The sequence below is a fragment of the Odocoileus virginianus genome, chromosome 20 (genome assembly GCF_023699985.2).
Source record: "Odocoileus virginianus isolate 20LAN1187 ecotype Illinois chromosome 20, Ovbor_1.2, whole genome shotgun sequence".
Classification (NCBI taxonomy): Eukaryota; Metazoa; Chordata; class Mammalia; order Artiodactyla; family Cervidae; genus Odocoileus; species Odocoileus virginianus.
The window spans coordinates 39224260-39368438 of record NC_069693.1 but is presented as its reverse complement, the minus strand read 5'-3'; the positions used below and the strand labels follow the sequence as shown (position 1 = coordinate 39368438).

At 40.4% G+C, this 144179-nt stretch overlaps 2 protein-coding genes across 6 annotated transcripts; one reads left to right on the top strand and one right to left on the bottom strand.

The window, feature by feature from the left end:
- Positions 1-23334: 23334 nt before the first annotated feature.
- TOX3 (TOX high mobility group box family member 3) lies at positions 23335-141057 on the bottom strand. 5 transcript variants are annotated; one of them, XM_070451306.1, is made up of 8 exons: positions 140528-141057; positions 55730-55795; positions 51292-51543; positions 35562-35831; positions 31253-31480; positions 29570-29650; positions 24580-25212; positions 23335-24308 (listed from the first exon to the last, which is right to left on the bottom strand). In XM_070451306.1, the coding sequence occupies exons 1-8, from the start codon at positions 140612-140614 to the stop codon at positions 24255-24257; spliced, it is 1671 nt and encodes a 556-aa protein (XP_070307407.1). In that variant the 5' UTR covers positions 140615-141057; the 3' UTR covers positions 23335-24254. The 5 variants fall into 5 exon arrangements, with proteins under 5 accessions (XP_070307407.1, XP_070307406.1, XP_070307409.1 ...); XM_070451305.1 differs by having other exon boundaries at positions 51292-51546; positions 140528-141056; XM_070451308.1 differs by lacking the exon at positions 140528-141057 and adding an exon at positions 111424-111495 and having other exon boundaries at positions 51292-51546.
- LOC139030024 (uncharacterized) lies at positions 140648-142092 on the top strand. Its single transcript, XM_070451889.1, has 2 exons — positions 140648-141738; positions 141960-142092. Exons 1-2 carry the CDS (start codon positions 140648-140650, stop codon positions 142090-142092), a joined length of 1224 nt encoding a protein of 407 aa, XP_070307990.1.
- The last annotated feature ends 2087 nt before the right edge of the window (positions 142093-144179 follow it).

The window sequence follows — 144179 nt, the reverse complement described above, 5'->3', positions numbered from 1 at the left end:
ATATTTTGTAGCCATATCAAAACTTAAAATAGAGCTTAGCACACAGTAAAATAAAGTAAGTAAAGTCGCTCAGTCGTGTCTGACTCTTTGCGACCCCATGGACTGCAGCCTACCAGGCTCCTCTGTCCATGGGGTTTTCCAGGCAAGAGTACTAGAGTAGGTTGCCATTTCCTTCCCCAGGGGATCTTCCTGACCCAGGGATCGAACCCGGGTCTCCAGTATTGCAGACAAATGCTTTACTGTCTGAGCCACTTAGCACATAGTAGAGACTTTTTAAAAATGAGCTAAAGATACTTACTATGCACAGGGTACTTGAGAAGGGACCAAGATGCTGGCGGACTTTTCAGATATAATGTGAGTTTCCTGCTATGACCCAAGAAGACACAACTATCTCAATCTCTGAGGGAGGTCCTTGAAATTTAGAGCCCCCAACCACCACTGGCATCTGTGTAAGTTGAAGAAACAAAGAAAAAAAAGATGGCCAAAATGTCATCCCTATTAAATTAACAGAGACCAGGGTGGAAGACGGGGATTCCGTGGTGGCTCAGTGTAAAGAATCCACCTGCCAATGCAGGAGATTTGGTTTTGATCCCTGTGTTGGAAAGTTCTTCTGGAGAAGGGAATAGCAACCCACTCCAGTATTCTTGCCTAGGACATCCCATGGATAGAGGAGCCTGGTGGGCTACAGTCCATGGGATTGCAAAGAGGTAGACGACTTAGCAATTAAACAACAGCAACAAAGATGGAAGATGAGCTATCAGGAATGATAGTCTCATGAGTTTACAAACTTTAAAGCCCACATCAGGAAGAGCTAGCTATCTAGTCTTGGCAGCACTGAACCAGGAAAGCTTCCTTTGGGGTGACAGGAGAAGCAGAGAAATCATACTCTGATTTTTATTGCCAACAGACAGCTCACTCCCAAGAGGAATAAAGTCAGATTCGAACCTACCATAGCCAGTTAATCCCTTCATGTTTACAATCAAATATATCACTTTCCTGCTCTGAGGAAGGGATGAAGAGGAGAAAATCAGAGGTGTCACATGTGAGATGGTCCTTTCACCCTGAAGGAAACATCAAGGGCAGAAAAGAAGCATTCCCCTTACATGTGCATCTAGCTACTTACCTTGATCAAACCTTAGGGGCTTGTGACTTACAGTTGCTAATTGTCTCTCTTAAACTCCTAGTGATAGAGGACTCCCCTAGTGGTCTACTGCTTAAGACTCTGCACTTCTAATGTAGGGGGCACAGGTTCAATTTCCGGTCAAGGAACTAAGATCTCACATGCAGCTCAACCAAAACAAACAAACAAAACACTCCTAGGGATAGAAAAAGGTTCTCAGAGTGATTATATGGAGATAATCTAAGAGACTTTGTGATACCACTGAGGGGAAGTAGACACAATGTCACTTCACATGAAAAATTTCTCTTCTTTCATGATTTCAGCCCTGGTTTTTTCTCCTTCAGGGTTTGCTTTCTAAAGTCTTTCTTTTCCAGGTTTTTGGGACTATGCTGAAGTGGAATTTTATGCTTCAAGAAGAGAGTTGATGAATCATGGAAAGTGTAACTGACAAAGAATTGGCATGTTTTTCACTCTTCTTTTTCTCTGCATCAGCTGAATAAGATTAGTGTCTTACATGGATTATTTTTTCAATAATAGGGAAGGCTATGTTGGCAATAAAAATTGCAAAACAGCAACATCATAAGCTTGCCTAACCATCCAGTGGAAGAGAATTTTCAACTTGAAAAACACTCTTGGTCCAGCAAATCAAAGATCTGAGTAACAATTACAACCGAAATCATTAAGCATCGCTTTTTTTCTCCCCCTGTGGAGAAATCAGATCCTCTAGGATTCTTAGGGAGAAAAGCAGAAACATTAGTCGAAGACCTTACATAATAACCTTTCTGTAAAGCCTGGATGGCACACGTGATTTTGTGAGACATTCAAGTCACATGTCATTAATCAGAAATGACAGTCTTTATTCACGTATATTTGACTGAAGCTGCATAATTTCAGACTCCAATAGGTCTAGATAAATGACCCTAAGTATTGTACTTTTTCAAATTGACAGTGATTGATGATAGAGGAAAAAAAACAAATGCTGAAAAGGGACCCTGAAATAAACATTGAAAATCAGTCATACTACTTTGTGGGGGGAAAAAAAAGTTTGAGGATTTTCTTCACAACTTTTCCTCTTTCTTAGCATCTCTACCTCTTAATTTTCAGTTTCCTCATTTGTGCAATGCTAAACAATCTGTATTACAACTCAAACCTCAATGAAATACTGTGACTGATGTAGCTGTGTTTGTTCAGATAGGAAAAGAAGCTAGTGACTAATAAAAACTCCTCGACTCAACAGATATTTCCTGGGACTATTCTACATACTAGGGCTTCAGCAGAAACTGCGACAGGTATAGTTTTGGTTGTTTGGGAGCTCACATTTTAGTGGCAAAAGACAGGCAATATCTAAGTAAAAAAAAATGAATTAAAAAATAGGATCATTTTAGAGTGCTAAGTTGCATAAAGAAAACAAAATAGAGCAACTTAACAGAAAGCGATGTGGGATGAGGAGATGACATTTTAGCTAAATAAGAGCCAGTTTTTCAAAGAGCATATTATGCAGAGGGAGTAACAAGTGCTAAGGCCCTGAGGCAGGGACAAGCTTAGCGCCTGAGAAAACTAGAAAGGAGGTCAGCACAGCTCCTTTATTAAGATGAGAATGGTAGTAACTCAGGATGGAGAAGTAGTCAGCGTTCAAATTATATAAAGCCTTTTAGGTCATTATAAGGATTTGAGGTGTTAGGCTGTATGAGATTTTAATAAAGTAGAAGGAAGACTCAATCCTATTAAAATAATATCTACAATCCATTAACCATTATGAGCAAGGCACTGTGGCAGATAACACTACGTTTTCATTACTGTACTACCTCCTTGCAAAAAAGGGTTATCATTGCCTTTGAAAGATAAGGTAATAAGCTCTGAGTAAGATCACGGAGCTAGTAAGTAATGAAAGCAAATTCATATTCAAGCTTCAGTCCATCTAGTGAGTGAAAAGTGTGAGAGTGTTAGTCGCTCTCAGTCATGTCCAACTATTTGCGACCCCATAGACTATAGTATGTCCATGGGATTCTCCAGGCAAGAATACTGGATTGGGTAGCCATTCCCTTCTCGAGGTAATCTTCCCAACCCAGGGATCAAAGCCAGGTCTCCTATATTGCAGGCAGATTCTTTACTGTCTGAGCCACCAGGGAAACTCTCAGTCCATCTAGTTTCAAAGTCAAACGGTGCCCATTACATCACATTGAGTCCCATCATCTGTATTCTATTTTCACAGAAATATTAAGGAACTAATGCACACATATTCCATATTGCTGCCCTTAATGAATATATAAGAATGTTTATTGATAGTGGATAGAGCTCTTTATCCCTTAAACCTAGTTAATAATTACTTTAATTATATATATATAGTAATTTATTAAATCTTCCCAGTTCAAATTACTGTGTAGCTTCTATTTCCCGACTAGACCCCCAACTAATGCCCATACCATTCATAGCCACACCACCCACATCCTGCAGTGTCATATTGTTCGCTAGTGTAATAAAGGTTCTAAAAAGCACCAGTTCAATTTTGTTTAACTAAGTTTCCCAGGTTTATTTGACCATGAGACCTTCTGAAGAGCTGAATACCTATTACTCAAGTACTTTCAAGTGCACAGGATTCCACCGTTCAGTTTCAGAAATGTTGCTTTGGGGACTCATCACTAATATAATTAATGTTTCCTAAGAAGGTAAAAGCGCTCACAGCCTCCAAAGGTCCTAATTTCAATTTAATACATTACCGAATATCTCAAACGTTCATGAAACAGAAAGCTTAACAATACATGGAAATGTGAATGTGAAAATTGCCATAGAGAATTTTCTGGTGGATAGAGGACTGAGCAACTTATCTTGACTGGAGGAAATACCAGGAAAACATGCTTTTTGGAAACAGGGACATGTGTATTCAATCTTAGAGGATGAGCAGATTTTGACAGAGATACATACAATAGATTGGGAAAGGAAAGAAAAGCAGTCATGTGAAACAGAATGAAAAGAAGTATGAGCATTAGCCAAGACTCATATGCTACAAATGACAAAACCTGACTACAAATGACAAAAACCAACCCAGTGGCTTCAGTAGAAAAGGGAATGTATTGGCGTGAAAATTTGAGAAGTCCAATCTATGCTGCAGGCACCTGGAACCAGAGACTTACATCATGTCACCAGACTCAGGTTGACTTTTGGACCTCTTGGCTTCATTTTCCTCCCTTGGACATCATTTTCACCCGAGTGTGTTTCTCCTAGAGTTGACTGTGATAAACTTAATGCTTGTTCCTGAGCAACCTGAGTTAACCAAGAGATTTTTCCATCCTTAGAGACCTTGACTGTGACTGATCACCTGCTCACCTCTAAATCTATCCCTGTTTACCAGTAAGCTGTGATTTTCTGATGGGCCGTGCCTGGTTCAAACATCTGTCTTTGGCTCAGGAATGGATTCAGCAATACCTATACCATATAGACAAGGGAGAACCAGAATTTAGTTAGAAAAAGAAGAGGAATAGCTACTGCTGTTGTTTAGTCACTAAGTTGTGTCCTACTTTCCTGGGACCCCATGGACTATAGCCCGCCAGGCTCCTCTGTCCATGGGATTCTCCGGGCAAGGATACTAGAGTGGGTTGCCATTTCCTTCTGCAGGGGATCTTCCCAACCCAGGGATCGAACCTGAATCTCCTGCATTGGTAAGTAGATTCTTTACCACTGAGCTACCAAGGAAACACAGAATAGTTATTAGGCAGGCAAAAAAGTCTTATAACTTCTACTTAACTATGAATATAGGAAAGAATAGAAGATGAAATTATGCTAAATTTGATACTGAAACTGACAACCCCAAAATTCAGGTGAGTCTTGTCCATACATGAAGTCAGTAGGACATGAAAAATAGAAAAGTCACAACTCACTCTATGGCATACATCAGCTTTCTCAAACTAGCAAGAAAGCTAGGTGGAAGGGGTGGGGGGAGTCCATAAACTTAGATATAAAGACAGTTTCATGACAGCAGAAGAGAGCGAGATATGAAACTTTTCAGAACTCATGGGGTTAATTCCATTCTAGTATTTTTTGAGCAAAGTTGACTGATGACATTTTTGTGGGGAGGAGAATAAGGACTAAAAGTAGGACAAGATGATACTGCTTCCTGACAGTGGGTTCCTAAGGCTGATGTTAGATATTCAGGTGCAATACAAAAATAAGGACAGCAAATATCACCCCATTTGAATGTTCTTTCTCAATTCCTCATTAGCTGGGAGACTTAATATTAGATTAACAAACTAAAGCTGCCACAATGTTGATGGGGCCTGGTGAGGAACTGCTAACAAGATGTGAACATGCTTAATAAAATGACCAACTCTTGCTGATATAGAGCCAACTAATTACCTGCCACATAGCCAGGCTGTGTTCTCCCGGCTGGAAATTGATAGCAGGCTGTCAGTGTGAGAGGGGACAAAAGGCAGCTCAGGGTTGAGGAATAAGAAGAAAGGGTTGATATATTACAGTGGACAGTGTTACTCTAGATCAAATTATCTTGGTTTGCCAAGAGTCACACTGTCAAGCAAGTCCAAAGTAGGATTTTTTAGGGAAATCTAGAATGACTTAGAATCCCATTCATAAACCAAATATTGGAGAGGGGACACTGGAAGCTATTTTAAGGTTTGGCTTTCAGGAACAGAAATAAAAGAAAGTATACTAGTGCTATAGAACTCAATTCCAGAAACATATCTTTTTGCAGATATTCCTTTCTCTGGGAGTTTAAAATATACATACATTATATTCCTAGTATAAAGAGATTCCTTCTTACAAAGACTGTCCATTCGGGAGACCTCTGCCTATTGCATTGTATTAATTTGAAGATCACAGAATTGCAAATCTTCTAGTGTTTAAGACTGTAGTTTAGCTAGAGATTTCTGGTTAAGTAAAAAAAAAAAAAAAAAAAAAACTAGGCAAGTAATATGACCCCTAGAGTTTGGCCTTTGGGGAAGCATATCCATGTCCATTTAGCAGACTCACCTCACTTAAGACGGCAGAAGCTACCTCCCAGTGCCTGGGAATTAAGAAACTTTGAATGAAAATAGAACAGCTCACTGACTATGTGCTCATGTCAAAGCGTTTGGCCTGGTGGCCTTTCTTGACTCAGCTGTCAAACAGGGGATCATGGTTCTTTTTTTCCCGCCACATGTTTATCTCATACATCAGTGTTACATCCAAAGATGACCATTCATTCTCACACAAAGGGGATATTGACCAAGAGAACCCAGGGCATTGGCTACTTGCTGAAAATAAAATGACAGGAAGCAAAATAAGGCAGTAGAGACATAATAGTAGGTCATGTAGGTCTGCAAAACAATAGCTACAGTTTGTTCATTTGCTTAAAAGGTCAAAGTCCCTCATTTATCATGTTTTTCTTCTTTTCGGGGCAAATGAATGAAGGGTATACTACAGAATAGAATCTTCAACCAGCTAGCAGGTTTATTCCATTAACTCATCAGTAACTCTGACTTCAGCAAGTCAGACCCTCTGGTTGGTGCCTCAGGCCATGGTGTATTTCCATATTAGTAGTCTTTCATTATAAGTAACAAAAACTATCTTTGATCAATTTAAAGACAAAAGAGAATGCATTAAGCTTATTGATGGAATGAAGAGTTGAGTACTCACAAGAATTTGGGAAGGAAGAACCCAGCCTACTATGGAGATCCCATAGAGAAGTTCCTAAACTCTTTCTTAACTAGTATCTTCCACATCAGTGGGTTGATAGGACTCACCTAGGAGTGCTTGTTAAAGAAGGGAGACTCAAGAGGGAGGGGCATATATATACCAATGACTGATTTTACATTGACATTTGACGGAAAACCAAAAATATTCTGTAAAGGAATTATCCTTCAATTTAAAAAATAAGTAAATTTTAAAAAATAACAACAACAAAAACAAGTCAGTTTTCAGGCAGTAGCCTAGAATCAGCATACTTAACTGAAAAGACCAAGAAACACTGAGAAGTAGTAATATGAATTCTGCTCCATTGGTCCTCTGGCTCCAATACTATTGGCAATTCCAGAAAGAGATAATCTGATTGGCTCACCTGGAGAAAGGTATCTCTGATCCATCAGTTATGACCAGAAGGGCTGCCTCAGGGAACACTATCCCACGCATCAAGATGCAGTTCCAAAGAAGGAGAAATCACAAATAGCTTGGAAATCACCACTAAGTCATTGTACCACCAATAAAATAAGTCAAGTCATGTAGAAATTCATTATCAGGTCTTTACAATTCATTTAGAGTTCTGAAAGACTGTATCAATAATTTTTTTAACTATGAAACATAATTGTGCTGGAAAGTTGGAGGAAATGTCCTATTTGTAAATCCAATCTGGATTAGGAGTTTGGATGGAGCAAGTAGAAAGAAATCAAAATATAGAGCCTTCCAGTGACAAATGAAACATCAGAGACAACACTCATGTAGGGACAACCCTTCTCCCCAGCCCCCAGACCCACACCCTGAAATGTTCCCAAATAGGGGTGCATCCCTATTGTGCTGTATGGAAAGCATCAAGTTGGTAGACAAGCTTGAGACAACCCCAACACCACACTCTTAGCTGGCTTTCAGGAGGTCATCTTCCATGTCTTCTCCTCTTTCCCTAGGAGGCCCCACAGCGACTGATTTTGCCAATAATGGAAGCTTTACAGTCTTCTTTGTCCACGAGGTCTTAGTCACAGTGAATATTCAATAGATGGCTTTGCTGCAGGCGTATTTTCACATGCCAGAAAAGCATCTGACAGTGTTGGATGTTTGCAGGGCCATTGTTCAGAAGATTAAGTGCTGTCCCATGTTCAATCATTTATTCAACAGCCACACAGGGAACCTAACTGGAGGAGAAAAGTAAAGTCTGGGTGCTTTACTGGCTGTTTCGGGGAAGAATGTCTCTACTCATTTTATATATTGTTCAAGGAATTTATTTTACATATTGTTCAAGGAATCTGAACAATAAGCAGTTAATATTGTCAAACTCTGAGGGACAGACAACTGGAATAGACTCCAGGCAATGTCCTCACTTCAAAAGGCCGGCTGAGGGCAAGAGAGAACACATTTCCAAAGCCACAGAACTAATTTTGGCACACGCCCAAAGCAAGTGTACCCTTTTCCCAGACTCCTGCTAGATGCTTTGTATCAGCAAACTCACTAAGAAGAATTTCCTTTAAAGAAAGTGTTTGACAAGGACTGTTCATGCTATCCAGTGTGCACTCTCCCCTCTGGCAACAGTACTCTTGTTTTCACAGGGAAACCTCCTCACCCTGTTTTCAGTCCATGTACTTGTAGACGAGCTGCATCCACTCTCTCCAAGGTAGAATAGGTGATGAGCTTAACCAATCAGAGCAGGACATTACAGTAGGCCACAGTGATTGGTTTACGCTCAGGCACAAGACCCAGTCAGAACCAGCTTGACACAATGAAATTTTCCTGGGATGGTCAGCGGAGTACATCCTCTTTTCTGTTGAGAATGCCAGCAGAAAGGATATCCTGAGCTGGTACTTCCAAGAGTCAATAAGTGGAACCTGCGGATGCAGATGGTTCTGTAGATGGCAGAGCAAAGGCACAGAGAAAATGAGACCTGACTTATTGATGACTTGCTTGTGCTCTTGGTACCAGCTGAGCCTGAAACCAGTCCTGTCCCTGGACTTTCAGTTACTGGAGCAAATCAATTTCTTTATTTTCCCTTGGCCAATTTGATTTGGGTTTTTATCTCTTGCAATTGAAAACCCTAATTAAAACAGGAATGAGCAGAATAATGTATTTTGGTAATTCTTTTTCTTTAAAAAATAGTACCTATTGAGCACCTGCTGTGGGCTTCTAAAGAAGTAGAAGGCATTGTCCTTCTACCAAAATTTGCTTCCTTGCTGAAGGAAAAGACAATGTTCATACTGCTCCAATCTGCACAAGGTATGGACTCACTCTCCTACTTAAAGCAATGAAAAGAGTTATTATACCTAATGGTATCTGAAAGAGTTGAGGTGATACAAAGAGGAAGATTAACATGGAAGGTAAAGGGAGGCTTTCTAGGAGGGGAGATAAACTGGGTTTCTTTCCCCTTAAGGCCTGGGGGAAAGAGCTTCAGGTTGACCAGTGTTAAGGGTCTTGCTCAACTCCATAATCCTCTTTGGTGCCACCAGGAAATCTAATGAATTTAGCTTTCCTTTCTCATGTGCTCTTTGGTCAGTTGCATTTTGAGAACCATCCCAATGCTCCAGAGGCTAATTTAGGTCAGCTGAACTTATCTTGTCATCCCTCTGCAATTACTGTTAGGGAATGCACTATTCTTAAATGTCTTACTATTGATTTCTCATGAAAATTATCTAGAAATCAGTCAGCCAATATTTTTAAGCATCTTTTGTAGACCCAGCACTTTCCATGGTGGTGAAGAAATACAAATGACCACATGCAAGCAGTGATCTCTGTATCCATCTGATTTAAAATCAGTAGTGATGTACACAACAAATTAAAAGTCTTCAGGTACTTATTTGGTTTTAACTAAAGCACAGTGGTTGATTCAAGAAGAGGGAGGTCAAAATGTAAGGGTTTGCATCTTAGGCTACTCATTCTCACTAAGTCCAATTCATGACCCTACCGAAGTCACACTCAGTGGATAGATGTGGATTAAACAAGGTATACTGAAAGTTTGGCCTTCCCCAGTGGCTCAGGGGTAAAGAATCTACATGAAATGCAGGAGACACAAGAGACCTGGGTTCTATCCCTGGGTCAGGAAGATCCCCGGGAGGAGGGCATGGCAACCCACTCCAGTATTCTTGCCTGGAGAATCCCCATGGACAGAGGAGCCTGGCAGAACACGATCCATGGGGTCTCAAAGAGTCAGACATGACTGAGTGACTAAGCACAGCACAACACAGCACTGAAGGTTTGCTGAGAGTAATATTTGAAAGATACAAGTCAGAAAGATGAGAAATACTCCATTTCTACTTGTAAGTTTCCATCATATGAGAAAATATGCTGAACTGTCATTGAAAAACTGGTTGATTAGTTTGGCTGAACTTCCAAAGCATTTTGTACATTCACAAATCAGTGAAAGATGGTTTTATGAGATACTAAATTCCTGCATGTTGGATTCAAAAAGCATTTCTTCTTTATAATCTTTCACTTTGCCCTCTTTGTTAAAGATCAGAAATCAGGAAAAAGATTGGACAAGTAACCAGGACATAATTGCTGCAGGTAAAGAAAGTCAGAAGTCTTAAAGGGCAAGTGACTTTATTCTGCTGTGGGAATTTCCCTGGGTTATTGTACTGTTACATACTAACTATATTCTGTCCAGCACCTGTCCACTACCATTACCCTTTTCCCGTAAATCATCTAGCATATTTTGGGATGTCCCTCATGGTCCAGCAGTAGTTGGGTAGAGGGAGAATATGCATGTTCAGCCTATATTTCATTCTATCACAGTCCTCACCAAACTGTTTTATGATGACTTTCATCTATAATTGCCTAGATCACCTTGCTTTTGCTCTTGCTGATCTGTGGTTTATTCTGAACCCAGAATGATTTGCTTCAAACGTAAGCCAGTTTGCATCCCTCTACTGCTCAGAATTCTCACTCCCTTTTCAGAGTAAAAACTCAAGTCCTGATAATGGCCTAAAAGATCCTGTATGAGTTATTCTCAGGGAACAGGAAATTAACAAAACTCAGGGTCACTTCCCTGATGGCTCAGATGGTAAAGAATCTGCCTGCCATGCATGCAGGGGACCAGGTTTGATTCCTGGGTTGGGAAGATACCCTGGAGAAGGAAATGGCTACCCACTCCAGTATTCTTGCCTGGAGAATTCCATGGACAGAGAAGCCTGGTGAGCGACAGTCTGTGGAGAAAACTAGGTAATTCCAAAAAAACATATACCTCTGTTTCATTGATTACGTCAAGGCCTTTGACTGTGTGGATCACAATAAACTGTAGAAAGCTCTTAAAGAGATGGGAATATAGACAGTCTTACCTATCTCCTGAGCAGCCTGCATACGGGTCAAGAAGCAACAGCTAGAACCCTGTGTGGAACAACCGATTGGTTCATGATTGAGAAGGGAGTACGACAGGGCTGTCTGTTGCCACCCTGTTTGTTTAATCTATACTCTGAGCACATCATGAGAAATGCTGGACTGGATGAGTTATAAGCTGTAATCAAGACATGCAGGAGAAACATCAACAACCTCAAACATGTGAATGAATTCACTCTAATAGCAGAAAGTGAAGAGCAACTAAAGAGCCTCTTGATGAAGGTGAAGGAGGAGAGTGAAACAGCCAGCTTAAAACTAAATATGAAAAAACTAAGATCATGGCATTTGGCCCCATTACTTCATGATGAATAGAGGAGGGAAAAGGTGGAAGTAGTGACAGATTTCCTCTTTTGGGGTCTAAAATCACTGTGGATGGTGACTGCAGCCATGAAATCAGAAGATGTTTGTTTCTTGGCCAGAAAGCAATGACAAACCTGACAATGTGTTGAAAAGCAGAAACATTACTCTGCCAACAAAGGTCTGTATAGTCAAGGCTATGGTCTTCCCAGTGGTCATGTACAGTTGTGAGAGCTAGACCGTAAAGAAGACAGAGCACCAAAGAATTGATGCCTTTGAACTATGGCACTGGAGAAGACTCCTGAGAGTCCCTGGACAGCAATGAGATCAAACCAGTCAACCTTAAGGGAAATCAACCCTGAATACTCTTCGGAGGCACTGATGCTGAAGTTGAAGCTCCAGTATTTTGGTCATTGGATGTGAATAGCTGACACATTGGAAAAGTCCCTGGTGCTGGGAAAGACTGAGGGCAGACAGAGAAGAGGGCATCAGAGGATGAGATGGCTGGATGGCATCACCAATGCAATGCACATGAACTTGGGCAAACTTTGGGAGATGGTGAGGGACAGAGAGGCCTGGCGTGCTGCAGTCCATGGGGTTGCAAAAAGTCAGACATGAATGTGCGACTGACCAAAAACAACAACTTAAACAAAAACAATGTCTATGCCGCTCCCCAAACCAACTATGCCACTCACTGGGGCCACTGTTTATTTGTAAAGGTTCCCCAGGTGGTTTCTTCTCTATGTTATTATTATGGTGAATTTTGAACATACACAAAATCAGCCAAGAAAGTAAAAAAGTACACTGACACACATATATCCATAATCCAGTCCCCACATTTCTCAAATCCATGGCCAAAGGAGATGGCCTTTCACATCCCCATCCACTTCCCCCATCTTGCATTATTATGGAGCAAATCCTAGACATCATCTCTTTCTATCCACACATATTTCAGTAGCTTGAAAAGTTAAGGACTTAATTTTTTTCTAGCATAACCACAATATCATAATCACAGCTAAGGGAACAGTGATTGTGATTCACTGAGGACTGAGAACTACACCCTACAAGGCCTAACTCCCTGTTTCCCCTTGAACTTCATCTACTTTCTCCCGTACCCATCTCCCCCCTTTCCTCCAGTCACACTGCTCTCTTACAGTGTCTCAGACACAGTCTCAAGCCCTTGCACTTGCCTGGATGCTCTTCCCCCAGGTGGATAAGTGCCTTTTCATCTTGCCCATCATCACTCTCTCTGTTAGGCTTTCTTTGACTATTCATAAAAGCAGTTCATCCTCTCTGCATCCCTTGATACCCTCCCCATCCCTCTTTCTTGCTTCTTTTTATCCACTGCATTTGGTACCCAAATTCTTATTGAACTAATAAAACCATATCCCCCTTCACATTATAATTCCACGAGAGAAGGCACCATGAAAATATTTGCTGAACAAATGCATGAGTCAATGGCTCAATTGGGTAATATTAGGCCTACCAGTGAATCAATGAGATGGTGGGATAAAGGGTAAGAAGTAGAATAAATAGATACTCTATATCATAAAGCTTAGAGAGAACCCATAAAATTTGTAAACATGAAAAGGTAAGACTAATTAATAGGTAACATATTCACAGAGAGCTATTAATGGAAAGCACGGTGTTGGAAATAAAATCTGAAGCTCTGAGGTTAACATCAGAAAGGACAACTGTTCTCTTTTATTAACATTCCCTTGGGCTGCTTGTACCAGAGAATTAAGCTTGGTTGTTAAAAAGGCACACCATACAATACAGTCATAAAGCAACTGTTGGGACTTCCCCAGTGTTCTAGTGGTTAAGATTCCATGCTTCAACTACAGGGGGCATGGGTTCGATCCATGGATGGGGAACCAAGATCCTACATGCCATGCAGCGTGGCCAAAAATCAAAAACAAAACAGTTGCAATATATTGATCAAACTTAGCAGTATATAAATACATATACATGTGTTATACATTCTACATAGAACAAATAAAGTGTGCAAGGACAGGTCCAAGTAGACAAAACCCCAGCATCCTTGCACACTAAGCATTCATTCATATTCTATTTTGTAAGAGAACCTGATCTCAGGGCTTATTGTGCAGGCTACCGCTCTCATGGAACATTCCTGGCCATAGGAAATAGCTTGATGGCTGAGAATTTCTGAAAGGCTGGGTCTGCTCACTCTGGCATAATGCAGTACTAAAGCTATACTTCACTACTTCCTCTTCTAGGGCCAAAGAAGATTCCTGGAAGCAGTCCCTTTGGAAACCATACTTAAAACAGGTTGTTTCAATCCAGGCTTGGAACATTAAGTATTGGCTGTTGCTATAACAGAGACATAACCCTCATTCTCCCTGGCTCCTGAGGCACAGACATCATGCTTGTATTTACCTGGTAGATAAATATTCAAGGACACCATCATTAGAGCAACAGGTGGTGGACTTGCACAAACAATGATCTCCATCCTGGCACCCAGTGTCCAGATGGGAAAGATGCTTTTTACTTCTCGATGATAACACGATGCACCTTGGAAACCCCAGATCTGACTGTAATAAAGACTCCAGTCATTAAAACATAGCAATTACTTTTGAGATTCGCAGGCAAAAGTTTAACAATGGCTGCCCACCATGACTTTGCACAAGGGGCGATGGGAGCTCTATTGATTTCCACACCCATTACACACGTGTTTGGAAAGAAGTCTCTCACCAGAGTCAGTCGTTCTGAAATTTACTTCCCGTGCTTCACCGTGGCCTGCAAGAAACGCCATCGAACTCATGAACACAGACTCACTTTGTAAATGCAATTAAGAGGAAACGAAGTTTCTCTTAAAACTCTAATGAATTTGCTTTTTGCTTGCTTTCCTTGAGGGCAATTAGGACTAGGCTCATTTTTCTTTTTTTTCTTTTTCCTTTTAGAAGACATGGGTGTTCATGTACATAATGATTGGATGTCTGTTAGATGCACTAATTCCATTTAGAAGCATTAAAATAAGGAATGAATTGATGTGTCATGGCCGTAATTTGGCCCAACAATTTCTTTTGCTGGTTTGGAGAAAGATGAAGAAATGAGTATTTCCACAGAATAGACCTGGTTTTGTTTCATTTTTTTTTTTTTTTTACTTTTAAAATATTGTTATTCATAGCCACCCATTCATTTGGGTGACTGAATGCAGTAAGCTTCTGAAGCCCTGTGGGTACTAGAAAGTGACCTTACTGCTGGAGGTAAGTTAGCACAAGTGAGTCTCCCAAGGATGCAAGAAAGAGAACCTGGCCTTTTATATTTGCCATTTTGCCAAACCTGGTATGAGTTTGTAAACACCATAAAATATGTTACAACGTTTGCAGCATATGTCTCTTATTGTTAAGAACTATTGTGAAAGGAGAAGCAGAGTCTACTTCTTAAAATATTTTTTATACAATAGTTATGGCATCCAATTATACAATAGTAATTGTGAATAATTATACCAAACCCCAGTCTGTTTTACGACTATTTCTCACGCTGAGCTCGTATACTCTATATAAACACCATCTGTATCAAACATAAAACTCTTAGTTGCTCTAAGAACACAGGCTTACAAAACGTAGCTGATTAGTTCTGGAGCCAAGTAGTTTCATGGCTATTGCCCGGGTGCCTACAAACCACATGAATCCAATGATCTCCTTCTTCTTGGGCTCCATCCTGTTTCTTTGACACACAGCCTAGTTACCTGTTTGCTCAGCATCCTTGCGGGAATGATGCCTAGGTGCTCAGACCAGTGATATGCTTCTGCAGAGGTTTTGCTTAGCACTGAATGTGCTATGCAGAGTTCTGTTCATTTTCTTTATGTGTAGTGGTGATTTAAGCACTTGAAGTTGGCCAAGAGCACCGCTTTCTGAATTTCCCTTAGCTAAATGCTATCAAGGTCTTTGGGTGCCAGACCATTCCCCCGGAAATCTCCAAATGAAGCTTTCCCCTGAAGATGCTTGTCTCTATCAAAAGGTTTTAACAATGAAAAGGAAGAACAACTTGAAAAAAACATGACTCTGGGCTCTGAACAGTTTTTGGTTCAAGAACTTAAACCCTAAGAGTCAGCAATCCCATTCCTGGGCATATACCCAGAGAAAACAGTAATTTGAAATGACATATGCACCCCAGTGTTTGTTGCAGTGCTATTTACAAGAGCCAGGACATGGAACCCGTATAAATCTCCATTGACAGAGGGATGGATAAAGAAAATGTGGTGCGTACACTATGGAATATTACTTAGCCATAGAAAAGAATGAAATAATGCCATTTGTAGCATTATAGATGAACCTAGAGGTTATCATACTAAGTGAAGTAAAATCAGACAAAGACAAATATCATATGGCATCACTTATGAGTGGAATCTAAAAAATGGTACAAATGCACTTAGTTATAAAACAGAAATAGAATCACAGATGTGGAAAATAAACCTATGGTTACCAGGGCGGGGAGGGGGAGATAAACTGGGAGATTGGGATTGACATATACACATTACTATATATGAAATGCATAGCTAATAAGGTCCTGATGTATAGCACATGGAATGCTAATCAATACTCTGTAATGACCTATATGGGAAAAGAATCTAAAATAAAGGTGAATATATGTAATGTATAACTGATTCAATTTGCTGTATACCTGAAACTAACCACACTGTAATTCAACTATATTCCAATTAAAACATAAATAAATAAAATACTAAATTAAAAAAAGAAAATTGTAAATCAACTATATTTTAATATAAAATAAAAATTAAAGAAAAAAGAATTTAAACCTCTATAGACAATTACCTATCTCAAGAATCTGACCTTCACATTTTATCCAAAAAATGAACGACATATATATTTTGTCCCCAACAGACAAGTAAGTTGTTATTTGGCAATAAACAAACTTCAGACATAACTGACAACTGGTAACTTGTGTCCAACAGTTGAATGAACCCCAGGGGCCGATTTCTGAGCTCTTAAAAATCTATATGCAAATGTTATTGCCACCCTTTTAACATACTTACATCTTGCAAATTTTCTGTGCTAGAAAGTCCTGCTCTTCTTGCTAAGATTTTAGAATTTATGCTGCAAGAAAAAAATGATATTTATTGGTAAGACATTTTCTCCAAATAGCACAAACAATGATGACTTTATTTTCTACATGTGAAAAAATAGTGCATTTCTGGGCTTCCCAGGTAGCACTAGTAATAAAGAATGCAGGAGACAGTAAGAGATGTGGGTTCAGTACCTGGGTCAGGAAGATCCCCTGGAGGAGGACCTGACAACCCGCTCCAGTACTCTTGCCTGGAAATCCCTATGGACAGAGTAGCCTGGTGGGCTCTGGTCCATAGGGTCGCAATGAATCAGACACGACTGAAGCAACTTAGCAATGGATCAGTTAAGGGGAAAAAAAAAGTGCATTTCCCTTGTGGAATTAGGTTCTGCTTTGGAAAGAGCTATAACTCTACTCACATTAGTCGGGCAAAATATTCTGAACATCATTAAAAAGTTCCATGCTAGGTATGCCAGCCTTTGGATACAATTTATAAAAATGTTATTATGAAGAAAATGGTGCTAGTCCTTCCAGGTAACCATCCAAACGGCCAAAGATGGATATCTTAATTTGACATCCAAAAAAGCACAGGAGAGGTCAGACTGTATGTAGGTAATTTCCTCAGATGCTATTATTTGTCCCCTGGGAACCCACATACTCAATACCAATTATGGAGGAGAGGATTAAGAATGGGCAGAAAGGGTGAGGGTGGAACAGCAGGTCTGAATGATTTGGGCTAAGATCTTGTATCAAATTTGCAAATTACCAATTAAGGCGGGTTTAGAACATAGCATCATCTTCACTCATTGTGACAAATTGGAAATTAAGGCTCCCACTGCATGTCAGAGGGATGTCACTTAACAAGTAATATTATCAAAAGGATCTTGATAACAGTAGATCCTTGGAAGCAAGGCAGACTAACCAGAAAGAAAAAGCAGGCAAAAATCTGAAAATAAACATAAGACCTAGATCTCAAAATAACCACGATCCTGTTGACTTTGAATGTCACTCGAATACATTATGAATGAAAGCTCCCAGAATGCTGGTGTCGGGTATTACGAATCTGTTAGAATGGTATTCATTTCTATTCAACATTAACAAGTGACTATTTTCAAGGTATCTACAGTAGTGTTTATGTAAAGTTAAGACAATAATAAAATCTTGTGGATAGCAGACATACTTAACTTCTGTATTTCCTTTAACAAGTGGCAGCCTCTGGCAGAACACTGCCCACTTAATGAGGAGGAAATGGACAGGTAACTTATGAATCAGTGTCCCTACCCATAATCCCTAGGGAGACACATTCCCTATCCTGTCATAGATTTCCCATGCTCAATATTGATTCACAGGATTCCTTAAATTATGTATAACAGTGACACCTATGTAGTGTTTATCCTTCCCAATTTTCCCTAAAGCCTGTTTTTTTTTCCCCTTCATAAATACATAGAGAAATATCATGCTTTCCCACTTTTGCAGCACCTCCAACCCCCGTATTCAAAGCCCACAGGTCAAAGTTGTTTACCTGAATAGAAAATAATTACAGAGAGATCTCAGTAGAGAAAACAATCAGACTGGAATATATTCACACTACAAAAACTGCCATGTGGCATTATGCCCCATTGAGAACATAGGTTAGGGGGCATTTGCTTTGGTTTACTGCTTGACTAGCCATGAGGAAAACATGGATTAATTACTCTCTTTGCTACTGTGATGGATTTCTGTCATCTATCTCTCTATTAATATCTACCTAATATCTATATATATCACACATCTAGTCACACACTTATTTATTTATGCATCCTACATAAAAACATATGACAGATATAAGTGCATATCAAATATATGTCATACCTATACAAATATTAGAAGATAAATGAAATAACAGGTCAGAAGGAGAAGATTTCCCTTCCATTTCTGACTATGTCTCTTACAAGCAAAGAGATACTGGAACAAGTGAACACCCTCACCGTGCCTCAGTTTCCCAATTTGTGATGTGGGGTTCACTCCTGTACTATCTAGAGAGGGAACTGAATGAGCAAATCCATAGCAAACTGCTCTGAAAAGTACAGAGTGCTATACAAATGCTGGGGATATAATGAGATGTTTTACAAAAGAACATTATTTCTCTGCTAAGAAGTGTACATTCACATTCGCGTTTTCTGTCTGTGAAGGTTCTTCTTTGAAATTAAATTGAGACCATAGCCAACATCCCTCCCAGTGCTGCCTGAGGTTTTACTCAAGCAACAAAGCAAGGCCTTCTTTTTATCATTCATCGCATTTGAGTTCAAGCGCCGAGAGGTACTTTTTACCAGTGGAGAAAATAGCTTTCTTTTCACAGCAGAAACACAGAAAATGACCTCCCTCTGGATGCTAATGTGACGATGAGGCTTATTCTGTGGTCGTCTCCCAAAATGCCTCGATTCAGCTTTGTCAGCGGCATGCTTCTGTACCAGGAATTTGGGAGTGGTAAGGGGGTGAGTCTGAAGCCATTGCCTCATTATTTAAGTGAAGAATTAAAATATTGGGATACATTTTCAAGTGGGAATCTTGTTCCTTTTCTCCTTTGGCTTTGAGGGCCAATTGGATACTCCCGTTTTCAAAAGTAAGTTAAGATAAAACCCCTTACGGATTCAATCAACCCTGACATCATACGTTCCTTACTCAGACACCTCTAGTGCTTTTCAATTTAAGTCCTCAGCTGGGCGTACTAGAACTTCTACAAATCTAATTCCAAATTTCCTTTCTAGCCCTTTCTCCTGCTCAATCTTCCCTCCCCCACCCCATCACCACCCCAAGCACTGTGTGTCCAATTTGCTATATCCTCCACACTGGTTTTTGGTTTTTTTTAAGACTTGTTTGTTTATTTATTTCTGGCCGTGCTGCATCTTGGTTGCTGTGCGCCAGCTTTCTCTAGTTGAGGCAAGTGGGGGCTACTTTCTAGTTGAGCTATGCAGGCTTTTCATTGCTGCGGTTTCTCTAGAGCACGCGCTCTAGGCGTGAGGGCTTCAGGAGTTACGATGCGTGGGCTTGGCTGCCCCATGGCATGTGGGATCTTCCTGGACCAGGGATTGAACCCATAGAACCTGCACTGGCAGGCCTGTTCTCAACCACTGGACCACCAGGAAGTCCTCGGTTGTGTTCTGATGGTGTTTGTGCTTTCAACCAGGTGACTTTTCTCCTGTTCCTGCTTGTCTGGAGATGCCTCCTTCTACTAGGATGGGGCTTCCATCTCTGGCCGAGTGAACTTCTGCCCAACCTTTAAGGCACATCTTAAATGCCAATAATCCTAAGGAGCTTTCCCTAATACCCCTGATCAATTGCAATCCCTTCCCTTTCCAAATAAATTGTAATTTTCTCTGATTACGACAGCAACAAAACCTTACAACCACCCATACGTATTCTGTGTCTCTTGTCAGCATATCAACTATCATGTGCTTTCCCTACCACAATTGAAAAAAAAAAAAATTAAAAACTCCCAAAGTTAAGGATGGCTTTTATTTTTTTAACTTGTATTATGGAAAATCTCAAACATATACAAAGTCATCAGCAGAAGGCCCTGCTTATTTTTGCATCTCCTTCGGGAGCTATCATAGTGTTTTGCATGTAGCAGAAGTAAATTTAAGTAATTAGGGCCTTAGGCAAATAGAGCTGTCGGTCAGCATCTCTGACTCCACGTTTGCTGGGTGGTTACGCTTTTCCTTGGTAACACCCCAGCATGCACAACCCACACACCTGTGGGATCGCAGTCAACACGGGTTAAGCCTGTTCACCAACTTTCAGGTTTCAGGAAAGTGCTAATCCTCCAAGTTACACCAGACAGTCAGCAAAAAGAACTGTATTTGAGAGGATAAGGAGAACAAAATCTAGATAAGAATATTTTCTAAGAAAATTTTAATCTGGTTGTTATTTATGTGGTCTTTCAAGTAAGGCACATTTCTTTTAAACATGAAATATTTGATGGATAATCTTCAAGTACAAGGGCTCTTTACACCCATTAGCATCATAGCTTTTCTTTCACCTTGCATTATTGACTGATACAAATATCATTTTGAAGAATCCTCCCTTTATGAAAACCTCATGCCAGACCCTTAATTCTAGCACTTCAGACAGATATTTCAAAAAATTTTGTGCTCACCATGCTCATTAATTTTTGCTATTACTGTATTGTGTGTATGTGTGTGTGTGTGTGTGTGTGTGTGTGTGTGTGTGTTTGGGAGAGCAACGAAATCTTTAAAGCAAACCAGAATTCTTGAATGATAGATTACATGCCCATGCTGTGTCACTTCCAATTAACTCAAATTGACTGTACACCACGTTATTCTGTGAGTGCATGGAAGATCAATAAATATGGGGAAAATCCAGCCCAGCTCCCCACTTTCCCACCCGAGCCTAGTAGGTCTGAGGCGGATCATGCTCCTGTGATGTGTGTGCCGCAGCTCAGGCAGGCAGGTGGTGCGGAGACACCATTCAAACTTGGCCTATTCAATCCCAACTCCTCTAACTCGCCATTCATGCATAGCAAAACACCATCTGGTCCTATTTTGCCTCCAGCAATCACAGCTGACCAAAAACGATAATAACAGCTGTTGCAAAACAAAAGCCAAACAAAGGGGGTGGGGAAGGGGGGGAAGGAAAGGTTAGATGGAAGTCCAGTGCTGAAAAATGCTCCGTGAAGTGAGAAATGGGAGAGAAACCATTCAGATGTCTGAATGGACACAGCAGAGGACTTCTACTTAAACCTGAGATATTCATCCATCTGTCTAGAAAGCCTGCAAACCTCCGTCCGGTGGTAACGTATTGCAGAAATTATGCTGCACGAAGGCATTTAAGCTTCTGTTCTGTGAGTTGGGAGCTAACGACCCCATGTCAGCTAGAAAACGAAAACTCCTTATGTTCTTTCATTATAAAGCAGGACAGGTTAATGCCAAAAATAGAGAGACTGTTTAGCCAGAGTAATAAAATAATGTGCACACGGCAGGGGAGAGAAAAGGTGTGTGTGTCGTGGAGGAGGGTATGAGGGGCGCCACGTTAATGTCCGTGGACCACTGAAGTGGGAAAGTATAGAGGTGTCCCACTAATCAGCTTCTATAATGTTCATACCTATTTTTCATTACCCTGATTCATTTCTGACTTGTAACCAAAAAAAAAAAAAAAAAAAAAAACCACACACCAAATACACCATGTACTTACTTATGTCTCAGAAACAGGAATCAATCCTATGTACAAAATGAAATACAAGTTGACTCATAATATGCTTTTAGCAGATCCTGAGAATAATATGGTAACAAGGTCGGGGAATTTGTTTCATGATTCAAGCTTTTTGACATTTTCAAGATACAGTTTTGCCTGGTGATTAATTTTTTAAACTGAAGTAATTAAGCTATTTTTTTCTTCAAATGGACCGTCAGTGGCTTAGCAACATTTAATCAGATGTGATAAAACCCAAGATTTATAAAAATCATTTAATAGATGATACAACACCTGCTTCTAACTGCAAACAGTTGAAAACAGACTTCATTTGCAATTAAGTCTTATCACTAGTGACATTTTTTTTCCAAGCAATACTTCATGGGTTTTCAAAATGACAATTACAGAACTAATACACAATTACTGTCACATGTAGTTTAGCAATTAATTTTGAAGACATTTGTCTAAAGGTTTCACAACAGAATATAAAATGGTTCTTATTGTTATGTAATGTTAGTTTCAATTCACAGAAAATCTTTTACCATCAGCTCTGCCTCTGATGGGTCTGGTGTAAGCATCTCATTTCTTTGTGGAATACAATTGCCCCCTTGTAGATGTGATTAGGCATCATTCTTAGACTGTTTGAACACTGATACCTGTCAACTAAAACATCTCATGAAAAGCTTCAATTTAGATATAAATTTTTCTACAGCCAGAAATCTATAAATTTATAATTAGAATCTCTTGCTGTTCAATATTTGTACATAATACAGAGGACGAGAGGATTATGAAATATTGAAAGCTGAATTCATTATTCATAGCCCACAACATACAGTAAATATTCTTTGAAATACAACAACAACTTTGAGGAATCCATATTCCATTATTTTTTGAATGTCTTATACACAGTAGCCATGGATACCACCACTCACACCCTCATTTTTTTTTTCCAGATTAGGATTCTGGTCAGGGTTGACACTTGCTGTTTTTAATTTTCATTTTATCATAAGCAGTTGAAGACTGTTGCCAGTGGTAATTTGCAATTTTTATCAAGACCTCTTCATTATAGCTTCTGACAGGACAGATGCTGTAATTAATCATGCAGGACAACTGGGGATAGTGGCCACAGTGTTCTCAAAGAGGGGTCACCACAGAGCAAGAAAAGGGGGGAAGAAATGGGCACTGAAATAATTATTTTGGCTTAAGAATTAGCATTCACCATCCATTTTAATAGCAATAAAGACACAATGCCAGATAGTTTGAACCCCAAATAGAAGATGATTGCTTTTTCCTCTAGACTTACCTTGCCCTTGCATCTTAATAAAATGATAATTATAAATAATCACTAATGGTTCTATTTATTTTGTTATTTTTTGGCCCCACTGCACAGTTTGTAGGATCTTAGTTCCCCCACCAGTGATCGAACTTGTGCCCTCATCACTGGAAGCTCAGAGTCCTAAACCACTGGGCCGCCAGGGAATTCCATTAATGGTTCTATTTCTAATGGTTTAGCTTCTTTTTAACAGGCCCAAGTTTGGGGCCATGCAATCCACATTCTTAGCTGTAAATCTCGCATTTTCAGCTAAAAATTGAAGATACCTGGGCTTAAAAACAGGTTGGTATGGGATCTATTTTCCCCATTTTCTACATATTCAAGGAAACACAAGTGAAATTTGACATATCATTTTATTTGAAAAGTGAACAGTTGCCTGGTTGTTGCATCAAAATACAGTCCACAGTTTTTACTGAAATGTGTTTATTCTATAGCAAGATAAAAGCATTTTTGTTTTAGTTAAGCAAAATACAAACAACTTAATTGCTGCTATCATAACTCATAAAAAAGTATAAAACAGCATAAAAACACAATAAGCAACGTAGCAATGAATGGTTTATGTCACCAGTGTTTACGTTAAAGCCTCGTTTATGAAAACTTTACAACACATGATATGAAAACTTACAACTTTGAAAGAAAATATTTACATTGATTATTCAGATGTGGTGCGCCTTTTAAATATTCTACCGGTATTACATCATAATAAAAACTCTTGCTTTTTTTTAAATCTTAACTTTTGTAATAACTGTCTTCATTTAAGTGCATTTCCCTTTTAAAAATACAGTGTTTTTAATTTTCGAAACTTGTCACTCAAAACACAGAATATAATATTCACATTCTTTTCTTCTAATTGGAATGAATAGAATGGGCTAACAGTGGTCATAGTGTTACAACATATACTGTGGTTTGGTTTGGAGAAGTCATGGATAAAAAGTGAAAAGGAGTCAATAGTTGAATCTAATCACTTGCATTTTTTTTTTCTTTTTTTTTCTGGAGAGATTTAAGGAAAAAAATAAGAGCTTTGGCAAAAGTCTGTGATTTACATTTTTTTTTTCATGACAAAAAAATGCCATCAACGATTGACGTCATACAAATGTTTGTATGAAACTGGATCTTCAGATTTCAGGTAGTTACTGACTGTGCTTTTTATTTTTAGGGCTTCGGAAGTTCCAGTCGCCTTGAAGTGGGGATTCTTCACTTCGGGAGAAATAAGGCCATTTGCTATGACTCAGAGAGGCCAGTTTATTATAATCATCAGTCTGTCCTAGGATTCATGACACGGTTTGATTCACATATTGTAGGTAGAGCCTGAATAAATAAAAAAGCCATCACATAGAAGAGCACAGCTTTTCTTGTTTAAAAACAGAGTCGTTTCGAGATCTTTCAGCTCCACTGTTTAGTTCTTCTTGCCTATCTAATAGACACTGGAGAGGACCGCCGCGATCGTGACACCTTTCTGCACCACCACACCCCGACTCCACGAGTGGCAGCCGCCTGGGGTGTACCCTCCGACGGCCACCCTCTTCCAGACGCGGCACAAACCGCCTGCCCCGCGCGTTCGTCTTTAGAAAATACTGACCTGCGATAATACTTGAGTCTGTGTCTGAGGCTGCATCTGCGACGGATGCTGCTGAGAGGCCGGCTGGGGGCTCCCGAGGCTGGGGATGGGGGACGTGATCTGGGAGGTGGCTGGGGAGTGCTGCCGGGGAGAAGGCTGGGACTGATGCTGCATGTGGTGCAGCTGCTGCAGCTGGAGGCGCTGCTGCAGCTGCTGCTGGAGCTGCACGTGGTGCTGGAAATGCTGCTGCTGCAGCTGGAGCTGCTGCTGCTGCTGGAGCTGCTGGAGCTGCTGCTGCTGCTGCTGGAGCTGCTGCATCTGCTGCTGCTGCGGCGGCGTCGTCTGCACCGACGGGCTCACCTGCGCGGAGGACGCCGAGCCCACCATGGAGCTGAGCAGCGGAGCCCCAAGGTTCGACGGCATGCTGGCGGCGATGGTGACCGACGTGACCATCGGGTTCACGGGGAGTCTCATGGTCAAGGGTTTGGGAGCAATCGACCGAGGCAGCGACGGCTGGAGAGTCTGAGGGGAGGCGGACACGGTTCCGTGCTGAGACAGCGGAGGGTTGAGAAGGAGGGAGGAGGTCAGATTGGTGGACGCCAGGGTCTGCTGAACAGAGCGAATGGTCTGGGCTTCTGCTGATTCGGCGGCAGCCTGCATTTGAGGGGAGACCGGTTGGAGTGTTTTTATAAGGACTGTGGATGGATGACCAAAATGGGCAGCATCACTCTTGCTTCCCTGAGCCCAAGCACCTCGTGGGAGGACTAGGCAGCTCCTCCCAGAGGTGGAGTCCACTCCCCACATTTTGAATCTGAGCTGGCTTGGCGCCTTTGCTCTGGTCAACAGAAAGTGATGGAAATGAGGCTTCGAAGACTGTCTCTTTCAGAACCTACCACTAGGTGATGACAGACGTGTGACCCTGGTACCAGACTCAATGACTAGCTCGCTGCCAGCCAGCCCACTACCAGGTATGGGTATGTGTGTGCACACAGATGAGAAGGATCTGGTGATGCTGCCCTGGCTTGGCCTAGATCTGAAGACCCAGCTAGTCACCTGGCACTCTCTGAGATACATGCTTATCTTTGTGAGTCACTGGGCTTTGGATCTATACAAGTGTTCCACAGCACCACTGTACTGAAAGATGACTGATACACATTTAAGTAACAGTTGTTCAGCATTGAAACCTGAACTAAGATCATCACCAAGAACAATTTTGAAAGACAATGACAGTAGACTGCCGGAGTCCAAGTCTAGCTCCACTACTCAACAATTCTGTGACTTGAGGCAAGTTAATTCACCCATCTGTTCCTCAGTTTCCTTATCCATTAAATGGGGTTTAATGGTATTCACCTTGTGTAGGGGTTGTGAGAATTAAATGTACTCATATATTTGTTAAGCATTTACAAAAGTGCCTGGTCTACAGAAAGGACTTGGTAAATGTTAGCTATTTTCACTCATTAACGAGTTCTACTGCCAGAAAATGACCATTACTAGAAAACTTCAAAGCCCTGTATACAATAATCAGAGCCATGATTAGCTATAACAGTGCTTACTTGAGTATGAGAAAAACATAATTGAATTCTTTAGAAACACTGAATTGAAGAACTTTACAACTTTAGAAATATTTTGGTTTACCAAATATTTTCAAAGTTTTCCAAAATTGATCAAAGACGTCATGGATAAGTGGTGATTGTTCAGCTCTCATGTGACTGAGCAACCTGTTATAAACAAACAATCTGGAGCTCAACATGCAGAGAAACTGCCTCATATATTTTGTACTAAAGACACATAATTACCTCCAGAAAAATATTTTACTAATGCAACTGTGATTGGAATGATTTCTTTTAAAGACTATTTTTTCTTCTTATGCTTCATAAAATTAGGGTTTTTTGGAGGGGAGCAGGGACAGGGGAACTTGGAGGCATCAAGCTGCCATCTACTCTCTTTAATGATTTTGAATGTTTATTTCTAGATTTTTATCACTTACATTTATAAAATCTACTATTAGAAGACACTTGAGGAATGACTTTACATGGAGAATCACTGGAGGTAGGAAAAGCCATGTCTGATGGCTTCCATTTGAAGACCTTATCAGTGTAAGACTCCATCCATTGGTGGACAGTTTTCTGATTTTGTACAAAAGCTCAGGGGATGGGGTGGGGGTGGGGGCTGCACATGACTTGAGGGTGGAGGGTCATGTTCTAAAGCCTTTGGTTAAGAAGAAACCTACAAATGTTCATAATGATCTTTAAAAACCATTACATCACCCACAAAGTAGAATATGCATAGTTTTCTCCATGTAAATGACACATTATTTTTAAATACTCAAATATTTTAAAATGGCCAAGACAGTCTTAAGAAAGAAACTACAAGAAAAGTCTATACTTAGACACCTGGGCAATCACGCCATTGCACCTTTAAGATGCTCCCCTAGTGGAGAATGGAAAAGTGGATGGCTATGAAGGACTCCTGCTCACCTGCTGGTTCTACTCCTTTACAGTTTAATATTAAGCTTCTATTAATTTTGTTGGTTATTCTGAAGACTAAAAGTGATAGCTGAGTCACACCTTAAGGGAAGGAGTTCCAGGCTCTGAATGTAGTGCATGCTCAGTTGCTTCAGCTGTGTCTGACTCTTTGCAACTCTATGGACTGTAGCCTGTCAGGCTCCTCTGTCCATGGGATTCTCTAGGCAAGAATACTGGAGTGGGTTGCCATGCCCGCCTACAGGGGATCTTCCCTACTCAGGGAATGAGCCTGAATCTCCTGTGTTTCCTGCATTGCAGGTGGATTCTTTACCACTGAGCCACCGGAGAAGCCCTCTGAATGTAGAGGCTTAAGTTATAAAGCTGGGGCTGAAATCTTGTTCCCTGTAATCCCACTCCTTGAATGAGTTCCATCCAGGACACAGAGATCAAACTTAAGCTTTCCTTCCATGATGAGTGTTATACTTGAGGACCAAAATCAAATGCCCCCAAATCCTTGCTTCCATGATTCTTTTAATTATTTAAATAGGATTTGATTTTCAGTCCTTACCATCATAGAGACAACTCACTAGAAGGCCTTCAGTTAGTCACCATTTCTCTTTATATCATGGGGACCAAAAGAGAGAGAACCAATTCTTCAGATGTGGTCTAGTCATCAAACTATACAGTTAGATGCTGCTTCCTGTGAGATTACCACATTAGCGGCTATTTCACACTTTAGGGTCAGGTTGAAGTTATTCTAAACTTATACCCCAAGGGCCATTTTAGTTGCCTGCTATGTCTCTGACTATAAATTTGGGGTGTTCTCAACTGCCCTGGGGCTTCCCAGGAGGCTCACTGGTAAAGAATCTGCCTGCCAAACAGGAGACATGGGTTTGGCCCCCTGGGTTGGGAAGATCCCCTGGAGAAGGAAATGGTGACCCACTCCAGTATTCTTGCCTGGAAAATTCCATGGACAGAGGAGCCTGATGGGCTACAGTCCATGGGGTTGCTAGAGCACAACACGACTTAGCAACTAAACAACAACAGTCTTACCTATTGAAAAAACAAAAACAAAGCAAACCTACCCCTAAAGAATTTTAGATTTATTCTTTTTAAATCCCATCCTATTGAATAGTTTTTCCAGTATCCATAGACTCAGTCTATCCATTGGGAAACATTTCTGAATCAGTTTTTAGTATCCAAAAGTAAAACTTTTACATTATCCCTTCTAAGTCAGTCATAGACCTGATCAGCCCAATCACCAATGCTATTTCCAGAATGCACTTTGAGTTACTGGCTCTTGGCTTAAATCCATGTATGGTCAATTATTCACACTCTAATGCACAAAGATCACCTATACCTGCTTCTGGCTAAGTGAATGAATAAATGATCCACTTGAGTACATGCACATTGTTACTCTAGTCACATCACTCCATCTAATTAGCCATCAAGTACACCTCAATTCTTAACATCTATAGCCCACACATTCAGTGGTTTTCTACCAATGTGCAAGTCTGCATCCAGAATCAGTATATCTCTCAATATGCATCTTCCAGAGTCCCAGAAAAAGGCTTTGCTATGGACCTGATGACTATTTTCTCTTTCTAATGAAACAGGCAGTGTCCTAAGAACTATCAAAGACAACCTCTCTTGATCTGGTTCTGAGCAGCTGCCAATGGTAGATCTTAATACAAAGAAGAAACAACTCAGGTGAAAGAGAGGGAAAAGGGCTAAATTCTTTTTAAATGGTTTCGCCAGCAACACTGACCATGCCCTGAGGCCGAACATGGTACTTTGAGGCCGTGACAAAGACAATGAAATGGAATCTCTGCGTGCCAGAGGAAATACATCAAGAGCAAAACATTAGTTCACATTATCCTCCCCAAAGCCTTTCTAAATTCTAGGAAGGCTAAAGACAAAGTTAATTAAATGTTAAAATAGAAGGTAACAGCTCATGCTCCTTTTGGATCAAGGTAATAATAATCCAGAGTGACATTTGCTTTAGAATACCAGTGCATTTTATAATACATCAGGGCCCATTGTATACTCTATGTATAATACATGTATACATGTCTCTTTTTTTAAGTACTCGGAGCATAATTTTATTTTAAATAATCATGAGGTTTATTTATTTATATGATGTGGAACAGTTTGGTCAAAAATACAACATCCTCTATTACAATAATGCAACCACTGGAGAATTTATGATCTGATGTCCAAAAATGCCTGAGAAACATACTTCTCAATTTAAATAGAGGACATTAACACAGATCTCAGCCCCTGACAGGAAGAAAAGGGCTGTTTAAGATTTGTCTAAATAGCTTCAGCCAACATATGCAGAGATCAGTGAATCTTTTGGAAACAATTTGGATTCATTAGCTTGAATGAACTCTTAATTTTCATGCCGTCATTTGAGTTATCTCTAATGAGAACAAATAAGTTTATGAGTTATTTGAGATGCTATCTGTTTGAGGGGTTGGATTCATGTTTTCAATGCTCCAGGGCTGTTTTCAACTTTGTAATGCAGAGACTGGTTGCTCTCTTACCTTAGAAACGAGGCTGGCCCTGTATGCAGCCAGGGCTTTCAGGTATTCTTTTTTGGCAGCTTCTGTTTTCCTTTTATATACCTATTAAAAGACCACAATTAGCACCACCTTTAGCATACACATTCTCAGCCATAAAATAACTGCCGTGCAAATTAGGTTGCAACAGAACTCACATAAAAAGTTGGTCTCTCTGGCTTTGATTTTTAAATGTGAAAACACACACACAGGTATTAAAACCAAACCAAACCCTGCCACCCTCACTGGGGCACAGTTTTGATGTTTACTATTACAAACAGAAAAAGATTTCTCAGCTAGCAGCAGAGAATTCATGAGAATAACAGCTGAGGGCCTCCTGTTCAGGCAGTAAATAAGGTAACGAGAATGAAATTTGTGGCAAACAGTTTAAATGATAGAATATTAACAATTTCTCCATTCTGTCTTCTTTCCCTCACACCCATTTCTAAACTGAAACAAATCAGAGGATGAAAACCCAGCAACAACAGGGAGAGCGAGTGAAGATAGAAGAGAAAAGATGGAGACCTTTCTTTTCAAGAAAAAAAAAAATCAGAAATAGTGAAAGATAAAAGATTTCCATTAGTGAGACCAGTGATTTACATAAATAAATTCCAGTATACGAAACCTGATTTGGGCTTCCTTTTCTTAAACAATGGTCTGATGGCTAGCTGTTACACCAAAATGCAACTATCTTTTTTTCTCCAGAATTTAAAAGTTAGATGCAGCAGTTTGCCAGCCCCTTAGGATTACATTTCTAGGGTAGAAGATGGGGCTGCTGCCTAGAGCATGGAGCTCAGTGCAAACAAGCAGGCAGATTCTCCAGTAGCATCAGCCCAAGGTAACCAGCTAGTAGGAATGAGTTCATGATTAAAGGAAAGAAGGAAGAGAGAAAGAAAGAAAATCAAGGGTTTTCCATTCTATTAGTGAAACAATTATTCTGGTTTACTACTAACAGGGGTCTATTCTTGTGAGGATATGTGAAATTAACACCTATGAATGGTCATTGGTATTTCACGGAAAAGACAGAGGAGAACTGAGCCCCAAGGAAACCATTCTTCTCTGAATTTGTGTGGAGGACTTGCATGGGGAAAGACAGGATGCTAGACCCTAAGGAAGTGTCTCCCACCAGCATGGCTAATCTCAAGGCCTCTCATATGGCCACACTTTCAAATGAGCATGGAATAAAATTTCAAATGCCCATTGACCATAATAAAACACACAGAGGTGGCTTCAAAGTTTGGAAACCCACCAGGAGAACACAAGGGTTCAGAAAGATGATCAAAAAAAAAGGCAAGCAGGATGGACCTAATCCCTCTGTAGTGCCCTTTGTGACCAAGGTGGGGTGGGGGGTGTTGGGGAAATTCTACATTATTTAAAATGAAAAGATTATCATCAAAAGTTTATGCTTGCAGGATACTGCCTGGATCTCCTCCAACTCTCTTCTGAATGGGTTCTGAACACATACCCCTTAAGGGAACTGAGAAATCCAGATAACTGGAAAGTACTTTGGAGTTATATGTTTGTGTTTTTTTAATTCCATAGCTTAGAAAAAGGCTTTCAGAAAAAGAAGCAATCATATTAAGGCAATGTATTCACCCAGAAAAGGTGTCAGGAATATTCTTGGAACATTGAATTATATGGCTGTGATGGGTCTTTGCCTGAACTTACCTGCTTTTGTTCTTCCCCGAGGCTGTCCCACATAGATGCTACGATTTTTGAGACCTCTCCAAAGGTCGCATTGGGGTTCTGACCTTTAATTGCAGCCTGTGTGTCTCTGAAAAACAGGGCATATGCTGACACTGGCTTCTGTGGCTCATTGGGATCTTTCTTTTTCTTTTTCTTTGGAGTCTTGGGCTTCTTGCCAGAATCCGGAGCAGCTCTTTTCTCTCCGATGGCCTGCAAAGCAAGATGAAAATTCACTGCCTAGAATGTACTTGAAGAGAATGCAGAAAGACTTACTCAGGTCCCTGGTTGTTCTTTTAAGGTTTTGTTAAACATCATCAACAGATGAATCACCACCAAAAGAGGGGGAAGGGTAAATTTGCTTAGTGTTAACTGGACGGCAGAGATTAGCATTTAGAACATTGATTAATGAGACCCAGAAGTATCTCCAATACATTTGCAACATATGCTTTAAATAGCAATTATGAATAATGAAAAACAGGATGCTTTGTACCAAACACGTATGTATGTGTGCATGTGTATGTGTGTGTGTTACACATGTACCCATAAACAAAATATTTTACATTTTCAGAGGTTTTAGAAGTAAACCTAAATAATAATCAGGATGTTGATCATACTCAGATACTTTAAATGAGGTCCCTTAGCCAAAGACACATACCATCATATGTATGATTGGTCTTAATTGATTTTTTGAAGCCTGGTTTCTTTTTTTTTAACCGGAATTTTACTTTGCTAATGGTCTCCAGAAACTCAAATGGAAATTAGCTCTAATCCCTAAGTTTGCACAAAAAGGGAAAGGCCACTTTTATTTTCTAAAATAATAAAAACTTGCTAAAGAATAGGATAATAAGGAATGTAAAAGTGTCCAAATTCTAACTAGAGCTAGAAAGGAAATTGATACTCTTCATAAAATAAAAAACCTGTAAAAGAGCAGCATCAGTAGATACTTAAAATCACCAAGGCTAAAAAGAAGATGAATAAGAAGATGCCTATTATTATCTATAGTAAGTAACACTGCCACAAGAATACTGGCCTAGTGATATTCACACACATTCCCAATGAACTCTGAAATCAAACCATAGGAATGATATAGATATAGTTTACCAAATTTATATACCACTGAGCTCTAATACTCACCTGCTACCATTATCTAATTTCAAAAATCATATAACAGACTCATCAGAGAAGCAGGGGAAATGATTCATCAACCTTGTTTTATCCCCCTCTTCATCCCCTAGATTATAATATGATGACTATATTGGAGATAATTTTGCAGTTAACTTTATCAAGAATCCTGAAGTGTTTGACAAAATATGTTTTAAAAGCCAGCTCTGGGCAAGATCAACGGAGATAGATTCAAGTTACTAACAGATTGGCTTTTAATGGCCTTGAATATTGAATCTTAACTCAAATTTTCCAAGAGTATCATTACATTCTGAAAGAGGGTTGTTTGGAACTGAATTCAATGAATAGAATTCATAGGGAAGAAACTGATAAGTAACTTTTCTTCGAGAGCTCTGAACCCTAGGAAGCCAGTAACCTCCTTTTTGGTGGGCCTGTTGTTTGCACTATTTGAGTAATAACCATACCCATACTTTACACAAGTAGCTTACAGATGTCAGTAGGTATTAAGCTAGACTTCACCTCTCCTCCAAAATGTCACCTTTCGTAACTCACACAATGAATTAAATAAAATTCCATAGACCCCACAGTCTTTTTTCTAAATCTTCAGAATAAGTGAAACGTGTATTCTAGTTAATGAATCTGAACTTGCAAACGAGTCAGATGTCTTCTAGTTAGAGTTTCAACTTGAGCCAAATTTTCCTTCAATGAAAAATATTACTTTAACCACAAGGCAAAAATATATACACAGATTTTTCTAATTGAGTCAAACTCTATTCTTTTCTTGGAAGAGAATTTGGCACTGTTTGCACCAACAATACCCTGACCAATGACAAGATGAAAGCTATTTCCAGTGTAGATTTTCCAAGTAAGAGTTCAGTTCCTTTCTTTGCAAAACAGCATTCAAATGTTGACAACCTCTGTCATCTCTCTTGGACAACCATGACTTGCCCTAGTCATCATTACCTTTAAGAATAAATCCAAAATGAAGAATCTCACAGTTTAAATAAAAGCTCAGAATTAATTCTCCTGAAGAAACTTTGCATAGTTGACTCAAAGGGCTGTGAGAAAGTGGAGAAATAGCTTTATCCCGAAGACACAATCAACAATAACGTTAATCTTCCTTTTTTTTCAGCTAAGTTACTTAAAAGATAAACTGGATTCCTTGTCTTTACTCAAAACCTAGACCCTGTCTAAAAATGGAACAAGCTAAGAGTCACATAAAATTTTCTTTATAGAGATGACAATTTCAGATTGATACAGAGGTAAGTATTAAGATCAGCAGGAATGCGAACTAAATGAAAGGAATCCATTTGAATTGTGTAATAGCCAGCTGTAACCCCGCTATATCTTATACACATCCCTTGAGTTTATTATTTCCCACTTCACCCTGCTGAAGTCCTTGTGAGTGTGAGTAGAGACTGCTAAGCAAATTTCTCCACTCTGTGTCCAGTGGGGAGCTAACATATCTGGACAGACCAAACCCTCCTTAAAATCCCTGCCACGTTTCTCCTCTTTTCAGCTAAACTCCCTCCTCTTTTCATCACCTGCAATCTTCTCTAAGCACCTTTTCTTCCATTTCTATTTAAACATAAATGATGCTAAAGGTAAAAATAAATGATGCTTAATATTCTGGCCTTGACTTGTTCCTTACCCACTCTGAGAAATTCTGGTTACTTCTATGTGCTCCTATCTATGTGCCGATGTTTCAAAAATCTATACTTCCATCTCTAACAGACTGAATTCTAGACTCTCTCCAATGGACTGAGTTCTAGACTCAAATGGAAGCGTCTCAAATTCAACCCCTACCATGCCAAACTCTCAGCTTCCCCAAGGGGGGAATAAAAGAACACTCTCCATCCTCTCCATTTACTGATATCCATGCTGGTTCTCAAACTAAAACCCAACATACCTTTTACTCCTTCAAATTCCAGGCAATCATCAAACCTTAATGGATGATTCTCTCTCTCTTGAATGTCTCACTAATCTGGTACCTCTTGTATGCCTTCCTTTGCTAAAATTAAAGGAAACAAATCATAACAAAAGGATGTTTTAATTGGTTTCCTTCTCTCTGGTCCCTCTCTTTGTAACACGTTCTATATACAGCCTAAGCTATCTTTCTAAAGCAAAAAAATCTGTTTATGCTATTCCTCGATGCAAAGAATTAATCAGCTCTCAACTACCAGCAGGAAAAGGTTACCACATTCCAGCAATTTCTTTCAAGTCCTATTTCTTTCCTCCTCCATGTCACACCATTCATGGTACCCATAAATGGACATATAATTCCTTTGCTCTTTCTACCACAATGCAGCCCTCTCTCTTCTGCCTCACAAACTTTAATGTATCCTCTTAGACCTAATTCAAACATCACCTTCTCAATAAAGTCTTCCTCAAATCACTCTCCAAAGCAGAATCAATGACAATCTCAATATACCAGATACATCAGTTATGCCACTAATCACACCTGGAGCATTTTAAACACTCTTATTTGTTCTCAGTGGCAAGTCCCAGGGGCAGCAATCCCCTTACAAGTCTTTGTATCACCAGAACCAAGTAAGATGCCAAGCACAGAGTAGGCGTACCACCCATAATTAATAAATGAGGGATGAGTAATTGTGCACCTAGAGTAAGTAACTTTAATGAAACAATGTTTTTTTCTAGGCATTCAAAAAAGTCAAACTGGCAACTAAGTTTTTGTTTCAAGTTGGGTATATTTGAATCATGTATCATTTCCCTGACAAAAGCAAAGGCAAAACCCCTGGAACATTCTATGCGGTAAACATCACCCACGTGCAAGACTATCCAATGGGGCAGCAGGTCAGCCAACTGGCCAGATGAAACCTGTCCACCTGGAAATTAACGTAGAACCAGAGCAGTTCAGAATTTCTGAAAAGTCTAGCACAAGCCTTCTCCTTTGCCGATTTAAGTAAAATTCAGCCTATTAAGTGATTAGCTCAATGCTTTACAATTAGTAGAAGTCAGATCTCCCAAGTTTCAGTTGAATATACTTTCCACAGAAATAAACAGATATAAAAGATTTAAGAAAAAATTAAACCGTCATAAATTTAAGTGCTACTCCACATCCATGAAGAAAAGGAAGGTAATATTGTGAATGAAGTTTAAACACAAGAACATGGGGTTGATCCCTATATACTAAAGGCAGTTAACTTACTCTGTTGGATTCGTCAGCATCCTCCTCGTTGATGGAGCTGGAAGGGGAGGGAGTCGCAGATTTGCTCGCAGGAGGTGAAGGAGACGTGTGGGGCACACTGGCACCTCCCAAATTCAACCCCAACTGGGCGCTGAGCTGAGACTGGTTGATGGTGGTGAGCTGGGCAGGAGGCATGATCCCAGAGCGAGCAGCGTCCGTCATGTGGACGATGGACCTCATGATCACAGAGGGATCCTGGCGGTATTGTGAAACTTGTGTGTGGCTCTGATCCTAAAGGGGCAACAGAAATGGGAAACTCTTAGTTTTCCCAAACATCAGTGAGCTTGCAGGGGTTGGGGAAGGGGGTCAAAAGGTACCAACTTTCAGTTACAAAATAAATAGATCATTGCATTGCACTGTTGTTGAGTTGTTAAGTCGTATCGGACTCTTTGCAACCCCACAGACTGTAGCCTGCTGGGCTCCTCTGTCCATGGGATTTCCCAGGCAAGAACACTAGAGTGTGTTACCATTTCCTGCTCCAGGGGATCTTCTTGACTCAGAGATCAAACTTTGCATCTCCTACATGTGTCTCCTGCGTTGTAGGCAGATTCTTTACTGCTGAGCAACCAAGGAAGCCCTATATACATCATAGGGATGGAACACACAGCCTGGGGGCTGTAGGTAATAATACTCTATGACATATTTGAAAGTTGCTAAGACAATAGATTATAAAGTCTTCATCACAAGAAAAAGAAAAACTGTTTTCTGTTTTTTTGTAACTGTATGATGACAAATGTTAACTGCAATTACTGTGGTGATAATTCTGGAATATATACAAATATCCAATCATGATGTTGTACACCTGGAACTAATATGTCAATTAACACCTCAATTAAAAAGATCAATGAACTTATAACTTCAGCAGCTCCTTAGATAAGTTTGACTTGTTCCAATTTTGTTACTGATTTATTGCAGGATAATGGTCTCTATTAATTTATTAATTAGAAGGACTCATGCTAGAAAGTTGAAAGGTCAAAATCACGAAGCCCAAATTATCCAGCCTCAACTATGACACTGTAGAACTGTCCTGTTCGAGTGTGTGTGCATGCTGTCATGTCTGACTCTTGGCAACCTCATGGGCTAGCCCACCAGGCTCCTCTGTCCATGGGATTTTTCAGGCAAGAATACTGGAATGGGTTGCCATTTCCTCCTCCAAGGGATCTTCCTGCCCAGGGATCTCCTGCAATGGCAGGCAGATTTCTTTACCCCTGGGCTACCAGGGAAGCCTAGAACTATCACTGGATGACTTCATTAAGTGAAAATAAAGGACTATTAGCAAAGGGAAGAGAAATACCCAGCTCTTGCTCCTTACTGAGGAAACTGATGGCAAGAAAAGGGGTGATGCTAAGGTCCAAGCCTTTCAGGCTCACCAACTCATTGGCCATCCTTCTTCCACATGGTACTGGTTCAATTATCCTTTCTCCAGCTCTGCAAAATGGGGAGGAGCTGTTCTCTATTTTATCCTCCCAGGCAGGCATATGCCATGTAGAAAGGATGGGCTAGAGAAACACGGAGCAAGCATCTGTTTGCTTCGGGGCACTCTCTCTGTCAAACCCTCTGTGGTTAACCAGAGGATCATTCCAATTTTGAATTACATTGTCAATGGCATCTGGAAGTCATTCCATGTCTTTAGGATTGAATATCACTTTTTTCATCTTAAACTTGCTTCGTTTTCTTTTCCTTAACCCATCTTGACTTAATGCATTAATGAATTGGTAAAAATATGTATAAGGAGGAGGTAGAGACCATCAGAATTTGCTCCTCTGAAAATTACTGCCAACACTTCAAAAGTAGCCTTCTCTGTTTTGAGGAGGCATAGAAAAGGATTTAGATTTGTTCTTCTCATTCCAAACAATACAAAAATGAAGACATGCTTTTCAAATAACTACATTTAAGACTTGTCATTTAGAGTGAGCCTGCGATATTCTTGAAACCGATTTTCTTGATTCTCTTGACTCACAGTGACCCAGAATCTAATTTTATACATAACCCTATGAATTCTTCTTTTCAATATTTCTGATAAAGCTTATTTTGCTCTTTAAAGAAACAAATGAATTGTAAATATTGTAATGTCACTAATTCAGAAGTCAAGAGCTATCAATAGGAAACTTGTTGAATAAATTATGATCGATCATGCTACAAAGTATTATGAAGCTTTTTAAAATAATGAATTAGATTTATGTGTATTGACCTAGAGAAAAGTTTCTTCATTTTGGCTCTAATGACATTTCAGACCAGATAATTCTTTGCTGTGGGGGCTGTGCTTTGCATTGTAGGATGTTTACAGTAACTCTGGTCTCTCCCTGTGTGTGTGTGTTAGTCGTTCAGTCACATCCAACTCTTTGTGACCACTTGAACTGCAGCCCACCAGGCTCCCCTGTCCATGGAATTCTCCAGGCAAGAATACTGGAATGAGTTGCCGTTCCCTTCTCTAGGGGATCTTCCTAACCCAGCAATTGAACTGGGAGATGCCAACAGCAACCTCCTTCCCTTCACCAGCCATGACAATCAAAAATGTCTCTGGACATTGCCCCATGGAGGGCAGGCTTGCTTGAGTTCTGCTGCTGCTGCTGCTGCTATGTCGCTCCAGTCTGTGCAACCCCATAGACGGCAGCCCACTAGGCTCCCCCGTCCCTGGGATTCTCCAGGCAAGACCACTGGAGTGGGTAGAGAGCCACTAATCTAGAGTGATGTGCAAGATACAGCAAGTGAAAAACCAGGTTGCAAAATAGTTATAGAGTACAGCCCCCTCTTTGTTTTTTAAAAAAAAAAAGTTTAGGGACTTCCATGGTGATCCAGTGGATAAGAATCTACCTTCCAATGCAGGGGATGCAGATTTGATCCCAGTCGGGGATCAAAGATTAGTTAGGGAACTAAGATTCCACAGAGTTGCATCACAACTAGAGAGAAGCCCGTCTGCTGCAAAGGAAGGTCCCACACACTGTGACTAAGCCCGGATGCAACCAAATAAATAAATACTTTAAAAAAGTGTAAACAGTACTTACATTATACTGGATTGGATTGGAGGGGTAAAGAAGGAAGCACCTTAACTTTTCCCATTCACAAAAACACAAAACAAAACAAACAGAAACTAAAACACTATAGTTAGGAAAATCTAAAAATAAGAGACAAAAACAGTTAAAAGAGTCTGTGGCTAACTGCCAGGGTTTAATAGAAAATATACATATTTTCCATTAATAATTTTTGAGTTATCAAATTCCTATGGAATCCTGGAAAAAGGTGCTCCACCTTTCCATGCAACCCCAACTCTTTTCGTCTCACTAACAAAACACTCCTAAAATACTACATTCTCCTTGTGGGAGTCCTTCTACAGTCTGGTATCAGAAAAGTGGATTTCACGTTACCAGTGTGTCTTAATTTCTTTTCATTGGCATTCTTCACACACTTAGCTATTTCTCTTCAAAAATTTGAGCAGATTGTCCACCCTTCCACGTTCTTTCAAAGTTCTACCATTGCTTGCTGGTGTTTTCCAGTCCGCCACAACTGGGAATTATGCTATATTTTTCTTAACTGTAGCCTCCAAATATATCTTTCTGAGGTTTTTCAAAGGTCCTTTCAGACTTCTTTAAATCTAACTATTTAGAAATATCTGCAGGCAACTCAGAGTATTTTAATTCCAACAGTAAAATAATTAGTTAACTGGCATGGCCATGAAATATCAGGATATAATTTACACAGCCTTCTCATTAACCAAGAAGTCACTTTGCTTTCTTTACTCCCATGCCCATGAACATCAATACTTGACAGGTGCATCCCAGACATACACTATTTCAGAGGAATCTCATGGTCACACAGAAGGCCACGGGGTTAGACTTTTTGACTTTGTCTACTCTTCCTGAATTCCACCTGCAATTTATACCTTTATGATGGACCTGGCTGCCTAAGAGCTCCTGTTGATAAACAGCCAAGGTTCATGGACAAGGAACATTGTGTGTTTCCTTGGATCTGGGACCTGTGCTAAGCTTAGTATGCACTTTCCAATTCAATCCTCTAAATAACTTCCTGAATTAGATACTATTGTACCTATTCTTGGATAAGAAGGAACCCCTAGGCCACAGAGGTAGCTGGGGTGATTGACTGATGGAGAAACCATTCTCTAAGTCCCATGGACAGAGGAGCCTGGCGGGCTGCAGTCCATGGGGTGGCAAAGAGTCAGACTTGACTCAGTAACTAAACAACACAGCCAAGGAGCCGCGGAACCACCACTGGTGGAAGCTTGCACTGCCAGAGTGAGCGACGGAGGGGCTCTGAACTCTGACCGTCCCACCCGCCTTTCACAAAAGCAACTCCATTTTTATTTGTCTTATATAAATTGAGACTCATTTCACTAAAAAAAAAAGGGGGGGGTGGTTTCTGAATTGGGGACAGTGTGAAAACCACTCCCGAAGCATACCGGTGGTGGTGGGGCCAAGATCTTGCCAAAACCCAGAGCCATCCACGTGGTCTTTAAATCCAAAAAAATGCTGGCCCACCTTTCTTATCTCCCACAGGACCACATACCAAGGACCTCTCAAATATTGTCAGGTAACCTGTGAACCACATAATCAGTGCAACAAAATGTGCTGGCATCTACCATGGTCCATTGTTATCTGATAATAACTTCCTATGTGTGACGATTATAGTATAAGAAGATTAATGGTGAAAGTATCTCTTTGGAGATTCAAGTTCCTTTAGGGTCACCAATTATTAACAAGCTCCTTAGGGAACCTGGTGATCCTTAACAGCTCCAATCATTTTCTATTTCAAAAAGTAACCTTAAAAAAAAACCTCCTGTGATCTTAGGATTTCCACTTAAGAAGAAAAAGATGTCAGCTCAGTGGAAAAGTATTTATTGAGCACTTACTATGTGCCAGGCCAGAGACACCAATATACCAATGCACATACCTTTCAAAACTAGAAAACTACCATGTAATTCTTTAAAACATGACTCTATTTAGACAAAAATGGACTAATGGATTTATTAATACTATAAAAAAGTATAGGCAAGAATAATTCATATATATTCCTTCAAAATAGCTCACCATTTTTCCTAGTAGTAATGACACAAGCGGGCTTCCCTGATGGTTTAGTCAGTAAAGAATCTGCCTGCAATGCAGGAGATGTGGGTTCGATTCCTGGGTTGGGAAGATCCCCTGGAGAAGCAAATAGCAACTCACTCCAGTATTTTTGCCTGGGAGATCCCATGGACAGAGGAGTCTGGTAGGCTACAGTCCGTGGGGTCATAAAAGTGTCAGACATGAATTAGCAACTAACCCACCACTACCACCACCAATGACATGAGATGGAAATGTAAAATCATGGATATAGCCCTAAGAAATTCAATGTGCTTTTGTAAATCATTAATCTTACTTACTAAAATTAAACATTGAAAGGTTTCCCAATGATCACTGAAAGGCAAAGCAACTACTGGGTTATAAGAGAGGCTATTATCACATCCAACAAGAAGGACTGAATGCTGGTAGCTTTTCTGACTCTTCATACAATTACGTTTTATATGGAGAGTTCACTTGTATCATTTCCTAAAATGTTCATCATTGGAAAGCAACTCCTTCTTTCTTCTTACCTCACTCTGTCTTCTAACTGATAATATTAGATAAGAGCTTGTCAACCTCAGCAGTATTGACATTTTGGACTGGAAAATTCTTTGTTGGGCAGATGCATCAAATCCTTTGCTTGCAATGCATCTTGAGCATTGTAAATGCTTAATAGCATCTCTGGTCTCTATCCACTGGGCACCAGTAACCTCCCCTCCCTACCAAGCTGTGACATCCAAATGTCTCCAGACACTGGCAAAGTTCCCTGATGGACAAAATCTGCAACGCCCCATTTGAAAATGATTTTATTAGAGAAATACAACAGAAATCATCTTCTTGTGGGGGAAGAGAAGGAGCGGTCCAAAATTAGATTCTGTCTGTGAAAATAGAACATATGTGCATAAAAAATATTCGAACTGTGATAAATATTGTAGAAAAATAAAGAGGCTACGCAAAAAAAAAAAAAAAAAAATTATTCAGGAGGGGATAGCTACATTTGATTCAGTCAGTAGGAAAGGTCTCTCCAAGGTGACTTTAGAGCTGATACCTAAAGAGTAAGAAGTCCATTAGGAAATGAGGAGAAAGTATGTTCCAGGCAGAGGGAAGAGCATGTGCAAAGTCTGAGATGGGAGAAGGCTTGTCATGCTTGAGAAATGAGGAGGCCAGAAGAGGCAGGAGCGGGGTAGGCAAGGTGAACCGTGAAATGCAGTGGGTTTGGGAGAGATGGGGATGAGCCAGATCAGGTGAGGTGGGAAAATTGGGGGATGCTCCCCTGCAGAGGTGACCCACTGCGCTGAGTTGTAAAGGATGAGTGGAAGGTAACAGAGCTAGAAAAGAGGAAAGAGCATTGTGTGCAGAGGAGAAGAACATGCACAAAGCCCCGTGGCATAAGGAAGCACATGCGTGTGTGCTCGCTAAGTCGCATCCGACTCTGCGACCCTATGGACTACAGCCCACCAGGCTCCTCTGTCCAAAGGATTCTCCAGGTGAGAATGCTGGAGTGGGATTCCATGCCCTTCTCCAGGGGATCTTCCCGACTCAGGGATCAAACCCGCGTCTCTTAAATCTCCTGCATTGGCAGGCAGGTTCTTTACCACTAGCGCCCCTTAGGAAACCCTAAGGAAGCACATGCTGGATAAGTAAAGAAGAGGTCCGTGTCACTGCCCAGGAAAAGCAAGGCTCGCTGTGAAGCTGGAGAACAAGTAATGGCCATAAGTAATGGGTCTATAATCCATTCTGGATTTTATTCACAATGGAGAAGGAAGCCATTGAAAGTTTAAAAGCTTGGTACCTATTTACTGATGTCATTCACCCCAATAAATATTAACTGATGGTATTTCATGGGCAACCCATCAATTGTGGACAACTTGGATTTAATTATAAATAGTATAAAGAGCCTAAAACCTCAACTTATTTTTTTAATTGGTATGAGCTTTTTTATTTTTTTGTAGAATGAAGCAATTTTTAATTTACTTTCTAGTGAAGTGAAAGTCTCCCACTCATGTCCAACTCTTTGCTACTCCATGGACTATACAGTCCATGGAACTCTCCAGGTCAGAATACTGGAGTGGGTAGACTTTCTCTTCTCCAGGGTATCTTCCCAACCCAGGGATCAAACCCAGGCCTCCTGCATTGCAGGCGAATTCTTTACCAGATGAGCCACAAGGGAAGCCCAAGAATATTGGAGTGGGTAGCCTATCCCTTCTCCAGGGGATCTTCCCACCCAGGAATTAAACCAGGGTCTCCTGCATTGCAGGTGGATTTTTTAGCAACTAAGCTATCAGGAAAGCCATAAATTTGAATTTTCTAATAAAAATTAAAGTGTAAATCAATAAAATATATATGATAGCTCCTAAAAGCCCAGGCTCTTTTATTTTATGCTTTCTGATTCTCATTAGTTATCTATTTTGTATATAGTAGTGTATATATGTCAATCCCAATCCATCCCACACACTCCCTCCCCCTGCTTGGTATCCATACATTTGTTCTCTATGTCTGTGCTTCTATTTCTGCTTTGCAAATAAGCTCATCTATACCATTTTTCTAGATTCCACACATATTTGTTAATATATTTGTTTTTCTCTTTCTGACTTCACTCTGTATGACAGTTTCTAGGTCCATCCACGTCTCTACAAATGTCACTATTTCATTCCTTTTTATGGCTGAGTAGTATTTCATTGTGTACATGTATCACTTCTTCATCCATTCCTCTGTTGTTGGACATGCTTTCACGTCCTGGCTATTGTAAATATTGCTGCAATGAACATGGGGTGCAAGTATCTTTTTGGATTACGGTTTTCTCTGAGTATATACCCAGGAGTGGGACTGCTGAGTCATATGGTAGTATGATTTGAAGAGTACTCAAGGATTTATTTTTGCAACCAGAGAAGATTATTCAGAATGGGCAGATCACAGACTTCTAACAGAAAGCACACTGCCTTCTACTTGCCTCTAAATACAATTCAACAAAGTCTTTGGGCAGTGATGCCTTGATGGTTTGTCCATGTCTTCATGGGCAGAGTGCTTAGCTGAGACTTGCTTCTCTCTCCGCCTGATGAAAAAGCCTCTTTGTCGTTTGTTTTTTAAAAAAGGAAACCAAGGAATGGATGTTTTGGGTAGTGGTCCCTTGTTTTCTTCAACTGCCTGAAATCCAGTCTATTAATGAACATTAATCATTGGAGTGAATGGCTAAAAATCTGAATAATTTTATATTAAAAAGGAAGCTTTTGCTCGCTAGCATAAATTAAAAACTGGAATCACCATGATCATTGGAATGCCAGGTAAATACTAAGTAAACCAAATAACAACACAGTCCATCTAAATATGGGGATCTGCCTAAGATTTGGGGCCAGAGTTCTGCTTTCTCCTTTTGAAAAAGGATGAAAGAGAGATGTGAAAGACTAATTAGCCTCAAACTGAGACTGCCTCCTTGATTTAATCAAGACTGAAAGAGAATGAAAAGTTGAAAAATGTCCCTACTGTGTAAATCACGATGGCATATTACCATGTTCATACTTCCTATAAGATATATGGGGTTTGAGAGGATGGGGAGAGAATGGAAACAGGTTGTTCTTACTACCTTAGCCAAGAAAGCTCTACTTCCTTTACATATTCAAATTTTTTCCAGTCCTACTTTCAGGCCCACAAGGACCAGTCCTTCCACGAAGTCCTCTCAGAGTAAATTTCTCTTTCCTTCCTGTGCCTGACATTTATCTTTGTGATATACACTTGGTGATACATAATCATACATCCTCCTGTATTGCTTTCTTGTTTCTTTTACAAAGTAAAATATATTCAAATAGATTTTATAATTTTAAGTATCACACATTATTCTATCGATTGTGACTCACTACAATGGTGCTTACTTCCATCTTTGAAAGTAAGCCAAAGGATTTTGGCTCAAAAGGAATTTTAAAAATCTAAGATGCAAATGTATTTAATGCATCTTCCATCTGCATTTACAAACATTCTCTGTAACAATTCAACCTTAGGTTTTCATAATAAAGGAGAACATCTATTTAAGAAGCAAACAGCCCAAACATATTAGAGAGTGTGACTAAATAAATTTTCACAATGTGTTATTTTAATCAATATTTCTTAAGAAATGGAGTAATTAAACAATTATCAGTAATAAAAAGTGCTGTGTATTTATAAATAGCAGAGAACTACAAATAGGAAATCCAATAATTTTAAGCTCAATTATTTAGTTATATTCTACAGCAATGTTAAAATTTTATTTGCAGATAAGCAATTAATCAATACTTAGGCATAACTAATGTATTCCTAACCCAAGTAGAACCTCAAACAAATAAAGTCATGCCAGATGCATACCAATGATAATTACAGACCTACATACCATAAACTTTATATTCATCAAAATATCTACACTGAAATAGATAATTTTTACTTAATAACTACTCTCAGGGTTATAATCAAACATACCTACACATGAAAGTTTTGTGAAAAACAGTCTTCCCCAAAGTTAATTAATAGTTTCTCAGCAAAATAAAAATTTCAAGAGTTTATGATAAAACAATGGTATTTTCTTATACACCCTCTAACTCCTTTGTTTTACCAAGAAGTCAGCTCTATATGGATTTTATTTGATCCTAAATTAAAATTTTAAAGATTAATTCTATTTTTACAGCTGTCGATGTTTTAAATCCCCTTCCCCTCCATTTTTATTTAGTAGTCAAAGTACATTCTTAATAACCAATAAATATTCTCTCATGATCCTTTCATTCATTCATATACTCAACAAAATATTTATTGAGAGCCTCGTGTGTTTCAGCCCAGACACTTCTAGGTCTCAGGATGAACTAGTAGCAGACAAGACAGGCAAGGAGAGGAGGACAGGCCTTAAGCAAGAAAAGAAGACTATCTCTAAGGGCAACAAGGGCTGTGAATAAAAGAAAGCGAGACAACAGTACATGAGTAACTATCATCCCTCTAAAAATTGTTTGAGAGCTTTCCTGGTGGTCCAGGGGGCCTACCAGCTGGTAAAGTGGTAAAGAATCCACCTGCCAATGCAGGAGATGCAGACGTCGTGAGTTCGATCCCTGGGTCAGGAAGATCCCCTGGAGGAGGAAATGGCAACCCACTCCAGTATTCTTGCCTGGGAAATCTCATGGACAGAGGAGCCTTGTGGGCTCCAGTTCATGGCGTCACAGTCAGACTCAACTGAGCACACACACACACTGGTGGTTCAGTGGTTAAGAATCCAGGTTGCAATGCAAGCAAGTCCAGTTCAATCCCGGGTGCAGGAAGATCCCACGTGCCACGGGGCAACTAAGCCCATGCGTTGAAACTACTGAAGTCCACATACCCTGGAGCCCATGCTCCACAACAAGTGGAGCCACTGCGAGGAGAAGCCCGCACACCGCAACTAGAGAGTAGACCCTGCTCACTGCAAGACTAGAGAAAACCCATGAGTGGCAACAATGACTCAGTGTGACCAAAACTAAAATAAATACATAAATAAAAATGTGTTAAATGGTCTGTCTACTGTCCCTAACCCACAGGGAAGTACTGCCAATGCTATAAAAGATTATAACTGTAGATTATATGTTCAAAAAGAGACACAGGGAAATAAATCATAGGCTAACTTTTTAATAACATGTTTCCTTGAATGTGATAAACCAGCCAAGTCATCACAGGTTGCCCTTCACAACAGCTAATTGGGTTTAGTAGAAATTTGGAACATTCCCCTCCTTCAATACATGATCCTTTTAAAAGCAAAAACATGATCCTAAAGTTAACCCAGCCTTAAAGAGAACACTCCGACGTTCAGGGTTAGTAGATATGTAGAGCTATGAATGGTACAAGGCTATTTGCTCTACCAAGAAAGGCAGCTTGTACAATGTCTGTGGCCTTGGTATTTTGAGCAGACAATTGTCAAGGTGTAGTAACAGCTAAACTAAAGTTGACTCTGGGCAACATGCCTCGATGAAGCAGTCATCAGACTCTGTGTTTTGGTATTACATGGAAGAGAAACTGCTAACCAAAAACTCAATTTATAAGTGATCAATCTCTAATGATTAAGAATATATAGCACTTAGTAGGTGCTCAGTAAATGTGTGCTAGAGTTCATATGGTTTCAATTTTATAATTTGGACTTTGAAGAGATGGGTCCCACTGCATTCGAAGTGAGTCATTTTGCTTATGTAAGACATGCCTTTTCTACTGTTAACTTACAATAAGAAAATGTTTCGACCATACTTGACCAAAAATAAACAGTATTGAAGTAATCGTTCAATTTGTATGAGAAATTGTTGGTCCCCCCCAATGGCTAAATGGTAACCGTCCAGTGGAATTTAGCTTTGCCGCTTCTATTGACAATAGCAACGAACATGTCCATAACAATAATAAGGGCTTGTTTTAATAGAACGTTCCACGCATTAAACACATTAATGACCCATGAAATAACTGTTTTATCTGTAACACATTAAGCAACATGGCTAAAACAATGGATTAATTGAAAGTCGGATATTTCTCTGAAGATTTTGGAAAGTACAATAATGGCATGCAAGTTATTTTGTGAAAATAAAAATAATCCAGAATTAGACCCATACTAAATGACTATATGAAAAATAAAGATTTCTAAAACAAGCCTGGCAATTTTAGAATTATTTTGATACACTTCCATTTTTCTGATCAAAAATGATGTCTGTCTGGATTATGTCTTAAGAGCTTTATGAATATTTTAAAAGCTGCTACTTTTTCTTCTCTGTGTGCAAATCTTCTATAAGACTTTTTTTCCCTCTCTTATTCTCTTTCTTTAACAGGTACAGAGACTACCATACTCAAATTTACTTCCCTTACTTCCATCATTTTCAATTTTCTAATACTGTGTTTGATATTACCAAAGCACCAGGAGTACTTTCTATAAATATATGCTATCACAATTAAGTCCAAAGCAAATATCAAACAGAAAACGTTGGTCCTTCAAACATGAAATATAATGCACAAAGAAAAAGTGTGTGAATTATCAGTGTGTTTTATAAATTCTCTTTGGGGGAGGCATCTAAAATATCAGACTAGAGACAATTATTTTACTGTCTGTTTCTTGGATATCAAAGAGAATTTTGAAATTCATCAAAGCTAACCTTCTGTTATGTACAACAGGCTAAGCTGAAAAGAATGTTAACAAGTTCAATTTTCATTCAATCAGCACTACTGCTCTCTGAAATGTTTCATTGCAGGAAAGAAATAAAAATAATCTATATGGTAATTATGAGGATGAATCCCCCAGTAACTTTCAGCTACATGAAAGGTCAGTTCTATTCAAGATATTTTATCAGTCCCCTGCACATACTCCTGTCCTGTCATTTTAAATCTGAACAGCATTTTATTTTCCCATTTACAGCTACCTGCAGAATTAAGTACTTAAGCCAAATAAGAAAAAAAAAAAAAAAAAGAAAGAAATGTTGAATGCTGGCAAAGGCTATAATAGCATAGAGATAAATCGTTCAGCTGCTCTCTCTCAAGCCTCTAGGGCTGCAGATTTTTCTTCTCCTGGTGCACTGTGGGTATTCAAAACTTGTTCAACATGATTTCATTTCATTTCAGGCACTGCCTGAGAAAACTAAATTACAGAATCAATCATACAGAAGGTCAGAGTGAGACTTCATTACAAGTATTGCATGCTTGCATGAATATCTTTCATTTATGACTGACCCAATATGTCACAATAGCTGTCTAGTAAAAATAATCCACTTTCTGAAATTGATGTACTGCTGATGTCAATGCTACTCAACAGGCTGGGCAGATTATAGAGAGGTGTTAAAAAAAAAAAAAAAAGAAACCCTTTAGAGTGCATGTTGTAGATTTTTAGGATTGCCCCCTTTTGTAGATTAAAATAATTTCCAGATGATCATCTGAACTGACAATGATGCTTAGAGGTAAAAAGAATTTTTAACCAAACTGTGACTGTTGATTTTGACTTGCCAACCACATCCTGTTTGAAAATACACATATCCACAACAAGCAAATCAAGGTTGTTCTTTGAAGCCACAAATGCATCAGATTTCAATTTTTTCAACAATTCGCTTTTGAATACCAGGGCATTATTTGCATATTGGATTGCTAATCATTAGACTCTTTTCAATCTCCCCCGTTTTCTTTTTTGTTCCTGCTTTCTGTTCTTTAAATATAATGGCAGAAATTTAAAGAAGATAAACATGTTGCCAACAAAATGCGGTTAATCAGTAATATGACAAACTGCCACTCTCTAAAGGAAAACCAATGAGGGTCTGAGGAAAAGATGGCTCAAAACTACATGCACAAGCTGGCTTTTCTTCTTACATGATAGTCTCAATTTACCATAGCAATTCTTAACCGACAGCCATCTTCATCTGGATAATAAAACTTCTTAGTTGCGTAAGGTACGAAATAGCCAGTGCACACTGGGAAACTGAATGCATGATGTATAAAGTATTATTTATTATTTTGCTGGTGACCTTCCTGAGGGAAATCTCCGAGGAGCTGCTGTGGGGCATTACGATGTCGCCAGCCACCTCGGTACCCGGAGGGAAATATAGACGAACCTTGACATAACCTATTTTTAACCATGCCTCTGGCGATTCTGAATTCAAGTTTATAGGTGAACATGTCAGGTAGTACATAGAACAAAGCCAACGACACATTGTATTCATCGTAATTCTGTCCCGGTACGTTTTATTTTTTCCAACATTTGTGATTTAAAATCCCATGACATTTCTTCAAGGTGAAATTCTACTCGAATTTTCAACAAGATTAGTTTGTTTCCAGCCAAAATAAATATCATTCAGGTTCAGCAAAACTTCAGAAAGGCACCAATAAATGCGATGAGGTCCACATAAACACCATGACGACAGTTTGTACTTAGCTAAAGGACTTCCACTTTTAAAAATCAATGAAATAATTCAACTGCATGAGTGATTAGCAATACATTACAAAAGAAGCATTAAAAATTGAGTCCTCTCTCCCAACGCCACTCCGTGAAAGCATTGTTCTTTAAGTGTATGTGAATATCATAATTATTTTATGATTCCATCTTTAGTTCTTTCCAATATAGTAAATTCAATTGACCATGAAATGAAATTTCATAGTCAAAATGCCTCCTTTACACTTTTTTATAGCAGCAATAACAGTTTTATAGCTTTAAGGCAAGGTAATTCATCAGATGTTTAATTTAAAGGCAGATTCTTATATTATTAATAAATATTTACCAATTTAATAAAGCACACATTTTAGCATGCATTATACGGTCTTTTAACTATTTCCCTAACGTAAATGAGCCTCACTGAGCATCTATGAATAATGGTGAACCCTGGGCAAACTCCCTTGGCAACTAAACACCCTTTTTATTTTTATTATTTTCCAGGCACAACATTGCAAGCCTGATTGTAGAGAAACAGAGGACAGAACCCTCCCTTCCAGTGTCAAAGGGACAAAAATGCAAGAAAGTCCACAGGAAACAATTATTTGAGATGGCGAGGAACATTTATGAATACTTAATGACCATTTCCCGACTGTTCCTTACACTCTTTTCTGACAAAAAAGTAAAAATAAAAACCCTGATGTTCAGCTCAAACACAAAAGATCACAGGCAAAGAAAATTATGTTGCTGCAATCCTATTTGGGAAAGTAATCTTATATTTCAGAGAGCACACTGAATCTTTGCACTGCTAATCCACTACATATTTTGCAATCATCTGCTGTTATCTGGGGAATTAACAATGAACCCAATAAACATCACTGGCATGGTCATAATGTGCAGAGAAATATGTAAACAAGCAATAGGATTTGTTTTTTGTTATACCAACACATCTGTTTCATTTTACCAGGGTTTAAGAAAAAAAAAAAAAGCCCTATAAACTATTAATCTTGTTTTAAAACGTCTGTTTCATACTTCACCTAGATAGACACCCAATGCCTTATATACTATGGTAGGGAAAAAACAGCCCCAGCAGAAGAGTTTAAAATACTTAAGTAGATTTACTCTGGTGATTGCTAACTATAATTGCACACCAAGAAAAACAGAACCAAAATTATTGCATTAGTAATTTTGGCTCTCTGGAGTGCCTCATTTGATGTTTACAACAATAAATAACACAATTAGGTATATTTCACAAAATAATCTGCTCTATACTTTCCTCTGCTGGTTATGAACAATTATTCTTTTTCCCTTTCTCTGTATCACAGTTTGAAATTTCATTTCAGGTAGGAGCAAATCACATATCATAAACATGATGCTTTAATCCAACAAATGCAAAAGACCTGGGCCCTGGTAAGGGCTCCCTTCTTATAAAAAACTCTCCTGGGCAAACTTTCAATTCAAGGACATATCTTTGTTAAACCAAAAGCAAGGGAAGATTGGCTGCTTTCAAACCAATGAGTCTGACTTCTGTAAAAAATCAATTCAAACCAGAGGATCTTAGGGGGTCCTCCTTTTTCAAGTCAACCAACCCAATGCCATCTTGACCAACACCAGGGACTGCTCCACTATCTGCCTTTAAATGGCACCAGGAGGAACAATCTGCATGTCCACCAGTAGACAGGCATGAGCATGTTTCAGAAGATGGGCTCCCAGATCTTTACCCTGCAAAGGTCACACGATAAGTAAAACACTTTCAAGCAGTAAATTTGATGCCTACCATATGCAACCCACTGCTATGAAGCACGCCATCTTGTTCCACGAGATTTCTTGAGACTGTTATCGAAGGAAGATCCAGGCTTTGAGGGGGAAACTGGGGCGTGAATTCACTTCCCTGGGAAGGCAACGGATCGCTGAGGCCTTGAAAAGGCAGAAGGACATCAGGCATGCCCAGGGCGGGATCCGACTCTGGAGGCGGCGTGATGGGGGGTATTTCAAACTCCTCATCCCCAAGGCTTGGTGTATGGAATGTCTGCTAAAAGGAAACAAAATATAGATATCTTCATATTCTGTTGCTAGATCTTATTTCTCCTTGGAGGGAAAAAGAACGATGTCACATGAAAACACTACACAGCTAGACCAAATATTTATTTCTCAAATGAAAACATCTTAAACACAGATTTCCATATATAAAGTTTTGCTGATCATTCTGATTAAAGATTTAAGTCTCATTATCATATGGTTTTAATGGAGTATCAGTATTAACAGTTTTTTAATGCGTACTTAATTAGCAACATCTGTCTTTGTTGTTAGTTGGAGCACCAGCGACATTAGATTTGGCTATATAACAAATTGCCACTTTATTGATATGTTAGTGAAACAGCTCAAATGCTTACATTATCCACATGCTTCATCAAATGTTGACGATTTTGTGGAGCGCACACACAACATTAATCCGGAAGTGAACATTACACATATTTACTTTCTGCCACAACATATAAAACAAGTGATGCCGAATGTATGGTTTGCTTTTTTAATTTCCTTATTGGTATAGTCTCAAGTGCAATGCCTGCTTCCATGGAAGTTGCTACTGTTTGTAATAAAGCATTTTATATAAGGATCATCAGAGCATATTTATCTAGGGCTTTTATTTAAACAAAAAGGAGAAATTTCTTTTATAGGAAGATTTTTTATTTGTATTTATCAGAACACTTCTCTTCCAGTCTTCAGTTTTAAAAGGCCATAGAAGGAGCATAGAGATATATTGATAGAAATGTACTAATTCCATGGATGTTTCTCAAGTACTTAATGTTATTTCTCAAGACCAAAGTAAATAATGCATACTTTTTTCAGTGCTACTTAGACCCTTAAAGATAATATTTTCACATAGGCCCTTGGGGTGCAAATTAGAGCTGCCTGCCAAACCCCATGAACTATCTTTCTTAAAATAGAACTTCAATTTTGTGGGAAGAGGGGTCAATGTCTAGAATATTCTTTTTGGTAGGGTGAAGCAGTTACTCAGATACTTTTTATTTCCAGCTCAGAGGGTCAATATTATAGTTCATTTATTATTAATAGTAATTTTTGAAGAATGAATTGGTGCAAGATAATTTGAATCTACTATAATTGGTTAGGAAAACTAATTAAGAGCTGAAAATCATCCTTCTTCAAGCTATCAATGATGATGTAACTTAATAACCATTTGAAAGAAAATAGAAACAAACCCAAGGGGAGAAAACACACACACACACCCTTTCTTGTCTATAGAACCTGTCAACTGCTATTCGTATCTCACCAGAAATAAAGAAGTCACAAGCTACGGGTGTCCATGGCTGGGCAACTGAACATCTTGAGTTTCTCAGCAGATTCAGTAGATGCAAAACATGAGACTACAACAGCACATTTGAAAGCTGGAGTGAAATATTAGATTTTCTGACATATTGATTCCAAGAACGGCTCCCCAAAGATGTCAGTTTCCGACTGCAGTACCCCGAGTTCTCAAACACAAAGGATGAATTGGCCACAAGCGTGGCTGGCTAATGAATGTAACCCTATGGCTGCATTTGCTGTTATTTTGGCACTAATGTGGTCTAGTAACAGATGCAACTGTAATTTGTGACTCATTTGCTACCCCATTACTGCTTAATGAAATCTAACATATCACATTAACAATACGGATAAACACTCATTCTTGATATGTGGCATTTGGCTGTTTTCATTACCACTGTAATTAACACTTGAAATATTATTTCAATAAATATTTAAAGTACTTTAAAAATGGTCAGGGTAATCATGACACAGACAGAAAACATAAAGCAAATGTGTGAATTTCAAACTCAGAGCATCCTGGTCCCCATAGTGTTATCTACTGGGCGAGATCTATGGGAAGGGAATCAGTTTCAGGCACAATTTTGACTTCACAGCATCAAACCTAAAGTCTTCCTGAATGAGTTTGCACTCATTAAAATGTTAAAAAACTAAACAAATTTACTTTTAATGCTTCTAATGAAGTGATTGGGAAATTAGGCACATACTATAATGTAGTGTATTAACATTGACTTGTGCTTTATTTTTTGCTCAAGCAAACATGTACAGTGAAATCATTACATAGGATTATTTTTTAAACTTGAACATAAAGTATGTCTTTTGCTAGGCAGTTAAAATTAAAGAGATTTTCATTTTTATTTTTGTTACGGTATAAAGAGATCTTACATATAATATGTCCCTCCAGTGTATTTTTTAAAGAAATTAATTTTTACCTAGAATTCAATATATTACTATTTAATAATCTAATAAAACAATACCATAACATTATATTATATAACTAAAAAAATGCTAAAACCTTAAATGACTTTTAAAGAGAGGTAATCCATGAAATATAAAGTTAAACATTCCTTAGAGAAATGAGTAATCAAAGCACTGGTTATCTGAGATAATAAAAATAACCAAGTATGGCAGCAACCAAAAAAAAGACACTGACTTCAGCAACCACACCATCTGACCAATATCAGATTAATCAGTTAGTTTATATAATTACTTTTCACAGATATTGACTTTCCAGTGTTTACCTTGTACATGTTAAAGTAGTATGTACATGGTTAAATACCATCTGTACTGAAATGTTCAAAACATTTGTTCCTTTTGATAAAAATGCAAATCTGGAGAACTGTTGTATCAACATATAACAGCCAATGTCTGACACGGTGAATTATCACAGCTGGAATTAAATTGTCTCTGAACAGCTGCTGGCACTAGAGCTTTCATCAATGTTTGATTCAAATGTAGGGAAAAAAATCCTACAGAATGAAACATCATGTTGTCCTTACAGATGGGGTTTGTGCTCATTATCACAAACAACGCAGCAGCCAGTGCCAAACAATATTCCCTTATCTAGGCAGTCTTCTTGGTTAGAGAGATGACGGTCACTACATAAATGATTAATCTACGGATACCCTTAATTCTTGATTCCCCACTTTTTCTATTAATTTTGCCAAGTTCATTTCTTCCATACCACTTGCCTTCCTGTAATGGAGATAATTTACGTTATGATTTTCATTCTCTGGGGTCAAGCTGGTTCAGTTTTCTATATTTGAATGTATTTGGAAAATGAAGAGTTTTTTTATTATGGGCATTGCAAGAGGAAATGTTCCATTTTCACTTCTGCTTGTTTTTGTTTCCTTAAATCTCACACAGTGTACCACTTTCAGGAAACCATTTCTTGATCTAATCAAGATGGAGGTTTTTCTGGAAGGCAGGCCAATGAGACCAGGAAGCAGCCCTGTCACTGAGCAAGGAGTGCAGTGAAAACAGCAACAAGAATATGTTCATTTCACTGATAACCTTCACATAGTCTCATGGTTTCCCACCATGGTGCTGCCTTTTGATTCCATCCCTCTATTTTCCTAGCCCTGACAGAGTCTTGGAACATGCTCATTCATTCATTCATTCAATACATATTTGCTGAGCACAGGTGGTGCTAGAGGTAAAGAACCTGCCTGCTAATGCAAGAGACATAAGAGACGCGGGTTTGATCCCTGGGTCGGGAAGATCCCCTGGAGAAGGAAACGACAACCCATTCCAGTATTCTTGCCTGGAGAATCCCATGGACAGGGAAGCCTGGCGGGCTACAGTCCACGCGGTCGCAGAGTCAGAGGTGACTGAAGCAACTTAGCAGGCGCTGTGTGCACACCACTATACTCAGCTGTGGGAATCTAACAAAAAAACACTCATTTTACATCACACCCACTGAAGACCCGAGAAATCATCATGCCATTCTGCTACATCATTCCAAAACCATGGCAACGTAATGAAATGATTTCCAGAGCGGTGTGATGCTTAAATATTTTCTATTAGAAATCCCTGCCATCCTAGTTTCCAAAATAACCCCTATCTGCTTAGACACCAATATAGTTTGGATAGATAGTCTCTTCTTATATATTTACTTCTGTTTGCACCTATATTTTTTTTTCACCAAGAGGTGTGTGTGTGTGTGTGTGTGAGTTACTAACACTTGTAACAGCCTACGGACGAGTGATAAAGACTTGTCAGGTTATTTTCTCTTCCAATAGGTTTTTCTCATTTCTCCTCCAAAGTTGTTACCTCATGCCATGTAAGAGCCAGAGTGAGATAAATTCAATACTTGGCTTTCGCCTTCAAGCCTTTTAAATGATCTAAATAACAGACAAAACATGAACAGACACATTAAGACAGACACCTACCTCGCTGGCTGCAAAGAAAGCGTTGTTTGCCTCAGCCATATTCATGTAGTTATTGTTATTTCCAAACTGAAAGAAAACACATTGTTTTATGTTAATATGCCATGTCATAAAGAATTCTAGGGATTTACTTAGCGCTCAGATGGGATCTGGAAAGAACGTTGGTGCGATGAGATAAAAGGGTGGTCTGCCTCAGCCGAAATGTGAACTGTGACAGGTTTTAGAGCACCATGCTATATTCTGTCGGCTGACTCCCTCAGAAAATAAAGCATCGAGTTAAGCTTACGTGATAATTCTAGAAAATAGTGTTGTTTCTCATCAAGAGTATCAGTGAAAGGAGACAACTGTAAACATTTGCCCAACTGGTCACTAGTGGGTGTTGTTTATCGAACTGGCATTTGTCAGAGGTTAGCAGGAAAAGAGTTTCCAAGAAAATCACCTTGACACATTTTAAAGCATGTTGGGACTTCATAGCTTACTTTTCAAGAACAAATGTCAAAAGTGTACCTAGATTAAAATGTGAATTAAACTGAATAGAATTCAGTTCCCAGGACTCAAATTCTATTTTCCCCTGAATAGGGTGTGGCATGAATATAAATAAATAATAAGACTAAAGGATATTTTTTAAACCTTCAAATAGAGTTTAAAATGATATCTATATCCATCAGAGCTGTTGAAAATAGTGGTATTTAATCTCTCAATGCAACATTAAGTGCAAAGAGGTTTAAAAAATAAGCAGGATCCCATGAACACAGCAATTTTTATTTAATTCCCTAACACAATAGCCCATTCAGACCATCACAAGTAAGACTGTATCAGCATTTCAGACATAAGCTCTTTCCTTCCAGAGACCTGTTATCAAAATGTAAAACTTGGATTTTGGCAGAAATGCATTTTCAGGTTCAGATGGTCTAAGAAGGCACATTTTTGTTGCTTTAAACATTTCTGTTATCAGTCTGGCAATGTAGAGAGGCTCTGGGAACATAATTATCTGGAACTATATTATTTTCACGATTTTTAAATGGTAAAAGAACGCCCTTCTTTTTATAAAGTGTATAATTTCCTCCCTTTCATGCATCAAATAACACATAGATTTGGTCTCCAACGGGTGAAATGTATATCCATTCTCTATTATAAATACAGCCAGTAATTATTTAAAGTAAAAGGCACAATTTTCCCAAGGAGTTAGGCAGACAGATACAAATACACAGATTGATAAACACAGAGAATAAATTTAAATACAGACATACGGATATGAAAGACCCACAATAAACCCACACATCCTCCTCTCAATACGCCCCCACACACTTATTTCCGAGGGGCTCTCATCCTCCAACTCTGAACCTGTAGGATTCGCGCACAGAAGTGGGATTGACACGCTCTACTTTATCATGTCAGGGATCCAAGAACTAAGCAGGATTTATACAGAAGGCTCTAATGGTTCCAGAACGCTGTTACGGTCTACAGAAGCAAAATCCCACCCCGTAAACCGACACCTAAATACATCCTCACACAAGGAGCCCTCAGATTCATTTGGATAAGTATCTTTATGAGGATTTCTGAAAGATGTACTTGTTAGCGCTTAAGAAAGCCCTTTATCTAGCTTTTCTGAAGGCATGTGATATTGAAAACACGTGGTGATGGGTTCACAGATGTCTACTTATCTCCGAACTCATCAAGTTGTATACATTAAATATGTACAGGTTTTTTTTGTATGTCTACGATACCTCAATAAAATGTTTCAAAAATAAGTTTAAAATATATATATAAAAAAAACAACACATGAGCGGGTGCATGCACATACACATATATTCCACTCCCCCCGCCACCAGCCCCTGGCCCATTTTTCCACAATGGTAAATACATGCGAGAGAAAGGACAGGAATTTCTGTTGAATAAAGGAGTTTAGAATTAAGATCTCAGGCCTCCATCTCAAATGTTCTTTTTAGGGTATTTATGAGAGCTTGGATCACGATGTATATTCCGTGTACCAACCCTGGCTCCCAAGCTACTGACAACAACTTGTATCACAGCTTTACTGTTATTTAAATGTAGGTTTTGTTGGGGAATTAGAAATCCATTTAAAGCAAACAGCTCATTATCAGAGAGGTTTTTTTTTTTTAAGATTAAACTCACTTATTATCTAATAGCACCTAAAACAACAAAGAAAAATAAAATGGCTATTAAACGAAGGGCTTAAACAATTCAAAAAACAAATTAAGCTTAGAGTGAAATAAGAACTGGGTTAGAAATCCTCTTCTGAACAGTTAGTATGCGAATGTAATTACTGAAGAAACTACAGCTAATCAGCTGTGAATTGTATCCATTAATTAGTATTTGCCCTGGAGAAATGAGAAAAATCAGTAACAACGCGGGCACGGCGGTGCGTTGATGAGCCACGGGCCGGCCCCCTCCGCGGTTACTCAAGCAGGTGGCTCCAGTGGTCCACGTAATTTGAAAAGCTCTCACCTGAAGTACTGAGCTGGCATTACAAAGCACTCCTTGCATATCTTTTGTATCTATATAAGGCCTTAATGAATGGCTTTTAATTTGGAAACACTTCGTGATCAGGCAGGAAGAGTTATAAATCATCTGAAATGGAAGCAAAGGTTTCTATTCTGTTTGGGGTAAAAATATCTCCTCTGGTTTGGAACTGGAGGGTACTCAGAAGAAAAAAAAACCAAACAAACAGGATGCCCAGCTAAATTTCCCTTTCAAATATACCACTATATTTAAAATGGATAACCAACAAAGACCTACTGTATGGCACAGGGAACTCTGCCCAATGTTACAGGGCAGCTTGGATGGAAGGGGGACTTGGGGAGAATGGATCCATGCTTATATATGGCTCAGTTTCTTTGCTATTTGCCTGAAACTATCACAACATTGTTAGTCAGCTATACTTCAATTTGGGTTTCCCTGGTGGCTCAGTAGTAAAGAATCTACCTGTCAATGCAAGAGATGTGGGTTCGATCTCTGGGTGGGAAAGATCCCCTAGAGAAGGAAATGGCAATCCACTCCAGAATTCTTGCCTGGGAAATGCTAAGGACAAAGGGGCCTGGTGGGCTACAGTCCATAGGGTCACAAAAAGTAGGACGTGACTAAATAGCAACTCAAATATAACAAAAATTTAAAAAAAAAAAAAACCCACTTTATTTTAGTATAATTATGTCTCATGCAGTATTTGGGGTATACTTATACTAAAAAAGTATTTATTTATGGGGGATTCGAATTTAACTGCAGGTTGTGTATGTTTATTTGCTAAATCTGGCTACCCTTGTGTGCTGATGGACCTGACAAGGAAGAACGGGATCCCATGTTCACTGGCTTTACCTTATCAAGTAATGCTAGCTTAATTTTATTTTCTTTTAAAACATGACCTCTGGATTTTGTTGCGCTTATTTTGTGTAAGAACCAATCTGATTCTGAGAGGAAAAAGTGAGCATTTGGGGCAGATTGCTAATATAATGACCCCAGAACAATTAACTTTAACTGAATTGTGTACAATTAAATTTACGTTCTAAGAGACAGTGACATCCATAAACACATTATATTACAAAAACTCTAGGTCCATGAGGGAAGGGGCCTTGACTGTGTTCACCACTGTCTGCCTGAAGTAACAACAATGGTTGGCATATTATAAGCACTCCGATATTTGTGGAAGGGAGGGTGATCATATTTTAATTTCAGTGTATCATAATCACCCATCCAAAGTGGAACAATTTTACCCCTTAATTTTTTTATGATAATGATAATAAAGGTTTACCCAGGGAAGTCCTCTACATACATAATTAATATTTCATTTAACTTTCCAGGGTGGGGCCAAATGTAATATATTTTCCCAACAAACAGAGAAATAAAATTACTACCCCTACTTTACAGATGAACACACTGATGCTTCTAGGGAGTCAGGAAATTTGCCCCAAACACAGATACAAGCAGTAAAGTCTGATATCCCTCCTGCCTCATGCTCATTTGCTCATTTGCTCAGTTGTGTCCGACTCTTTGCAACCCCATGGACTATAGGCTCCTCTGTTCATGAGATTTCCCAGGCAAGAATACTGGAGTGGGTTGCCATTTCCTTTTCCACGGGATCTTCCCAACCCAGGGATCAAACTTGCATGTCTTGCATCTCCTGCATTGGCAGGCAGATTCTTTACCACTGAAGCATTGGGGAAGCCCCTCCTGCCTCATAATCTGTATCAATTATATTCCAGTCACAGCAAAAACTTGAATATTTCACTTAGTGATCAATTTCAGAACTTCATTTTTAATGATCTTACTCAAAGTTTAAATTTCCCAGAGGGTAACTCATTTACTAAGTCTAGTAAAATGCACTTCAGTAAAAGTATTTCAAAAACTAGTAAATTTGGGACAGGCTATGGATCACTGCCCTCTCTTGGATGAGTCACAGGGCTCCCTGTAACATTAAAGATTGTGAGAAGTCCTGCAGTGTTTACAATGTGCAAGACATGAGACAAAATGATGAAAAAGATGACAAGGTTCCTATCTGGATGGAGCTGACATTTTTCTTTAATTGAGAGCTAGTAAACCCAGCCCCACATAAACTGGCTGTGGAACACTTCATCCCCCCGCCTCCCACCACCACAACACCCTGTGGGAACACATTTTGGGACACCTTGTTCCAAATCCTTTATTGATAATACTGTTTTATTTTCCCTGAATCCTTCTTATAATAACTAATATCCTAACTTTGCACCATGGTAAAGTTGATGTATTTTATTAATTAACTAAATATGAATTTCTGAATTAGACCTTCTAAGTCAAGATGGTTAGGCAACACTGACTCAGTGGATATGAATTTGAGCAAACTCCAGGAGATAGTGGAGGACCTAGGAGCCTGGCATGCTGCAACCCATGGGGTCACAAAGTTGGACACAACTTAGCAACTAAACAAGAACAGCAACAACAAGTCACCTTCATTTGGTCAATTTCCAAACTTTCTCAGTGGTCACTCTTCACTAATGTTCCTTCCAAGATCCTCTACTCAATGATACAAAGTTCTTCTATGTGATTTCAAGAGTCAAAACAAAATATGTCAAATAAATTACATGAACCTGTAGGTGAGTCAGAGCTCTAAAGGGCATTTAAATATGTTATGAAAGAAACAGGCTAATTCAACTGTTTTAAAGACCTCATCTATGTGGGGAAATGGTCACTGTGAGACAGGGGCATTTATGAGGTGTGCTGGTGATGATCAGTCCTTTCCAATTTGATAGGCTCTAATAGATGGGATCCCCAAAGATATAATTATAAAGCAGAACTAAATTACTCTGCATGTCGAACTTCTCTATCTTAATAATTTCACAAAAGAACATCTTCATTGTACTTGGAGGTAGATTTGCTTTTGCGTCTTGATGAGTAATTATAGCTTCAGCAAATACAATTTATGAAGGACATCAACTGAAAAGGAGCATTGCAGTATTTAAAAAAAAAATTTATTAAAGACCATCGTGTTCGTGGCCTGACTAACCATGTGAAGTGCCAAAGCAAATTAATGGAGATTGTTGAGTCTCGCTCATCCAGCAAAAGGCTTGGAAGACAGTGGAACAGCAGACAATAACCCATCTGTAGTCACAAGACGAAGACTTCAGCCTGATGAGTCCACACAACATCATTCTCACTGAAATTATTTTGACACCCATGTGAAGAATTGTATAGGCTTCTAATAAGGCAGCATTAACTACAGGGTATCAAACAGCTAAATGGCACAAATTTAATCCTAAAAAAAAAAAAAAGATAATCCTTTGAATTCTCTTTTCTTTTTCCCCATTAGATTTGTTAGCAGACACCATCCAATTTGATGGCTCAGTAAGGACATCTGTCAAGTTGCTTACACAAATGAACTGTGCCACCATGGACCAAGTGTGCCAAGCATGGTCACATGATGGAGAAGACTGCACTGCTAAGTTACACACTCTCGAAGGCTCTGTTAACTATCCCGTGGAAAAGAACTTGCCAGGGATCATCAAGATTTAACCATTTTCAGCAGTGGTAATCTGTCTTTAGAAAGCCCAATATGGCGAATGATAATACTGATGGTGATCAGGGGTAAATCTGGAGCATCACACCAGGAAACAAAGAGTGGCCTTGTCAAAAAAGTCAATCTGTACCAAAGGTTAGGGGGTTAACAATAGGCTGGACACAAAAAAAACTGCAAATAATGGACTCTGAGTTATGCTAAGTGGAAGAGCACACACGTGTGTATGTGTGTGTGTGTGTGTGTGTGTGTGTGTGGAGTCGCTCACTCTCCAACTCTGCAACCCCATGGACTGTAGTCCACCAGGCTCCTCTGTCCATGGAATTTTCCAGGCAAGAATACTGGAGAGGGTTGCCATTTCCTCCTCCAGGGTATCTTCCAGACCCAGGGATTGAACCCACATCTCCTGCATTGACAGGCAGATTCTTTACCACTGAGCCACCTGGGAAGCCCCCACCCACCCCCCACACACGTGGTAGCATAGTAGTGGCATATTAATTGCATACAAACACAATTCTGCTAATTATACAATTATAACCAGAGAGAATTATGTACACACATGTATACAATCACATACACAGACATGCACTTCCTAGGTTGAGTTAGAGGTAAAGATCCTGCCTGCCTTTGCAGAAGACATAAGAGACATGAGTTCCATCCCTGGGTAGGGGAGATGCCCTGGAGGAGGGCATGACAAGCCAGTCCAGTATTCTTACCTGGAGAATCCCATGGACAGTGAAGACAGGTGGGCTATAGTCCATAGGAGCGCAAAGAGTCAGACACGACTGAAGCACCTTAGCACACATACACATACATAAGCACACATAAATAGGTTCAAGTACAAAGCAAGATTTTTTTAAGGAAATATACTTTCAAAATTATTATTTGCCTGTGCATACACTAAAAACTTCTATATAATTACCTGCAAAGCACCAGAACTCATATATACAGTCACCCACAGCACTTCCTCTTGGATATCAATAGGCATCTCAGTCATGAGAGCAAAACTGAATTCCTCATCTTCTCCCCCAACCACATCACCCTCAGCCTTTCCTCGTCTCCTTTGAAAGGGAAGTGACTCAGTTCCGGTGACTCAGGCCAAAAATCATCCTTGAATCCAGTCTTTCTCTCTCCCTTCCCCCATCAAATCATCAAAAGATTCTGTTGGCTCATCTTTCTAATTATATCCCAAACCGATGCTTGCCACCGCCTCTGCAGGATTCAGGCAGGCCCCAGCATCCATGCCCTCCTGGATCCCTGCTGCAGCCTCCTGGCAGGTCCCACTAGCTCTGCCAACCCCCTACCATACATTCTGTTCCCAGCACAGAGCCAAAGAGACCCTTTGAAAATCCAAGTCAGATCATCTCCCTCCTCTGCTCAAAACTTTGCCGTGGCTGCCCATTCACACAAGGGAAGAAGCCCAAATCTGCACAATGGCCCATGTCTTCTCTGCCCTTTGTCACTGTTCTTCCTGCTTGCTTATCCCACCCTATCCCTGCCAGCCTCTCCTTGCTGTTCCTGTAAGATGCCTGACACATTCCCATCTCAGGGTCTTTGCACTGACTGTTTCCCCTGCCCAGACAGCTGTTGCTCCAAGTGTCCCGGGTGCTCTCATGTGCATTCTTGCGCATGCTCAGTTGTGTCTGACTCTTTGCAGTCCCATGGATGATAGCCTTTCAGGCTCCTCTGTCCGTGGGATTCTCCAGACAAGAATACTAGAGTGGGTTGCCATGCCCTCCTGTAGGGGAATCCTTCCGACTCAGGGATCTAACCCGAGTCTCCTGCGTCTCCTGCATTGGCAGGCATATTCTTTACCACTGCACCAAAGCCTGATGGCTTGCTCACTCCTCTCCTTTTGAAACTTTTCTCAAATGTCACCTTCTCTCTGATCACCATATAACATTTCTTTCCAGCCCTCCTCCACCTCTAGAACTCTACCCTTCTTCCCCTACTTTATTTTTTCCATAACACTTTTCAGCATAACCTGTCAGTTCAGGTCAGTTGCTCAGTCGTGTCCGACTCTTTGCAACCCCATGGACTGCAGCACGCCAGGCTTCCCTGTCCATCACCAACTCCCAAAGCTTGCTCAAACTCATGTCCATCGAGTCGGTGACACCATCCAACCACCTCATCCTCTGTCGTCCCCATCTCCTGCGCCTTCAATCTTTCCCAGCATCAGGGTCTTTTCCAATGAGTCAGCTCTTTAAATCAGGTCTTATCATAATGTAACCTAGGTCTTATCTTTCTTCTCCACTAGATTGTAAAGTTAGTGAGAATAAGCATGTGTTATCTCTTGTTTACACTGATGTCCCAAGGCCAAGGTGAGTGTTTGATAAATAGCAGGTGTTCAATAAATCTCAACTGAACAAATAGATAAATTCATTTCTAGATATGAAATGATGGTACATGGCATTGTCCTCCAAGCTAAGCAGAGCACAGAGTCAGCACATGAAATTCAAATAAGAAAGAGAAACCAAGCATCCATCACCATTGGACTTCCCAAGTGGCTCAGTGGTAAAGAATATGCCTACAATGTAGGAGACGCAGGAGACAGGGGTTCGATCCCTGGGTTGGTAAGATCCCCTAGGGGAGGGGATGGCAACCCACTCTAGTATTCTTGCCTGTAGCATCCCACAGACAGAGGAGCCTGGCAGGAAGAATCAGACATGACTAAAGCAACTGAGTAAGCACATTACAAGAGGTCCCTTAAAAAACCACACCTATGGGGAAAAAGTGGTAAAAGTGGAAAAAGAACTTGCTGTTATTGTTCAGTTGCTTAGTCGTGTCTGACTCTTTGCAACCCCATAGACTGCAGCACAACAGGCTTCCCTGTCATTTACCATCTCCTGGAATTTGCTCAAACTCATGTCCATTGAGTCGATGATGCCATCCAGCCATCTCATCCTCTGTCGCCTATATACTCTAATAAAATGAATATTTTAAACACTAGGAGAAGGCAATGGCACCCCACTCCCGTGCTCTTGCCTGGAAAATCCCATGGACTGAGGAGCCTGGTGGGCTGCGGTCCATGGGGTCGCTAACAGTCGGACACGACTGAGTGACTTCACTGTCACTTTTCACTTTCATGCGTTGGAGAAGGAAATGGCAACCCACTCCAGTGTTCTTGCCTGGAGGATCCCAGGGACGGGGGAGCCTGGTGGGCTGCCATCTATGGGGTCACACAGAGTCGGACACGACTGAAGCGACTTAGCTTAGAGCTACTTGGCTTGGAAGAAAAATGCTTCATTCTAGAAAATGCACTAACCCTTTTCTAGGAGGGATAAAGAGGCTTATAGGTAGGTAGGGTTGGAGTGTTAAGGATGATGCCTTCAGTGGCTAAAAACAAGTTGCAACGAATAACAGAGATTCTGGCTGGTAGGCAAGAAGAGAAAAGAAAGCCAACAATCTAATAGGGCAAATATTTGAGCTTTAAATTTGTTAGTTTATTTTTTTTCTCATTGAAATATCCTGTTTTTTGAAATTTTGGCTTTCAAGTCTAGATTAGAATTTCTCAAAGTCTGGTGCTAGGAACCAAGGAGTAATCAGATGCCTGGTATTAAAGGCAGATGACCTGATACCCAACTAGGATTTAATGTATCGGAATCTTGAGGCAGTGGGGACCTAAAAAAATCTGTATTTTGGGACTTTCCTGGTGGTCCAGTGGTTAGGGCTCCATGCTTCCACTGTAGGGGGCAATGTTTCCATCCCTGGATATCAACCAAAAACAAAACAAAACAAAACAAAATTATTATTTTTAAAAAAAAATCTATATTTTGAACCAGTTTCTCAGGAACTCAAAAATAGACTCCTATTTGCAAATGATGAGCCTGATTAATTTTAGGCTAATGGGTGGAAATTTCTTTTTTTTAAAAAAAAACCTTTCCATACATCTGACACTGATCTTGCCAAAATGCTGACATAGTACAGGCTGTACTGTTTAGAGTAATAAAGGCTTCGTTCAATTATTTATCATCTCTTCTTACCTTCCTCGCTTAGAGGAGAAAGTAATCATCTGAAAGGTGACCATGATCCCCCTCCCCTCCCCTCATGACCAGGAGGAAGGACAGAAACATCGTAACTTGGACTAAGTAGGAAATGCAAGTTCCCCTGTTAGATTTTTCAACACGTTCTGTGGACCCACACAAGGAACAACAATGCCTAAACATATGGACTCTACACAAACAGGGAGGCCTTTGGAGTTTCATGATCTGGACACATTTGAGTCTGTGAATGGCATAGCCATCTGGACTAGTTAAAAGTAGCAAGAAAAATAATGAAAAAAAACCAACACCCTCTCAAACCCAACTGCACTTGTTTAATATAAAAAAGAACAAATATAAGTAGAGGAGAGGATATTAAATTTCTCAAATAAAGTTTTCCTTTTAGCAAAAATGGAGCAGTTCTTGGGATTGGTCTAGCTACCGAGCATCACTGATATTCAGGGAACAAGGCCAGATTTTCCTTAAATACACACCCAAAGGGGCCAATGGTAAGGCATCTGCTATGAAGTGACCACACCTTTTGTGTAATTATAATTTATCTCACTTCCTCCTCCTCCAAGCCTTACAACACTTCACTGAGGACATATTAGAGGCTAATTAAAAGGATGTGGCTGGGGCTCTATCTGCAGATGTCAAGAAGTTGAAGTAGGAGATGTGATTGTTGGTTTTAAGAGATGACAACTCAGTTTGAGTGATAGCACAAAAACATTTATCAAGGCCCAGGTTGGTTGGTGAGTGACACTGACAAATGGTCTGCAAGCTTAGCAGATAGAATCAAAAGGGAATGGCCTTTTCAAAAAACATATCTTGAATGAAGTAAGAAGGTGGGGGTGGGGAATGGCCCAGGCAGAAAGAATGGGATGAGCAAAGCTGCAGACCTTAGCAAGCACAGGCTTCCTTCCAGGAACAAACAGACCCATCTGGCTGCAGGCAAAGGGCAGGTATTGAGGAAAGGCAAGGTCACTATGGAGAGATGGTCGGCAGCCAGGCTCTGGGGGGGCCTTGAAGGCCAGTGTAAGTATTTATTGCATGGGCCAAGAAGTTCATTTGGGGTTTTCCATAGATGTTATGGAAGAACCCAAACAAACTTCTTGACCAACCCAATATTTTGAAATGCACTAAATAGGAAGGTCCAGGAAGGGTATTGTTGAAGGGAAGATTTAGCAAGAGAGATGTAAAGCCCCTCTCCCCCGAGCACATGGCCTGTAGGAGGTGTACAAGATTGGTATCAGGATAGACGGAAGCTGAGAAACCAATTCACATGCAAGGTTGGCACCAAGCTGCAGAGGCCGAGACGAGGCAGGGCCAAGAGCAGGAAGAATGCAATACAGACAGCATTTCATTACAAGTCAGACTAATTGGCTTTGCACTCCAATCCCACGGGGCTAGTCATGGGAAGGTAGGTAAGTTACCTAACTCACTTTCGGGACAAGTTCAAACTCCAACAGTTATTGACTACTTGCTAGTCATGTAACTGAGCACAAGCTGGTTAGCCACCATGGCTTTCACTTTTCCTGTTTCTATCGTGGGCATAAGAACAGCATTTGCCTCATCCTGGGGGTTCTGCAAACGAAATGGGTTGTGCACAGAAAGCTACTTTTTCTCTCTGTACTCATGACGAAGGTGACATTTCAGAGTCTTGCAGAAACCAAAACAGACCATGCATGGCTGTTTTACAAACTGCGAAGGCTTATAAGATTGCACAAGAGAATTTTACTACCTAAAGAACTCGAGTAGCTTCCCTTTGATACACAGAGTAAAAGCTTTATCCCTGTCCACGGGCTACACATACCCACAGGACCTGGCTGCTGATTCCTCTTCCAAAAGACCTCCTAGGAGAGCCACTCAGGCACTCTGCCCCAGCTGTTCCTCGCTCCCTTCTCCAGGCCGGTGCCCCCGATCTCCTCCCTGCCTGGACCACTATCCCCTCCACCATTAATTCATGTCAGTTTCTGCTTAAGGTCCCTCCCCAGATCAGCTTAGCTATAGAGGCACACACACCCCATCCTTATTTATTTTTCTGTGCTGGGTCTTAGTTGTAGCATGCAAACTCTTAGTTGCAGCACGTGGAATCTAGCTCCCCAACTAGGGATGGAATCTGGGCCCTCTGCATTGGGAGCTCAGAGTCTTAGCCCCTGGACCACCAGGGAAGTTCCCTTACTGTATTTAATTGTCTGTCTCTGGCCTCACTAGAATGGAGAATTCATGGTGACAAGGAATTTATCTGCTTCCACGTGGTTTCCTCTGGCCCCAGTGTTAAGTATGGTTGCTCACAGTATTTATCAGTATTATCAGTTGAATGCATGAGTGGACAAATGAGCCAGAAAGATCTAAGTTCAAATCCAAGCTTTACCACTTACATGCTGGGTTATCATTAGGTACCATGCTTCATGTTCCCTCCCTGAGTTTCTGTTTCCTTGTTTCTAAGAAGGAAAGGATACAACTTTGTGGGACTGGGCTATGTAAGGAGAAGTAAGACAAGATAAAGCCCCCAGCAAAATGTTTTATATGCAAGAGGCACGTGATTAAACAAAAAAGAAAGTTAAGAGTAAAGAATTTGGTGTTTGGTAATCTGGGAAAAATAAATGGATCATTGAAACATTTCATGTAATATTTATTTGTCACTCAGATGGTAAAGGATCTGCCTGCAATGTGGGAGACCCGAGTCCAGGTCCTGAGTTGGACCTGGAGAAGTGAATGGAAACACACTCTAGTATTCTTGCCTGGAAAATCCCATAGACAGAGGAGCCTGGTGGGGTACAGACCATGGGGTTGCAAAGAGTTGGACACGACTGAGTGACTAACACTTTCACTTTCACAATATAAAAGGGGCTTTCCAGGTGGTTCAGTGGTAAAGAATCTGCCTGCCAATGCAGGAGACACAGATTCAGTCCCTGGGTCAGGAAGATTCCTTGGGAGAAGGAAATGGAAACCCACTCCAGTATTCTTCCCTGGAGAATCCCATGGACAGAGGAGCCTGGTGGGCTACAGTCCATGGGGTTGCAAGGAATCAAATGTGACCGAGCTACTGAGCACACACACATAATATAAAAGACACAGTGGTACAGTCGGTAGAATACATGTGAATAAGACGCAGTTTCTCCCCTAGAAGTGCTCTAATGTTAAGGACAGGTAGGACTCCATGTGACCTCACTATACACTAGAGATAAGCAAAGCACTCCCTGTGGAAAGTCAGCAGAAGTTTTCAAATAACAGAGGCCACTTAAATGGGGTCTTGAAGGATGCACAGGAGTTTGTCTATGAGACAAGAGCACTCTGGTAGAGAAAATTACTTGTCATCAGCGGGCCTGGCAGACAAAGAAACGGGGATGTGCATTCTTGGCAGTGAACAGAGACTGTTCATATGGGAGCCAGCAAGTACAGACTACACTTTGGAGAGCTTTAGCTCAGACATGCTGTACGGAGGTTTGCAAGCAGAGGAAAGACTAAAGACGGAAGAGAAGAAGTACCAGCCAACATTAAGCAGAAGATAAGGTCCAGAGTATAACTTCCAGAAGGTAAGAATCATGTCTTTTCTTACAGGGTTTTCCCTTGTATTTGGCAAACTGTGGGCATCTTTTATATAATGATAGCAACCTGTACATTCGATGTGCTTGGTTTCTTTTGGTTTCTTGAAAAGGACTGAAATGAGACAGAAGAGCAGCCATTAATGTGGATGGAAAAAACAGCTACTTTCTTTGATGTCACTGTAAAACCCAGAAAGACCTCTGCCTGCCCCCAAAGATCTGACATTCACATGCAAATTTCTGTCACTAGCAGTTACTTGGGTTTAGAAAGGGCTGTGTCTCAAGATAAGTTCTAACATCCCTGAAAGAAACAACTACTTTGTTCTCATCTCTCATGGGCACTTCAGTGTGGGTTCATTTATAATGGGGCTTCCCTGATAGCTCAGTTGGTAAAGAATCCACGTGCAGTGCAGGAGATCTGGGTTCGATCCTTGGGTTGGGAAGATCCCCTGGAGAAGAGAAAGGCTACCCACTCCAGTATTCTGCCCTGGAGAATTCCATGGAGATGGAGTCGCAGAGTTGGACACAACTGAACAAATTTCACTTCACTTAAATTTATAATAAATAGACCCACTGATGCACACAGTAGGTATCATCTTTAGGGATGCTTAGAAAACAATTTCATGGAATGCAGAGAAAAGGGAGTGAACCCTTGTGCACTGTTGGTGGGAATGTAAATTGGTGCAGCGACGATGGAAAACAGCATGGAGATTCCTCAAAAAACGAAAAACAGAACTGCCATAAGATCCAGCAATTCCACTCCTGGGTATTTATATGAAGAAAACAAAAACATTAATTTGAAAAGATATATACATCCTGAGGTTCACTGCAGTATTATTCACAATAGCCAAGACATGGAAGCAACTTAAGTGTCCATCAATAGATGAATGGGTAAGGAAGATATGGTACATATATACAATGGAATACTACTCAGCCATAAAAAGAAAGAAATCTTGCCTTTTGTGACAGCATGGATTGACCTAGAGGGTATTGTGATAAGTGTAGCTAAGTCAAAAAGGAAAAGACAAGTTCATATTATTTCATGTATATGTGAAAATATAAAACAAGCAAACAAACAAAAAAAAAGAACAAATATAACAAAACAGAAACAGACACATAGACACAGAGAACAGACAGCTGCCAGAGGGGAGGTGGTGGTGGGAGGATAGAAATATAATAGGTGCAGGAGAGTGAAAGGTACAAACTTCCAGTTGCAAAGTATATGAGTCAGAGGTATGAAACATACACTGTAAGGAATACGGCCAATAATTATGTAATGCCTTTGCATGTGATATATCACAGTGATCATTTTGAAATGTATAGAACTATCGATTCATTATGTTGTATAACAGGAACTAATATAATGTTGTAGGTCAATTATACTTCAAAAACAAACAAACAAATCCATAGGAAAACAGGTCAAATTTGTGGTTACTTGGGCAGAGAGGGTCAGAGGTGATCAAAAGGTACAAATTTTCAGTATAAGATAAATATGTACTAGGGATGTAATGCCCAACAGGATAAATATAATTAACCCTGCTACATGTTATATATGAGAATAGTCAAAAGAATAAATTCTAGGAGTTCTCCATCACTAGGAAAAAAAAAAAACACTTTTTCTATTTCTTTAATTTTGTTATCTGTATGAGATGATGGATGTTCCTGATACTTACTAGGATAACCATTTCATAATGCATGTAAGTCAAATTATTATGCTGCACACCTTAAACTTACACCATGCCATATGTCAATTATATCTCAATAAAACTGGAAGAAAAAAAAAAACAACAGAAAACAACACCTTGGAAAGGCCTTCCTTGGCAGCACCTTATGCACCCCTGGGCTTTGCTAGATTCTCCTCTTTCAAGCTCTGAAGCAACCTGTACATCACTCTAAAGGGAAGTGTGAAGTGAAAGTCGCTCAGCTGTGTCTGACTCTTTGCAACCCCATGGACTATACAGTCCACGGAATTGTCCAGCCCAGATTACTGAAGTGGGTAGCCTTTCCCTTCTCCAGGGGATCTTCCCAACCCAGGGATCGAACCCAGGTCTCCCACATTGCAGGCAGATTCTTCACCAGCTGAGCCACAAGACATCACTACACTGTGCTAAAATGACCCACTTCCCCGTCTGTCCCCCTTGAGGCAGAGGTTGTATGTGGCCCATTGGCCGTCACAGCCCCATGGCCTGGCACACAGGAAGTGCTCAAGTACTGAGGCAACGGTCTCAGAACCAGCTCAAGGGTCCTTGCCACCGGCAGCTTTAGTGTGCAGCTAAGCCATTTATTATTTTTTTTCCTAAGCCATTTATTTTTGTGCACATGATTCAGTCCACTTCAAATTCAGGTGAACCACTGGGAGGGTTTGCCAAAGCACTGCCAAGTCTTAAAATAGAAATGGAAAGTCATCTAAGATAAAATCTGAGTTCTTTTCCTTGTCCTGCCAGACTTTATAGTTCATACTGCAATCAAATGACCCAGGACCTCAGAAACTTTCCACTGAAAACAAACTTTAAGGTCTCTAATGACGGGCCATATTTATTCTAAATACCTTCAATAAGTCTCTTGGGTTTTACTTCTTGCACAACCCTATGAAATTTCAAATGTAAAAAAGGAAGCAAGCATTAATCAAAATGTTCTTCACTATTTTTAAATGAAAACATTTTATCTAATTACAGTATTTTTTTAGTTCAGTCACCAAACTCTCCCAACCAAAGGTAAAACATGTGTTCTCTAGTTTCAATCAATCTCTCTAATTATGAGTTAGTATGAATTCCACCAAAAATGACTTTCTGTATTGTCTTCTACTCTTTGATGGCTAAAGTATAAACTTTAATGCTCCTAAACTGTATCACATCGAGTGGGGTGCCTAAAACAACTATGCTCATACAGAGATGCAGATAAAGCTATAGATTTACAGATATAAATACACAGGTATAGAGACCAGTGATTCCCAATGAGGGGTAATTTTGCCCCCCAGGGGATATTTGATGCTGTCTGGAGAGAGTTTTTATTGTCATGACTATAGAGTGCTTCTGGCATCTAGTGGGTAAAAGCCAAGGATGTTGCTAAATATCCTGCAATACACAGAGCAGCTCCCACATCAAAAAAGTATCCTATCCAAAGTGCTATTAGTGCCATATCCTGGGTGGGAGGGGAATTTAGGGGAGAACAGACACATGTCAGTGCATGGCTGAGTCCCTTTGGTGCCCACCTGAATCTATCACAACATTGTTAATCAGCTACACTCCAATACAAAATAGGTTTAATTAAAAAAACAAATGACAATGAGGACAAAAAAAAATAAAATACTGGCTGCTAAAAGAACAAAACAAAACCAAAATGCTAATAGTGCTGAGACTGAGAAATCCTGATATAGATCAATTCATACATTAAGCATAAACAAAAGTTAAAGTATTTTAAAAGACATACTACAGGATTCTTGCTGCTGCACTATCCAAACACAATCAGTGTTCTTTCTTCAAGTGGGCATTATGCTGACTTTGGATATTATCTACTTATAAGATTATTGACTGCAATTAAGGATTATCTTAAATGGGTTTCAAATATGTATCAACTAGTTGGTTGTCAGCTCTGAAGCTTTCCACTTATATAAACACTCAGTTGCATGTTTCTTCCCCGTTTTGAATAAGTCAAGAAACAAAAATAGTTTTAGCCGTTACTCTAAGGCTGTTTTAAAAAGAGAAATAAATCTATAAATTCTTCCCAAAGAATGATAAGTGACTTATTGTGCGCACTTTCCAGTCTCAGACATATTTGATGCACCAAATACTTGAAGCCCATTTAACTCAAAAGTTATCAATGACAAGATTTTGTCAGCAAATACATAATCGTTTAAATCAAACAGGATTACATATGTCTATGAATGCCTATTAATTCACTCTATCATTTCCAAAAGCTTAAGAACATGTCTCAGAAAAAAAGAAAAAAGAACATGTCAAAAAAAATAAGAAAAAAGAACATGTCTCAGATACCTGATAAGAAATTTTAAGAATGTACGAGACCCGGGTTCTGTGCTGGCTATGGAAACATGTCAGGACTAGTGTTTTACAGGGTAGGGCAGGGAGTTTTTGCTCACACTGCAAGAATATCTTGATTACATACATTTTTTCTGTGATTTTATGATTGCCTGAATTCTGCAGGGACAACTTTTTACCAGATGGGTGATCATATAGCTTTCATTAGTTCTCTGTATCCTACCAGTTATGTTTGTTTATTTAGCTAACATCTTTTACTAGGAAAGGACTCACACGAGACTCTAAATCCCACTTCTGATAAGGTCTCAGGGCAGGAGGGAGGGAAATTACATGCCTCCCAAACAACTACTCTGAAATCTATAACTTAAGATTTTATATCTTATATTTATTTTTAAAAGAGGTTCCCCCCACCGCCTCTAGACCTATATTTTAATTAGTTTTAGTAAGAGGCTAATGGTTTTTTAAACATAACCATAAAATAAAATCTCTTCAAAGTAGGAACTGTTGGCTTTCATCTTAAAAACAAATAATGGAATTCAGTCAAGATGTCAGTGTTAATCTGGTGTAGAGCTCAAACTTATTTTAGCACTTTCCATAAAATAACCATGAGTTTAAGCATTCCTAAATAAGGGAGGCACTTTATTCTTGGAATCCCAAACAGTCGTTGTATGCCAGTACATTCAAGATTACCTTAACATTTCTTTGCATGAATTTAAAAAGATGTGATTATACAGCAATTTGTAAGCAGCTCTTCTTAAATCATATATCAAATTTTACTCTTCAGCAAAATCCACATTCGATTCTAGAAGAGTGACTCAACTCTGTGAAGGCAAACTGTATCAGGTTGTAAATGCAAAAGTGACCCCAAATGAGGTAAAACAGGTGAAAATCTTAAAACAATCACAAAGGGTTAGTAGCTAGGCTGGAGTATGTGCCTCCTATTTAAACATGAGCCAGGCCTCCTGATGTGCTTAGCTGTGTCTGACTCTTTGAAACCCCATGGACTGCAGCCCGCCAGGCTCCTCTGTCCATGGGATTCTCCAGGCAAGAACACTGGAGTGGGTGGCCATGCCCTCCTCCAGGGGCCCTTCCCAACCCAGGGATCGAAGCCCGTGTCTCTTATGTCTCCTGCATGGCAGGTGGATTCTTTACCACAAGTTCCACCTGGGAGGCCCCAACCCTCTTAATAGACCACAGTTAAAATGCCACCTATTAGGGGAAGAAATTTTTGCTTGGAAACTTCTTAGAAAAGGCAAACTACTTGGCTTTAAAGTAAAATGTTAGCACCTTATTTATAGTGACTCTTATTTTTTAAATGTACATATTTATCACCCTATACTGACTCCATTTATTTCTAGGAAGAGCATTTCTTTCTCATTGCTACTAGTGGAAGAATATATATGGCACAAAGGAAAAATTAGTGCACCTTCTATAGTGCTGGTTAATAATGGAGGGGAAAAGTCAGATCCATCTATAAAGCCTATCTATACATTTCTTTGGACATAATAAAAAGAATTGAGGGTATGATTGTTATTTTAACAGTTTTTTTGTTTTGTTTTGTTTTTTGTTTTGCCTCCTATGGGCCTTCGTTACTTTGCAAGGGCTTTCTCTAGTTGAGGCGAGTGGGGGCTTCTCATTGCAGTGGCTTCTCTGGCAGAGCGCCGATTCTAGCTCGTGCGTTTCAGTAGTTGTGGCTCCTGGGCTCTAAAGCACAGACTCAGTAGCTGTGGCACATGGGCTTAGTTGCTCCATGGCATGTGGGATCTTCCCAGAGTAGGGATTGAACCTGCGTCCCCTGCATTGAGAGGAGGATTCTTATCCACTGCCCCACCTGGAAAGTCCTAGGGCATGATTTCTTAAAGAACCACAGCTGCCTTCATAGCAAGATTATTATTGAAAATGAACCCTGTCTAATAGGGCCCCTGGGATAAGGAATAGATTCCATGAGGGATGCCCTGGATTCCATCTGGCACTGGCTGCTGCTCCCTTCACTGTGCTGTCTAAACGCTCCATACCCAAAATAAATGCTCATAGGAAGACCGCACCCTTAAAAACCACAACTATTGCCCAGACTGTTTACTCTCATCATGTTTTAATGACTTTCATCAGATTATAAAGAGGTGACACTTCATATCCTAATGCACTAATGGGGTGTTGGGAGGAGATACATATAATAGGAAAACTCTCGACATAAAAGATCACACATCTCCATGGAAAAATAAACCCTCCAGAGATAACAGGAAATGTATTCTATTAAGTCAAAGTCCTTGATCCTTGCATTGATCTCATTCTAGCACCGAACAACAGTCAACTCCCTGCACATGCCTTTGGAAAACAAGAGCTACAAGGAAAGCCTTGTAGTGGAGCTTTCTCCCCACTGCTGGGCAAAAGTTTTTCAAGTTGCTTCCCCTACTGGTCAGGGCAGTTTTTAATACAAGGAAAGTAACTTTACCAAAGACACAAGATTTCATTTCTACAGAAGATTTCATTTCTAATGGTAGAATCTGAAGTGGATGTTGTAGGTGGTCATCTGGAACTATATCAAGTGTTGCTTTGTGACAGATATTAATCAAGGAATCCTCACCCTGCTCTTGAAAAATCTGAATAAGGGGAGGCCCAGGTGACAGTAAAGGGTTTTACAAAGTAGCAGTCATCCTGAAGTGTAAAACATATCTTTGATAGTAAACAGTGTCGTTTATTTTAAATGGAGCCTCAGAGTCATCAAACCTTACGAACTCCAACAGCTCCTAACTCCATTAACTAAACAAGGTCTTCCCAAGGATGATATGCATCAAATATAAACATTCTAGAAAGGCTATATGTCTCACGTTTGTGAATTTTATTTTAAACAATTCTAAGGTGGCTTTAATGTTGTGGGGAAATGGTCATGATTTGTTAGAAAACCATGATTCAAAACCATATAGAGTGTGAAATAATTTTTTCTTCTCCTTTTATGCTTTCTAAAATTAGTACCTACTAGTTTGGTAATCAGAAAAACTACATTATTTATAATGGAACTGCTCCCAAGAAGGATTTCCTCAATGTCTATCAGCATAAAATGCATAATTAATAAATAAAATACTGAAAATAAGAAACAGCAATAATCAATTTTTACTGTTCATTTATTTACTCATTCTGACAGTAAATACATTCTGATAAAATCTACGTGCCAGGGAGTTTGCTTAAATACTGAGAATACAATGTGAGCCAAAAAAGATGGTTCCTGACTCCATGGAGCACATAGCTGAGAGCAGAGAGATAAGATAGCAATTAAATGATTATAGAAATATTTGATGAGACTTCACCTGTGAAGTATGCCATGAAGAAGGACATAGGCTGTAAAATGGATTAGAATAGATGCTGGTAGATCAGAGGGAAAATATTACAACAGACCAGATGAGAGGTGATAGTAGCATGAACTAAGGTAGGAACGGTGGGGGTGAGGGAGGGAAGATGGGGAAAGTCGAGGAGTGGATGGCATTCAGGAATTTATTTCTCCCTGGACTTCATGATAACTTGAGAGGAGTGAGGGAGAGGGCTGTGGTCAAGGAAGATGGCAAGGCTCACGAGCCTGGATGAGCGGCAGTGCCATTCGTCTAAGCAGGGGATGTGGAACAGAATCAGACTTGGGTTTGGGGGGTGGGCTGAATCATGGGTGCATATTAACTGTGTTAAGATGGAGGAACCAAGAAAAACCCTGGGTTCTGCAATAAAGAAGAATAAATCTAACTCCACATTAGATCTGTTCTACTGCCTGTGCTTAGTCAAGTTGGTTCTCTGTTTTGGGGAAAAAAAAAAAAGTTGCCTATAGCCTGAAATAAACAGGATAGCCTATTCTCAGGGCTCTGACCTTTAACAGTCCATTCATTTAGAGATAAAAAGTTTCAGAACAAAGAATGGCATTTGTTTTGTTGGAGGTGTATAGAAACATTTTGATCTGATCTATGTGGATAGCTACAAGAACAAAGGATTCAGACACCAAGAAGTTTCTAACAATTAATCACGCCCCCTCCTTCACCTTGCCTTTAAAAATGCTTTGCTGAAATCCTTCAGGTATCGAGGTTTTGGAGGCACAAGTCACCTGTCTCCTTGCATGGCCCTGCAATAAACTTTTTCCTGCTCTAAACTCTGATGTTTAGGTATTGTTTGGCCTCACTGTGCACTAGACACATGAAGTTGTGTTTGGCAACAACTGGGATTAAGAGACCCAGGAAACATCTGTAGTTTTTGGGAAAGGTCTGAAACAGTGAGAATTTTTTTGGTGAGAATCTTTGTTAAGACTCATGGATGCAGATGTTTAGCGCAAGCATGAACTGGAATGAGACTGGGGGGGAGGAGAAGCCTAGAACAGAACAGTGGGCAAGTCCAGGACGCTGACTCAGCAAAGCAGCCTGTGAAAGCGTGGTGCAGTTTAGACAGAGTGGCATTCCCGACACCAAGAGAAGCTGCAGAAAGAGAGGAGTGGGTCCTGTAAACACCGCAAAAACGAAAAGGAGGATGAAGCTGAGATACATCTGCTGCATTTAGTGGCACAAGATACTTTGCTATTCACGGAAGGCGCTGAGCAGAAAGATGAGGGAGGGACAGTACCAGCTGCCCTCGGGGAGTTGTGAAGACGATACTGACACACAGGCAACAGCAGAAACCACCTCCCAAAGAAAATCCAGGACTCAACCCCAGTTTGGGTGGGAGAAGAGAAAACGGGAGAAGCAAGGGGCAAGCCTGAGGGTAAGGAAGATTTCAGTTATGTGAAAAAAAAAAAGAAAAAATATATATATGCATGTATGTATAGGACTTCCCTGGGGTCCAGTGGTTAAGAATCCACCTGCCAACACAAGGGACACGGGTTCAAGCCCTGGTCTGGGAAGGTCCCACATGCCACAGGGCAGCTAAACCCGTGAGTCGCAACTACTGAGCCCGTGTGCCCTAGAGCCCATGGCCCGCAAACAAGAGAAGCCACCACAATAAGAAGCCTGCCCACCGCAATGGAGAGTTAGCCCCAGTCTGTGCAACTAGAGAAAGTCCATGGGCAGCACCAACGAAGCCCCAGCACAGCCACAAATAAATAAAGAAATGAAATTTTAAAAAATAAAAATGGATGAAATTTACGTTGTGTTATAAATCAATGTAAATAAATGGACAAATAAGTAAATAAATGTGATGGACGGCTACCCTACAATTTTCACTTATTATGGGGGAAGAAATAATAAGCATTATCGTCTTCGCATATAAGTCATCCCTGAATAGATAAACAAGAGTCCCAAAACATCTGCAAAGGAAAAGCCCTTAGCACAAATGGACAAACAAGATTCTCTTATAATAAAGCAGAAGGTGCATTTTCTGGGACTGGTGAAAAGGCCTTGTTTGCTGATGAGCTCAAAGAGCTGGATGGCCCAGAAACTGTTGGTTTCAGGCGGTGATGAGCATGCGGCAATGCCATGTCAGCTCTCGACCTCACACCCCTCCTGACCAGAGCAGCTGAGTCGTTGATGAAGACACCCACTTCATCATGAGTGGGGGCATGAGGGGGAAGAGTGAGCTTTCCCAATATTCTTTCCTGGCTGAGAAATGTCATAGATTGAAAGGTCCTGTGAGAGAGATGGTACGGATGAACCATAGAGCACACACTTGTGGACACAGCCGGGGAGGGAGAGGGTGGGATGCAATGAGAACAGAACTGAAACACACGCAGTACGCTATGTAAAACAGATAGCCCGCAGGCATTTGCTGTGTGACACAAGGAGCTCAGTCCAGTGCTTTGCGACAACCTAGAGGGGTGGGGTGGGCTGGGAGGTGGGAGCGGGGGCCAAGACGGAGGGGACGTGTGTATACCTATGGCTGACTCATGCTGATGTACGGCAGACCAACACAACATTGTAAAGCGATTATCCTCTAATTAAAAGTAACAAATACATTAAATAAGACAAAAGGTATTATAGATTGATTTTAGGACAATATTTAGTTCTAAAATAGGGGTAGTGCAAAATTAAACATACATGTAATGGAGCAAGAAACACTTCCTCTCTCCACTTTTATTCACCCACACCCTTTAAAGATTTTTTTCTTTTTAATATGGACCACTTTTTTTTTTAAGTCTTTATTGAATTTATTACAATAGTGCTTCTGCTTTGTTTTTTTATGACCATGAGGCGTGTGGAATCTTAGCTCCCCAATCAGGAATCGAGCCCCCACCCCCTGCATTGGGAGGCAAAGTCTTAACCACTGGACCACCAGGGAAGTGCCCCCCCCAACACACACATCATTTAAACATAAGGAATCATCCAGATATGTTCAGAAGGAAATAACATCTAGAAGAAACAGGGTTAAAATGATTGCTTCTGTTTCTAGGACAACAAATTTGTAAGCTGGCAACTGCTATTGTCACATTATTTTCTCAATGTTGTTTTAAAAACAAGAGAATCAGACTAGGTGTTGTGGTTAAAGTTAATGCATGAAATTTTAACTGAAAATTGGAGGAAATTTCTAATAAATTTGGAACTATTTCTCACAAAGCAATTTGGTTGTGATAAAGGTTGCCGTTGGGACCTTTGAAAACTGACAGGTTGTCTACAAAGCCATCAATATGAATTCTACAAGTCTATAAATTTTGGGATCAAAAATCTAGTGACCAATAGGGAAAAGCAAAATTTTCCTCCTGATTCTGATATGTATAAAGAATGTAATTCAGAAATAATAGCATTTGCAGCACCATGGATGGATCTAGAGATTGTGATATTAACTCAGACAAAGAAAGATATCACTTATATATGGAATCTAAAATATAGCTTGAATGAACTTATTTACCAAATACAAATAGACTCAGAGACATAGAAAACAAACTAAGTTATGGTTACCAAAGGGGAAGGGGTAGGGGAGAGATAAATTGGGAGTATGAGATTAACAGATGCATACTATTATATATAAAATGGATAACCAAGAAGAATTTACTGTATAGCACAGGGAACTATATTCAGTATCTCATAGTAGTAGCCTATAGTGGAAAAGAATCAAAAGAATAATATTGACATATACATATATATGTAACTGAATCACTTTGCTGTACACCTAAAACTAACAGAATATTGTAAGTCAAAACTATACTCCAATAAATAAAAAATGAACTTTGTCTACCTTGAATCTGAGGTCCTGTCAGCTTTATTAAGTAAGTGAAAGATAAACTTTTGGGTCCCTAAACTTGAAAATGGAGTAACTAATTGACTATACTTCCTCCATATGTAGTCTCCTGGACTACATATGTATGTTCCTTCTTGAACACATCCCAGCCTTTCCCAGCTCCAGGCCATCTTTTCCATCTGAAATGGTGCTTCTCTCCAACCCCATTCCAACACACTCCTGCCCCCAGCTAGTGGCCTCCTGTTGAAATTTTATGCATTCATCAAGATGTACTAGGAACACCTTCTCTTCTGCAGGATCCTTCTTGGTCCAGGCCAGCAGAGTTGCTTCTCCTTTGAAATCTTCAAAGCCCTTCCTTCCCATGTCTTACAATGCCCAGCATGTGCTGAAAATGATGAATTCTTCCTATGCTTTATCCCACCTCTTCCACCATACTGGAAGCTCTTTAAGGGAAAGGACCATCTTGTCCCCTCTGACTCTTCTGCAAGGCTAGCTACATACAATGCTTTATCCATAGAAGAGACACAATAAGTATTTGGATTTAGTTTTTCATTCTGACATGAACTTTTTATTTTAGTGGAAGAGAAAATATCAACTGAAGAGAAAGGAAACCAAGGTCACAAAAGTAAAGCATAACAAGGAAAAGGGATTTGAATCTTGACATATTACTTGGGTTTTAGGAAAAAGTGTCTAACCCCAAATTGTCTGCCAACCTATGACTGACTCTTTTGTTCAACAAACATGTGTGGAGCCTTCATTATAGAATACACATACACCCATACACACACAGACAGGAGACTATGGAAACACAGCATCAAAAATATGTATCTCCCAATAGGCATGATCTCTGTCTTATTGAGTTTCTGATCTCAGCAGAGCCCTGAAAATACTCAGCATTCCCCTGCAACTGCAGATCCATTTCCCAGAGTGGTTCTGCCAAACCTCTCCCTTCCCCTCCAGCTCTTTGCCAATCCTCACCTACTCCTCAAGAGAACTGTGTCCCTTATAAAAAAAAAAAAAAAGCAGAGGCCATCAATTGAGTTCTTCAACTATCACCCCCAAACCATTCCGTCCAATCATCCTTCTCCTTCCTTGGCCAAGGAAAACGTGTTCTTCCTGCACATCCCACTCCCATGTAGACTTGCCTCTATTCATTTACTTCTCAATTGATCCTTCAGCTTTTCCCACTTCACAGCTTCCTCCCTAGACTTATAAAAACATTTAAATCCTTTAGGGGAAGGGGAACCAAAGACCACTGAGACCAGGGCCCCTCTTAAAATAAATCTCTCCTCTTTCCCACCCCATACCTACTCATCCTGATTCCACCTCCACACCTTGATCTTTCATTCATTCCTAAGGCTGCAAGCATCTTCCTCTATTTAATGAACTGCTGGGGTTTTTGTTGTTCCTGTTGTTTTGATGGCTGTGCTGGGTCTTCTTTGCTGCTGAACGCAGACTTTTCTCTAGTTGCTGTGAATGCAGGCTGCTCTCTTGTTTTGGAGCACAGACTCTAGGGCACACGGGCTTCAGTAGTTGCGGTTCCCGGGCTCTAGAGCACAGGCTCGGTAGTTGTGGCACCCGGGCCTAGTTGCTCCTCGGCATGTGGGATCTTCCCAGGCCAGGTATTCAACCCGTGCCTCTTGCAGCAGCAGGTGGATTCTTAATCCTGGTCCACTGGACCACCAGGGAAGCCCACCACTGTTCTTGGACTCCTAATTACCAAGATCCACCGACACGTCCCTGCTCTGCCTCAAATGGTCACTTTCCCTCCTCTGACACTTTCAACCATCCCCTTTTTGAAAGAGTATTTTTCATTTGGAAAGACTCTCTGCCAGTTTTCTTATTCCCCTGAAGAGTTCTCAGTTTCTTCTTAATACATAGTGTGATAATTCATCATGTCCAATGCACCAGTCACTACCAACACTTTCCAGGCTAAATATCTGTCATTATACTGAGTTTCAGTTTTTCAGCTCCTCCTGCATGTTGCAATGGATGTCTTGCCAACAACTCAAATTCAACACATCCAGTGAAGAACTAATCTGGACCAATCGCAGCCATATTTCTCTCAAGTAACCATCCCAGGCATCACTGTGGACCCTCTCTCATTTTCCACACAATGCCTGCCCCTCTGCCAACATCTTCCATGTGTTCTCTTCTAATGACCCTGCTGATCGTAACGAGCCCTCAGGCTCTCTTTCTAATCCACTCTCCACATAGCATCCAGTGTTACCTTTCTCTCAGTTTATCTTCTAAATAGCAATTTTTATTACACTTTAAGATACCGAAAAGCAGGACAAACAGAAAAAGTCCTTCTCACCCCATAATGACATGATCATTCAATCTTTTGCCATAATATTTTCCCAATCTTTTTGGTTTTCCTCTCTGTACATATATAATCTTTAAAACAAAATCGAGATCTAGATGTATATTTAATGCACTTTTAAAACTTCAAGATATTCCACAACCATTTTCCTTGCCACTACCATCTAAGATGGGGTTTTTAACAGGCATGCTGTATACCAAGGCTGGCTTTAGCATCATTTACTTCATTGGTTCTCAGTGGGGTTAGCCATCCAAAATGGAACTCTGATCAAGCATGTCCCTGTGGGGCTGAAAATCCTTCAAAGGCTGCCCACAGCTCACAATTACAAACTCCTTTCATCAGTAGGAGGAAAAGGCCATTCACAAGTCTACACTGCCTTATCTATACAGCCTCATTCCCCTCTGCCTTTCCCCACTGGCAACTTTACCCTCTTTACATCTATGATCTTCCACTTCTTGGATCTGCCAGTCTCTCTCCTAGAAATTTCCTTTCCTCTTATCATCCAACGATGTCAAGCCTTGCTGCCAAGAGACCCAGGCTGTCTTTCACACCAAGTATCATTGGTTCTTTCATCCTTCTCCCTAATTTGACTTTAAGACCCTCCAGAAGGCATATTGTCTTACTGCATATGATAAAGACTCACAAAGACTCATAGCAACCTCTAAAATTTGTGTTAAATACATGGGGACAAAGGTTTTTCACTGGGGTATGTTACCAGTATAGGACTTATTATGCAATATTTATAGTAAGAGTTCAATTTTCTGAATGCTAAGTACGTGCCATGTCTGATCTTCTTTGAGCTTTGGAGTAGCAATTATATATATTTTTGTTTACTTGCTCAGTCATGTCTAACCCTTTGTGACCCCATGGACTGCAGCATGCCAGGCTTCCCTGTCCTTCACTATCTCCCTGAATCTACTCAAGCTCATGTCCATTGAGTCGGTGATGCCACCCAAACACCTCCTCCTCTGTCACTCCCATCTCCTGCCCTCAATCTTCCCCAGCATTGTGGTCCTCTCCAGTGAGTCAGCTCTTTGTATCAGGTGGACAAAGTATTGGTAATTATTTGATGAACATGCTTGACCCGCCCATTGACTGTCAATGTTGCATAGGAACTGCATCCCTTTTTCCTATTTTATTCTGAGTATCGAACACACTGTGGGACTAGACAGATGCTAAGTAAATACTTCCTGCAAGAAGGAATAAGTGACTCCATGAGGTCACTGACAGCATGATCTCCATCCTTAGAGAGTAGAAATTGAAGCACAGGTTTCATCAGGTCACGTTTCATATCAAGAATCAGAAGAGGACACATTCGTATGTTTCAGCATCCCATAATCATTTTTTCAGAAGATTTCTTGTTTCTCATGAAACACAGGCCAAGCTGCTTTCAGGGCCATGTGCCCTGGGGCTGGTAGCAAGAAGGCTGGCTTCTGAAGGACTTGAATCTGCTGGGCCCCCTTGACACGACAAGGGTTGGCTTTGAAATATTATTCCTTCAGTTGTTCCAGGATTTATAAATTAGATCAGTTTCTCAAAATGGATATGTGCAATGAATCTGGGTATCAAATTACTTTGACCATTTTTATAAACTTTTTAATGGCGCTATTGTTGTCAATCATTTCTAAAATTATACAAAAATTCCTTAATTTTCCTTTTTATGTAGAACACTCATGAACAACTGAATTTTCACACACTGTATCTGGGATCTAAGACAGATGGCCGATCAAAATTAAGTCACTCTTCCCCTTCCCAATTGAGTCAGGGCTCCAAACATTACCAGGTGTTATCGGATATGACGAGAAAAATGAAAGGCTGTATCTTTGCTTCTGATTTGCAGAATGATGAAAAGCGTCTTTATTTTCTTTTTCCTGAAGAGGAGACTCTTTCAACTCCCAATTTTGTTTTCATGCGAGGCACAAGGTAGATCAGACAATCCAACTAAAAAAAAAGTTCACCCTAGCTTTCGTTCTGAGAACAGTCAGATCAAAAGAATTTTTCTGAAGGCAAAACAGGTGGGTTTTTCCCCTTTATACTTACAAGTGAAACAAACATGTACTTTGTACTTTCACTGAACACAGAACAAGTGGACAGAAGCAAGCTTCCCTTCGCTTCGTTAATACTCACACCTGCAAAGGACTTCTTGCCTGCAAAAGGCAGAAGTATCTGAAACTAGTGACTTAAAACTGAGGCAAAGGAAAGAGGCTCTCAGTTCAGTATTCCAGACAACATGTGCAGAGAGATGTGCAGGGGAGAAATAAATGTAAAATGATGTCAAGAAATATTTAACCTTGAACACACAACCATACACAGCCCCCCCCCCCCCCACATACACACATATTCACATGAACACGTGCATATCCACCCTCTCCCTCTCAGAAACCAGTTCTTTGGAAAAATGAAAGCTAAAATCTTTATTCAAGTTCAGCATCTCCATAAATTGGACCATAACATAAAAGTAATGGTGAATTCCCAGGAGAGCTTAAAAAATAAATGCACTAATAAACTACAGGGTGATGAGAAACCAAAAAGCCCCCTTTACACCAAATATCACCTGAAGAGAATTACCGGCAAGAAGAGAGACAATTGGTTATAAATATTTGACCACCCTAAACAGTCTTTTTTTGTCCTTCCCAACCTCTCTTTTACTCACAGGAAAATCTTCTCAGTTTCTTTATTTTCACCCCTGTCCATCTCAGAACCTTCCTAAAGACCTAAAAGGTGTCTTTTCATCCAAATACTCAGTTCCTTTGCTTCTATCTCTTGAAACCCCACCTTTCCTATAAAGCCTCCCCCTTTATTTGGAAGAAAGATGGTAATCATTTCCCAAAGTCCTAGCATTAAAGCCCACAACCAGCCAGACAACTCTTGGTCACAGCCACATTCTCTAGATTCAGTGTCAATATTTTAGATGCTCTCTCAGTGTTTATAACTCTCCCTGTGGGCACATGCTCCTTAAACATTTATCTTCCCTAACATTGAAAGGTTTGAATTTTATATCTTAGAAAAGCAGATATTTTCCAACTGATCATCCAAAACTCCTTTACAATCTTTCCAGCCGCACTTCTAAGAATAATTTTATAATCTCTTCTTCCAACTCCCCAAAGAATCCTCTAATACTAGCAAACAAATCTTCCTGTCATGTGTGGGAGCTACAGCTAATTATTTTCTAAAAGTTAGGCGCCTCTTTTCATGATATAGAATTACTGGCTGTTTCTAAACCCCTTTGGCCAGGCTAGGCAACTAGCTCTCATCACTGCAGAAAGAATATATGTCATTTGGAAGGAAACAGTTGAGAAGTAAGTGTGACTTCTCCATCTTCTACTTCCCCTTCTATCATAGCTGATTGCCAGCACTTAAAAGAAGATGGCAGAATCTCCACCAGCCTAGTTTTCCGACTAGAGGAATTTTGATTGGTATGGGTGAACAAGAACTACATCTCTATTATGTGTATTTCATTACACATTCGAGGTCAATTTGTTATAGAAAAGTGTAGTCGCTCAGTCGTGTCCAACTCTCTGCAATCCCATGGACTGTAGCCCGCCAGGCTCCTCTGTCATTGGGATTCTCCAGGCAAGAATACTGGAGTGGGTTGCTGTGCCCCTTTCCAGGGGATCTTCCTGACCCAGGGATCGAACCCAGGTCTCCCACATTGCAGGCAGATTCTTTACCATCTGAGCCACCAGGGAACCAGGGAAGCCCCTGGTGTTATAGCTGTTAGGATATAGAGCTGGTGGGCTATTCACCATCTTCTGCTTGCTCTCCTGCATCTTCTATTTGGTCTATTCATCTTTCATCTGACCATTTCTAGTCTCACAGGTTTTGAGGCCATCACTAAATGACTCATTCAGTGTCCACATTGACCTTCAAAGCTCTAATCAAATTTACTTCTCTAATCAAAACTTCCACCAAAAACCATATTCTCAGCCCTTATGTATTGCTTGTATTACACTCATTTGCATCTAGTCTTTTAATCCCTCCATTGATAAATACTTATTCAGTACTCTTACATCAGATGCAATGTTATTTGGCAACCTGATGATATATTGGAGGAGAGAGTAAGTTTTTTCAGCTTGCTTGCTTTCCTATGGCAAACCATTCACCTGTGTTATATACTGCAGGTACAAGAGTTTCTGTCAAATGGCTAACAGGGTGTCATTAGCTCATTGATGACAATATCCACCTCAGCACCATACAGGGAGGGGTGGGCCTCAGATCTTCCATAGGAGAAATTTTTCTCCTAAAAATAGGATCACTGTCTGCTGATACTGAAGAGGGCACGGATTTGCAGTTCACAGCACATGGGTTCAAATCCCACCCACAGGCTCTCTTTATAAGTTTCTTAAACCCTCTAAGCTCCCATTTCCTCATCCAGGGAACAGAGATAATACTGACCTAGACCTTGCAGGATTGTTTTTATTGCGCCCACCAATAAGAGACATGAAGAAAACCCCTTTACCTTTAAGATATCTTTACCTCTACATTACCTTCAAAGAAGTCAGGGGTTCAGAAGGTACTTTGGAAACAGAGATCCTCCTACCTCCTCAAAATGCAATTCCCCAATGCCTTGTTTTTGTCTTTAAAACACATTTCTTCAGAAGATATGGAGAATCCCTTGTGACCTTCCTCATAATGATCAAATAATTATTAAATACTTGGCTGGTGAAAGGAAATTTAAGTATTAACCACTCTGGATCCATATTCCCAAATCTCACTAGTTCTAAAACACTGAATGAATAGACCACACTTGTTGTTCAGTCACTAAGTCCTGTCTGACTCTTTGTAACACTATGGACTGCAGCTGCCAGGATTCCCCGTCCTCCACTATCTCCTGAAGTTTGCTCTAGTTCATGTCCATCGAGTCAGTGATGCTTTCTAACCATCTCATCTTTTGCCACCCTCTTCTCCTTTGCCTTCAATCTTTCCCAGCATCAGGGTCTTTTCCAATGAGTCAGCTTTTCACATCAGTTGGCCAAAGTACTGGACTGGACAGTCCAAAGTACAGTCCAAAGTATTGGACTGATGCTTTAGCATCAGTCCTTACAATGAATATTCAGGGTTGATTTCCTTTAGGATAGACCACACTGGAGTAACATTTATTGGCATTTCAGTACATTTCACCTGGATCACAACCCTGAATGAGGGGTGTACTGCTGTCTACTCTGGTTGTCAGTGCAGAAGCTGATTCTCAGAGAACTTTAGCAACTTGTTCAGAAACCACAGTGCATGCATGTGTGGTGGACACAGGGTTCCAAGTCAAGCTGAATCATGCCAGATGTTGTGCTCTCAATGACCACAGCAGTGTTGATACCCACCCCTGCCCTTCCAGAGGACAGCTGGCCCATTGATAATCTCCAAATTCTTGCAGCTAGGCACTTGATTCTGAAATCCTCCACTCCAGATTAATCTAGAAATTCTCGAAATGACCATGGAGGGAGAGTAAAAAACAATCTATAAATGTCTATTTCAGAAGAGTGAAACTTGAGTATTACATTTTCTTCCAGTTATTCTCACTAGAATTTTAGTCTGAGAAACTTTGAAAGCAAACTCTACACCATCAACAACGATCAAACATCATCACTAAGAACTATGGGGCCAGTGAAAAAGAGGTGCTATGTATCCAGTTTTACTAAATGCTGTTCACAAAAGAGGATCGAATTCTACCCATGAGTTTTTCTCATTCTTTTCTAAACTAAAGACTTAAAAGCCTGCACAAAATAGTAACTGGGAGCTTTAAAAAAAAAAAAAAAAAACCTGTAAAATACCATATAATCAAGATTGTTTAAATGTATAAAACTGTCAAGTAGATTATCCTTTATGCAATTCAAATGAGCCTTTGGGAGACAGAATTAACTGAGGGCAAACAGGAGCTTAACTTTAAAAGACAAAGACTTGGCTTATATCAAGTTGACACTTCCAGATAAGATACCGCATTATACCAGGTTATACTTGCAATAATAATTTTTGATTGGCATATCATTTGCCACTAACTACTGCTTGGCTTCCACAGAGCACAGGCAACGTACTATAAACTGTTATGAAAGATGTCTTTGTATTGTTCAATATTTACAGGGTGTGTTATTTTATAAATGCTCGAGTTGGCATAAGCAAAAAAAAAAAAAGGCATTAAAACATTTCAGATCAAAATGATCCCCTTTGCCTTACAAAAGAAGTACTTTCTAAAGACAGGTGACAATTCTGTTCAGAAATTTTCACACCAAGGCTAAGTAAATGTTCAGCGGTAAAAACACAATTGCTTTGTTCAGCTGCACAAATAGATTCCTCCATCGCCTCTATTTGCGTATTCCTGAATATCCTCTTTTAGATCCCACTTTTATGGAAAGCAAAATCAATTTTCTTTTGGACCAAAAAAAACAGTGAGATCTGGTCTAATGATTTTAATCTTTTAAATAAACATGAACTGAACTTGGAGCACAGGCTTTTCCCTTAAGAAAAGATCTTTGTTGTCCAGAAAGATCTCTTTCAACCTGTGAACGGTTAATGCCAGTGACAAATCTAACCTGGGGAAAAAAAATGGAAAATACGTATTTATACTCATGTTCTTTGAAACGTTTATACACGCACACAACCCACACACAAAGACCCTGCAACCAAATGATCCTGCCCCAAAGGTAGACTGATGTTAAGTTTAATTTTTGAAGCAAATTAGGTTCCCCAATTCAATTTTAAACAAATAGAAAATGAGAAACAGAAAACTATAACATCAAACTTTTATTGCTACTTTGCTAAAAAAGCACACTCATGTTTATGAAATAGAGTCTCCCTCAGCCTCCAAAGGGGAATTATTCTGAAATTCGGCAATACTTCAGGATCCTTGCAAACACCAGCCCAGTGTAGCTTTTCCAGGCCTGTTTCAGCCCTGCTAATAGTTATTGTTTGTACAACTGTAACTAAGTACATTACCAACCAGTTGTTCAATCTATATAAATTTAAGAAACACACATCGCCAAGGAGTGACTCATATATCAGTCTATTATATGCTACAGGGCTGACTGTTTTAAACAAATCATTCTGCCTACAGCTGAAGAATAGAAGCTATATACAGAGCAGAGGTTATTGTCTAATTTAAATCTTGGCTCGCTTCCCAGTGCTGTACAAGATTCCAATTTGTGGAAATGTTGCTCTTTGCTACTGCCAGAAAGGCTGCAGAAAATGGTATTGGGAGCCTTCCAGAAATATGTCTGCAAAATGCCAATCAACAAGTCACTAAAGATTAACAGTATGACTGTACCAAATTAATTTAAATTATAGAAACATATGGCTAGGATGTTTGCTTTGCACTTAAGACAACACCTAGCTCACAAAGAGCTAGGTTTGTGCCACGGCAGAAAATAATATCCCAATGTTGAGATTCCTGCAAAATGTGAGTATCAGCTAATAAATCGGGATGTCCTTGCAGAGCCAATCTCTTCGAGTGTTTAGGGTCTTATCTTTTCATATATTCAAAACATATGGGAAAATACTTTGTGGAACACAGTATTTTTCTCCCACAAAGACAGAATGGGGGAAAAAAAAAATCAACATTATTCAGCGACTAAAAACAATTTGCTCTATGATGTGAAGAAAATGCTAGCTTTATTGAGATTTGCCATAGAACACAGAGGATGACGTGATCTACTGCACATTATTCCCAATTCCAAAATATGATATTGGGCTAAGAATTTAATATATAGCCAAGAGGAATCCACCAATTACATGACCAAATCATGAAAATCAAAAGACAGCAGAATTTATACCTCACCAGCTGCTCTCAGTATGCATTATATTCATGCCACTTCCCCATTATTTTCATGGGACTCTCTAATATATACAATCATGTCATCAACCAAAAGGGGGGAAATTCGTGGCACTTCAAACTGTAGTTCTACATTAGTGTATGCTGTATTTCAACTGAATAGGAAGAGAACTGTTTTATGTTTCTCTCCACTGCTTTCCTATTATTGCCTAGCTAATGGAAATACATCAAACAAATGTTCTACAAGAGCAATAAATATTAACGTTGACCTATCCATCTGGGAGAAATGAGAACAATACTGCTCACTTTTAGCCCAAATATGACACTGATAAATGAAGCGATGAGATTCCATCACACTTTCAACAACCTGGGCTGGGAGCCCCGGCATGATCCTGGTACCAGCAATTTTCTTCATTCATCTTCATTAGGCAGTTACTTGACCGCCCTCCCAAGATCCCTGTCAAATCAGAACCTTTGGGGTGGGGGGCGGGGGCGGTGGTTGTACTTTCTAACAATATAGCCTAAATGTGTTCTTCAAGTTGGGTTTTTTGATTTTTTTTGTTTTTGTTTTTTTTAAAGCGAGGAGAAGGCCTGGATGAGCACGACAACAAGTGCAAACAATTCTGGAAGCAAAGAGACATCAAATGTTACTCATGATTAAAAGGGAGACCGCGGTATGAAACTAGCCCACACGACCTCCTGCTCGCCAGCCTCAGCATCGCCCCAGTGGCAGGGAAGGCCTCGGAGCGTGTGGACCGACCGTCACTGCCTGAGCCATAAAAAGACAATTACATATTCAAATGAAGGATATACACGGGCCTTATCACAGATGTAGAAATGCTTTCCATTTCCTTCCTCAATCACAGTTTCAAGTGAGCTGGAACAAGAAAGGAGGACATTCTTACCCTCACACAATGAGCGAGTTTCATCACATTAGCAGTTTTACATTACAGTCCATTATTTTCTATTTCAACGGCATAACAAGAGAGGTGCTGATTTGATTATTCCGTAATAGTGAAAATGAATACCAATGCAATATAAAATTGCTATTATAACAGAAAGCTACTAATATGATTCACAAGACCCCCCTGGAAATTAGGTTTTATAACTATGATCACAGGGGAAAAATTAGAAAGCCAGTAGGCAAGAAGGGAATTGGGTGCTCCCACACCAGTCTTAGAGAGGCAGACAGCTGCTTGGAGGAAGCCAGGCAGCATTTACTTGGGAACAACGCAAACACCCTATCCTCATGAATTATCTTCTTTTTCTTCATGGCCTATGTTCCAAATACTCATAATATTAACTAAAGCTGTGTTCACGTATATCATTCGTATAAGGTTTCTGGTTTTAAAAAAGACATAAGATAACCAACAAGGACCTACTGTATAGCACAGGGAACTAGACTCAATATTTTGTAATAACCTATAAGGGAAGAGAAGCTGAAAAAAAGAATACATGTGTATATGTATAACTGAATCACTGTGCTATACACCTGAAACAAACATGACTTTGTAAATCAACTATACTTCAGCAAAATTTTTAAAAATTGAAAAAAAAAACACCCCATAAAACAGAGGATTCTAGACAAAGTATGAAGAATTCATCACTTCTGGAATCAGATTTTTAAAGATCACAGTGATTCTAAAAGTCCAGAATAAACAAAATGATGATGCAAAACTGCCTGAAGAATTTTGGTCCAAGGCCCTCTTTCATCCCTGTCTCCTAACCCAAGTAAAAAGGATATAAATTTCATTTCAATTATTTTATTTCTAAACCAGTCTCCTCTCCAGCAGTCTTGAAGGATCTAAGATCAACCACAGGATACTCTCAGCTAGCAGAGAGTGCACACCTCGACTCATGGTTCTAGCAAGATGAAAATATGCTTTCACTAGGGTCTCAAAAATACATCTTCCTGGACAGGTAGACGGTGAGCAGAGAAGTACCAAACAGCAACTCTTGCATCATCTTAGGTACAAGGTACAGATGCATGACCCTTCATAAAAGCTTTTTCCAAGTCAGTTCTGTCAGTTTCTGAGAGCATACAAGATGTCTGAGACAAACACAAAACCATAGCAAGCATCAATCTTTGGTTTAAACACAAAAAAAGTCACTGGCTTCAAAGTGACAACTATGTATTTCTGCTTCTGGCTCCATATAAGAATGGATACTATTATGCAAGCCAGAAGTTTTCCATCTTTACAAAGACAGGGCATTCTAGAACTGGAAAAGGGATCATTGACTTTGGTTTCCCTCTCCAGATAAAAGAAATTAATGCTATATTTAAGAGATTTAAAAGAAGTAACACACTAACATTTAGTTGGCAAAGGAAGTCACATCACATCAAATTTTACCCTGTAAATGCACAAGGCTTTCTTGTGTTTAAACACCTCCTTCATTGGAGGAATGGCACTATGACTCAAACAAATATCAAAGAGTATGTAAATAAAACGTGTACACCCCGTGGATATCAGCTCCTCAGCATTGGCCAAGGACATAGCCTTATAGTCAACAGATGCCCCGCTAACTGACCACTACTGGCACCATCTCATCAGCATTTGATCACATGAACCAATAGCATCACACTGGACGTTTCACAAAGATTTCTGGAGAAGGTTTAAGTGCCGCCACATTTCTCAAGCTGGTACCGTAGAAGAATTTCCAAGAGTTGTGAAGGCTGAATCTACACTCTTACTAGTTATCAAGAGCAGATCTCTAAAACCTTCCAGTGACAGTCACTGCATTTTGCTTTCTTACCTCCCTTTAGAATAATTCATATGCCAATGTGTCTTAGTAATAATAACAGTTAACATTTATTGAGTACCTTCTGTATGCTAGGCATTCTGCTAATCACATCCTGTTAATTACCTAATTTATCCTTCACAACATCTATATGAGGTAAAAAGGAAACTATCATATTTTATAAAATCTAGGACACCATCGATTGTAAGATAAAATTCAACTACAGAATGTTAAAATGTGAATAAATGTGTGCCTTGATCAATGAAATATGGTATTTTTATTATTGCTATCCCCATTTACAACTAAGGAGACAAAACTCAGAGAGTTTCAGTAACTTGTCCACAATTGCACAGCAAGGAAACATGGACTCAAACTAAGAATGGTATGATTCTGAAATCTTATATTTTAATTAAGTAGCCTACAATTTTTTTATTGTACATCTCTACTAAAACATTCTCATAAATAATAATAGCTAACACTTTCATATTATTTACCATTGCACCAGGCACACTTCAGAGCCCTTTCCATATGTTAATTCATTACTTCCTCACAACAATCTGAGACAGGTACCATGACTATACCCATTCTACAGAGGGACAAACTAAGGACCTTGACCAAGGCAACCAGGTGATGCAGATAAGCAGACTCCACACTCGACTGAAGTGTCTCCCTAAAATCACTGACATCCACTGCCAACATATGCAGGTTTATCTGGCTTAATTTATATAGCTAATTACCACCATTCTGACATGGTATACATACTTTAAAATGTACCAAAAATTGTAACGAAAAGGATGAGAAACATAGAGATAATTATTAATATTTTCTTCTCTGATTCTAAAGTCACTCCCTGAGCTATGTGCAGCCATAATGGGGAAACCCCTGCTAAACAGATTACTTGTGGCAACCTTCTTATCTAGAATGATCTATGAGAGACAACCACACCACCAACTAGGCTCCCTCTGCCTTCCTTCCTGGGGTGGTACAGACTTGTCTCACCATCCTGCAATTACTTGAGGAAAGGAAGCAACAGAAAAAGGAAGGAAAGTATCAGTTTCCTGCAAGTTGAATACCCACCAAACAAAACATGGGCATGTCAATGAGTCCTGTCAAAGTGGCCACACCTTCCCAGGTGGCTTATCAATGCATGGTTTTCTGGAACATTGCAACTACATTTTTTCCTGACAGTCCCTTCCAACCCTACAATAAGGCAAATACTCAAGCATTTCCTGAGTGCCTACTGTTTGCCAGCCCATGCGCGTTACCAGGAACACACACAAAAGCTGCAACCATAAAAAACAGGAAGAAAATCTAACATGGCTAGAAAAAGCTACACTCTTCCATTCTTTAAGTTTAACTCTCATTTCTAAAATATCTTCTCTTGTATATTAGCCAGAAAGCCAGTTTCTAACAAGATAAGCAGTAGTCAATACCATGCAGATCAAACCTACAAGAATGGGGTCTTCAAGAAAAGGAAACAATTTTCAGTTAAAATGTAAAAGTCTATTCTCAACAAAAAGGACAGACTGAGAAAATAGTTCAGTAGCAAAGAAGGAAAATTACCATTGATCCTGGCTGCCATGTCTAATGAAAAGCACTGAGGTTTTTAAGGATAATCTTTAGCGGTGAACTTCGAAAAAATAAATGGATTATATTGTAGTCAAAATGAAGAATGCCAGAATGAGCTCTAAATATAACTTTTTAACAAAACTAAAAGAAGAGAAAGTATTTTACAATTATTACCAACTCTTTTTGAGAGACTAACATAAGAATTCCATTATACCCTGATGAAGACTAAACCTTGGTAATTCAGTTTCTGAGAATTTCAAAACATAATCAAACAATATTGCTTCTTGTTCTAAGTATAACTTCGGCTTGCTGGTATAATATTAATATGGAGAATAATAATAACAATGCATTTTTACATTTCAGAGAGTTCAGCAAACTTTTTCTTAAAGGACCAGATAGTAATTATTGGGTTGGCCCAACAGTTTGTTTGGGTTTCTATACACTCTCACAGAATATTGGCCAATTCAATATTTTGGGCTCTATGAGCCATCTGGTCTGTATTGCAACTACTCAGGTCTGCTTGAGGCAGCATGAAATCAGTCACAGAAGACAGACATACAAAAATGAATGAGCGTGGCAGCGTTTCAATAAAACTTTATTTACAAAAACTTACAACTGGCCCTCGAGCCATAGTTCTCCATCCCCTGGTTTGAATGATTACTTGTATCTACTTAATTTTTTTTCAGCCTGCTGTTTATTGGGATCATTCCACAATAAAAATTATGTTTGCTCATTAAAAGTTATGTTTGCTCATAAAAATACAGAATGAAGAAAGAGCCTTGGACTATGAAGTCAAACAGGGATGGGCTCTAGGACAGCTGTGTGACTCAGGCCAAATGACCTTCCATCACAAGGTGTCAGTTTTGTCCCTTGTAAAATGGAGATGATGACAGTCCTAACGCCATAGTGCCATTCCTTGTGAGGACCAGACAGTAACTATAAAGCACATTTCTACTACATGACCTATAAAAATTATTGCTATCAACTTCCTTCCAGTTTATCTCTAATGATATTATAAAAAAAAAAAATCCAGCACAATGAACCTGTGTTGAATGAATGAGCAAGTGAAACAAATGAAAGCGTGGGAGACGGCAAAATGTTTCTTTAGCTTCCAAGTCAAAGCATAAACTGGATCTTCCAATGTTTTACAAAGAGAAAGGCAACAGAAAGTAATAGTTAATATTGAAACTGTATCAACAAGTTTACTAGAGAAAATTGTGTATAATGTGCTTCTCTCCAACTTTCAAAGAATAAGAAATAAATAGTAAATGAAAGCTGTAATTTTACAACCTTACTTGAACCAGAGGATGCATTTATGGTAACAACACACATATTGTAAATTAACTGGTTTCAGTACTACGAAATGACACTCTTTTAGAACAAAAATGTGAGATAATAACACATCACTCCAAAGTTTGATTTATTGTTGTTTTTGAAATCAAGTAGACATATTCTGATATTTGTTCTCCAGTAGAATCAACAACTTCCTATCCACGACAGCATGAGATATTTAATAAATAGTAGGTCTTGAAAGTCCAGGGATTAAGTAGTTTCTTTTAGCAAAATTGAACATAAGGGCAACATATGCCAACCATTCCTGTTGTGCAACAATTTTGGTGGTTGGGAAAGAACCAAAAGGCCCAGCTTACTCCCTTAAGATGCTCACATTCTCAAATGAAGAGAATGAGAAATGTCTGTGTGAACACAGGACTCTACACACACACACACACACACACACACACACACACACTTGGTGGAGAGCGTAGTCAGGGCTCCATTCTTTTCTGCTCGCACATAGGTGAGACTCAAAGGATGGAAGAGATGTGTGTTTCACTGTTGACATAAAGAACCCTCTTAAAAGACCTATTGAGATGGATAGAGCAGCAGTGATATGTAAAAGACAGAGAAGCTTTTAAAGAACTAAGAAAATACAGAACAGTTAAGGAGACCAATACATGGGAAAGAAAAAGCCTGGCTAAGAATCTCTGAATCTCTTTTGCTATTCTTATTTAGTCATCAAGGCAGTTCAGATGTAATGATTCATTTCTGCTACCAATAGTCCTGACTTTATTAACTTCTCATTTGAATAACAATAATAACTGGCTTATCCACTTTTTTTCAGAGGAATGACTTGTTTGCTTGTTTCTTTAGCTATAATAAACTCTGAATGTCAGGGTCTCCAAACTAGGCATTAAGCATCCTGATTGACAATTTGGAAGCATAGGAATAATTACAGATTATACTAGACAATGTAACTAAATTGAGTTTTCATGGAGCTGACAATTGGATTTTGCCACAAAAATCATCAACTGCTTTGACCTCATGGATAAGCCCCAAGTTCCTTCTGGTGAATGCAAAACAGTCAGGATCACAATCAGCTAGCTAATCATTATAAGTCACAAGAAGAATGAAGAATCTCTAGGAGAATCTCAATTTTTATCTAAATGTATTTGAAACCTCAATGATGAATATTATTAACTTAGTCCTGAGTGGACACACAAAATTACAATCACCAGAGAGGGGTCTCAATATTCAATTCCAAGGCTATTTTATCTACATTGAATAATTTGGGGAGCAGTGCAAATGAAACTCTTCTCATGCTAAAAACAATGCACTGAGTGCCTCTTCGTTTCAAGTCTTAGCAGGTACATACCTGAAACACACAAAATGCTCAAGCTTCATTTCTCATTTGCCCAAAGGTCTAACTACCAAAAGACATGAACAAATACAACAGTTAGAGAGGAGTGTTTTTCTCTAACTACTAGAAGCCAGGTCCAACAGAAAAGAGGAAAGAACAAGAAGGTGAGAATTCAAAATACATAGTCATAGGTAAGAATTCAACTTCCCATAGGTAAGAATTCAAAACACATAATCATCAGAACCTTCATATCAACCCAACTCACCAAGTGATGCATCACACAGAATGGTACACCATAGTCATTATGAACAAGCTGCAGTACATGACTCAAGGGTCTTATGGATTCTTGACCTTTCTCTTAAAGTTCACAGGGTCATGGCAGCCAGCCTCCTACCATAAGTTGCTTATGACAAGCATATTATTCAGGTTCACAAAGTAATCAGAAGCTGAAGGCAAGGTTCAAGGTAAGAGAATTTTTATGGGGGAGTAAGGAGGATGGAATTATTGTGGAGGCCTCCAACAATGGGATACCACTTATGATCATTTAAAAAATTAAAAAACATGATTAAATCATACATTAACATTCTCCTCCTTAGAATTCTGATTTCCCTTAGAATGTTCTTCTAAATCTACTTCATCTAAGAAGTACTATCATTTATAACATAGTACTGTTTGTAAGCTATGGTTTTTCCATTTATAACATAGTATTGTTTGTAAGCTAAGGTTCTTCCAGTAGTCAAGTATGGATGTGAGATTTGGACCATAAAGAAGGCTGAGCATCGGAGAATTGATGCTTTTGAACTGTGGTGTTGGAGAAGACTCTTGAGAGTCCCTTGGACAGCAAGGAGATTAAACCAGTCAATCCTAAAGGAAATCAGTCCTGAATATTCATTGGAAGGACTGATGCTGAAGCTGAAGCTCCAATACTTTGACCACTTGATGTGAAGAACTGACTCATTAGAAAAGACCCTGATACGCGGCAAGATTACAGTCAGGAGAAGGGGACGACAGAGGATGAGACACTTGGATGGCATTACCAACTCAATGGACATGAGTTTGAGCAAGCTCTGGGAGTTGGTGAAGGACAGGGTAGACTGGCATGCTTGGCTTTTGAAATCCATGGGGTCTCAAAAAGTCAGACACGACTGAGTGACTGAACAACAAATGCTTGTGCCAAGTACTCACTGAGGTCATCATGGAGACTAATGAATTTAAGTGGCAGGAAACTCTGATTAGAGTCCCCCATGGAGATCTTAATTCTGCTCACATTGTTCTAAGGCTTCCAACAAAGTGGTCACTGGCTGTCAAGGTGATGAAGCTCACATAGTTCATATTTAATGCTAAAATAGATGGAACATCACTATTTAACTAGGGTACATGGACACATTGGATACACATAAAAATATTTTCCAAGTCACAGAATGAAGCTGATAATCTTCCATACAAATTTTACTCAAAGAAAGGGGATGGGGGGAGAAAGCCATGATTTTTATTATAGTCAACATGGAGGAACAATGTTTAAAAAGCAAAACTGTATTAAAAAAATAAAACAAGAGACTTCAGAGAATTGATGGCAGCAAAAAGACCTTGAAGAATGTGAGTTCTCTGCCTTCTTTACCATCAGGGGGGCTTCTATGATAAAGTCTAAGAAGGTACACCTCAAAAGAGTCATGAAGTCTTCATTTCAACATTTATGCTTAATTGTTTGCACACAGTTCAGTAAGCAAAGTAAGCCATAAACAAGAAGAGAAGTATTTAGGAAAACATTATGTCAAAAATAGAAAATTATGCATATGATTATTTTCCTATTAACAGAGCAAAGAAATGCCATAGATTACCCAAAGTATCAGTTCGTTCAGAACTGGTACTAAAGTCCAGAAGTTATATACTGAGGATTTTCATTTATACATGAGATCATTTTTACAGTTTGGCTATTATATGACCTTAATTATATTTTATTAGGGCTAGTACGTAGGCTTCCTGGGTGGCTCAATAGTAAAGAATCCACTGCAATGCAGGAGACCTGGGTTTGATCCCTGGGTCAGGAAGATCCCCTGGAGGAGGGTATGGCAACCCACTCCAATATTCTTGCCCGGAGAATCCCCATGGACAGAGGAACCTGGCGGGCTGCAGTCCAGGCGGTCACAAAGAGTCAGACACGACTGAGTGACTAAGCACACATACAGGCCTAATACTATCTTTCTTCTTTCTTTTTCAGTGTCTAGATTATACTATTTGAAAACAGTGACTTTCAGTTATGTTAGGTGACAGAAGAAAACCCAGGAAAGAGTGAAAGTATATCAGAGGACTCAATTCTGTCACAACTAAGCTATGGAGTTTGCATAGGTGTTAGTTACTCAGTTGTGTCCAACTCTTTGTGACCCCATGGGCTGGGGCCTGCCAAGTTCCTCTGTCCATGGAATTCTCCAGGCAAGAATACTGGAGTGGGTAGCTATAACAGTATTATGAATGAGCTTTAGGCTTATTTCTCAACACATTTAATATTTGATAAAAATACTGAGCACTTTTGACTAAGCATTGTAATCAAAGAAATAAGCGAACAGAGCAGAACTTCTATAAGTTTCCATTATATAGGGAAAAAAATTCCTTTGATATAATTAGAGAATTAATCATACAAGTGTCTGGAGGCATTAATACGAAGACTGTTTTGAAGGATAGGTCTAACACAGATACATCTGGGTGGGAGTGTAAATTTGCACAATCACTCTGGAAAACAGTTCAGCATCATATAGTCAAGCACATATTCTGCCTAAAACTCATGAGTTGCACTCCTAAGCAAACACAGGAGAGAAACACAGGAGAGCACTGGGATACAGATACAGGATGTGTGCAGAGATTCTGTTCATAATAGCAAAATGCTGGTGATGAATTTAATTCAATCCATACAGTGGAATAGTGTAATGTATACCAGAAAAGTGTAGTGTGCAGCCTGTATACCCAAAAAGTGCAGCCAGATGCATAAACTTGGATGAATGTCACAAAAATAACACTGAGGGGGGAAAAGCAAGCAGAAAAGAAAATGTACGGTAGAATTCTACTTATTAAACAGGTTAGAAATATGTAAAACCAAACAACATGTTGTTGAGGGATAACTAGATGTATAGTCAAACTATAGAGGAAAACAAGGGAGTGGTAAATGTAAACTTCAGGAAAGTGACTGCCTCTGGGGGTGGGATGGAAAGAGTCGCAATTGAGGACACGGAGGCGGTGTCAATGTTATTAATAACTTTCAGTTAAGCTGGGTGTTGGCTAGATAGTGATGGCTTTATTATTATTCTTGAAACATTAATTATATTTGTGCACATGAAATATATTTTCCAATCCAAATTCACATATATAGTTATGTGTGCATGCTCAGTCACTTCAGTCATGTCTGACTCTGCAACCCCATGAACTGTAGCCCACTAGTCTCCTGTCCACAGGATTTTTCCAGCAAGAATACTGGAGTGGGTTGCCATGCCCTCCTCCAGGGGATCTTCCCAGCCCAGGGAACAAACCCACATGTGCTGCATCTCCTACACTGCAGGAGGATTCTTTACCACAGAGCCTCTGGTGAAGCCCCTATATACAGTTATATATATATATATAGAGAGAGAGAGAGAATTATATATATACACACATATATAATATACAGATATATAACAATTAAGAGATTTAAAGTGCAATAAAGGACTGAACAAGCACAACTCTCTAGCATACTAATGATCAAAAGATGATTGTTACTGAGAAAATAATTGTAAAAGAAGCATTAGACTATTTCTAGAAATCCTGGTTCTTGTGATGTTCTTTCAACCCAAGATAATAAGTTTAGGAAAGTTCCACTCTGTGTATCTTTCTTATAAGCTGAAAATATGAATAAATGTTTCTTTCGAATTATCTCTGTAACCATGTTTGAAGCTAATGTTGCAAGTAAAGCTATTTATATAGCCTCATCATTGGTCTGAATGCTTATCACTGCAGTTTTATTATAAAGTACATCTAATAGACTTCTTTCCAAGCTAAGAAAAAAACAGTACTATAATAAGGTATGGTACATTCGTGGGTAAAAATACTCCTTTTAGAGAACATAACATAATTAGTTTCTATTCCAAGTCTGTCAGTGTGCACTGTTAACCTCAGACAACTATACATGAACCTTTTAATTAGTATGTTATCTTTGGTGCAATTAATAACTTGTACTTCATGTTATAGGCAAATTAACGTTTTCCCACTAAAGCCAAATTCTTCAGTGTAGTTCTAAAAATGTTTTGCCATTTAAATGAAATTTTAACATTCAGACCTCTTGCTCCCAAAACACATAAGCCATTTTTTCCAAAGCTAGACAGCTTTTCACTACCAGCATCCTTTCAAATATTTTACCTAAGACAGAGAATCTCATATTAAATTTAATTTCACACTTGCCAATCACACACACCCACTCATAATTCCTCGAGATAATGCACTGGAGACTAACATGTATGCATATGTGTGTTTACGTGTACACACACAAGCACACATAGTACTTAAATATGTATAAACACATTAACTGCTGGGTGTTGGTTAAAATAGATTTTAGCATATCATCTTATTATATATTAGACATAATGCTGATATTAGCAGTGCTACTAATATAACTAACTTTTAAATAGGAAATGGCAAGTCTAAACACTAAGCTGGTGCAAAAATAATGGCCAATCATGATATTTGTGAGATGAATCTAAAAGGACCCCGTGTCCCACCCCATCCCCAGAAACCAGAGCTATTTCCCGCTGATAATGGTTTGGAGGGCGCATCCAAGTACAAAATCAGCTATATTCCTCTAGTCCCTAGTAATTCACCACCTCCCCTCATACATCAAAAAAATATCTGTTGCATTTCCAAGAAAAAGAGCAAAGACATAAACCTTGGTCAAAATGATGCCACTTAAAAGATAAAATGCAAAGCTCATTTTTGTGTGTCTTTCCCTTTTCTCTTATGACAAGCATAAATAATCTCAAAATTATTTTGTCAATAAAGTGATTACAATAAAATGATGAATGAGACATTAAATATTATAGAAGAGAAAGGAATAAAATAAAATATTTAAGAGGACAAGGGCCTTAAAAATCTAGGAGTAGGTCTGTTGAGCAGAAACATATATAAAAATTTATATTTAGAACAAAATAAAAATGGATTTAGTAATACTGGATTTAAACTGGAAATAGCTATTTGAACTCATGAACTTAACCTTTACAGATCTCACCCTAAATGACCTAACAGGGGAATCACTTCTTTTCAGAGGCACTTGAATGGCCCAGCATCCAAATTTTAGACTCCAATACTATTCTCTACTAAAGAATCAGAGTTCCTTGGAGAATAGCTGATTCCACGTGTTGGGAACAGGAAAAAAAAATCAAGGTCAACTGGAAATTGTTTTGGTTCTCAGAAAATAAAAGTGCTTTCAGGAATGCCTGGAGAGATGCTGAGAGGACCAAGGAGAAAGCTTAAGAAGATTCCCTCAGGTCAAGCTGTGACCATCTGAGCACCAACCTGAGAATATGCATCATAATTAATTAGAACAAGTACATACTATAAAAAGCTCTGAGTTCAGGATGCTAAAATAGAAAAGTTAATGTGAAATATACCCCAAAGAAAGGTATTTGTAATACAAAAGAAGAGTGATTATGTGAAAAAAAAAAACCTTAAAATTGATTTTTTTTCCGGCACCACTCAGCATGTGGGATCTTAGTTCCCCAGCCAGGGATTGAACCTGTGCCCCCTGAAGTCTGGCAGTGAAAGTGCAGAGTCCTAACCACTGGTCTGCAGGAGAATTCCCTTAAAAACAATTTTAATAAGTGGTAAAGTGCTCGCAGGTTTGGATATTCTGTTTCTCCTATTAGGCATGTGCTTCTTTATAAAATACAGATCTGCCTTTTTCATTATGTGTGTTAATGAACTCGGAGTAACCCAAACAGTCCCAGAAAAGTAAGAACTATTCCAAGAAAACATGAAGAATCCCAGCAACCTCTGTGAGTGAGTCTTCAGGTCTCAAGAAGTTTGAGAACTATTATCCCACACTAAAATGACTCAAAAACTGAGTGTACTTGAAAAAAAAAAAAAAAACCTCTTCAGTGCAAAATTGTGTTTGACTGTATAATTTCAAAGAAGGCTTAAAACCAAGCTCTGGAGAAGGCAATGGCAACCCACTCCAGTACTCTTGCCTGGAAAATCCCATGGACCGAGGAGCCTGGTAGGCTGCAGTCCATGGGGTCGCGAAGAGTTGGACACGACTGAGCGACTTCAACCCACGCCAGTGTTGTTGCCTGGAGAATCCCAGGGATGGGGGAACCTGTGGGCTGCTGTCTATGGGGTCGCACAGAGTCGGACACAGCTGAAGCGACTTAGCAGCAGCAGCAGCTAAAACCAAGCAAGATATTTATTGCCTAACTGGATAAATTCAGAACTTCTGAGGGAGGAAACAGAACACAATGGAGAAGTGAATCAGAGAGTTCAGGTTCAATTACACTTTGCCTATTTCCCAGTTTTTAAAATGTTAAGACCCATCAGATCTCTCTCTGTAGTAAATATGAAGATCAAATGTGAGATAATCTATGCAAAGTGACCATCTCTATAGCATTTGTTTGATTGTACAGATATTTGGTAGTTCATCTTTAAGACAGTTCACCATGAAAGGAATAATATGTTTTTTATTACTATACCCCCAAAATCAGGACATATTCTGGAAAAGACACAGAGATATGGGTTCCAATTTATTTTATTTTAACTGATTCAAGAGAATAAAAATTTGCCTCAGATATAGTTGCCAAAATGCCAGGATGATTTTTGAAGAAAAAACTACAAACTGATGGATTGTGTTCAACTCCTTCAAAAACAATCCCAAACCTAAATACTGTATAACTCTGAACTTTACTCCAGGAATATTCCAGTCAACATGAGCTTCTGTTTCCTTTTTTATCAAAGCACAGCTACTGCTCAATACAGCCATTTATGAATCAAATGCTATATTCATCATCACATGCCAGGTACTACACTATATGCTTAAGATGTAGCCAGCAACAAAATAGACGAAGGTCTCTGCCCCAGACTAGCGGGGGGACACACAAAGAGAGATGACATTACATAAGAATTTCAGATGAAGAAAATAAGGTATGTTACTAAAAAGGCCTTGTGGGAAGGATGCTTTTGAGAGGGGGAACAGGAAAGGCTTCTGGCAGGAGGCACAGTCTGTGCTAAGGCATCAACAATGAGAAGAAGCCAGCTTTATTAAGAGCTGGAAGAAGATCCCTTGAGGAAGAAAGAACAAGTAGGAAAGCCCTGAGTAAGGAACATGCCTGGCATGAGGATGGAAGGAAGAAGAGAAAGAGAAAAAAAAGAAAGATGACTTAAGCAAAGAGAATGCCAGGGAGGATTTCGACACAAGCTTGGACAGGACGGAAGAGACCAAAAAAAAAAAAAAAAAATGGTGCGAGCAAAGTAAGCAAAAAGAATAAATAGTACTCCTCATAACAGGCAATGGTAGATCAATTTTCTTTTGGCAATTCTAAAAACTATATATGCACATACCATATTAGGCACCATAGTAGTGGATCACAAGGGAAGAACGGCCATAATGCAAACAGACTGCAACTAACTTGGGGGGCGGGGCTTAACAAAAAAGAGGTGGAGACTCCAATACAAAGACTGAATATTCACAGCCTTCCCCCAAGCACAGTAATAAGGATGTATACTGCACAAAAGGCCAACTGGCTCTCCATTTTCACTCCTGCCCTCTGATAGTCATCACTACCGGCAGCACCATTTTCCAAACAACCAGAAATACAATGTTACCTGTGTTCCAGAAACATTTTGTGTTACGATACCTGGAGATGTATGGCATATTCATCACAAAGATGATAAACAACCATTTCCTCTTTGTATATTCAATGTATAGAAATACTGAGGACCAGCCCCATACTTCACAACCATTCATATAATTAGGATCATTCCAAGGGTAAAGGCATGAGTAAAAATTACAGAAGACTAGATGAGGGAGAAATTGAAAACAATTTCTCTCACGGTTAAAATGGGATAAGAAATACCAAGATTCTAGCAGAGTACCTGGGGTCCTAAAAGGGCTCAGTAAATGTTGGTTTCTTCTCCAAAATAAAATTGACATGATTTTTCTGTGTTGCTTCTATTCTAGTTCTAAAACTAAAGCTCTACTGAGTAAAAGCAGAGTGGCCTAGAATTTGGAATAGAAAGACTAATCTAAAGTTGAAAAATCTTAAACATAAAAAATTTTACAATAAGGGGAAATTCACTACTTACAAAAATACAAAGGAGGGCAGGGAATTTACATATATTTTTCTACATGCTTTACATTCATTAAGACTTACAATGTGTTGAGGTACATATTACTATTCCCTTATTTATAAAGAAATGATGGTTCAGAGATCATTAAATAACATATACAAAGGAACCAAGCTAATAAAGGGTTAATTGTGGGAGTCAAACAGAGGGTTATTAAGCTCCAGATCTATGTTTTCCCACTATATCAGACTTCTTAAATACAATACAAGTTGCAGTTCAGTTCTGTTCAGTCGCTTAGTTGTGTCTAACTCTTTGCGACCCATGGACTGCAGCACGCCAGTCTTGCCTGTCCATCACCAACAACGCCATCCAACCATCTCATCCTCTGTTGTCCCCTCTCCTGACTTCAATCTTTTCCAGCATCAGGCTCTTTTCTAATGAGTTAGTCCTTCGAATCAGATGGCCAAAGTATTGGAGCTTCAGCTTCAGCATCAGGCCTTCCAATGAATATTCAGGGCTATTTCCTTTAGGATTGACTGGTTTGATCTCCTTGCAGTCCAAGGGACTCTCAAGACTCTTCTCCAACACCACAGTTCAAAAGCATCAATTCTTTGGCAAGTTTAGCAAATTCCAAATTATTAGAGGCTAAATAGATACCTTCTTTAAATTAGACATTGTATGTTTTCTGTTTCTGGGTATCATTTCAGTCATAATTCAAGAGCCAATGCTTACAAACTTAACTCCGTATGATTGCTTTTTTTCTTTTTAAGATTTTATTTATTTATTTATTTTTGGCTGTGATGGGTCTTCACTGCTGATCAGGCTTTTCTCTAGTTTCAGCGAGTGTGGGCTTCTCATTGAGGTGGCTTCTCTTGTTGTGGAACATGGGCTGTAGAGAGTTGCAGCTCTAGGGCTCTAGAGCCCTAGCTCAGTAGTTGAGGCACATGGGCTTAGCTGCTCCATGGGCTGTGGGATCTTCCCGGATCAGGGATCAAACTCATGTCTCCTGCATTGACACATGGATTCTTTACCACTGAGCCACCAGGAAAGCCCCAAATAACTGGTTTTGAGCAAGAACCCAACTGATACTTAACCACTAAACTACTCAGAGCACCCTTCATTCATCTTTAGAACAGTCATTTAAAAATAAGGAAAACAGTAATTATTTTCTCAATATGGTTATAAAAGCTGAGATAAGAACAGTACTTACAACTTCAATAGCTCTAGAAACACAAAGATCATGAAAACTAGGGAAGGGTGAATATAACAGAAGAAGACCAGTAGGTTGAGAATCTAACAGGAGGTATTTATGCAGAAGATAGGAATTACCCTGGAGGAGGAGCCAAGCCCCAGAAGATGAGAAAGAGCATATAACTTTATAAAAGAGCTAACTTTAGGAAAGGACCCAAGAGAAAACAAGTCCCATGAGGGCAGAGCTCTGATTTGTCTTGTTTTGTCACAAGATAGATACTCAATAGATAATTGCTGAATGAGTAAATGAAACAAATGGATAACTTAAGGTGTAACTATGAAGAGTTTACCAAAAAAGAAGAAAAAGGAATGTTTTAAGTGGGAAGAGGCTTGCCTGTGCCACTGTCCTTGGTCCTGAACAGTTGTGTTTGGCTTGTTATGATAGTTTCCTAATTCTTGTTCACTGGTGTCCAAATTCTACTCATTTTCCTTTGCTTGAATTTTCATCTTTATGAAATTTCAAAAAGAGTCTGATTTTTTGAGCTGCAGAACAAATCATTTCATGACTTCTGTTCAGAGTTGGCATAGCTGATTACATGTACTTTCAACAGTTCTACCATGCTTGACACATAAATATTTTCCCTACTCCCCTTGGGAAGTTAATCATTATGTGTTTCTCATCCTCCTCTGATGTTATACTTTAGTTTAAAAATAACAGTCATTATCACTCAATTATTCAGTGATCAAGTGTAGCACCAGGTGCAAACAAAAGTTCTGACAACACTAAAACATACCCTTGTTACTGCAGGATTTAAGAGCCTGGCATTTATGAAGGTAGTGATCAGGTTACTCTTAATGTGAAGGAGATGAAATGGAAGGACAGAATAATGATTTTTTTTTTTCTTTTTGCCCTTTAACTTCCTTCCCTGGTGGCTCTGATGTTAAAGAATCACCCTGCAATGCAACAGATCCAGGTTTGATCCCTGGGTCAGGAAGTTCGCCTGAAGAAGGGAATGGTTACCCACTCCAGTATCCTTGCCTGGAGAATTCCATGGACAGAATGGGGTGGGCTACAGTCCATGGGGTTGCAAAGAGTCAGACACGACTGAGGGACTAACACTTTCACAGCAAAATTTAACAGCAAATAGCTTTCTGTCTTCATCACTGTTCACACTGATAAAATCAACACATAGTATGTTTATTTTAATGATCTTTACAATCAATCCTCTGAACATGATAGCTCTAAAATATCTATAGCACAGTCATTTGGGGTTTTTCTCTTTGTGTGTGTGTATCTTTATACACAGACCTGTAAGTACACACCTATACACACACACAAATCAAACATGCACACATATAATTGCAAAAAAAAAAAAAAAAAAAACACTCAAAGAATTATCTACTTAGAACTGAAAAGAGCTTTGAGCTGATATAATTCAAAGCCATGGCATTGTAGATGACCTTGAATGTAAAATAACTTTCAAATTCCACACAGATTTCCAACATAGTCACAAACATAATGTCTGAGAAAACCAACCAAAGATGAACATGAATGCATTTGGATTAAAAAGTCATCTCACTTAATATTTTTAAATCAAATTTCAAATTTCAGAAAGGAGGTCTATGTAGCCCTGTGGATCTAATACTATCAAAGAAAAAATATGATATTTTCCCCACATAGAAACAGACACACAAGTAAAAAAATAATAATAATAATTGCAGGAGAAAGGGACCTTCTCCTCCAATTTAATTGCATCACTTGTGTGCACTTAGAAAAATCTGTCTTGTTCATCAGCAATAATGAGGGAGAAAAGTTGGCAACAGAGTCAATAAAAAAAATTATTCAGAGCATTTAAAAATAGTTTTTACCATAATTGATATAAACTTTTTACTCAAATTTCTGATATTTCCTCTTCTCGATTATGACTCAGTATTACCAAAATGTAGCAAAAGACTGAAAAAACTAACGTTTATGCTAACCATAATGATTTACTAATGTGGACATAGCTAAACACTTATCCATTTATTGATTTAACCTAGTTCTCTTAAACATAAATGCATATTATAAACATCTTGTAGAGAGATCAGTGATTGGGGGTAAGTTGTGCTAAAGGGCATGAAGAAACCTTTCTTGGGATGGAAATGCTCTGTAATCACTGAGATGGTTGTTAACAGTACAAATTCAGTACCAATTCATCAAAATGTAAACAGTGCACTTAAGACTGGAAAGTTGCACTTGCATGTAAATTATATCTCAGTCAATCTGACAAAATAAAACCCCAAACCCTAACGCACCATGAACCTAAAGAATCATTTCTACAGAGTACCTGCCGTAGACACACAAACATTAATTACGACCCAGCCTAATACTACAAAGAGGGACTTCGCATCACAACTACTGAGCCCATACTCTGTGATGGAAGATCCTGCTTCATACAACAAGGATCCCGTGTGCTGCGACTAAGATCCAGCACAGCCAAATAAATAAGTAATTATTTTTTAAAAATACTACAACGAATGCATTAAGCAAACAGCGACTCTAACAAAACACAGAGAGAGGGATGATATGCTTAAAGAATATTAAGTACAAAAATTAGGTTAGATATGATTAATACAGAGTAGAAAATAGATTTCCTACCCCCCGCCCTAACTATCCCTTGTGTGTGTGTTGCGTTCAGTCACTTCACTCAGTGGCCAACTCTTTTCGACCCCATGGACTGTAGCCCACCAGGCTCCTCTGTCCATGGGATTCTCCAGGCAAGAAAGGCAAGTGTGTTGCCATGCCTGCCTCCAGGGGATCTTCCCAACCCGGGTATTGAACCCATGTTTCCTGGGGTTCCTGCATTGCAGGTGGATTCTTTACCACTGGGCCACTGGAGAAGGCCAATAATTCCTTACCAGCACTCAGTCTAATTTAGGACAGAGTTGGGGCAACTTCTGGGAGTGTCTTAACTCACTCCCCCTAGACACCACCACTCAAAGCTTCCCTTGGACATTTTGGTCTACTCTTACTTAACACTTGTCATTATTCTGACCAGAAAAGATGAGTGGCCAATTCCACCTACGCCTCTGCCTCTATACTAGAAAGAACTGGACAGAGAAAGAAACTCAGATCCTGGGTGGAGGACATAGTGGCAAGCCAGGATGGTTTGCTATGGGAAGATCTCCCCCTGCCTCACTGAGAGATCCCTTCACCTTGATGATGCCCTAATCAGCTCCCAAGAGTGTCTATAAATATAGAGGAGAGAAAAGAACTAATAATGATGAATGTAACATAATTAAACAATTTATGAAGGATATAATATTGGAGCCATGGGAACCGATAGGCTACATGTATCTTACCTGCAAGTTAAGTAAGTACTAGCTGTCCTCCGCCATCATACCAAAGGAAAAAACCTAATAAATTGGGAATACCACTAACTTTTCCATCAGATTAAACAAACCAAGACCATTTTGAAAATATATAGGGAAGGGAGGTGATACATGTAAAATTATGGCTGATTTGTGCTGCTGTGTGGCAGAAGCCAACACAACATTGTAAAATGATTTTCTCTCAATTAAAAAATAAATTTGAAATTCTTTTAAAAAAGGTTACATAAAAAATAAAAGAAAATATATAAGGAAAACACACAATTAAGAACAAAAATAATATTTTAAAAATATAGGCAATGAAAAGTATGAAAAAAGTTTTTATTGAGTCCATCTGTGCACCTTCTCCCAAACCCCCAAGCAAAGGAGACACAGATTTCTGCTTCCAAAAAATGATTTCTTGCAAACCATAAATACATATGCTTTCAATTTTATTTAATAAAAAGTAGGGCAAAGTAAAAAACAGGTGCCTCTACAGCTGGAGTATGTGAAACACATGTAACACTTCTGATAATGCTGAATTCCACCCTCCCCTCCTTTGGAATTTAAAGCATCTCTAAAAACCTGCATGTCAAATATTACCAAATATTTAGAGTCTAAAAGGATGAGGTTCGTTATTCTGCCCAGTAACACATCTTCAAATAATATTTCAGTCTTGTTTTGAAGAACTGCAATTGATATCTTTTCCATATATATTTAACCTCCTACAGATTTATTTGATTCTCAATAATTACTATTCTCTGGTAAAAGGCATATGTTATTACAGTACACTACGCTCCCACAAGCTGTCCATTCAGTGTATTTTAATAAATCTCTGCCAGAGCTGTATAAATTTGATCCTGTTTAAATTTAATAAGGATCAGAATATATCAAAGCACAAATACCCATGGGAGAAATAGATATTTTGCATAGTTATTGAATGGCCTATTCAGGGATACACTATGTAAGACCCAGACCATCAACCTTGAATTAAAAAGAGAGATTAATGTGCTCAAAGCCAGCTACTTGTTAAATAACATATGAAATTAGTATTTAATAAAACATCTTCTCTATATTGCTGCTAATGGTATCAGTCCTAATACAGCTTTAATATCAATATTCCTGTACAGAATTTTAATATTTACAAGAATTGCCAGCTATGTATTTCTCAAATATCTACATTTACCTTTATAAAACGCAATACTATGTGTGTGGCACAGGGGAGAAAAGCATCTTAGAGTAACTTAGAATCAGGGGCTTAATGTCCATCTGAAAAATATAAATAAAAAGAACAACTGCTTTACTTGATCGATTTCTCACAGATTTCAAGCATGAGGAACAATGCATGCTTTTCCAAACATTCTCTTCTATGGTAGGATGGGATGTTTCTGATCTGAATCATATTTCAATGACCATTAATATTCTGTGGTTAAGTAAATCACTTCAATTCCTTTTTCTACCAAAATTTGCACTTGAGTGTAAACACCAAAGACAATAAGCAATGAGACTGACTTTAGTAACTGGAAGAAGTTACAGAAAGGCTAAATGTCAGTTATCAGGAAATCCTTCCTCGTGGTAAGAACAATTAAGAGACAACTATTGCCAAGATTAAAGGAAAAAAAGAGTATTACTCAAGGCACATAAAACCAACCTTTTCTCACACTAAATGTCCTTGGCAGATGGAGGGGCTAAACTGTTTTGAGTTATCTACAAACATTTTGGAAGCTACAAATTGTTTAAAACCCATGAAATCTACACTGGCTCACACATGTTATATTGAAATCTATACCTCCTTATTCCCAAATGCTTCCTTCTTATTTAAACTAGAAATACAAGCACCAGTTCACTCATCACACAGAGTTATAAAATATACAGTCAGCTGGCCCACCAAGATCCATTAGCCAACCGTAGCAGGAGATTAGGTCTTTCTATGGGATAGGTGGTTGTCAGGCAACCAAGGCAATGTGCCACGCTCCTGAGACAGGAGCCCCTCATCACTTCTCACTGTCTTCTGTGAGCACCTGAATCCTACTTCTCTACTGCTGCTATCTCTTCTGTCTCTTCGCTGGACTGGGTTGGATGAAAGAAGTGAATCCTAGCTGAGCAAAAGAAAGGGATATGATGGTTGGGCAATCAGCCATTTCACACTGAGAAGATGCGTTTAAACACCAGACATCACCTCTTATGTAGAAGTAGCAATAAAACGACCTACAAATACCATGCCTCATGGAAACTGGATTATGGGTGCAGATATCACATGTCAGATGTGCCCAATTTTCTGAAGCAATGGTATATAAGATCTCAATATAAAAAGTGAATCCATAGGAGTAATTTAAAAAATCTTGAGAATGTATCTCTGCCTTGCAATGCAGGAGACAGCAGTTCGATCCCTCATCTGGGATGCCCGCAGAATTAAGCCCGCATGCCCCAACTACCGAGGCACAACTCTAGAGCCTGCTCACTGCAACTAGAGAAAGTTCTCATGCAACAACCAAGACCCAGCACAGTCAAAAATAACTAAATAAATTTTAAAAATTATATTAAAAAAACTAGCTCTTTGTTGAATATCTTCAGTTTACCAGTGAAAATACTGTCATTTATTATAACTTCCCTGAAAAGCCTTTATTTCAAAAGATCAGGCTTAGCAGCAGGACAAGCACCTTATCTGATGCAAAATACAATTACAACAAATAGAGATACAACCACTAGCAACTGTTCATAACAAGCTAAAGCTGAGAAACTATTAAATCACATGCTTGCTTTGTTCACGCTAATGTGTGCGTATTAAGTCACTTCAGTCCTGTCCAACTCTTTGTGACCCCATGGACTGTACCCCCAGGCTCCTCTGTCCATGGGATTCTCCCGGCAAGAATACTGGAGTGCATTGCCGTGACCTTCTCCAGGGGATCAAAGACATGCACTTCAAATTACAGCTCTTCACCCTAGATCAGTGTCTGCCAAATTTCAATTATTTGTATACCACCCCTATGAATTTTGCCATTTAAAGCAGATCCACATTCTTCCTTCTCCATAATCTTGGGGACAGATGTGTTTTACAGCTGAGCGTTTTTAAGATTTAGAAAAGTAATACAATGTATATTCCATCTATGACATGATACCTCTAGTGGTCTGGGCAGCATCCCATAATCAAATACACAAATATTTCTGCAGCAAAATGTCTGAATATTCACACGAAGGGGGATAAGTAGAAAATAAAAACAGTCTTACCTAAGTTTGGTTCAGGTTTTGTTGCAAATGTATTATAGTAAACTTTTTTTTTAAAATAAGGAAAACTTTGTTTTTCAGAGCTTTCAGAATTCGGGAATTGTGGCTAAAGCATTGTGAGCCTTTGCTTCTCTTTAATTCCACCATTTGAGTAAGAAAAATTATGCTTTTTTATTAACAAAAGGAAAATTTATATCATAAGTAGAAAACCAGTATTCTTTGCCATAAATAGAACATAACCATCGAAAGTAATACAATGAAAGAAAAATGATCAATTTCATTCTAGCAAGCTACTAGCTACAGAAAGTTTGTGACCAAGTCCTATGTCTCCCCTCTTCCTCCTCTTTCTCTCTGCCTATGTATCCCTCCTGATTCCTTCCTTCTCTCCACCCTCTGCTTTTCCCTCTCTTCTTTCAAGCTCTATTAAAAAAGAGAGATTAGCAAGTATTAGGTGTTAATGACATAGTGGCAACAAACTGAGATTTTCCTCATTACTGTAAAAAGACTGAAAAGGAAATGGAAAAGAAACCCTTTCTACATCACTCAGTATGGTTTAATGACATATCCTCAAAGCTAGGAATCAAATCACATCCCACTGATGGCTGAGGTTCACCACCACCTCCCTCCCTCCAGTCTTACATAAACTCATCCCAGCTGTCTGCTCCCATCCCTGGCTGGCCTACCTTCTCTGTCAGCTGTTTGGAAATACACACAGAGGTCTTCAGTATGCAGCTGCAAAGAAACTTAAATTGTGTAAGGCCACAAGGGTCCAGGAAGCACTTCACTCTACATGAAACCCAGTTTATATTTGTTAAATGTGTTCTGCCTTTGTCTATGGCTGCCTTTGTGGAAGACACTGTAATCACCAGAGTATGCATTTTGCAGAGATGGACTGAATCTACACAACTCTGGTGGATGGGAGTATATTCTCTCCGATGGTCTCTGGTCCCTTCAGAGGCCTCGGGATGGTTCAGAGCAGTGATGCTCACTCAGACTGAGATCCTGAGGCTGCAGCAACAGCATCACCTGGGAGCCTGTTAGACACGCCAATTCTTTGGCCCCACCACAGACCAAGACAGAAACTCTGGATGTGAGATCCGGCAATTTCGGTTCTAACAGGCCCTCTAGGTGATTCTGATGCTCATTAAATTTTAAGAAGCATGAGAGTATGGAGCACAGGCTCTGAACCAGCCTGCTGAGTTTGAATCTCATATCTATCCCCTCTGAGCCTTTGACCATGAATAAGTTATTTAATCTAGTCACGCCTCTGTTTCCTCATCTGTAAACTGGGACCTTACCAGGACTTACCTTAAGAATTGAGGATTAAATTTACTAATAGAGGTCACATGCTTAGACTAGTTTTTGGAAATACTCCACAAATATTTATACTCCAAATTTCCACATAAGACCTTTACTTACAACTAACAATGGGATTTGTTTTCTCCAAACAACAAAGACATTGAATGACTGTTTTCATTTAAGGATTAAAATTAAGGTTCAGAAGACTTGTCTCCTAAAGAATTGGGAGCCTAAGTCCACCGCAGCAGAGATAGCCAAATGACAGCCCACAGGCTATATGCAACACCTGGATGGTTTCAAACTAGTTGCCAAGATTTAAAAATTGAGAAATAGCATGGGATCAAAATTTCTGGAACCCCTTGAAAACTCTGGAGTTAGAAAATACTAAACAATTAGCTTAGCTAATTGGAGGAATTAGCTCCTTTAATTCCCTGGAACTATGGGTGGTCAGAACAGAGGTGCCACCATGCCCTTAGATGGAGTCCACGTTCCGCTCTCAGCCATATACACAGGCAAGTCAGCTGCAGTCACATGTCACCTTCCGGGTGCCTATGACAGGTGGCTTTGTAAGCCCGTTCCTCCTGCAAACTCGAAGAGCTTTCAGCACGTTCTCTGTGCACAGCATGGCCAACCATCCCAGTCTACCCAAGACGGAGGTTTCCTAGGACATGGCTCTTTTCCTGCGAAGACTGGGAGAGTCCCAGGAAACCCAAGATGAGTTGGGCACCTTACCCACGCAGATCACTCCCAAATCTATACCCCAGGGGTCTCTCCTGATATTCTGGTCCTCAGGTCCAACTACTATGGGGCATGCTTCCCACCTTTACCTCAAAACCAAACAAACAAACAAACAAAAAAGCCACTTTCTTTATTCATTTGTGCATTTTGCAAATACTTCTTGAATGTTTCCTCTAAAGCAGGCACCAGTCTGGGCAATGGGGATTTAGCAATGAAGAAAAGAGATAAAACTCTCTGCCCTTAAAATGTTATGTCCTGGCACGGGGGAGACAGGCAGTCAGTGAAATCAATAGTGTCTATTGTAAGACCAAATGAGTGAGGAAAATGGAGACGAGAAGCGGGGATAGAAAAATATCATGGAAAGGGAAGAGGGCTCATAAAAGGTCCTAATGGGTTGGTTAGGTTGATCATTAAAGGGTTGGTCATTAAAGGGTTCCCTGAGAAAAGGACATTTGGGAAAAAAGACTTTAGGAAGATGAGGGAGGGAAACATGAAAACACTGCTGAAAGGGGTTTGGAACCAGACTACAGGGAGTAAACTAAAGATACGAGTGTGTCTGGAGTTTCTGAGGGCGGCAGGAGCAGAGTGAGCCTTGCCTAAGAGATGAGATCAAGAAGATCATGGCAGCCACCCAGTTGAGACCTTACAGGCCTTTATGTGGACTTTGGCTTTGACTGAGTGTCAGAGAGTCACTGGAGAGCTCTGAGCAGGGAATAATAGGACTAATAGGACCTAACTCAATTATTTTTCTAGAATAGTCATCAACACACAGGGGTTTTTTCTTCATACCTAAGCAAGTCAGTTCAAGCAAACTAGGTTCCGCTCCTATAATTTCAGCATCCTTCTCACTGAAGGTAAGAACCTTGTTTCACACCATGGGGTCCTTAGGCAACAAAGACTGATAGAGAATCAAACAGTGAAAGAGAGACTTACCTCAGTTCCTCTACTGGGATTTATGTACTGGAGGCTAATATGCTTTTTTTGTTCAGGAATATTTGTGTTTATGAAGACATTCTGATGAATGATACTTTTTTTCCGTTCATGAAATTTTCAACATAAAAGAACCCTGAATTCCTATTTTGAAATCCATTGTGCCATTTTTATTCTGCCTGTATTTTAATATAGCATCAATATTTAACTACTCATTAAATGAAGTGTGACTTTTATAGTGAAAATGTCAGTCTTTGCAGTTCATTAAATTCATTTAAAGTATAGCTGCTTGATATTTTTTTTTCTTGGAAGAATAAAAGGACTACAAATTGAAGGCATAAACTTGAAATTTAAGTATGTGTTTTCTTCAAAATTAACATTCAGGTTCTGTAACATTATTCATAAGACCCAGGGACTGTTTGCATCTTCCTGCATTTTACTTAGTGACTGTCGTCTTTATAGAGTACAGAGCTGTTTATCACAGCTGGATATGACCAGTGGAATGTCACTATGGACATTAAGATGTCATAAGCTATTATGAATCTCTGGAATTCTGCATGTAGTATTAAAAAAACATTATCTTGAACTATAGCATCAGGAAAAAATATACCCTGGAAGATGTGAAATTTAATAACTCACTGAATCCAATAGGCCCTAAAAGGGGTCTATTTCAGTTTTAAAAAATAATTCTGATAAGACGTTTGATCGCCTGAAAGAAAAGGATATATTCGAGGCAGAATTTGAGAAATGAATGTAAGTCAGTTTTTTTAGATGTTTGTGATTCTTTCTTCCTAAAAATGACTATGATTTACATGATGGGCCAGAAAATGCAAATGATGTCAAATCACCATGGGGACGTGTACTGAAGGACAACGGCCCTTAATGAGATGTTGGAAGACTTCGGCATTTCTGAACCAGACATAAAGGAAATGAACATCCCCAGGCCCTACCTCTTCTCAGAGATGCTAAAAGGGACCCAAGTCTTGTGAGAAGAACACGGCTACTCCACTCCCCCCACCCAGGACCCATTAACCTCCCACCCCCAGGCCGCCCCTCAGCACCTCATGCCAGGTCTACCCAACCTCCAGAAGTATAAGCATGATCCTCAGCAAAGCACCTGAAAGATAAAGCCCAACTTCTGCAGTGTGCCTGGAGAGACCCTCCCAAATGCAGACTGTCCTCCCCTCTGGGTTTCTGCTGAGAACCCCCATGTGCTGCCTGGTCGTGGCTCTATGACTTTCCTCCTCTGCATACCTACCTCCCAAGTTCAGCTAAAGTAAAATTCCTCTATCAGTTTCTTTAGCTGGAATGATCATAATTTAAAAAAAAAAAATTCTGCTCTGTTCTATTCCAGTTTCAAAAGTCTAAGCAGTCTAGTGTTAGTCGCTCAGTCGTGTCCAACTCTGTGATCCCACGAACTGTACAGTCTACTACTGTACAGTCCCCTGCCAGTCTACTCTGTTCATGGGATTCTCCAGGCAAGAATACTGAAGTGGATTGCCATTCCCCCATCCACAAAAGTCTAAAAGGCATGCTCTTTAAGGGGGAAAAAAGGAGGGTTGAAGTTTGACTTCTTTTTTTTTTAAACTGGAGTGTAATTGCTCTACAGTGTTGTGTTCCTTTCTGCTGTGCAACAAAGTGAACCCACTCTAAGTACACATACGTCCCCTTCCTGTTGAGCCTCCCTCTCATCCCCCAATCCCACCCCTCCTAGGTCATGAGTTTGGGGGTTGAGTTTTGGAAAGGAAACATGCAGGACTTGACTGCCACCGTGCGTGCTGAACTCACTGCAACTAATCAGCTACAGTAAATAAAATGACTGAAGAACATTTTGGATGAACACAAAGGTTGATGATTGGGGGAGGAGGGCTACCCATGTATTTATTAAAATGTGATGATCCACTCGAAGAAGTTAGTGGGGTTGTTTTCTTTTTTTCTTCTGCCCTTTTCCCTGAAGCCCTCCTACTGCAAAGGAAATGGGGGGGCGGGGGGAGGAACATTATCTGGAGTCCAGAGCACTTCCCTAAATTACTTAGACATATAAGTAAAACAAAATAAAATAACAAATCAAATTCTACTTCAGACATCTGGCCACTTGTTAAGAAGTGTGCAGCCTGCCATCAGCAACTTTAACCACTACACCTAAAGGGAAAAACATCAATTTCAAATCAGTGGCTACTGTCAACCAAGTATGAATTGCTTCTTTGCAATCAGAGATAGTGGAGGCCTGGACTACAAAGGCAGTAGCTAAAGGGAGGGTCTCTTCTCATGCCTCTGCTACTTTCTACCACTGGGACATCCATCTGAGTCCCATTGAGTGTCGTACACGTGCCTGCACGCACACATACACACACACACGCCCTTTCAATGTTGCCCAATTTTTTTATTTTCCCCACTCCCTCCCTTCCCTGTTATAAGTATTAATACTGCATTAATTTATAACATAAACCTGCTAGGTAAACCCAAAAGGAAGAGTAAATGAGTTAAAAATATATATATATACATATATATACACATATATATATGTATATATATCCCACTGAAAGATACCCACAATTGAATTGTTCCTCTCTTTAAATAGCAAAAACACTGGTCTGCCCATAAAGAACTAAATGTTCACTTGTTTTTCTTTAGATCTTCCAGAATTGGCTCTCCAGGAGCTTCTGCCATATTGGCCAAAGTAGCTACATTTTATAAGCTACTGCTGCCTCTGAGGCATGCTCCAACATTTCCATTGGCTTAAGTATTCTCATACTTTTTTCAAGTTTGTAGTTGTCCAAGTTTAATTACCCCAGAACAATTCCGTCATCGACAACTAACTAAAAGAGTGTGGAATTCCCCACCCCCATCCATCTATTCATTGAGATTCTACCATGTCTGGAATGTCCAGGGAAAGATTCAATAACCAAGGGAGAAATGAGTTGCATAAACTCAAAGAAAACAGAATAGCCAAGGCAGGAGATTACGAAGCCTGGAGATGAGGACTCACTGAATTAAACATTCTTAAGCAGACTTACATACATAATGAATTGGTCAATTCTGTCCAATGTTTCTGAAAGAGATTACCCTTCCAACAAGCCAAATGAGTGTTCAAGGATGGTGGCTCGGATGGATTCCTGAACAAAATAAGTGTTAATCACTTTATCTCCCCCAATCTTTCTTTGTGAAGAAGAGCAACTTTTCATTTCCATAAAGCCTTGAAATCTGTTGGCTGGTAGGGGATAGGGGGGCGGTTTAGAGGAGGGCTGGTTAGAGGATGCAGACAATGAAGTCCCTGAAAAGGGGGATTTCCTGACAATAAAACCCTGATCAGAGCCCAAGAGGGCACATTGTTGTCTGCAGCACTACCCCCTTCCCTTTGGGAATTCCAAGCATGATAGAGAGGGAAGGGTCATGGTGACGACTGCTCTGGGAAGGATCAGCCAGGTAGGCTTTGCAATTTATTGCTTGGAAAATGCTGGACTGCCACAGTACATGTTCTTGGAATTTGTTCTTTTGAACACATTGCTACAGGTTCCTTAAGACATCCTATCAATTGTTCAAGGAATGCGTAATCAGTCTACAGAATCTTTAAACAAGGGACCTTAACTATTAGCATAAAACATTTCAACTAGTTATAAATTGAGATTTTCCTGCGCACCAGACACAGGGATGAGTTCTGAGCACAGACAATCAAGACTGACAGACATGAAGGTCACCATGTAGAAAGGTGAAACTATTTCTTAAGCATCTATGCACCATACAGCAGGGGCCCCAAAACCTGATGGGTACTGGTCCATTGCCTGTTAGGACCTGGGCCTCACAGCAGGAGGTGAGCAGTGGGAGAGTGAGTGAAGCTTCATCTGTATTTACAGCCACTCCCCATCACTCGAATCCCCCCAGTCTGCGGAAAAATTGTCTTCCAGAAAACTGATCCCTGGTGCCAAAAATGTTGGGGACTGCTGCTATATGGCATAGTCACTACCAAATATTTGAGGGATGAATGAAGAAAAGATTTCTGAGTTTGGGATTCATGTGACTCAAACCTAAAAAGAATAATAACAACTAGCAGATAAACTGGAAATGACCAAACACAGGAAATAATCAACTTGAATGTGTCCCTCAAATTAGAAGAAATGGGATGAGAAGCAGAAATCCTTGATATCCAGATCATATCTGTTATTTAATGTAATCACTGCATAGAACCAGTCATTGGTGGTATTTTAACAATTCACTACAGATAGCTTTGTGACTGACTTAATTCAAGTGTCTAGAGACACAGGTGGACCCTAACTGAGCCAAGTCCCAAGTTCATAAACAATTATCCCGTCTAGTGAACACAGACCTTCTCTTCTCAATCTACTCTATCACATAGCTTTGCAAATTCAAAAGTTTTTTCTATTAACCCAGAGAGATCCCCAAACAGAAAGAGAGAGGAAGAAAAAGAAAACAGTTGCCAGATGCAAAGGCGGCTGTTGATTCTCTTACCTGGTCCCGGGACTTCCTTCCCTGGTGACTCCCCAAAACAGACACTGGCCTTCTTAGCTATTCTGAGGCACACACAGTAATGGAGCCTCCTTTTAGCTCCATTAGGCCCTAGAGAAAAATCTGCCCTATATTTAGATAAATGCCCTTTGTAACGAAAGAGTAATTCATCCCAGTTAGCACTTTCTAAATGATAAAACAAGAAAGTTTTCCAAAATACTTCTCTAGCTCAGCGGTTCCCGACCAGGGGCAATTCTGCCCCCCAAAGAACATTCGGCCAAGTTGAGAGACATTTCTTTTACTGGAGGTACTATAGGCATCTAGTGGCTAGAGGCCAGGGTTGCTGCTAACACCCAATAATATATGAAAAAGCTCCAAAACAAAGAATTATCTGGCCCCAAACATCAATAGTGCTAAGGTTGAGAAACCCTGATCTAGTTATACATTAAGCAAAGAAAACAGGATCCATCTATCAATGTTTAAGGTGTAAAGTCCTCCAAACAGTTCCGTTCATATATTTGATATTCCGGGGCAAGATCCTTCTGCCACAGTCTTTGTTCAGCAATCTCTCCGCAGCTGAAGAAATTCACCTGATCTCAGGTGAAAAATAATACCATAGAATAATAATGATGATAATTACTGTACCATGCATGGGGCTTAGTTGTGTCCGACTCTTTGTGACCCCATGGACCATAGCCTGCCAGTCTCCTCTGTCCATGGACTTTTCCAGGCAAGAATACTGGAGTGGGTTGCCATTTCCTCCTCCAGGGGATCTTCCCAACCCAGGAATTGAACCTGTGTCTCATGCATTGGCAGGCAGATTCTTTACCACTGTGCCACCTGGGAAGCCCTAATGATGATAATAGCTAACAATAATGAAGCCCTTGGTATACAAAGAGCTACAGTCAATATTTACAACAACCCTATGTTATAAATGCTGTCATTAATTTCTACAAAGTATATTTATTTATGGGCTTCCCAGGTGGCTCAGTGATAAACAATCCGCCCACCATTGCAGGAGACGGGGTTCGAGCCCTGAGTTTGAAAGATCCCCGGGAGAAGGAAATGGCAGCTCACTCCGGTATTCTTGCCTGGAAAATCCCATGGACAGAGGAGTCTGGTGGGCTGTAGTCCACAGGATCACAAAAGAATTGGACATGATTTAGCAACTGAACAACAACAAGAAGCTTATTTATTATATACAACAATCCCATGTAGCAGGTGGGTCTAGAAGTCTCTAAAATGGAAGTCTTATGAGCAGGATTTCTCTGTTTTGTTCACCAGTGTCTGTCTACCACCCAACAGAGCAGAATTACCATTTTAGAGATGAGGCTCACAAATGTGCGGGAGATCATAGAGCCCACACATAGTGGAAAGTGGCTCCAACTGGGCCTCTGCCCCCACACCCTGCCAGCCTGCCAACTGCTCGATATTCAGAGTCATTAAAATCCATTAGAACTCTTGGGCCAACCTTAGATAAACAACTGAAGGAGGAGTGAGTCAGGCTGCTTTCCAAAGTTACCAAAATAAAGTTTTCCACTTTTCAGGAAGCTGATTAAACAAAACAGTGGCCCCAAGACAATGGTAAAGTACATCTGCATTGCCATGAGTCACTTTAAAGCAATCTAAGAGGGTGGCTGGTTTTACAAGAGGTTAACTGCTTCTCTTAATTTGGGCAGAGCTCACGTGGCACCGGGCAGGCTTCCCAGAACCAAGACAGCAGCACTTTCTCAAAGATCAAACACCCTGGGTGTGCGCAGAAATGTTTTCCAACTACGAGGGAGCCAACTCGTGGGTCCTGGAATGTATGTGAGGACCAGTCACCACTTGACAACTGGTCCAATGGACTCCCAATGCTGGTGTAATCTTAGCACAGTCTTCAGGTAAAATTAAAACCACATCTACTCAATTACAGGCAGGTTCTTTGCCAGCTGAGCTACCAGGGAAGCCCAAGATAAATGCTGATGATGGCGTAATGTGAACATATAGGAATTAGAGGAAATCTTTGACTGATAGATTTGAATGCTCGGGCACGATCCCAATTTCTCTGTTCTCATCATTTCAATAAATTCCCTAACTCTGGGGAAAATATCCTAAAAGAGACGAATTCTAGCAAGCATTTTAAGTTGAGAATTAGACTCGTCCTTATAAAAAGACCAAAAGGGGAAGGGATGTGCTTGGTGATTTTTTTTTTTTTTCAGTTGCACAATATTGACATAACCAGTAGACTTTAATTTCCTAAGTGGAAATTTCTCTTGTAGAAAGATATGCAAGGTATCCTTGACACTATATAAACACGCTCATTGTACTTAGGAGCATTTTAAGTATTTATTCATAACCTGTCTTTCTCCACAAAAGAGCTGGGTGACTTTTAAAAGTACAATTGATTCTAAGACAGAGTTTATATTTCTAAGAACCAAGGCAAAAAAATTAAGCAAATAATAAAGCCAAGATGACCGGAATGTACATTCTACTCTCCTGGAGAGTTACTGAGTAAGTTTCATGCTGGACTCCAAGCTTCTTGGCAGCCAATGCAAATAAATAAGAATAACAAGATGTAATAATACCTATTAGCTAAAGCTAAGTGATTTTTTTTTCCCAGCTTTTCCTGTACAGTAACCTAAGAAGATTCTCTGGTAAGACATCATAAAAGAGGACACTGGGATATGTAATGGGATACAGCCTAAACAGAACAGAAAAGAGGATATTCATGAAACTACTATTCGTGCAAAGTGAAGCCCTAGGAGTGTGCAATCGACGTGTGAGAAGGACCCAGTGAAGGCAACTGTGGAGTGGGGTGCACAACTGGGTATCATCCTGAGCAGGCAGCTCTCAGGCTGGCAGAAGCCTTACATTAAATTAGGTTATCTGGTTGAATGGCTGCACTGCATCTCCTTCAGGCCATTCGCCATAAATATATTATCTCTTACAACAGTTTTTACTAAGGATTGAACATCAAGAGCATCATTTCTGATAGGAAACTAAAGGACAAGAATTCTGTGTCAACCATTAAGTATAATGGCCAAATTTATCATCAGAAAAACATTTCCCCGAAAGTTGAATTCTCACATGTGGGTTACATTTCACTGGGAAATTTTAGTAGTCAAGCAATAAGGTGTTGACTGTAGTCCAAAAGTTATCAGTTAACTTAAGGTTGAATTGGCCTCTTTAAAAAAAAAATGCCCTTTTCTTTTTCCTCCCCACATCTGGACATCGTTTTTTTTTTTTTGTCTCTCTAGATACAACTCTTCTGGATCAGTCTCAACCACTCTTGTGGTTGAGACTCTTGTCTTCTGTTGTCACTCTTCTTACTTTTCGTATAAGTCCTATCAGAATTCCTTTAAACTGACTTGGTTTTCCTTCACTTGCTTTCTGCCCTGAACTTCCAGCAGTTTTACCCTAATAAACACACAGGTTCAAAAATCATGGGGAGGGCAGGTGAGTGCCAACTACAACCCCCCATCTCGCATCTGCTCAAGCATCTGTGTTTTCAAAGTGTCTAATAATGAGGTGGTTTTTCAGATGATCACAGTGGTATACATCACAACTAAAAGTATTTCCTAGGAATCTAGGATTAAGACAAGCCATAAATAAGGGAATATGTAGTACAAAATTTTAGCCCACTAGCAGCAGAAACCTGTCAAGCCAAAATCAGAACTGGAGATAATATTTGAAAAATTATTAATGCAGACAGAACAAGGCTATTATGCCACCAAGAACATAAGTATGAACAACAGAGCTTTGAGGGCCAGGAAGATAGCTAATTCAAATTAATATGCTCAAAACAACTGATATATCTAAGCAATGCACAAAAATATTAAGACAGGCAACCCTACTTTGTGGTGTTGATCTACAGCCACTGTAACGACCCTTAATATAATTCAATAATCTTTTCTAAGGAATTTTATTTTTCCTCAATGTGGTTAACTTTGATACTAGATATGAAGGGTCTTCAAAGTCAAGTTGAGGACAAAGCAATTTAGCCAGTAGGCCAATAATCCCAATATCTATTATGCATAAATGGATTAATTTAACTGATATATAAACATTTAAAAAATATTAACAGTTTTGCACTTATTGTATTGCTAATTTTTTATATTGCAAGCAATACAAGAATGCCTAATGCAATAGTGACAGAAAATAAAAAGTGAGCTAATGTAAAAAAATTTTTTTTTAATTTTTTGATGTGAGCTATTTATAAAGTCTTTATTGAATTTGTTACAATATTGCTTTTATTGCTTATGTTTTGGTTTTTTGGCCTCAAGGCATGTGGGATGTTAATTCCCTGACCAGGGATCAAACCCACACCCCCTGGACTGGAAGGTAAAGTCTTAACCACTGGACTGCTAGTGAAGTCCACAAAATATTTAATAATTAATATCAGTGGTATGTAGATATGGCCAAAAAGAGGTGGCAAGGCTGAGAAAGCACTGGTGTACACAAAGATGAGCCATTGGAAGTGCTTTTAGAAGGAGAATGATGCTTAGACTAATATCCTTTTGAGGATCAAACCAAAGTGGAACACAGTCTCAACTGCAGGTGGGAGAGATTTAGAGAATACAGAGCTGGTGAGGAGCCTGTGGTTATAACAGAGGCCTGGGCTAGAATGCTGGCAGTAGAAAGAAAGAAGATAGACGCAAAAGAGCGCATGAGAAAAAAGATGAAGACAACATGAGGAGTTATTGCCCTAAGGGAATGAAAGAGGCCCAGTAATCATGATTAATTTTTTGTATCTGAAAATGGCGAGGGTACTGAGAGAAATGGTGAAAGCGTGAAGGGAAGCTTTGGGAGAAGAGGGATGCTGGTGGCCATATGGCTTATGTTGGATTTGAATAGATGGTAGACAGGGAAGTGGTAATATCTTAGAAGCTCTCTCTAGAGAGAGCTGCCATGTAGGAGATGAGAAATGCATATGAAGCCAGAGATGAAGATTTGAGGCCTTGGAGGGCAGACTGCAAAAAAAAAAAAAAAGTGCCCCACATCTTCCTGTATCCACACACCTTTGTCATATGACTTTGCAATAGTTCCTTTCAAGAAATGGAATCTACTTCTCCCATTGAAGCTGGCTTTGAGCAGTAGAATGTGCAAGAAGGAAAAGAGTTTCTGAGCCTGAACTCAAGGGTTCTTTGAACTTCTTAAAATGCTGCCACCCAGACTCCTGTGTATAATTTGGCTTGCCAGAGGGTAGAGACTACATGTACTCACTGGAGAAGTGAGGACCCCCAGCAGACAGTCAGCCAACCTTCAGAAGCAGAGCCTCCTAGCCGACCTGCCATCAACCACAAACACATGAGAGAACCCAGCTAAGATAAGAATAACTGTGCCATACTGTACAGCAATTATCCTCCAATCAGAATAAATAAATTTAAAAATAGAATAACTGTGCCTCTGGACCCAGCCTAAGCTGCTGATTTGCACAATCCCAAGGGAAACCTTTTTTTTTTTGTTTTAAGCCACAAGGTTTAATTTGTTACACAGCAATAGATATCTGATACAGACAATATCAGAGAGAGAACAGTGAAAGGCAAACAGCAAGACCTACACATGAAGTGGGAAGAAAAAAAAATACAGGGGCAAAACAGCAAGGAGACAAGTTTGGGGAGGCCATTTCCACTGTCTGGGAAGAGGAGAGAAAGCAGACAAAAGAGCAGAAGTACCCAAAGATACCATATTTGGGAACCAGAGACAAGGAAGGTCACAGGAGACAGAAGGGTAGGCGTAGAGACAGGAGATCTCAAGGAGTCACCAGAAAATCATAGCCCCGGGCTTAAAGTAGGATCTAACCTAAAGTTGGCACTCCATATTCTTGCAAGAATGAATGAAGTCTCCTTGGGCAAGGCAGAGCTCACAGGAGAAGAGGGAAAAGACAGTGTCAATAAATAAAAGGAGGAACAAAAGCAAACTGCAGTGAGTTGAGGAGGGCCGGGGAGTAGGAAAGACATGGAACTGTAGGTAGAGATTTCCTGTTTGAGCAATGGTGTAGATAGATGATAAAAAACAGGGGTTCTCAGAGTCAGATTAAGTGTCAACAAAGATGGTCCTTTCTCGACTCATAACTACCAGAGTGCCCGGGACCCAGCAGCAACAGGTTAGCAATGCCAACCCTCCAGCACCCCTCAACCCACTGATCTGCCTTTTATCCCAACCCCCAGCTGACCTGCATGCACATCTCAGTTTGAGAAGCACTGCTCTTCGAGATCCACAGACAAGGAAGAAAGAATGTTTAATTACATCTTGAGAAAGTCCTGTTTTGAACTCCCTTTCAAGACCCCAGATAAAATCAAAGGCAGCATCTCAGTTCCGTGCTGTCACAGCTTCCACACCTCCCTAACACTTGCAAATCCCCCTTTTCAACAAACAGACAGCAGAGCCTGAGGCCAGCAAGGTCTCCAGTAAGCTTTCCAGAATACTGTTTACTCCCCTGGTGTTTATCTTTAGGATTTTCCTCTAAGTCTGGGAAGTGATAGGGTTTTCCACTGGTGATAGTCTTCATTTACCATTAATTTATGTAAGGGAGAAAAGTGAGTTGAAAGAAACTGTGACACATGTTATAATGTGTGTGTGTTAGTTGCTCAGTCATGTCTGACTCTTTGCAACCCCATGGATTGTAGCCCTCCAGTCTTCTCCATCCATGGAATTTTCTGGGCCAGAATACTGGAGTGGGTAGCCATTCCCTTCTCCAGGAGATCTTCCCCACCCAGGGATCGAACCCAGGTCTCCTGCATTGCAGGCAGATTCTTTACCATCTGAGCCACAAGGGAAGCCCATGAGGAGACAGCCAAAATTGCGACCAGTGAGGTGGCCCTCAACAAACTGAAGATGAAAAAAATCTGAAGTGCATGGAGTGGAGGTCAGAGGACATCTGGGCACATTTGAAAGTGGACAGGAACCAGACAGGAAAGACGGGAGTTTTCTGCAGAATCAAGAATATTTAACAGTCAGAAAAGGAGTGACATTGTTACGGGGGTGGGGTGGGATGGTGGGGATTTCTCCCAAAGAGTAGAAACTGCTCTCCTCTGGGTCTGGATGAAAGAGAGACATGGTTCCTACACAAGTGAGGATGACAATAGAGCGATTCCCAGCAGATAATATCAACGTTCCTGTGAAGTGAAAGCTGAGAGTTCACTTCGAAGATTGACTCTGACTTGAAAAGAGTGGGGAGCCCTTGGGCTCTGCATTTGGAAAATGTCCAAGAGAATAAACAGATGAACAAAAGGACTCAGGTACACTCAGACAGTTTTAATTTTTAGTAGGATAAATGGCCTCAGTTCTCAGTTACCCTAAAGTTGAGAAATGGGGTTGACCAAAGGCTGACAAAGCCTACACAGCAAAAGGGGAGGTGGCTGAGGAGGCATGGCGGGGAAGGATGCCTTGGCTTTGCAGCGGTCAAAGGTTAACTAAAGGGACCAGGGGGTTAAGTGAGGAGAAAGGGCAAAGAGAACCACAGGGTTCTGGGGAAGAAGATTCGGTGGACATATGGATATGATGAGTCAGAAGTAAGCTGGGTTTGATCGAAGAGGAAACATGTCCACTGAAAAACAATCTCATTTAAAAGCACAACTAAAGATTGACTTCTGCATAAAACTCAGAGTTTGGACTTGAGAAATGACAGTGTAAAAATTCAAGAGGTAGTTCAAAAAGAAAAGAAATTTGGACCTAAAATATAGGTAATCAATTAACATCAGGACAAAGAATTTGCCGCTCCTGCAAAGAAGATCAAACATGGTGTATTTTAAGCTGGCCCAAAATAAAACCCCAAAGCTGAAGAAAGGATTGAAAAGATAGCATGGTGTATCTCTTTCACTAAAAGAGGACCCTCTAAGGGGCAAATAAAAGCTAAAATATTGAATGAAGTAAAATATAGCATCACCGTTTGTACTTGGAGGTAACCGGAAAGGGTTCCTCAGACCACACTCACAGGCACTCAGGCCTGCTTCCGCAGTAACTGCGTGTCTGCCTGGGCACACGGCCAGCCACAAACTTGCACTGATAGGTGTGGCCTTGTGTCTCAGCTCTGGCCAGTGAGGAATAAGCAAGGGTCCTGTGGCAGCCTCTGGAAGCCTCCCTTGACCGCATTTCCTTCCTGCTGGTTGGACCGTGAAGATGAGTGGCCCTCTACCTGGAACCGTAAGGACAAGGGGCACGTGAAAGCTGGAGGTAAGCTTGGGTCCCAGATGTTTAGGAAGCCCCCAGAGCAGCCCTGTGCTACTTACCTCTGGTCTTCATTAGGGACAAGAGAAAATCTACCTCATTCAAGCCACTGCTTCTCAAGTGGTTTTTTGAGGTTCTGTGTTTTGCTTGTTTTGTTTTATATTTTGGCCATACCTCATGCTTGTGGAGATTTTATTTCCTTGACCAGGGGTCAAATCCAGGCCCCCAGCAGTGAGAGCAGAGACCACTAACCATAGTCGTTGTTCAGGTGTTCAGTCGTGTCCGACTCTTTGCAACCCCATGAACTGTGCACGCCAGGCTTCCCTGTCCTTCACCATCTCCCGGAGCTTGTTCAAACTCATGTCCATTGAGTCAGCCATGCCATCCAACCATCTTATCCTCTATCGTCCCCTTCTCCTCCTGACTTCAATCTTTCCCATCATTCTGGTCTTTTCTAATGAGTTGGCTCTTCGCATCAGGTGGCCAAAGTATTGGAGCTTCAGCTTCAGCTTCAGCTTCAGCATCAGGCCTATCAATGAATATTCAGGACTGATTTCCTTTAGGACGGACTGGTTTGATCTCCCTGCAGTCCAAGGGACTCTCAAGAGTCTTCCCCAATACCACAGTTCAAAAGCAGCAATTCTTCAGTGCTCAGCCTTCTTTATGGTCCAATTCTCACATCTGTACATGACTACTGGAAAAACCATAGCTTTGACTGTATGGACCTTTGTCAGCAAAGTAATGTCTCTGTTTTTTATATGCTGTCTAGCTTTGTCATAACTTTTCTTCCAAGGAGCAAGCGTCTTTTAATTACCAGGGAGGAGTGACCCTAAGGTTTTTTTTCCTTTTACTTGCAAGCAAACCCTAACTCACAGGTTCTTCTTTACCTGCATCAAAGTTTCCCCTTCCTTGACCATTTCTGGAACACTTTTACCAAACCAACCATTGACTTCTGTCTAGAACATCTCCCCATGTACCCATACTGACATAACCACACAAACACCCGTATTTCCTGAACACTCACATATAAACACCTGCTCTCCCACCAAACCAGATGTTTCTCAAAGGCAGACCACATCTAATAGGCCCTCATAAGAAGTGCATTCCTAATAAATGCATAATAAGTAACAATGATGATACCTGCATTGAATAGGCACAGGCTATTTCTGGTTTCCACAAAGAACAAGAAATATGAACAACTCAAATCTTTAAAAATCTTCAAAACCATCAAGTTTCACTTCATTTAGCAGTTTAAATGAATTTTTTCCCCTTTTTTTAATACCATACATCCACTTCCTTTCACTGTGATGTCAGGGGTTTGCTGCCCCTCTGAAATACCATTGCTCCCGACTCTTGGCTCATCTGGTTTCTAGGGGGGCTGCCAGTATGAATCTCTGATTCTAAAATGCGTATGTGACACTGGTCCTGGGCACATGACCCAATTCCATCCAATGAGACTTGATGGACCCGAGGTACTAAGACAAGTGAGGAAGAGAATCGTTCCCTTTGGGGAAGGCTGTGCAGATGTGACTTGCAGCTGTTACTGGACATCTTCCCACCATCTGAGTATAACCTGACTGAGAAAGAAGCCAAACAGATGAAAACACAGCTAATATAAGAGTCTTGACAGCATACCTTTGTGACACCTGGATCCAGCTATGCCTAAAGCAAAACTTCCAACTCTTTTTCTATTTAACTCAGTTTGAGGATTTTCCCTACTTAGGTTCAAAATAAGTTTTACCTGTACAACAGTTTTAATGGCTTCTCCATTAAACACTGTTAGAATTTTTTGAGTAAGCCAAATAATAAGAGTTGAGTTTCTCCCTGAAGACAGGAATGCGCGAATGCTAAGCTGCTTCAGTCATGTCTGACTCTTTGCAATCATATGGACAATAGCCCACCAGGCTCCTCATGGGATTCTCCAGGAAAGAATACTGGAGTGGGTTGCCATGCCCTCCTCCAGAGAATCTTCTTGACCCAGGGGTTGAACCTGTGTCTTTTACATCTCCAGCAATGGCAGGCAGATTCTTTACCACAAGCACCATCTGGGAAGCCCGAAGACAAGCATAAAAGATTAGCAAAGAGATCTACTAGTATTCTTTATGAGCACTCAATAGTTCTAAATTTAACTCATCCTTTTTCCAAAAAAAAAAGTTTCAAGTCAAATATACATATTTAATAAAAGTTTTCTAGCAGGTAAGCATTTGGGACTTCTACTTCCTATATCTAGAAGATTTTTAAAAGAAAGTGGAAAACTTTTGTTATTCTATGACACATCAAAATCCCTTGCTTATTACAAATTAGCTGTAGAAACTGCTGGAAAAACTCATAATATGGTGTAGTTCTACTATATCAATTTAACATATGTTAAGAACTCACTTCCGTTACAATATTTAACATAATTCTTTTATATAAACAATTTATAGCCAGTGTAGCAAAGGCCACATTAAACTTGCAAGCCCTGGAATAGAAGGGCCCACCTTAAAATCTAGTTCCTCCAAAAGAATGAATCTACATCATTCAGATAGTATTTAGAATGAAATCCAAACACTTCTTGATATTGGCCAATTTGTTTAACTTCAGGATTATGAAGACATGAAAAGTATTCTTTTATAAACAAAGTACAATTAAATTAAGATTAAAGACAGAATGTTAGTCCTACAAGAAGGGCCATTTTCCAATGGCTCATGTGTTTTACACAAGCATGGAACATATTTAAAAGAACACGGCCTCCCAAAGGAAGGGATTAAGATACAAACCTAGGAAACAAAGAACATAAAATGATCTACTACAGAGAGAGAAAATAAAATCTGTCAGAAGCTCATGCAGACCTTGAATAAAAGCCTGTTTCTTATATTTTAACAGTTTTTCAAAGAGTGCTGAATCCACCTGTAAAATATACTGAATTTATAAGCATACTTAGCTGAAATCCTGTCTTTCCTCATTAACCACACTCAAAACAGATTCTCTAAAATACTAATGCCATCATTAACACATCACAAAATCCAATTTGAACTTGTACCTCTTATATTAAGAAAAACACATGAAATATTTTAATTAATTTGCAGGTTGGCTGACGTGGTTATAACATGAAGTGTTACAAATTTTGCATCATTCCCAGTTGATGACCACTATTTAAGAATGCTTCTTTCCAAATGACTGTTAAGATAGAAAAGATATACTGTCACACACCCACACACACAGACACACACACACTCCTTTTTTGTATCATAGCTGTAATGGTACACTAAGATTTCCAAATTTTCTGAGTTTCACATGCCATGTCCTAAAATACTACCTCCCTAACTGGGAAGCTGGGTTAACAAACACCACATCAGCCAACCCTCTTGATTAAGCATATATCCTTGCCACCCCTGTCTCCTTACACTTAGAGTCGTCATTTCTGTTTCCAGCCCTTTATCATGCAGAGGAAGACCCCGACTTTGGTCCTTCAGCCCCGACTTCTCTCTCTTGAGTTCCAGGGCACTGGTAGGTTCCAGGGCACCTACTTGATATCTCTGTGGGAATGTTCCAGCAAAACATCCTCAATCAGCTTTATCTGTCCTTCAACACCAGCTTTTCCTTTGGCCTCTCTGCCTCTGTTTGAGGTCAACGTTCACGCAGGTCCCAAGTTCAAACACTCTGCTTCCTTTTCCCCTTCCTAAGCTACAGAGATGCTCTGTTCCCTGCCCTCCTCTCCTTCACATCCATACCCACCTCTCCTTAGTTCAAATCTTTCCCCTCTGCCCCCACCCTCACAACCTCTTGTCAGGTCCCACACGAAAACGTCAGAGCCGTCTTCACACAGGGCAATCCCACCCCCACCGCCAGTCCTCTCAAAATTGTTCAGATGTGCCCCATAGGAGACGCGGGTGTCTTTCCAACAGCCTTCCTCCTTGTTAACAGAGCAAAGCATTCATTATGCTCATGTGACAAGTGCCCAGCCCCAGGGGATGGATGACATGGGATTGGTTGAAGCTGATCACAGCAATCTCTTTGTCAATGACGGGTCTAGGGTGGACATGTGATCCATTTCTGATCAATAAGTCAAAAGAGTCTAGTGGAACTGTTATCAAGAAAGCTTTCTTTTTTAAAAAAAAATTTTATTGGAATATAGTTGCTTTACAATGTTGTACTAGTTTCTGGTGAACAGCAAAGTGAATCAGCCATAGTATGTGATGCGTGCTCAATTATGTCTGATTCTTTGTGACCCCATGGACTGTAGCCTACCCACCAGGTTCCTCTGTCCATGGAATTTTTCAGGCAAAAACACTGAAGTGGGTTGCCATTTCCTTTTCCAGGGGATCCTCCCCACCCAGGGATCGAACCTGCGACTCTTGCATCTACTGCAGGCAGATTCTTTCCCACTGAGCCACCTGGGAAGCAATATGTATACATATATTCCCTCTTTTGTGAATTTCCTTCCCATTGAGGTCACCGCAGAGCGCTGAGTAGAGGGCCCTGTGCTATACAGGTTCTCATTAGCGACCTATTTTACACATAGTAGTGTGTACATATCAATCCCAATCTCCCACCCTATCTTTCCCCCCTTTGTGTTCATAAGAGACGTGTAGAAGGAGAAAGGGCTCCTTCGCTACCACTCCCACCACACTGCTATCCTGTTTCTCATTTTGCATGATATCATGTGAGGATATGACGTGAGGATGTGATGCCAAGAGCTACAGCAGCCACCCTGTGACCATGAGGAGACTGTTGAAACTGCCAAGGATGACAGAATAAAAAGAAAAACAAACAGGTTTCTTGAAGACATGACTGTGCTGTGCTTCGTCACTCAGTTGTGTCCAACTCTTTGTGACCCCGTGGGCTGTAGTCCACCAGGCTTCTCTGTCCATGGGAACTCTCCAGGCAAGAATACTGCAGTGGGTTGCCATGTTCTTCTCCAGGGGATCTTCCCAACCCAGGGATAGAACCCAGGTCTCCCACACTGCAGGTGGATTCTTTACCATCTGAGCCACCAGGGAAGACGTGACTGAACCATCCAAAACAGCCAGAGATGGTCCACCTAAAGACTTACAAGTAAACCCGTGTCCTTATGGTTTATGCCACTGTTTGCTGGGCACTTTGCTCCCTGCAGCCCAAAGCATTCTAACCGATAAATGTACACAGAACAAACTCTTTCCCTTACCACTTAACAGCCTCCATGCCATGCTACTTACAGCATGACATCATCACCTGGGAGCCCCACCCCAAACCGATGATTCAGAATCTCTAGGGGTAAAGTCCAACAGTCTGTGTTATAAAAAGCATTCTAGGTGATCACCGTATATGCTAAAGTTTGAGAAACACTGCTCTGTAATATGATCACAAATTACTCTTTCCCATTGAATCCACTCTCCTGCATACCATAAGGAACACTTCTCAAATGACAGCGACCTCGTTTCACTAGGTCTGGACATCATCTGATGCTCGCTTAATTTCATCTCTTTCTAATCAAAGTTTTCAAACTTGAAGCCTCCTGGGACCTCAGAGGTTTACAGAGGTCTAACTATGAGGGAGAGCGACAGGAGAGGACCATGGTGAATGGTGGGATGCACGGTCGTCTGAATCAGGGTAACAGGAGATGATGCCACAAGAGGGTACAGGTCTAGGACTGCCAAATTTATGAGGAGGGAAAAGCTGGAAATCCAGATTTACATGCAAAGATTTTTAGAAGCATACAACTCATTTATTTTTAAAAAACACTGGTGCAAAGTAAACAAAACAAGTCCTCAAGGGGATTCAGCATTCCCCTGACAGTTTGTGACCTGGAGTAGAAAGTTCTTGCAATATCCACACATACTTTGAATGCTGTGGCCACAGATAACCATTGACTTCACCTGAAATGACTGAAATTAATACTCTTTGGCTAACTATGTTAGGCTCCACAGAGCACAAGGTTCTCATCAACACTCCACTGTTTGGGATGGCAAAATGCGGGGGCAGGGGGAGGGTCATGGACATCTAGTTACTGTCAACAAGATCACTTTATTCATTAGTCACCAGACTGGACACCTAGAACTCCAAGCCTCTTGGGGGCCTATAAAAATGTTCAAAATATGAGAAAAAAATAATTGGCCACACAGCACACACAGGCATGTGTATGCACATGTGCACACAGACACACACTACAAAATTAAAACAATAGATGCTTAATTAAATGCCTACAAAATAAAAACACAAGCCACCTCACCAACAGCAACTCAGATATGGTATCACATCATATTATATTAAATGGAGGATGTAGAGGGGAGCCCAGATCAATAGGACTGAGGCATTGCCAAGGTCCTCAAAAGACCCTGAGTGCCAACCTGGAACCAACCATTCTGCCCTAGGTCTTATCTTCTTTATAGCAATCACAAACTTCATACCCAGTTTTACTGCCCCTTGACACTACTCACTCCAGGATCCTCAGCCTAAAACAAAGTTTCCAACCATGGCTGCACATTAGAATCACCTGAGGAGCTTTTAAACACTGCTGCCTAGATCGCATTCCCAGAGATTCTTATTGACCTAGTCTAGGGTAAGGCTGAGTTTCAGTATCTTCTACAAGCCTCCTCCTACATAACCATGACTGAAGCCAGGGCTGAGAATCCACTGTTCTAGAAACATTTCCAGAAACATTCTCTGAGATAGACATCTTTCCAGTTAGACCAGCTTGATTTTCTTTCTACTGCCTTGGCTTAGAACACAGGAAGATTATGGCACCATCAGTGGACTAATTATCTAGAACAGGGGTTGGCAACCTTTCTCTATAAAGTGGCAAACAGCAAATGTTTCAGGCTTTGCAAGCCATGCAGTCTTTGTCACCATGACTCAAATCTGCCACTGTGGCATGAAAGCAGCCCGCCTCCCAGACAAGATGTAAACAAATGAGTGGGGCTGTGTTTCAATAAAACTTTATTTATGGAACACAAAAGTCAATTTCATGTAGTTTTCACAGTCACAAAATATTGGGTTGGCCAAAAAGTTCACTTGGGACTTTCTGTGCCAACTTACTTAAAACCCGAACGAACTTTTGGCCAACCCAATATTATACTTCTTTCAAATTCTTTCAACCATTTAAAAATGCAAAGACCAACCTTAACTTGTAGACCATACCAGAACAGTCAGGGGGCCAGATGTAACCTGCAGGATACAGTTTGCCAAATCCTGGTCTATAACAACTATTCCATTGGTTTGAGGCGATAAAAGTAACAAATGATAGAATCCAAATGATTAGATTAGAACTACACTGAAAGTGTAGTTCCACTCACTCAAATGAACAATCCATGTAGGTGAACAGTGCAGTAGAACTGCCCACACAGTTGAACATAAACTAGAAATGACTTACTAAAAAAATGATTTTTTGAATTCTCATCTGCCTATGAGTTTGTCAAGACAAAGGCTGAGCATATGTTGAGAGTACTACATAATGATTTCAATTGTTAATTTGCAATATTTAAAATTCAGGCTATTTCCCATAAAAACCCAGATTATCATTCTCTTGAAAAAAAAATGAAATGCAGAAATGGAGATACTGGGTCAAAAGTTGGCATGACAAAAATCTAATAATGCTGAGCAAGGCACCCCCTTTCAATGGGGCATGTTCTCCACTTAACCACAACACCTGGCTTCATGAAGGTTAACCAGATGTCCCTATAGACATTTTGAGTTTATGACCCCTGCTTTAAGGTCCTTAGAAACATTTTATTTCTTTCACAATGTGGTTTCCACATCTTATTTAAATACCTGACATGAAAAATCTCTCAATCTGCTCTCAAAGTTCAATACTCCCATACTCTAGAACCTATAAATGAAATTATGAGTTCTTATGCTCGTGCAAGATATTAACTTAAAGAGAGTTTCAGTCACACGCCCCTCCCCGCTCAATATGTTCCCAATTTAAACCATGGTCTCCACTGATATAGACCAATGACAAATCACCCTTCAGGTCTTCCTACTCTTCAAGCTAGTTAAGGTAGAGGCCCATGAGGTGGAGGAAAAGAGTTCACATCAGAGCGTCTTAATTAAGCAGAGCGATCAATAACACATATAGTAATTAGAAAGGAATGTTTGGGACTGATAGAGTTACAACAGTTAGGACCATTCTATATAGGGTAAGAAGTCAATAGCGGTATTTTGAAAGGGGGTGAGGAAGCCCTAAGAACATTTAGAAAAGTAACTAGAGTTGAGTCCAAGTTCATTATTAACCCACAGTGTGATTTTATCTTGCTTACACCCACATAAAATAAAATAGTTTATTTAGGGGGAACAGACATCTGAGCACTACATGCTGATGGATATGTTGCATATTATCTTCTTACTGGTGAAGACAAATTGAACCCGGGGAAAGAAAAAAATCCAGGTATATAGACAATGGGTCATTAACTCACTTGAGTAAGATAAGGCCTTTTTCAAAAACATATATATAGGTGTTAGTTTAATTTGTTAGCTGCATCAGAAAAAGAAATGCTCAAACAGTAGATTTTCCACTTGAAATTAAAATGGAAATTAGCCCTGAGGAAATAGAGATGGCTTTAAGTTTATACATCAGTGGCTGGTTCATGAATTATTAACTGATTTTAATGATCCTGGCTATATTTTATTTGAAGTTATTCTCCTACTTGCGATGACTTTTGAACCCTCAAAACTCTTTCATCCATTCTCCATAGACAAAGTTACACACTTTCATGATCCTGACATTTAAAAAGGATCCATATACTCACAGAATGTAAAGATAATGCACATGATATAATTTATACAAAGGACTCTGGTCATTTGTTAAAGATAGAAATGAATGAAACCCTATTATTCACGGTTTGTAAATAAATTTAAAGATAAGCGCTAACTTTGCACTTGTTAAGCCTGGAGCAGAGGGCTCTGTATTTCTTCTAAAGTTTCCCAGATGGTCGTTAAAACAAGAAAGGGCAGAAACAGACTTTCTTAGAAAGCCACCATTTCCCATCCAGAAAGATAATATATATGATTAACAGTTAAAGTCTTTGGAGATTAATAATTACAGGTATTTTCAAATAAAATAAATGCATGTCTTTGTCTGCTAGTTTTTACATTTTCAATATAAATCTGTACTGAATAACGCCACTTCAGACACACAAGTTAGCTATGAAACAAAGTGCTATAAACCTTTAATTAGCACTTGCTGTTTTATACCCATGAAGTTAATACTTCCTCATCTACTTCATTCTCTCCATAAAGAAAAATTACAGGGAATAGAGTTGAGTTGTTCACTTATGAAATGAAGAGTAGGAAAATATAGTATCATGGCTCAATTTAAAGATTTTTGTATTTTTACCTGCAAAGAATGAAATGCAAACATCCCTTAAAATAAGTACAATCTGATTTGTACCAATATCAAGCGCTAACTTTCATAAGTTGGGTACACAGTGCACTTAAGATGACAGATTGCAAAATTACTATGAAACCGAGTTATTTCAGGCAAATAGCTGCATTAAGAAAATATGACAGCAATCCACCTTGCGTCCCTACTCCTGAAGTTGAACTAGCATTTCAATAAATATTGTCTGTTTTTAAGCTTTCTAGACCCTCCCTGAAATAAATAATGTTCTGAGTTTAAATTGACTCCAAATAGCCTTTCTCAAAAAATAAAAAGAGACACACACAAAACACCCACAATTTCCTCTGGTCCCTTGAAGTACCCTTGGGATTCTAGTGAACAGAGATTTGCCACGCATTGCAGTGACTGGATTAGTACAAAAGGTTTCTATTTTGGTGTCATTGGAGGGTTGCTGATCTTAAATCAGAGAAAGAAGTAGTTACATTAGGAAAGGTAATGGCTTCCAAAAATAAGAGCCTGCCCAGTTAGACAAGGCTTGCATACACAAGGCTAAGTTGTAAGGAGACAAATAATACCCCACTGGAACAATTAGGTGGATTCTCAGATACACTACATACTTAATTAGGCTGCCTGAGTCCCTAACTGAGCATACATGGGGGACTTTTTAAAGCATTTAATAACCTGAGTAAATCCAAAGTCAGAGGACAGAAACTAAACGGTAACTCTGGCTACCTCGGTGGGCTTTTTAGTTGCTTCTCTTTCAAAGCTCAGGAATTTGGAGAGCATGAATGCCCCTCTCCTCGCCCTCCCAACACCAAAGGGTAAAAAACACTGAATAATGTCCCTTCCTTCTATACTTGCTGGGAGGCCCCTCAGTGCCAGGAGCAGAGCTGGACGACGATGCCACAGGGACAAGGGTGAGGGAGAGAAACCTCGATGGTCTTTCACAAACTTCAGCACTGGAGTTGCGATCGGTTGGGAGTATAAACAAATAGAAAAGAACAGAAGCCTCCATCAGCCACGGGGCACTGCAAACCGTCCCTCCCTCTAGATACAATTCCCCTTCTTCCTGCTATGTACTCATTAGTTTTGTATAGCACCTTTCTTTCTGCAGGCTCTTTATTTCCTCCTCTGTTATCCAAGCAATCATAAACAAACTGCGATTTGAAAGAAAAAAGGGGAGGGGGAGGGAGGAGCAGGGGTGGGGAAGGAGAAAGAAAAACCACATTCAAAAGGCACAGCTCTTTCTCTGAATATCGCCCTCGGGGTGATGTTTCCTCCAAAGCTTGGCCTTGGGGGCTTCAGGAAGGACGGAGAACGCGAGTCCGCGCTGCCCTGGCCCAAGGACTCCGGCTCTCGCACGGACTCGCCGCTGCGCGCGGCACCAGCCGCCCTTCCGAGAGATCCACCTTCGGCCACCTGAAATGCTCGGTCCTCAAAGTTGGCGCAGGGGGAGGTGGAGGAGGTGGGGTGATCCAGGGCGTAGTGTGGAGGTCTCCAACCCTGATCTCCCCGAAATGCCAAATTTACCCCTCCCCAGAAAACGAAAGATGAGAAGCCACTGGCGCTAACCCGGCAAGAGCGGCCCCTCCGTTGCGTGGTCCAAAGTGACCCAGCGAGAGGGCAGCAAAGGCCACCTGCGGGGATCCCAACACTTCCCGGCCCCCTTCTCCCCCCATCCAGGGCACGCTCAAAAGTTAGTTCCTTTCCTTCGCTAAGCGGCCTGGAGTCCAGCTCTCGGGGGCGTGGGGGAGGTGAGAAGGACTGGGAGGGGGGCGGCGAGGTCATCAGACCACGAGATGGGGGACTCCTGCGTTGCCCCCCTCCACCCCAAACTCAGGGAGCCTGCGATCGGGTTTACTAATAACAACAACAAAGCGAGTCCCCCCTAGCAGTTCTTGGGCTGCTCCTCGCCTCTTTGGGGGCAGCCAAAGAGAGTCGTTGGAGTGGGGGGTGGGGGGGAGAGACAGTGGGAGGAGAGGCGGAGGGGAGAGGGGAGCGCAGGCTGAGGGACAAAAAGGGGGGTGGGAAGGGGCAGAAAGAGTAGAGCGAGAGAGTTGGACAGAGACGAAGGCGCAATGGGAAGGGAGTGGAGAGGGGATAGAAAAGTGCAGCAGGCAGAGCCGGGCGCGCCCGGGATGGAGCTGGCCCCCGCCCCGCCGCCCCGGCCCCCGCCCGGCCCGGTCACCTTGCTGTAGCTGTAGTACCCCAGGCACTGCGCGAAGTCCAGGCCGGCGGGGTCCCCGGCCGCCGCGGGGTAGAACCTCACATCCATGCCTCAGCCGGGCCCGGGGCCGCGGGGCCGAGAATGGGGCTCGCCGGGGCCGGTGCCCGCCTCCTCGAAGCCGCTAGATCCACCGTCGGGGGGCGCCGGGCCGGGGTTGTCCCGGGGGCGGCGCGCGGGACGCGGGGCCGGAGGGGCGCAGCGACCTGGAGCCGAAGGAGCCCGGGAGCCGCGGCCGCCGCACACAAAGGCGCGGCCACGCGAACCGCGGGAGAGCGGGAGGCGGCCCGGGGGACGCGCCCCGCCGGGGCACCGAGGCAGCGCTGCGCGCGGGCCGGGCGCCCGGGGCGCGGGGCGCGGCGCGGGGGCCCGGGACGGCGCGGCGAGTTCAGGTGCGCGGGGCGAGGCTGGGACGGCGGCGGCGGCGGCGGCGGCGGCTGGCCGCGCTCCTCCTCCTCCTCCCCGGGCGGACTGAGGAGACGAGCGGCGGAGACAAGGGGCCCGGCCCCTCCCCTCCTTCTCCCCCTCCTGCCTCCCTCCGCCGCCGGTCCCCTCCCCGCGCGGCCGCCGCTCCGCCCCTCCCACCGCGGGCAGCTGGCGCGCCGCCCGCCCCGCCGGTGCGCTCTCGGCCCGGACCGCCTCCGGGCGCGCGGACCCCGCCCCGCCAGCCCCTGCCCCGCGCGGCCCCTCGCCGCTCACCCCGCGCCTCGCGCAGCGCTCACCCGCCCCGTCGCCCGCCCGGCGGCCTCCCCCTCTCCCGGGCCCCTCTTCTTCCCACCGCGCCCCCCTTCCCTCTCCGGTCCTCTTTGTCCCCGCTGCCTCGGAGCGCTCCTCGCTCCCCTCCTTCCCTCGGACACTTCGGCCAGCCCCGTGCCCGGCGTGGCCCTCCAGCCCCCTTTCCCACCACCGCTGCCCGGGGCCCCCCGGCTACAGTCAGCAGCAGCCACGCGCCGTCCACTCCCTGCCCACCACCGCTCTTTCCCTCGTTTCCACTCCTCGTCCCCATTCCTTTCTCGTGGGTCCCCCGGTCCCTCTACGGCCCTGCACCTTCCCCTGCGAGTGCCCCCTTCCTCTCGGAGGTACCTAACCCAGCAGGTCACCTGCACGATTGCCTCCCGAGAGCCGGGAGCCGGGGTACACCTGTGGGGAGGGGGTGGGGGCCTGCCCTTTCACAGGTAGGCAGACCTGAAGCTCCGGGGTTCAGGCTCGTGTCGCTTCTCTTCGTGTTTTCTTTGCTCTTGTTTGTATTCGAAAGGCATTTGAGTAACTGGATCTAGGCGGATCACTCACTGCTCTCGGAGAGAAAATGTCCCTATTTTCCTAAAAGGTTCTGGGTGATTAACTTCCTCACACTGCACTCTCCCAGCCCCTCTTCATTTCTTTCTCTTTCTTTAAGCTGCGTCTTACCACCACCACCCCCCCACCCCACCACCACGTCCCTACCCTCCACTTTGCTTCGGGTTCATTTGAGAGTTTGGCCCTCAGCCTTGGCAGAAGGGAAAGGATTTTATACCAGCCGAGAACGTTAGGGAGAGGCTGTGAGATCTGACCCCCTCCCCAATTTGGTTATCTAGAAACTAACCGGAAGGGAGAAATTTACGAATATTTTAGCTGACGCTCACTCACACTTTCATCCCTGATCACACTTTGCTGGCCCACAGCCTGAAGTTTTTCGGACAAGCATCACAGGACTTTCTCTTCGTTTCGTCTATTCTCCCTGGCTTGGTGACACCTTATGTCTGTACCTTTGCCCAATGTTATCTTTCTGAAACCAAGCAGGAAAAAATAAACTTCAATTAGGCGAAAGTTTGTGTATCTGCCCTTCTCTTAGCAGAGTCAGGTGTTTGGAGACTGCGTGAGAGAGCGGTGTGTATTCAGGAAAGGAACAACTGCTTACATTGTCGCTGGGTTGACTCCAATCCCCCCTCCCGAAAAAGCTTTGGTCTCCTCTCCCGAGTCTCCATTTAACGTTGACAACCCAGCGGCGCTCCCTAAAGGCCCAGCGGGTTGCACAAATTGGCAGTGAGCTGAGATATTATCAGGACAACACCCCATTGAGCAGGTTCTTGAAACGCAGAAGTGGAGGCCCTTTCTCCGGGCCCCTGGGCGCCTGTGGCCTTTTCCACCAATCAGAGCCCGAGGTGGCAGTGGCCACCTGTTGTCTCGCAAGAGTACATCTTTTAAGTTTCACTATTAGTATTTAACAATGGCGGAGAGGGCAGCATCTGGCCACAGGAGAGGAGCAGCCTGCTGAGCGGAGGTACCAAAAAAGAAATCTTTTTTTTTTTTTCCTTCCAGATAGTTGTTAAAGAAGCCCCCAAAGGCTGGGAAGGGGAGTTTTTCTTCGCGCACTCACAGCCCTCACCTTCTGCTCGTTCTGTCACACATCCGAAGCAATCTGAGCTTGATTACAGAGGATGAAGCAAAGTATAATCAAAGTTACAGAGAGACAAAACCTGAAGCTGTAATCAGACTTCGAGGATCAGGAATACAAATATGCGCACTGGAAACTCCACTAGCTGCAAGACTGGGAATTGCATGTGAGCGCATGCGTGGCATTGAGCATAGCGTTGTAGAGACTAGAAACTCAGGACAACCTTCTCCCAGGAGCCTCCCAGGAAGCAGGAATGCCAGGCGCTAGGGGTACCACCTCCAGGCCATTGTTGTGAGAAAGGCTTGCTCTTAATACCCCCCTCCCCGTTACAATGCAGATGTTTTGGGGAAGGAAACAATATTTCGTCAGTAGATATTTTAAGATGATGATGATTTAGAAGTAATGTAAGCGAAAGTTCTGAGTGTAGATCTTGATTAAGAAGAGAGGAAAAAAGAAACTGTCTGATGAGTCTGAAGATACGTATGTTGAGACACTTTGAATAGAAAAAAAAAAAATCCCTAGACCAGAAATAGTCATGTGGGAAGGCTGTATGCCAACCCCTGACTTTGGCCACTGTCCATAATCTGTGCACCCAGCAGCTACTTTTGGGTGACTTCCCCTGTGCTGGGCACTGTTTGGGCACTTGTGAATGAGAAGGAAGAGCCCAAAATGATACATGTGAAAGCCCTCAAAGAAGAAGTGGACCAGTCACACTCCTGCACACGTTACATACACACATATATTCGCATCTAGTTACCTGGAAATCCCTTGATGACATACCTGCTGCTGCTATGGGGAGAAGCCATCTGATATGCCAATTTGCATCCATAGTAGTTTATCCATACTAAAAGAAAGTTCCAGGGAGGGGACGAAACCGCTGCTCAAGAGCCCAGGCAGGATCACTGCTGTTTCCCAAGAACCTGGGACCACCCTTGGTACTTGGGTGGTTTGCAATAAGTAAATATGCATTTAAGAAAGGAAAGTGAGAAGGAAGAAGGGAAAGAAGGAGTTGGGGGAGAAAGGGAAAGAGAGGGAGGGAAGAGAGACAGATGTATTTATAGTGGAATATCCTTCCCAGGGAACCTGGTTGAAGTAAGATTTGGAGAGAGTAAACCCAGCAGTTCTGATTTGGAGAAGAACAAACTTGGGGTCTTTTGTTCCCTGCAGTTTTCGAGCCTTCATCCACATTAAGACTAGAATTATATGTTGTTGCATTCAGTGCTGCTCTTATGATGCACTGTA

Excerpts from the sequence above, each read along its gene's own strand:
- LOC139030024 (XM_070451889.1), top strand. The coding sequence starts at position 140,648 with ATGGGGCTCGCCGGGGCCGGTGCCCGCCTCCTCGAAGCCGCTAGATCC. Across the intron at positions 141,739-141,959 it reads GGGGGCCTGCCCTTTCACAG|CTGCGTCTTACCACCACCAC; the intron begins GTAGGCAGACCT and ends TCTTTCTTTAAG.
- TOX3 (XM_070451305.1), bottom strand. The coding sequence starts at position 140,614 with ATGGATGTGAGGTTCTACCCCGCGGCGGCCGGGGACCCCGCCGGCCTG. Across the intron at positions 55,796-140,527 it reads GGTACTACAGCTACAGCAAG|TTTGGAAATAACAATAACTA; the intron begins GTGACCGGGCCG and ends GTTTTCTTTCAG. Across the intron at positions 29,651-31,252 it reads TCGGGGAAGAACAAAAGCAG|GTATATAAAAGGAAAACAGA; the intron begins GTAAGTTCAGGC and ends GTCTTTTAATAG.